The sequence below is a fragment of the Eublepharis macularius genome, chromosome 3, assembly GCF_028583425.1.
Source record: "Eublepharis macularius isolate TG4126 chromosome 3, MPM_Emac_v1.0, whole genome shotgun sequence".
Lineage (NCBI taxonomy): Eukaryota > Metazoa > Chordata > Lepidosauria > Squamata > Eublepharidae > Eublepharis > Eublepharis macularius.
In genome coordinates, this window is record NC_072792.1 from 82,177,816 (window position 1) to 82,321,994 (window position 144,179).

At 43.7% G+C, this 144,179-nt stretch overlaps 2 protein-coding genes across 2 annotated transcripts; one reads left to right on the forward strand and one right to left on the reverse strand.

The window, feature by feature from the left end:
* Positions 1 to 2,380: 2,380 nt before the first annotated feature.
* On the reverse strand, positions 2,381 to 89,723 carry TMEM47 (transmembrane protein 47). Its single transcript, XM_054974921.1, has 3 exons — positions 89,350 to 89,723; positions 28,547 to 28,687; positions 2,381 to 7,744 (listed from the first exon to the last, which is right to left on the reverse strand). The coding sequence occupies exons 1-3, from the start codon at positions 89,573 to 89,575 to the stop codon at positions 7,566 to 7,568; spliced, it is 546 nt and encodes a 181-aa protein (XP_054830896.1). The 5' UTR covers positions 89,576 to 89,723; the 3' UTR covers positions 2,381 to 7,565.
* Positions 89,724 to 118,771: 29,048 nt separating this feature from the next.
* LOC129325500 (40S ribosomal protein S28-like) lies at positions 118,772 to 118,984 on the forward strand. The gene has a single exon (XM_054973190.1). The coding sequence runs from the start codon at positions 118,772 to 118,774 to the stop codon at positions 118,982 to 118,984; it is 213 nt and encodes a 70-aa protein (XP_054829165.1).
* The last annotated feature ends 25,195 nt before the right edge of the window (positions 118,985 to 144,179 follow it).

Sequence of the window (144,179 nt, forward strand, 5' to 3'; positions counted from 1 at the left end):
AGGACCCTTATTTGGAAAGAAGAACACTTTTAAAGAGAAAGCTTAAAAGCCAGTCAAGAGAGCAGAATAGCATTGAGAAGGCAAGACTAGAGATGGACACCCATGCGGTTCATAGTTCATCACATTCCACGAACTACAAACTTTCACAAACCCACTCCAGTTCATTTGGTTCATGAAAACATCACTTCTGGGTCAGCAGGTTACTTCCGGGTCAGCAGAAGGTCTGCAGGCAGCCCATCCCCAATTGCCTAAGAAACTGATTGATTGGTGCCAGGCTGTCTGCAGTGACTAAGCGAAAAATGAACCAAACGAGCTGGCCTAAAGTTCGTAGCAGTTCATCAAAAATGAGCTCTGACAAACTGCCGGTTGGCGAACCATGAACCAGCATGGTTTGTGCCGAACTCTGGTTCATATTTCAGTTCATGCCCACCTCCAAGGCAAGACTCTTAGAGGCTTCCTCAATGGCTCCAGCACTGGCTAAATTTAAAGTCCTTTGGATAACTTTTGGCATCCCATGCTGAAACAGTCATTATAGTGCCTCAATTGAAATTGACACATCTTGTTGAATGACATCACTTTATAAGTGAATCCTAAAAAAGCAGAGTAAACAACACAGAAACAAAGCAGGAAGCATTTTTTTTCTTTTGTGGAGACTTTTATAAGTATTTATTGTCTGCAAGACATGAAATAAAAGTATTACTAGCCTCAAGGTTTAGAGAAGCTGTAACATATATTTACAACTATTTAAATGTGAAATTTACTGAACTGTAAGCATATGCACCGTAGAAATCTTACCCAATTGTTGCAATTCTTAGTAGAAAATTCAGAGGTAAAATTAAACTAAATCTCAAATCCATTATTAATGTTCAGCTTTATTAAAATCTCAGATTTGTTGAGCTTCAGTGATTACTTTTCCAGTAACTTTTTAATGGCTGAGGACAGTGGGGTTTTTCCAGCAATCCTCAAAACTTAGAGGATGCAAAGTTAGCTTTTCTCATTTCTCAGCAATCTGTAAACTATAAATGTTTAGGGTGAGTTGAGGACTAGATCAGGATTTTTCTTTTGTGAACTCAGTCCAAAAGTCTAATTTAAATGGTACATATAATATTAGTTTGAATATTTTCATTTATTACCCAGGTGGTACTAGTAGTTCTCCTTTAAACCAATGTTACTAGTTGAAAAACAATCCCGTTTTGTTTACATATTAAACTCTAGTGTCATAATTATTTCCATTCCTGGAACATCAACTTGCAGTTCCTAAAAATCTGTATCACAGCTGGCAACCAAAGGCAAGCATAGCATCTATCTCTAAATGATAGGAGAAATACATCCACTGTGCATTTCCAGACTTCTGATTGTTCATTTTGATGCACCTATGTAGCACAGACTGAAATAATGGCACTGAAGTGTTTTCCTCTCCTTAAGGGATATTATGTTATTTCCACCATATGCCATAAGAACTTAGCTCTCTCCCATCGAGGAATCTGGGCGGTCGCAAATTTAATGATCAGTTGGATAAATAAGATGTGGCTGGAACTGCAGTTATAAAAGAATGGAAACTAATCAGAGCTAGCTTCTGTTCCTCTGTGCATGAATCGGCACTTTTTGCTATTTGACTGGCAGACTCCATTGGTGCCAAGATAAAAGCCTGCAGGGGCAGTTCACATATTTTTAGTCTAAGTAGTGCAATAAATAGAAATGCTGCCAAGAATCTTTGTGGAATCAGATCCCAGCCTTATAGTATTTAGCTTGATACCATTTCCATCATCTCACTCTGATTTTCAATACAGGTGACTTACAAGAATGCTGGTCACATTTAAAATGTATACATATGGCAAAAAGTGTATTACATTCATTTAACAGCATTTTTTAATTATTATTTGGATTACGTTTTCCACATACAACCTTATGTAAGCTATAAAAATTGTGAAATGGTAATAAAAAATGAAGGTGGAAAACTACCTGGTTTTGATTTTTTTTCCTCCAAAAAATTACATTAACATCTTTTCCCATGACTATAGTGAACCATAATTTGATGGACTGTTTAAAAAAACATAGCATACACTTTAAAAATTATAAAAAGTTAAAGAAACTAATACCATCTACAACATGAAGAATCCTTCATTATCAAGAGACAAAATGAAATCTCTAGGCACAGTTTTAGGTTTTATAGAGGACACAGAGGCTATAGGTTAGTGTGTGCACTGTTCTGTACAAAAATAGTCTGAATAAATTACATTGCTAGCCATAAGATTAACTTTACTTACCAATCAGCTCATTGCATGTTTAATAATATACAGTTTACATGCTAGTCCATATATATATATATATATATATATATATATATATATATATATATAACTTATATTTCAAACACATAGATCTCTCTATATTTATGTCTTTAAAATGTAAATGTTGAGCTTACAAAACCTAAATGCAGTTGTGCAAGAAATCTAGAAGTGGTGCTTGGTAATTGTCAGCCTGGACGGGATACTTTTAAGCTTTAAAAATACAAACCACTAACTCTGGTGTTAGCTTGGCTATATGTATACAGATATAGATATGTGTATGGACATATTTAGGTGTATTTGCAAGACAAACAATAGATATGTAGTATGAATTCATCCTGCTTTTGATATAAACCCAAATACAACTGAAGTGGTAATAAATAATACAATACAGTAGTATCGTAAAGGTGGCCTTTTACACATAACAACCAATGTTGAAGTGTTTAATACTGTGGTATCTGAAGAAGGGAGCTTTGGCTCTTGAAAGCTTATACCCCTAAAAAATTGTGTTGGTCTCCAAGGTGCCACTAGATTCATATCCTGCTGTAATACCATTAAAAAATTTTGCTTTACTTTTTATCTAGCTTGTAATTGAGTGCTGAGATCCTATGCTTACTGGAATGATTTATGTATTTAAAAATGGGGAGGGCAGTTAGGAGGAACCAATGAGTAATTGAAATCTGCACATAAGAGGGCAAGAATAATTTTTCCTAGTCATCAGGATCACAATAATTATTGATTCTTTTGTTTTCCTTGGATAGTTGTATCTTATCAGCATAATAATAGTTATACCATTCTAAGTCTGTTGAAGTCAGTGGGCCTAGAGAGGTGTAACTTAGGATGGTGCTATTTGAGTCCAATGGCACCTTGGAGACCAACAAGATTTTCAGAGTACAGGCTTTTGAAAGTTAAAGCTACCTTCATTTGCTGCCATATCTGACAAGTTATCTGATGGTGGTAGCTCTGATTCTTGAAAGCGTATATCTTGCGTAAATCTTGTTGGTCTTTTAAGTTGCCACTGTACTCAAATCCTGCTGTTCTATTGCAGACCAACACAGCTACCTGCTTGAAATTAGGACAGCACTGTTTCACTTCAATCCAAAGCAAGTCTACTCAAAAGTAAGCCCCCTGTTATTCAATGGGGCTTACTCCCAGGAAAATGCCCTTAGGATGGCAGCCTGATAATGTAAAGAAAGTAGTTAACACTAAGTGCTTTGTGATAGGGTCTGTAGAAAGAAAGACAAAAGCTACAATCCAAATCCTAGTCATCAGTTGCTAGCATTAGGCTGAAAGCCTGCTTTCCTAAAAATTCTGAATTGTGCCTCTGCCTCTAGTAGGATGTATCCCCATCAGTCACCACAAAAATGATGAACATGGCCCAAACCAAAGAATTTGCCCCAAATTTGCAGATTAATTGAATCCTCTTCCAACCTAACTCTGTAAGAATGTTTTCTCACTAGGGCTGCCAGCCCCCCTTACCATAAAACTGAGGTATAGGTGTTGACAGGCAGACAGGGGCACCAATCCAGTTCCCTCATGTGCACCTGTGCTTCAGTGATCCCAATGATATCACTTTCAGTTGAAAACTGGAAGCTATGGTGTCTCCACAGGGACAAAGTATTAGGGCCGATTTTGTCCCTGCGGAGACACTGTAGCTTCTGGTTTTTCAACCAGACATGATGTCATCAGGGCCTCCAGAGTATACACATGCTACTTTGCTACATGCTGTAGTGGCTCCTGGCCTGCCTCCCTACTCCCCCTGCCCCACCAGCCAGGTGATCAAGGTTAGGAGGAAAGAGGGGGCAGACAACCCAATATCTTGCTGCTGTTTAATTATTTCAGCAGTTGTAGTTTCAATTTCCTTCAAACTAAAGTGGCAATATCTAATAAATTATCTAGTAGCTAATAAATTAACAAAAGAATTTTTTCCACATATATAAACTATGGTTGTCCAACTTGTGTGGCATGGATGTGACAAATGGCACAGGCAGCTGAGGTATGTGACATGTCAGGATGGGAGAATCAGGCCTACACCAGTTTGATTCCACTGATTCCATCTTCTTATCTCAGGAAATGAATGATAAAAACACACCAAGGGGGTGGAGGGTGAAAAGTTGCTTATTAACATATGAAGCTGCCAAGTATGGAGTCAAACCCACCAAGTCCCTTGAGCTAGTACTGCCTACTCTTTCTCAGCACTGCTATCTGGTATCCTCTTAGCTGAGGTTCTATAAGGTTGAACTTGACACCTTGAGCACAAAACTTATGAGCCCTACCACTGAGATATGGGCCACTGAGCTCTGTGCACACACTAGATAATAGGTCATATGTTCAGGTTTAAGTTGTGGCACACGTGCAGAAAAGTCTGGTCACAACTGATCTAAACATTACCTCCCGTCTTGATTTATATGATCACATTTAAAAATATCATCCTGGAAATATAAACACTATCCTACCTCACCTACAATGTGGGAATGTCACTGTAGTTTTTAATATTATACTGCTCCATACTTGCCACACCCCATTTGAACTATATTGATTTTTTGGAACAGAAAGTTTTAGCCACTAGTAAGGGTTTTCTAACTATCATCTAGTACAGTGGAGGACGGGGGAAATGGGCCTGGAAAGGACCCTGCCCCCTGAAAAAGGGGTGGAGAACCTGGGCATTGGGGTGGGGCAAGGCTAGACAAGCACATCCCATCACTTGCAGCAAGACAGGATATGTGCATCCCTTATCTCACTGCAGCAAGGCCAGGCAGACACACCCCATCCCTTGGTGAGGCCAAAGCGTGTGAGGGTGGGCTGAATGGGTACATCTCTTGTCGCAGGCATTCCTTGGGCTAGGGTTGCCCTGACTAGGGGTGGCACCCCAGGTTATCAGCCCAATAGCCTTAGAGGTCATCTCCCATCCCCCATTGTAGCTAGCACTACAATAGAATATTCTCAACATTCCTCCTGCCCTCTCTCTTTCCCTGGATTTAGAATTACGTGCTGATTACTCTTGTAATCTTCGCCTCATTGTCCATCATTGCTGCAGGGGCTGGGGAGATGATAGTATTAATTGCCTTATATGTGCAGTGCAAAATCACCATATGCACCAATTTCTTATCCTTAATATACTGCTTTGTTACATCCCCAGCACCTTTCTGTGAAGGGGTGGGTGGGTATATGGTTCTGTGCAAAAATCAGGCTTATAGGATTTTTTTAAAAAAATAAACCAATTTCTTTGACAGCTGTGGCATTTTATAAATGGTTTTACACTTTGCAGAATACCCCTCCTTCTCTATGTGTGTGATTTGTGATAATTAAACATATTATTTTGATGAGGTCATAATATTAAGAAAGTCTGTAAAAGTATTACAGAGCAACAGCGCAGAGCAGCACATCTAAAGGAGGATTTTGAGGATTGTGCTCTCAAAGGAGGTCCATGCTAGGGTACATTTTAATTTCCATATAACAAAAATAATTATTTCTAAATTTTCTATTAGAACTGTATACACCATATAAAAATATTTTCAGAAGTAATTGAAAATACCCAAATAAGCTGATCGTAAACAAAAATAAATTATGTACTGTAAATCAGTTTAAAATTTCTGCCCCAAATTAACTTGGGCTTTGAAGACTTCATACTGTTTCTTCAAAATTTAGGCAAGAAATAAATTAAACAAACTTTGATATAGGCAAATAACTGTCAGCCAATCCATTAAATTTAGTGGAAGAAATGAATAGTATAATATAATTTAAATACTATACTGATAGTACTGCATAATTTTAATAACTGGGTTCCTACAAGTCTCCTATAGAAAAAGAGATGTTTACTGGACTAAATAAAACCCCATACAAACATCTGTTCCTTACATTAGAGCAAGTGCTTGAAAACATAGTTTCTAAGCTATGGCAAGCATACTTTATTTATGTTATTCTCATTACTAGTGAGAAACTCCAATGAAAAATTTATTTGGAACTCAATTGGAATTAATATGGATCTTGACATGAGTAGCTACAAGTCCTCCAGAACTTGTTCACAGAAACTGATTAATCACAAATCATTCTGCGGTTCAGAAATGCCATCTGAGTATTTGGCCTCCTTCTTCCATTCCATCTTGACATTGTATTCTTACAGATGGTTTCATTAAAGGAACTACAAAGAAGGTATCACTACAAAGGTTTTTATATCTATCTGTATCACTATCATAACACTTCTGCCCAACTGGCATTACGTCATGATTTCTGATTTTGCAATTAGTTCACCCCCATTCTTAAAAATGTATTTACTGACAGGAAGTTTTAGATCAATCAATATGTGAAGAAACTATTTAAAATATTTCAATCCCACCTAATACCCAGAGGCAGTTCTTGAAAATCTAGACTTGCTTAGAGCTTCTGCTGCTAAGCCTCCCATTATCAGGATTAGTTTTTCCTCTCTATACTTTTATCTGTATAGCAATTTCATACCAATAAATGTTTTGTATAAAAAATAGTTGGGCTTGTTGCATATGGAAATTTTACTGCAGTGTTTTAAAACCAAACAGTGTTCAGGACAAATGCAGCTACCTCATGCGTGTATTCTTTTCTTCTTAAATTTTCTCAGTGGAAATAACAGATTGTGTCCTTCTCCATGTTATTTCCAGTACTTGGTTACAGCTGAGACATAGTGTCCAACCACATAATTGGAAGAATGCATTTCCAAGTTTTGTCTTCCTGACAGACCACAGCTGGCTGGAAAATATGGACTGCCAATGCATAAACATGTAGTGTTGGGAAACATGTAGTGTCAGGAAACTATTAGGGAAATCATTAATCAATTATATTAACTTTTCTCAGTATCTGTCACTTGGACTTTCATTTTTATTTCAGCAAGAATCCTGGAAGGTCAATTCATTGAAGTGGTATCAGTTGTGGCCCAGAAGAACTGTTGAATCCTATAAAGATACTTCTACATTGTTCTTGTGCCAGCGACTCTCTTGCAGACTATAACAAACTCATTCCAGCTTGTTTCCTCATGATGCTGCTGCCTCCAACCTAGTGCTAAGAAAAAGTGACAGTAACATAGCAGCAGCTTATAGCATTTTCCTATGGATTCATCAGCAGGTGTAAACTTTGTAGTTCTTTTCTGGGGCTGTTAAAAAGCTACTTGCCGTAACTGTAGCCAAAAGGTAAAAGGCTGATAAATCCACAGAGCAAACTGCTTGATACTCTACAAAAGTACTAAAAACACTGAGTTAGAAAAGACAGAACAATCCTTGTTTTCTTTCTCTTCTTATTTAAGTAGCTCCTTTAGTAGTAGTCTTCATAGTTCTTAGGGTTTAAGCAATAAAGTATGGCCCCCCCAAATGAAAATATAGTTGCACCCCAAGCTAAGCCATAGCCCCAGTTGAACTCGTGGTATATTCTCAAATTGACTGTTTCGATGAACTTGATTGGATAAAGGACAAGACTGCACACTTGAAGAACCACTGAAAGAAAAAAGAGGAGAGGGGAGGGAAAACTATGTGTCAAATCTGAAGTTTCATCCATTTGCTTACAAGAAAACAAATACTAATTCATCACAGCATTTTTGACAAAACCATCAGCATTTTTTAGAACTGAGTTACATGACCAGGAACACTGTGTAGCAAGCCCTTCCTGTTCTATCATACTTCAGATAAGGACATTACATATCTGAATAATCTTCCTGATGTTAAAGAAATCAACGTTTCTTAATAACATGCTAGTGTTGTATATGCAGGGAAGTTGTGATAGGTGATCTGTAACCTGTAGTATGAACAGGTATGGTCTGGAAAAGGAAGTTGCTTGTGATATTTCTAAATTTGAAGTTAGACCCTAATTTTATAGGCACAGTCCTCTGGGAGCATCTTTGAAACATGTCCTATTAAAATGAAAAGGCATACCACAGGAACACAATCCATTTAATTTCAGTTCAAATCAAGTTTCACCCATTTCAGTAAAGCAGTTCCTCACAGAATGTGAGGTTCATGTAAAGAAAATTTAATCTAAAATTATGTAGTCCATGGAGTACATGGAATTCCAAATATATTGTATTGCATATAAATATATATTACTGGAATGGACCAATGGCATGATTGCAAAAGGTTCTAAAAGCAATGCCCTTCTTTTCCTCCTATTTCTTTTTATTTTTGTACAATTCAAACTTTCTTGCCAACAGAACTCAGGTAACTAAGCTAATGGCTTCTATAGATAGATCATAATGCAACAAGAAGAACAAAGGATAATGAAGAAATATAATTCACAGAAAGCTAATATAGCTTTTCTGACTTATTGTAATACATGATATTATTTAGCAGATATTTACAAAAGAATTCAAGTGGAATTGTATATTCCATGGCAATATGTAACAATTCCGTAATAATAACAGGTGAAGTATTGGTTTTCTGCAATATTTTTTTTTAGTAGGTTAAGTTTGGTCGATGATCAGTACAACAAAACTGTGACAGGCAGAAAGTTTATCATGTCCATAGGACAATCTAAACATTTCCTGTGCATGATGCACAAGAACGTATGGGATGCAGTATGTAAAGTACTGGTTCTTGCTGTAGGAAATAGGTCCATAATGTTGCTCAACCAACTGACAGGATGGATTGTGGTTATGAATGAAACTATTGCAATGATACCATGGAACAACAAAGTTATAACCAGTTTTAGCCACTATGGAAAAAATTGGTCCAATGAACCCCAAAAGCTCATAGATCTGCATTGACAGTCTACATGAGAGACTCAGAAGTAGACGTGGGCATGATCGGAATTACGGACTGAAAATTCCGATTTTGGCGTTTGCGCCATCAGGACCGGGCTGATCAGTTCCGTCCACGGCTCCTGGTTCAGCACTCGGGTGGGGCACTCTATCGGGTCTTGATCGGATCAATTGGTTTACGTTTGGGATTGCAGTCTGCAGACAGTATGGTGCCAGCCATCTATTCCTGAGGGAACGGAGCCCCGTGGAAACGGAGACTGGGGAATGCCGGAGCTGTTTGCCCTCCTTCTGTCACCCTGGAAACGTGAATGGAAGCCCAGCTTTCCTTGATCAGCAGGGCTTCCTTCCAACCATGGAGCAGCCAGAAAAGTGCGCGTCTATCTCGTCCATTTGGGAGAAGAGAGGGGAAGGTGGGGGGAGGGGGTGTTCTTCTGTAGCCATGGGCACTCGAATTTCATCCCTGCAAAGCCTGAGAGGCAGCTCTTACGGCCAAACACAGCCCTCCTGCATAGCAGACCCAGGCTTTATAAATAGCAATGTGCTGCGCAACAAAGTTTCACTTTCCGCTCGCGGGTGGAGTGGGACAGAGGCGAGAGAAAGCGCAAGAGAGAGAGAGAGAGGGAGCTTTAGCTTTGGGCTTCAGCGGATAGGGAATTAGGGAATAGGGAGCTATCTCCTCTGGTCCCCCCACCCCCGTGACAGTACCGGCACACTCCTGTGGGGACAGACCCCCCGCCCCCTGAGGGGAGGTGGCTTGCCACCGCCTCCACAGGCCTGCCAGGCCCGGCGGCCGCCATCCTCCTCACCCACCATTCCTTTAGCGCTGGAAACCGCGGGGCACCCTCCTGCGTCGGCCTTCCCGATTCCCGATTCTGTATCGGAAACGGGACTTGAGTGGTGAGGTTCGGGTACCTGAGTTCGGCTCCGCCGCAGAATCACGATCAGCTAAATTGGGATTATTTTTTGGATCCTGCCCATGTCTACTCAGAAGCCCACCAAGTCAGCAAGTCATTAGGACCCTTCCCCACAAGCTGCTTGTGTGCCTCTCGACATTGGCCTCTCCTAAAGTTGGGAGTACACATGTATTAATGCTGGGGTCCCTGGAAAATTCCAACAGCTGTTAGGCACGCCTACATGTGAATACGGAAGCAGCAAAAGTTGCACTGGGAGGCAGTCTCATCAGCCACTTCCCCATTCAGGACCTGGAAGGCCATTTCTGAGACTGATAATAATTGTAACCCTAATGCATGGAAGTATATACAAGGCAAACATCTGGAACAAATCTCATCACTCATCCCAGAATGGGTCATTAATCCCAATCAGTCTTTTGTCCCTTGAATTTAGCATATGTAACTTCTTCTGATTTATCAGGACCACCTAGATTCCGGTAATATTCCTCATATCTCCCAACCTGAAATTAGCAGCAGTTAATCTTAAACTGTCCAGTAAAATTCAAACTTTTCCCTGTAGTCGAATCTCAATCCTGGGAGACCCAGATAATGGGATTATCTACCCATAAAAGTAGCCTTGATTCCTCCAGTAACTCTGTGGCAGGTCATCCTACGTACTGCCCCAGGACACTGCACAGGACTTTCAACAGAGACTTTGAGCTAGCTTTGGTCTTCTTTTACTTCTTCTGACCCCATTCACTACCTGGGATCATCCCACATTGTTCATCCTTTGTCTCCCTCCACTGGCTCCTCCCAGACTCCTCTTCCTGCCTTCCTGCCAGGATCAGGCTTCTATGATTTCTTTCTCCCTTCTTGCCCTCTTATCAATCTCCTTCCTGAACACAGATATCTTACCTCGGGGCACAGGTTTTAACTACATATCAGCTGTGTTGGCATTCTGTTTGGCCTTGAATCCATTTCCTGCCATCTTTCTGTGTTATATTTTTCCAGTAAAGCTGAAATGTGCCTATTTTTCTTGTCCATTCCTTGTCAATTTCTCCTCTACTGGTTTACAAAGCACTGCCCAAGTTGGGACTCCAGTATGCACCAGACAGTGATCCTAAATACAGATTATTGCCCTGAGGTGCACGTATTCAACCTGACACACAAAAGGGGACATTCCAAAATTAAGGGCCCTACATATATACCCTACATGACTAACAACTCTTCTTCCTCCTTGTAGTATTATCATGCAGGATTACTCTGGATTTCAATTTTTCTCTCATGTTTTTCAATGTCTGCACAAAACCTTGGGTGAGGTTGTCCAGAACTACAGGTTTAAATGTTATCAGTATTCTAATAATGCTATGCTCTATTTCTCTTTTCATATCCTCCAAGTTTGATAGCGGTTTTTCTGAATTAATGTAGGAGATTTATGATGGACTGGATAAGGACAAACAGACTGGTTTAATCCCAACAAGATAGAATTAGTAATAGTGGGAGATATAGCTTTGGAAATTCCCACCCTGGTAGAAATAATGTAACTTTTTAAAAAAAGTTTGCAGTTTGTAGATTCTCCTGCTCTTGAATTTTCATCTGGCAATTTTGAAGTTTTATCAACTTCTCTTGTTAATCCTGAAAAACAGAGAACTGGCCAACATCTAATTTAAAACATTTTAATTGGTTATGAGCTTATTTCTGGATTCAAAGCAATGTGCTTGTTTTGATCTTTAAAGCCCTAAATGGTTTGGGTTCAGGTGACTAAGTTAATAGTTTCTACAAGCAAATCATAATTCAGTAAGAAAAATATAGTGTAATGAAGAAATAGAATCCAAAGAAAGCTATGTTTACCAGGGAGTACTTTCCTCCATATTTACCTCTTCAAATTTTAAGATCCACCAATGAGGACTTGCTACAGATTACATCCTTTTAGCTATTTACCTAACATCAACTAGACTTTCTTTCTGGCAGTTTCAGTATTGTGTAATGTTCTTGCATAGGAGATCCTCCTATTTTCTTCTCCATGGTTCCTTTGGAAAAAAAGCGGAAAACATTGGCTTGGATCTCACCAGCTTTTTCACTACTGATGAGATTAGGAAAAAATGTGTTTGGTAAGAGCCTTGCAAACCTGATAAGGAGGGCTTTAAACTCAATCCTATGTGGGGGGAGAGACAAAAATTCAAAGCCCATAACTGGAGATGAAAACACTGAAGATTTGCAGGAAGTGGATGCTAGGAAACATTAACTCGCAAGTAAGCACCGAAACAAAAACTTCAGGACATATAACTCATGGATTCCGATGTCTCTACACTAATGTGCAGAGTATGGGAAACAAGCAGGAGGAACCTGAAGTTCTAATAGAGGAAAGGGACTATGACGTAATAGGTATTACTGAAACTTGGTGGAATGACACTCACAATTGGAATACTAGGACTGAGGGATAAACAGGGTTGTACATACCTATAACTATTGTTCATCGAGTTCTTCTGTGCAGACACACATTGGGACTGGACACATGCAGGCCTGCTGATGGAGAAACTTATTAGCTTCTTTAGAGCTCTGTTAACCCCCCTCGGTTCTCCTGAGCTGCCATGAACCTATATAAGATACCATCAGAGAGTTCACAGCAGAGCAGGAGGGAGGGATGTATATCTGCATAGAAGAACTTGATGAACAATAGTTATGGGTATGTACAACCATTTTGATCATTGTTCTGTGCATCCCCACATTGGGAGATTACCAAGCTATACACAATCGAGGCCCCACCTGGCCGGCAGCCAGAGGCTTAAGGCTGGGGGCCGCATTTGCTGCCGCAGAGAATAAGTGGCAGCATTTCCCCGGCCTTGTAGGGTCATGTGGAAAGGAGGTGGGGCTTGGTGCCTTAACAGCCAGCCCTGCCCCCTGTTCCTGCACTTGCCGCCTAGTATTGAACTTAGTATACATTTTGCCCTATAGGGGCTGTAGGTTTGACTGCAAAAGGGCCTGGAAGAAAGGGGCAGACATTTCTAGCTCTGTTGCCTCATTATAAACATAAGGGCCAGTCATTTTAGTGGGACTCTGTGTCCAGGCATAGGTTGGCAGCCATTTTAAATTCATTTAGGGAGCTTTGTGCGTGGTTTTACAGCTACCTTGACAGTTTGTACAGCCTACGCGCCTGTGGGGGCGCATATTGCTACTAGGTGGCATTAATAATAATAATAATAATAGTTATTAATTATTAATAAGTGCTTATATACAGTCATGTCTCCAAAAAAGGGGTCTGGCCCTTCCAAAGGGAAACAACCAGCCAAGAAGCCCCCACCTCCACCCATTTTGTCCTCTTCAGATGAGGAGGAAAGTTCCAGTCACCAAGCCATCTTCAGCCGCGTAGGTGCACTGGAGCAGGCACGGGGTGTGGGAAAGACTGGCGGGACAAAGTGCAGTAGGCCTGCTAGGCTGACGTCTGCAGCTGCTTTTCAGGCAGAGGTTCTTAGCAGACTTTCTGCCCTTGAGGGGCCTTCTACTTCAGCAGGTGCGAAGAAGGCTGATAATCGAAACACAGAAGGCACAGCGGGTAGTATTGAACCCTCAGGAGTTGATCCAGGTGGGATGGCTGATGCTGAACCTGTGGCACTGGCTGTGGACCCAGTGTGGGATGGTAAGTCTTCTCTTACACAGCATGGTGATGGATGGCCATGGGGACCCCAGAGTCAGGACTCTGTCCAAGCATCCTCAACTCCAGCACCCCCATCAGGCATGCAGCAAAGCATTGCACACAGTCAAAGCGCTTATGGGGATGCGCCAGCTTGGAATAATCAGGTATGGGGTGCTCAGTATGCTGCTGATGATCCAGGTGAGGTGGGGCAGAGGGGCTGGGCTAGTTGGCAGGGTTTTGATGGTCAGGCACTGCCTGGCCCATCCTCTGCCTGGTCCAGTTATGCTCCCCTGTTGGGCTCCACTTTTATAATGACCCCCTATGGCTTGGTTCCTTACCAGGCTCTTCCATTTGGGGCACTGCCCTACCCTTGTGGGACCACCTTACCCAAGCTGCTAGGGACAAGATTTTAAGAGGCAAGTTTGTGGACGTCTTCTCCCTTCTCTACAGGGAACTAGAGAAGAAAGATAAAGAGGATCTAAATGATAGGGACAAGGAGTAGCTGAAATGGCGCTGGGTCGATCGTACCTGGGCCAATTGGCTCCCTGGGTTCCTGATTTATGCAGGAGTTATTGTTCGGGCGCAGTCATGGAGGGTGGCAGCCCTTTTCCAGTACCTTGCTATTATATACAAAGGGTACACTGGCTTCATGGGTGCTGTTTGGATGCAGTACGATGAAGAGTTTCGTATGCGAGCGGCAATGAACCCTGATTTGCCATGGGACAAGATCCTGCAGCAGCTTTGGCTGCAGGTGATGGCCCCTGCTAAGGCTAATCTCACTGACCACTCAGACTGCGGCTATTTAGTCCAGCGGTCCTCCAATGCTCCCAGTACCTGTGGGTTCGCAGGTCAGCCGGTTCAAGCACAGCTGTTGTGCTGGGATTTTGCAAATCAGGGAATGTGCACAAGGAAACCGTGTAAATACAAGCATGAATGTCCAACATGTGGCAGCTCCCACTCCTTCAATTACTGCCCTAGGTGCTATAAAGGATGTTGGGGCAAGCAGGGGTGGGGCCAGCGGTAATGCCCAGCAGCAAGCTGGAAAAGGGTCCCAGCCCAATAAAACTGAGGGAACTTAAGTACCTCTTGGACAGTTATCCTAAGCATGAAGACGCTTTGTTCTTGTTTAATGGGTTTAAGTTTGGGTTCAGGATTCCGTTCCAAGGTCCCAGGACTCCTTTCATGGCAGCCAATCTTTGGTCACTGGCTGGTATGGAAAAGATTGCCAAAGAGTGCCAAGGGTCGGGTGTTGGGCCCCTTTGCGGCCCCACCAGTGTCACATTTGCGGGTCTCCCCCTTGGGTGTGGTGCCAAAAAAGGCAGTGGGCAACTTGTGGCAGATACACCACCTTTCTTACCCCAGGTGAGGATCAGTTAATGAGGCTATCCCAGACCACCTTTGCTCAATGAGGTACACATCCTTTGATCCAGCAGTCAAGGTTGTCAGGCGTTGGGGGCAGGGTGCTGAGATGGCCAAATGCGACATTAAGTCAGCATTTCGCCTTCTCCTGGTTCATCCAGACGATTTTGAGCTGTTGGGTTTCCCTTTTGAAGGCTGTTTCTACATGGACACATCATTACCCATGGGGTGCTTGATTTCCTGTGCGGTCTTTGAACGCTTCAGCTCCTTCCTTGAATGGGCATTGTGTCACCAGCTTCACTGTTGGGACAATGTTCATTATCTGAATTATTACCTTTTCATGAGGCCTTCTGGAACCAGCCAATGTACCCGGCTCTTGGAGGGCTTCATTAATCTAGCAGTACAATTGGGGGTCCCCTTAGCTCTAGAAAAAACTGAGGGCCCTGCAACTGCCCTCACTTTTCTGGGCATTAAACTAACTGGACACTGCCCATCAAACCTCCAGGCTGCCACAGGAAAAACTAGCCGATCTCATTTATAGAGCAGCATAGAGTTTCACTTACTGAGTTACAGCAGCTGGTAGGCCACTTAAACTTTGCTGTAGAGTGATAGCTCCTGGCCGGGCTCTTAAAGAGTCTCTGTGACACCACGGGCAAACTAAGGCTTCCTCATCACAGGCTCAGGATAGATGCTGGGATCAGGGAGGACCTTAGGGTCTGGGAGGAGTTTTTTACAGGCGTTTAATGGCATCTCCATTTGGAGGGATGACATTCTGCTGGAAGCACAGCTGCAGGTACGCTCAGATGCTTCTGGCTCTCTGCGATTTGGAGTGGGTTTTTTTTAAGGCACTGGAGTGCAGAGCAGTGGCCTGCAGATTGGGTAGAGCAGGGTCTCAGTCGGGTCCTCACTTTCCTGGAATTTTTTCCCATCCTAGTGGCGGTATTCCTATGGTGTCGGGAACTTGCCAATCACACCGTGCACTTCTAGTGTGACAATCTGGCAGTAGTTCACGTTGTGAACTCTCTTACCTCTAAGTCACGAAGGGTCATGAAGCTGGTTTCACTCGTCGCTGCTTGAAACTGAACATTGTGTTCTTGACCAAGCATGTCCCAGGGCTAGATAATGGGGTGGCAGACACTTTGTCTCACTTGCAGATCGAGCGATTTCATCAGCTTGCCCCAGAGGCCAACCTGATGCCTGCCCCGATGCCACAGGAACTATGGCAGCTTGGAAGGTTGAAGCTTACTGCGCCATCCAGTTAGCCATTGCCCCCAGCACACAGAGGTCCTATGATTGTGTGGTGAAGCAGTTTGTGGGGTTTAGGAATGAGCAGGGACTACGACAAGTATGGCCAATCCTGGTGAATCACCTTATGCAGTTTTGTGTGCAGCTGAAGGTGAGGGGCTTAGCGGCAAATTCAATTAGGGGGCAGCTAGCAGCTTTAGCATTTGCCAGCAAAGCCCATGGGTTTGCAGATGCCACTGGGGATTTCCGTTGATGGCTCTGGGAGGGCCTTAATGGCCTCGGATGTAAAGTTTGTGGGGGATAATGTCACTTTAAGAATTAGGTGCTCCAAGACGGACCAGTTACAGCGGGGGACTGTGATTCAGCTAGGTCCTTGTGCAAACACTGCTTTGTGTCTGGTATTTGCTCTGAAGCAATACATTGCACTTTGGGGTGACGATGGGGGGGTTATTATTTCGTCACCGTGACGGAGCCCCATTGACTAAGTACCAATTCTGGACAGTTACTGGACGGGCTCTGACAAAGTTGGGTCTGCAGGATGTTAAATTTGGCACCCATTCCTTTTGGATTGGGGCAGCCTCAACAGCTACGGCCATGGGCTACCCTAGTCAGGTTATCCTGCGGGTTGGCCATTGGAGGTCCAAGGCTTATTGGTCGTACATTCGCCCACTGGGCGTTGGGAACCTTAACTGACTTGTTTTTTCTTTAGGTGCTGTGTTTCGCCGTGGAAGGCTGCAGATCCTTGTATGCGGACACAGTATGGTTTTTTTGGTGGCCCACCAAGCCAAGAGGACGGCCATCGGGTCCCAGCTTGGGTTGAATGAGTGGGCCACTGTTGAGTGGCAGGGCCGCCGAGGTCTAAGGTGGCCAGGGCTGCTGCCTTTGCTGTTCGAGGGGAGAAGTGGTCCTCTGCCTGACATATTGGTCATTCACCTGGGAGGTAATGACCTGGGGCTTGTAAAGGGCATGGCCCTTATTTTGCAGGTGCAGACTGACTTGCAATGGATTAGCAGGCAATGACCTAGCGTCTTAATTATTTTGTCAGAGATGCTTCAGCTCCGGGTGCGGTGTGAAGCTTTGAACTTGAAAGGGATAGAAGGGGCTAGGCGCAGGGCCAATAGGGCCCTTCAGTTAGCTTTTGGGAATGAGCTGGGTATTTATCTTCCACACCCCAGGATTAAGGCCCATGTGGATGACCTCTACAGAGACTATCGGTGGTAGGCAACAACGTATTTTTAGATGACCTGAGGCAAGGGCTACGACTTACAGTAAGTCATCTGTGGGGTGCGAAGGCCTGAGCAGAGGCTCGGCCTTAGCATTGGCAGGATTTAGTTGGGGGGATGTTAGCAAGATGGTGAGTACCCTTGGCACATCCCCATTGTTGGGGATATTGGGGGCTTCTCAGAATCGGCTGGCATGCTTTGCGGTGGCCAGTTGAGAGGGCAGGCTGCCTAGTGGGGGCCCCTGGAAAAGTCCTCTCCTCATGCTTCATGGTGGGGGTGCTTAGAGCTTTAAGGGGGAAACCATCCACCAGACCGTCCGGATCCCAGCCATGCAATTGGATGGCTCGCATCCGGGGCAGTGGGTCTCGCCCAGACAGGTCAAGGCGGGATCCAGGGGAGTGACCCCAGGGTCACCTGTACCGCTGGTTAAGCCCTTGCCAGGTTTCAGTTGTTGCAGTTCATGTTGTTGCCATAAATAAAAAATGGCCCTTTATTACCCAAGCCTTGTGTCTGCCTCTTTATTTCAACTGGGGGGGGGGCAATGAGGAGGCGGGGTGAATCTCTCCAACTCCATTTTATTTATAACAATATCAGAGTATCACTGAACATTTATTCACAGTATTCACACGCATGAATACACAGTGTAACACTTCAAGGTGTTCAATATGAACATTAAGTAAAGAACTACTAATTGTACAAGTGAAACAGTACTTTGATTTTGTAAACCAGAAATGTCAATAAACTATACAATGGTAACAATGAACAATCTTGTGATTTTATTATATGCATCCCCACTTCCTTTGGGTCTGTGGTTTATGCTGGTAAACATATTAAGCAAACAAAGAATGTAACACTGCCATTACCACTGCTAAACATTATGCAATGTCTATGTCCATTGCGTAATGTTTGGCAAAGGTGTCTGATAAGGACCAAGTTGCAGCCTTACAGATGTGAGCTATTGGTACTCCCCCCCCCCACCAAAAGCAGAGGGAGATGCTTGTGCCCTAGTAGAATGGGCACTAACCCGCAATGGACATTCCACAGCCAATTGCAGACACAATCCATCTTGATGTAGTTTGGGCTGAAACCTTTCCCCCCTTGTTAAGTCCCCCAAAGCAAACAAAGAGATGAGTGTCCATGCGAAACTGCTTTGTTCTGTCCAAATAAAAAGATATTACCCTTTTTAGATCTAAGAAGTGTAGTGCTATCTCTGCTCCAGAATGAAAAGGAGGATAAAATACAGGGAGTATGATATCCTGAAAAACATAAAATGGTGACATCACCTTAGGTAGGGATTGTAGGCTAGGCCTAAGCACCACTGTCAGAATGGATCCTCAGGAAAGGAGGATCAGCCCTGAGCGCAGAGATCTCACTCACCCTCCTTGCAGACATTAGTGCCACCAAAAAACAAACTTTCCATGAAAGCAACACTAATGTACACATTGCCAAGGGCTCAAAGGGCTTTAACATGAGCTCTGAGAGCATCAATAATAATGACCATTGAGGAACAAGAGGCATGATAGGTGGATGAAGGTTAAACATCTCTTTCAGAAATTTTTTAGAGGCTGGGTGAGAAAACACAGTGTCCCTCGACCTGCTCATGATAGGATGAAATGGCAGTTAAATGTATCTTCAGTGAAGTCGTAGCCAGACCTCCTGTCTTTAAAGAACACAAATAATCTAAAATGCCATACAATGGCCATTTAGATGGGGACTAGTCTTTGTTATTAGCCCAAGGCACAAAATGCATCCACTTGGATGCATAAGACCTCCTAGTAGAAAGCCTTCTGGCATTTAGGAGTACCTACGGTACTGTTGGAATCTTTGCAAGTGTCCTACGCTCAGTCATGAAAGAGTTAAATTGTTGTTCTGTTTGTTTAGTCAAATACCTAGTTAGCAGCATAGGACCACTTAGGCTTCAAGAGAAGTTCCCACCAGAGAAAGTGGGAATCTTTAGTCTTAATGAGGGAATCTAGGACTGTCTTTTGGATGAGCCAGTTTATTGGGGGGCAATTAGCTAGAAACATATACTAAGGTTTTATTGATCTTTGTTCAGTCTGCTACACTTCTACTACTTCACTAGACCATGCAGTCTAAGCTCAGTCTACTTCTCATTGCAATCTAAGCTTTTCTCTCCCTAGTACCTAGTTGAGACTATCAAGATGTAGTCAGAAACTGTTGTTTTTCCTACCAAATGTACCCTTTTTACCCTATTATGTAGTAAAGTATTTTTATAGAGCTAGAATCACAGAAGTCTGTCTACTTTTTTCCATTGTGCTATTATCAAACTCTGCAATTCTGCAAACTTATATCTAATTGCTGCTGCAACCCCCAACACGTACCTCTTGAGAACAACCTAGAGATTGGGACGTATATGCAGGCCATTAGCTGTAATTTCCCTGGGTCATGATGAAACAGTCCCCCCCATGTCAGAATGTCTGGGGCTGCAGACATGATGTAACATGTTGGACAGCTCTAGTAACCATGGCAATCAGATTTGTCTTGGCCCAAATGGGGTTACTAGTATGCAGTCCGTGTTGTCCTGCTGAATTTTGCATAACACCTTTGAGATCAGGGGGATTGGCGAGAAGAGGTAGAACATCCGACTTGTCCATGTGAACTGAAATGCTCTATAAAAATACTTTACTACATAATGCATCTCCCAGAGAATGGGGAATCACTTCCTGCTAGAAAGCAGAACAAAGGTGTTTTCGTGTTGGATGCAGTTGCAAATAGATCTACCTCCGGTACTCCCACTGAGCAAATACAGGTTCGAGATAACAGTCATTTAGAGACCACTCATGGTTGGTATTCAATTGCCTGCTTAACACATCCGCTTTGGCATTGCCTGTTTCAGCAATATGGATGGCATGTATGGAAACTCTGTTGGCAATAGCCCAGTTCCACATGGCCACAGCTTCTGCACAAAGGGTCAGCAATGCAGTCCCACTCTGTTTGTTTAGATAATACATTGCTATGGTACTGTCCATCTGTATTTAAACTTCTTTTCCATACAAGAGAGCTGCAAAAGAGACAAGAGCAAAGCGGATGGCTCCAAGTTCTCAGACATTAATGTACAAAGCTTGTCCTTTAGCTGACTACCGGTCCCGTACAGAGAAAGAACAACAGTGAGCACCCCATCCATAAGTGGAAGCATCAGTTGTTACAACTCTTTCACATTATCTAGTTCCAATTAACTTCTGCAGACCACCAACTTAGATATTTTACGACCCACCTGTGTATAGAAAACTTATAACTAGGAGAATGTACTCTTGCATTAAATCTCCTAACAAACCAATTTTGTAGTGGCTGCATATTCAAGTAGTTTTTGATTTCTCCAAACTGAGTAGTTTTTGAATTCATTGCAGTCGGACAAAAGCCACATGAGATGGAAACAGATGTGACATCATGCCTCTCTGGGATTTCTGACTGCAGCCCCTCCATATCCCTCCCCCCCGCCAAGACTACTTGGAAGCAAGGGGTGCCAGCAATCTGGATCCATCCCATGTTTATCGTACCAGGCTTGGTTGGGGGCAGGGGATATGTTTCACTGTTTTATTTGATTTAAATTTCATTTTACATTTTAGTACATTTTACTCTTTGATAGGATGTTTTAAGTGTTCTTAGAGACAGCTGATTCATCATGTAGCAGACCATCTTATGGTGTAGACATGGGTTGCTAACAAATCTAATAAGTTGTAGAACACATTAGCTGCCTCTTTGCTTCTGGTCCCATTTATAGCATTAGTTTCTACATTTAAAGCCTTACATAGTTGGCACTAATATACCAAAAGGACCATCTCTCCCTATATGTGTTCATATATCAATTGCCGTCACCACGCCAACTCTCCACACCTTCAAATAGAAGGCTGAGGCTTGTGGCAGCCCATTCCATTGGTTTTTGGATCATAGCACTGGATTTTTTTTCTGAAGTGCATATAGCTCTTTTCCTCCCTGTGAAGGAGAAAGTAGTGTCCCAAAGAGTACTGTAACTTTACAAGTGGGTACCACTTACAAATTTGAGAACTACTTTTTTAATGGTAAAAAGCCATTCGGCAGCCTTGTGGTTGAATGGCAGTATATAAAATATGAGTAGATGCCTACTGGGCCATTCAGGTATTTATATTCATAGCCATGATCCACTCAAAGATGCTGTAATATACCCAAAATCTACAGCAGCGATCTTTAACATGGCTTCCACTGATGAATTTCCCAGCACCTACTAGCTTCTTCAACAAAGCAAAGAGCCAGTCCTGGATTTTAATTATTTCCATCTATAAGCTCAAAAATATAATCAGATAATCACTATACTATACATCTCCTATCCTCTATTTCTACATTTATCTACATAAAACATAAACTAGACATATACATTTTAATATAAACCAGTTCACATATTTATATAGACTTGCCTTATATATTCCTGCTTTTACACTTCTATTTCAATATTTCTATTCTATCTTTACTGTCTATCTTTTCCCCCAATAATGATTTTGTTATAAACATGTATCACAAACATATATTGCCGATCTCTTAACATGTTATAGTTTAAAACTTAAAATTCTTACTTATTCTTGATTTTTAACCAAGTAGTCAAAAATACTTTCCATTTTTCTTGACATTCTGAGGTCATCCTATCATGTATGTAAGATGTTAAACTGCAGCGATCTTTAACATGGCTTCCATTGATGAATTTCCTGGCACCTACTTTCTTCTTCAATAAACCATGTGTCCTCTGAAGCAAATAGCCAGTTCTGGCTTTCCTTTACCTCACTGGATGAAGAGCCATTTCAGAAGAACGCAGGAGTGTGTCTGAAGGCAACATCCATTCAGAAAAGCTGCCTCCACCCATAAAGCTTACAACATTTTGTGGCTGACTCCCATAGCAGCCATTTGGTGACTGGATCCAACCCTGGCAGTCATTTTATAGTGGTGCCCACTTCCAGTTGTTAACATTCCAAAAGCACTCACAGGCTCACCAAGAATGACGACCACGGATCTAAACTAATAGTCATTTAACTAGTTCTATTTAATTATAGTTAATATAACTATTTCTGTTTCCATCCTTGTGACTTAGGTGTAGCTATTTCCCCCAGAATGTCACAGAAGACAACAAGAAATTTTTTTAGATATGAATTATAAGGGTAGTCAGGAGAAAGAGAATAAACACTTGTGCATCTAATGCTTTATATTACTGAACCATCATTTTGATAAACTTTGAAAAATCAATATATTGTATGTTTCTCATGCACATATACACAGAAATAACCCACTGTGCACACATGTAACTGTCAGCTCTTTTACAGTGCATCTTATGCATGTTGACCCAGAAGTAGGTCTCGTATTCAATGTTGCTTATTCCCAGGAATGTATGCATAAGATTGTAGCTGTACTTGGCCAAGCATATGGACAACCCTAACAACACCTATGAATATTCAAACTGGCTAGGTCATCCTGTGTATCCCATCTATTTAGCATATCTAGCGCATTTTATTTAAAATGCTACTACATCTCCAAGATATTACATTTGGCAGATACATCTGAAGCCCCTATTGCTGTTTCTGCAAAAACAAAACAAAGTAAGAGCACAATAATGCATTTCTGTAATAAGCAACCATTCTATTTTTGTTCAAAGATTCATATGACAGTATTTTTGTGCTGGGACAAACTGTCATATGAATCTTTGAATCTTTTGTGCTGGGATAATCTTAGCGGCACAGCCTTTTCTTTGGGCATATCATATAAAAATGGGTTGTTAGAAAGATGGGTCTTACTTACTTTCAAATGCAATTTCCACACAAGCAAAGACATTTATACATTGATAATACCTATAATCCCACAGTTTCTTTACTTGCTGTTCAATTCTCACTGAGTTCAATGGCACTAATGTCCAAGTAAGAATGGAAAGAGTTTCATCCACAGTATAGCCAAGCATGACAGCAATGCTATTTCCCTTTATGAATATAGGGTAGATTTTCAGCCTGAAGGCTCCAGAACAGCAATCATTAGAATTTACACAGAAACATGGACAATGACACACAAATCAAATTGGATGTGATGGAATGCAATCATTTTCTATGTGCACAAAGAAATAATTGATTTGAAATGAAAGGAATCTATGTAGTGTTGTAAGACAAGGAGGAGCTGAGATTAAAAACATACTTACCAATGGCACAGCTATGTTAATCTATTGCACAAAAAAGAAAGATGAGTCTTATGGCATCTGGAATAGTAATAACTGTAATGTAGTCAGGGTTGCCAGATCCCCTCAGGGACAAACTAGGGGACGGTGGACAGGTGAAGTACTTTTGCGATGTGAGCTCCTGTCACCAGAAAATAATGTTATTTCTGGCATGACACAGAAGTAACAGGTTGCACCAGGAACTGATTCGCTAAAAATTGGCCCCATCACTTTTGCGTCCCTCTACAAATGACATCATTTTCCAGTGCAATGGCTGGGCATGTACACGCTTTGCACACACGCCTCAGCCCTGCCTCCAGCCTTTCCATGTACCAGTCTGGGGGCGGGGGGCAGATAGAGGCTGGTGGAGAGGAAAACCCCTCCAATGGCAGGGAATCTGGCAAACCTGAATGTAGTGTAAGCTTTCATGGCTTTGAGTCCAATCAATTTGTCTGATGAAGTAGCCTCAACACAAATGTATATGTTGTAATAACTCTGTTGGTCTTTAATTGTCATGATGTTTCTTTTGGTGTTAGATTTTACAGTTACAATTCTTAATTAAACTATTTATAATCTATATTCTCGTACGCCAAGTTCCACACATTCCTTTTTGTTTGAGTAATTAAAAATCTTATGGAGCCTAAAGAGCTGAAACTTTTCCAGTCTTAATCAAACACTATTTCTATTCATTTGCACACTTCTGAACGGCCTGTTTTCCTAGTTCCCACTATGGGACATTAGTAGCAACTAGGGTTGCCAGGCCAAGCCTGGAAACTGGCAAGAGGGCTGGGTTAGAGACATGGGGCATGGTGTGATATCAGTGATATCACTGACGCTGTTCCATCACTTCTGGGTACAACCCAGAAGTAACAAAGGCCAGCTGTAGGAACTGCTGGAAACTACAAAGTCTCCTGTGATTCCTTGAGCTACCCTTGGTCATTTCTCAGTGTATTATTATATTTTAGGTGGAGGCCTGACAAGCCTTGTAGCAACACAGAGAAGCTAAGTAATCCAGCCAAATTTGCCGCTCTCACAATCTCCTGTTAACATCTCTTGCACTTCTAACTCTTGCTTATTCTCTATGATGCCGATAGCCTGCTCCCATGCAAGCTTTATCATAAATGTCTCACTGATTCTTATGGGACTTGTTCCCAAGTGCATATGAACAGAATTGCAATTTACACAGTAGTCTGCAATTGCTATGTCTTCTTGGCCATGCTGAAGAAGTTTTTATTTTCTGTTGAAAAGTCTTAAAGGATTTTCAGTGTCAGCAGAGTAGTAGTAGCCAAATCCAAACATAATGGTACCTACTTCCTTCGACTCAAAAGCAAAGGAAAAAAGAAATTTCTTCTCTTCCCTACTGTCTTCATAGATTCCTCAAACAGCTTGCTAGTTCACTTGAAGTTATATAGTAGGGGTCCCCAAAATGATGTTGTTGGTGCAATGGTGCCTTCGATACCTTTCCTGGTCTCTGCCAAATATTTCTAGAAAGTAGGCAGGGCTAGGTGGGGCTTCTGCCCAGAAAGGCTTCTAATTAGCAACTGGAGATCTGATTGGCTGTTCAGAATTTTTTAAACTGCTTCAGCACAAGCCACCACCACAGCACAAGAATCTTTCGCTGTGTGACTGAAGATAAACTGTGAGTATACAAGACAATAATTTTAAACAGTATTTTCATTTTAAAATGCATTCTGTTAAACAGAGCTTCTGCCTGACAAGCTGAGGAGTTATTAGAATTATGCATGCCCTCACTCCCTGACATTTTGTGGTTGGTGCCTCCTCTTGTGGCAGCCATTTTCTGGCTTCACTCACCACTCTGAGGCAGAATTCAAAAGGTGCCAGGAGGCAAGAAAAGATTTGGGACACCTGTTCTATAATATTGCCCGTATCTTCTGCCAAATACCTGCTGGAAGAAAGTTAGAATTGTTTTGCCGTTATTAACCCAATTCTACCTACTCCAGCTTCCTCTGTTTTTATGTCTAATTTCCTCTCTGCGCTCCTATTCCTTTGTTACATAACAAATTTCAAATTACTGCTTTATAATGCTATGCAGAATGAGATGCAGAATTAAAGGCCAAAAATTAAGCCACTAAAGAAATTAGTGTTGCCAGGTCTCCTTACCCTCCTGACCAGGTCCCCTTCATCATGCAAGCCCTGCGAGTGCTCCCAGCATCATGCTGAGCCAATTTGGGCTCCCAAATGGGCCAAATCTGTCTGGTATGAAGCAGCCTAGGAGCACTCCTGGGGGCTGTGCAATGACATCACTCCTGGGAGTGATGTTGTAATATTGTACCAAGAGCGTGCACTGGAGGCCTATTCCCCTGCCTCTTCCCCCATCAGCCTGGTGGCTTGAGGGGGAAGAGGACAGGAGTGGGGAATCCCTGTCCCCATCAGGGAATCGGCAACCCTAAAAGAAATGAACAAGGAGTTGGTAGTTTAGAATCATGATTTTAAAAAAGTTTTAAATTCTTTTAAAATAAACCATTCTTGTGATCTGTCTGAAAATCAACATGACTGAATTCATTTAACAAAATCTATATCCATTTTGCAAATAGCTTCAAAAACAATGAAAAACAATGGGAAACCCCTCTACAGTGAGACAAGCATACCCCCCTTTTTTTTTGCTAACCTGAAGTGAGACAACCAAAATAATGAGAACAGCAGGGGGCAGTATGATACTTCCCCCTATAACTGTTTCAATTCTTCAAATATAAAGACCTTCAAATAGTAAGGGCCTATCTTGCCATATTCTTGTAAACGGATTTTAAAAATCCATCTAGTGGAGTAGATGGTTCTGTCACTCTTCCCATTATTGACTACCAGACAAGCTTAGTGTTTCAGTTCCAGCACAGATACAATCGACAGAATGAAGGGGAGTTACGTTTCGAAAACTTCAGGGAAGAAGCCTACATGTTACTAGCCAGCCTGAAAGACACTAGAAGATGTACTAAATGATTATCTCAGTGTGGCCATTATGACTCACATTAAAGAGCAGTCTTTGGCCTGATTTGCTTATTTTTTTAAAAAAAGTATTTCTCTGTACCAACTGTTACCTTTGATGCTTTGAAAAATAAAAGAAAGGCTTTACAGTTTGACAGCTGTTAAATTAATAACAAAAAGCAAACCTGACACAATGAAATTGATTCTTCCTGTGGAACATGGGGAAGATATAAACACCTTTCAGTTTAATCCTATTTATTTTTATATGAATGGTTTCAAGGGTGAATACTTAATGGAATTTTTCAATCACAAATTTGAAAGGAATAGTATTAAAAATCAGAAATGGCTCAGAAAAGATTTCAAAATACACAAAACAATACTGTCCACAGTTGCTATATTTAAATACTCAACTTTTGTAGTCTTTCCTAAGGTTTGAAATTTGGACAATAATAATTAGTCTGCAACTGTTTTTAAAACTATACTGGTTTCATTGTAAACAGGAATTGATATGTTACAGGAGTAATACACACCTAATATGTAATAAAATTTAGGGTTTATTTCTTCAGTTTGTTAGACTCTGGACTGATAAATTCCTCCACATAATCCTGTATGAAGAACTTCACTTTGTACAGAAGACCAGTGTAAAATGTATAGTAAATATGAACCAGTAGACATGTCCATGGACACAGCATCTAGACAGAAGCTGCTGACCCCGATCTCAACAGGGCCGGTATTTGCGGGGACACTGGGCGAGGGAGAACGGCACAGCCTTGCCCTTCCGGCCAGCTCCCGACGCGGCTCCCAAAGACGTGCAGGGGACCACAGGAATTCAAACCCAGCCAGCCAATTAGGGGCTGGCTGGGTGGAGAGGAGGGTGGGGACGCAGTCCCCCGACCTGAGGTCCAGGTCCAGGTCCACTCCCTTCGCTAGGGGTCTGCGGCAGTTGGGCTCTGACAGCAATCCCCTCCCACCCTCCACTTCTATTAAGGTTTATACAGGTTGGTTCAAATAAGGTGGTTTGGGTGTTAGCGAATGTGAATTTGAGTCTAAATGGGTTTTCAATGGATTGGTTACTATTTAGTCGCAACTTGGGGTTACAGTGATTTGATGGGATGCTGCAGTTTCAAAGAGTTTTGTTAGTATTATGACACAGTTCTATAATATCTGTGTGGCGGTTTTGGCGTTGGGCATGGATCCCCTTGGGGGGAAGCAGGGCCTGTGCGCACTGCTTCCCCATAGATGGGGATCCCCATAAGGGATCTTGGAGCCGGCATGGACAGGAGCAAGCCCAGCTCGGGGGGCTGCCAGACCATGCCTGCTTCCAGGTGGCAGGGGAATCAATTAGAGGCTGCCGCCCATTGGTTCCCACTAACTGTCATCCCGTGGTTTCCCTTCAGCAGGCGGGCTGAACAGTGAGGGGTCATCGGCTGGCAGGTGGGTCAGCTGATGCAGGGATCTGCGCCCCATGCTGAGCCATCGCTCCTAACACTGTGATCAAAAAAGTTGTGGCCTATTTTACTCCACACAAGGTGTCACACATGTTTATTACAGCCCATCTCCTGAGCCTTAGAGCCTGCCCTCACAAATGCAGTCTTCCACATGTCCAAACTTCCCATGCAAAATAATATAGAAAAATACAAAATTAAAAATTGAACCTTCAATAAAAAAAAAATCCCTCTCTGATTAGCTTACAAATCAGGGGCTGAAACAAACATTAGAAGACTAGTCCATGAATTGGCTGTTAGATCTTAATTTTCATGTACAAAATAAAAGTGATACTATAAAAAATAGCATGATGATGCTCGAGTATGCAGGGATAGGTAAAATGAAGAATTAATTACAGCACATGGTGACCTAGGAATGACCTGGCAGTGTATGCTGTTAAGAGACCAAATCACTCTGAGATTCCTTGTCCAGGTAAACAAGGTTGATGATTCTATATCATTACCAACAATCTTGTTACAATAAAACTATTTTTGGGTTGTAATGCACAAGCCCCATCTATTTTCCCAATAAATATGAAGCTGCAGTTACCAAATATGAAGATACTTCATGGAAGCAATTATTCATTTACCTGCTGCAAACAGCATGACAGCGACTGGTCTGTAGAACCGCCTTCGTGACCCCACACAGATCGAAATTAATCCAACCAAGAAAGCTATAAGTATTATGGCAGCACCCCCCAACAGCATAGCAAGTGTAGCGATCTGCCAATCTAGAGAAAGAAAAACACAGAGTTGAAGCTAGTGAGTAACTCACATCCAAGTGTGTCTGTGGAGCATGCAGTGTTTAGACTAGGACAACATTTGAATTGTGTCATCTGTTACTAAAAAATACAAACCTTTTAAAGTATTTCCTATCATTGAATTATCTTTATGAAATTGAAGGCAATATCCGTGTTAATTTTCACTTTAGGCAGTTAAAAAAAGATTTGCCTTAATTTTTTGTACAATGGGATGTGAGAAAACAAAATATTGGCTTCTTAGCTTTTTGTACAATGAGATGTGAGAAAACAAAATATTGGCTTCTTAGCTTTTTGGCTACTTACCAACTAACCATTTTCCTATACATATCAGTATTTACATTTCTTAACTTAACAGTTAAGGCTTACTTTAATAAAGAGCTAAATAAAATCTGCTCTGACTAATGCCAATAGGAAAACCGCACCGCAAAATCAACTGGAGAGCAAATTATCCCAATTGTAAGTTACCAAAGTTAGATTCCTACAGAGAATTGCACTTGCAGATGAGAATTTGGCTCTCCCAGCAGCAGCATAGCTGCTCAAGCTGGGAGCCGTCATTTGCAGCCCCATCCAGAGGAACGGAAACAGGCTCCCTTCCCAGGCATCCAGGGCTTTGCCGGGGGGCGGAGCCAAGAACCTTATACAGGTGGCTCCGCTTTCCCCCAGCATCAGTCGCTTCATTCGCTTGGACAAAGCAGGAGTGTTTTTCTCCTTGCTTATACCTGAACGGCAAAGGGCAAGCCACGCCGGTGCCGGCCTCAGCAGCAGTAGCTGCTCATCTGCTGAGCACCAGAAGGGCCTTTTCCTGGCGGTGGCAGTGTTTTGTCAGCAGCAGCGGCGTTTGGTCGGCAGCGGCAACTGCATTTTAAGCAGGAGCATGTCCGCTGCTCATGCCGCCGGCTTCTACCCTCGCAGCTGCAGAGGGCTGGTTTCTAGCTGCGGGTGCTTCCGCGTCTCGGGGCAGGCAGCGTTGAGTTGTTCCAGCGTCTGCCTGGATTCCTTCCATTGTGCCCCCCCTTTTTTGGTTACACTTGTATGGTTGCATAAGGGGGCAACATAGCCTTTCAGTACCTGGGGGTTCGGTGGGGCTCATATTGTGGCCTTGGGGCAGCCTGGGACTGTGGGGATAGAGTTTCCTTTGCCCCCTGTTGCATTATTACAACTCTGGGTAGGCTTGGTGTCCCTGGTAACCCATAGGTACATCATTGTGACCTGGTGGTTATTTGGTTCCCAATCCTCATTGGGGGGGTAGTTTGGACTACTGCCTTGCTTTGCAGAGCTTGGTGGCCATCTTGTGCTTGCCTGAAGCTTCAGCCATTTTGTGCAGTGCCTTTGGGTCTGCTCTGGGGTGGTTCTCAGCGCCACCTATTGGTGGATTATTGCTATTGTTCCTTTGGCAATTTTTTCCACTCTTACTGGGCACAGTGCTACATAGTAGGGTTGGTGTTATAGTTGGTTAAGTGGTTAGGCTGCAAATCAGTCCCATGCATCAAGTGGCATTGACATCTGTTGTATCATACTTTGGTAGGGGTCATGCTGCCCAAAAAAGGGGGTGGCCTATCTAAGGGGAAGCAGCCTGTGAAAAGGCCAGCACCAAGGAACCCTCCTCCATCTCTGTCTTCCTCAGATGAGGATGATGGCCCGAGCAGGTGGGAACTTATGGAACGTATTGCTGCTCTTGAGAGAGCTAGGAGTGGCATGGCATCAGCTGTTGCACCCATTTGGCCACGCAGGGGTGCTAAAAAAGTCTCAAGGACTGAATTTAACAAAGATTTTGCCTCTCGTCTTTCTGCCCTTGAGGGGTTTATCAGGAGTGGTGGCATGTGATGGAGGCAGTGGCCAGGAACACCAACTTCAACTGAGGGAGTGGCTGACGTTGACCAGGAGTGGCCAGCTGCCATAGCAGTAGAACTGCCAGTATCCGACAGTAAGGATCCTCTGCCTCAGCAGGGCGCTGCTTGGCCCTGGGGCTCTTGGGGGCAGGCAGCTGCCACCGGTGCTCTAGCGTCTTCCATTTCAGGTGAATATACCACGCATGGTTGGCCTTCTACAGGCCCGCCAGTTTGGCCTAGTTATGCCAGTGGCTCCTTGAACCAGCAGTAGGCACAAGTTTTGCCAGCTACGGGCAGTGCTACCAGTTGGGATGGACAGGACTAACCTCTTTCTATGGTTAGGTTGCCTTATGGTTACAGCAATTAGCTGGGCCAGGCCCCTTATGGATCCCAGGGATGTGGCATGGTTCCTTATAGGGAGCTGCCCCCAGGGGATACTGCATTGCCTTTGGGAGATCACTTGACTCAGGCCACCCGGGAAAAAATTATAAAGGGCAAGTACATGGACGTCTTTACCCTTCTCTTCAGGAAGCTGGAGAAGAAGGATAAAGATGATCTAGATTATAAGGACAAGGAGAAGATCCACCACAGGCGGATTGACAGGACCTGGGCACATTGGTTGCCTGGATTCCTGGTTTATACAGGGGTACTGGCTAGGGCGCAGCCAAGTAGGGCTCTCCCCCTTTTCAAATACATGAATATCATTTACAGGGGATACATGGACTTTTAGGGGGCAGCTTGGCTCAGGTACAATGAGGAGTTCCACATACGTGCTGCCTTGAATCCGAGCCTCCCCTGGGATCAAATTCTGATACAGCTATGGGTGCAGGTCACGGCCCCTGCCAAATCCAACCTCAGGGATAGGACTGACAATGGTCGTATGATAATTCGGCCCTCTCAGGGTTTAGTTTTCCACACCTCTGCGGGGCAGCAGGTTCAATTACAGCTGCTCTCTTGGGACTTCACGTCCAAGGGGGTTTGTAACAGAAAAGCATGAAAGTATAGGCACGAGTGTCCTGCATGCGCCGGTACCCACCCATATTCTGCCTGACCCAAAGCAAAGCAGGGTGGGAAATGCTTTGGGGGCAGAGGCAGCCAACAAGGGTCTGGTAAAGGGGCCCAGTCCAGTAAAGCTGAGGGTACTTGAACGGTTGCTTCAGGTTTACCCAAGGTGCAGGGATGCAATTTACTTTCAGGATTTAAGTTTGGGTTTAGGATTCCCTTTCAGGGCCCCTGGACACCTTTCATGGCAGCCAACCTTTCCACGGCATGGAAGGGGTGGTCCGGCTGAAAATTTTAAAGGAATGTGCCAAGGGCAGGATTTTAGGGCCATTTGATGCACCTCCTGTCCCTACCCTGAGAGTTCCCCCTTTGGGGGTGGTGCCAAAAAAGGCACCTGGAGAGTTTCGCCTCATTCACCACTTGTCTTTCCCAAAAGGGGGATCAGTGAATGATGGCATTCCTGATGACCGGTATTGGGGGGGGGGGGAGCTGAGATGGCCAAGTGTGATATTAAGTCTGCCTTTTGCCTGCTCCCGGTTCACCCAGAAGACTTTGAGCTCCTGGGGTTTTCATTTGAGGGCAAGTTTTATATGGACAGGGCCCTTCCGATGGGGTGTTCCATATCTTGCCCAGCTTTTGAGCACTTCAGTTCCTTTTTGGAATGGGAGTTGTGTCGTTGCTGTGCTTGCCCGGACACTGTCTATTATTTAGATGACTTTATGATGTCTGGGCCAGCTGGCACTGGGCAGTGTGCCAGGCTATTGGCAGGGTTCATGGAGCTTTCTGAGGAACTGGGGGCTCCTTTAGCTCATGAGAAAACTGAGGGACCATCTGTTGTCCTAACGTTTTTAGGAATAGAACTTGACACGGTACAACAGACCTTAAGGTTACCCTTAGAGAAGGTGGTAGATCTTAAGGCTCAGTTGGAGGACTGCTTAAGTAGAGACATGGTATCTCTCCTTGAGTTGCAGCAATTAGTTGGCCATTTAAACTTTGCCTGTAAGGCAGTTGTACCTGGAAGGGCTTTTCTCAGGCGGCTGTGAGATGCTATGGGGACCTTACGGTTGCCCCATCATCAATTACGAATTAATAAAGGTATGCGGGACGACGCTGTGGAAGGAATTCCTGGACACCTTTAATGGGGAGACTTTTTGGAGGGAGGATCTGTTGTTAGAAGCAGAGCTCCAAGTCACCTTGGATGCCTCCGGGTCTACGGGCTTTGGAGTATTTTTTACAGGCATTGGTGTGGTGACAAATGGCCCGCAGATTGGGTAGCCCGGGGATTGTCCAACGACCTTAGGTTTTGGAGTTTTTTCCTTGTTAGTGGCAGTGTGGCTTTGGGGGCCACAAATGGCTAACCAGGGTGTCCACTTTTGGTGTGACAACTTGGCTGTAGTGCATGTGGTCAACACTCTGATGTCTAGGATTCAGTTTCATTTTCTTGGCCATGTCGGACGCTCCTCTCCGCAGGTCCGGGAGGAAGCGCCCGAGCAGCCTGACCAGGCAGCTGATCTGCGAAGATTAGCCCCCAGGACTCCCAGTGAGGGAGGCAGGGTCCGGAACGTGGCGGGAAGAGCCCCCTGAAATCGATGCAGGGGGTAAATTGCCTGTTTGTTCCTATGGAGGCTGGCAGACGTGCGCAGCACCTCGAGTGCTGCCGGGCCATGGAAAACGGCAAAGAGCAGAACTAGGTGGAAGCCTGTAAGTAAAGCGAATCCCTTCTGTTATTACAAGTGCACGCGAGGAGTGGTGGGATCTGAAGCTAAGAAGGCTCGTTCTTCCCCCTCGCTGAGTTTCAGAATTTGGTCGGCGGTCCCCCCCCTAAAATGGCAGCGAAAAAGCAGAGTCCCGCTTTGGGCAAGTCAATTTCGTCTGCCCTGCAGGGGAAAGGAGAGTCGCTCGAGGACTTGGTGAAGAGGTCGGTTATCGAAGCCATAAAGCCCTTTGTTGACAAGCTGAATGAAACAGATCAAAGGGTGGGCTTAATTGAGAGCGAAGTGAAAAGCATTAAGGAAGTAGCGGGGGAGCAGAGAAGTCTGCTCGGGAAAATGCGTCACTTGCGAGAGCAACGAATAAAGAGTTAAAGCTGGTGGAGAACCAGCTGATCGGGCTACAAGTGGAATGAACACAGGCAATTTTGCGCCTCCAGAACGTGAAAGAGGAGGAAAATGAGGATTTAAGGGATCTGGCCTCGGAACTATTGGCGACACCCACGAGGGCAACTAAAGAAGAGGTAAAAAGCGCCATTTTGGAAGTCCGCCGGGCTTCTTCAAAATATACAATGAAGCGTCAGCTGCCTCGCGAGATCATCATCGATTTTTCATCTAAGAGGATCCGAGACACTATCCTATACAACTCATACAATGCGGATCTGGGCTTTCTGGGTAATAAAGTTAAGATACTGAAGGACGTTCCATTCTTAGTTCGGAAAAGGAGATTTAAGTATAAAAGGTTTGCAGCTCTTCTGAGGGAACGTGGAATAAAGTACAAATGGCTATTTCCGGAAGGTATCTGGTTTAGTTACAAAGATCAAGCTTACAAGATAACATCAGAAGATCAACTAAGGGATTTTGAGGACAAAAACCAAGAATTTCAGCAAGACACCAAGCAAGAAAAAAAGGATTTGAAGTCTGAAGGGGGGGGGGGACGAGCACTGCAGTTGCAGCTGCTCAGAGAGAACTGCGTCCGAGGCCCGGGGGGGAGGAAGACTTAATTTGGATTGTAATCTGTATTTTGCAAAGTCAACCACTCCATCAATATCTTACAAAGTTTTAATTTCTTAATAATGGCAGTATGAAGGGAAAGCATTATTTGTAGTGTAGTGTTGTTACATGTTGCTGGTTTTTTTTTTCTTTCCTTCCCCTGCCTCCCTTCTTTCCCTCTGTATTGTTAGTTAATGTAGGTAATAAAAAATAAATTAATTAATTAAAAAAACACTCTGACGTCTAAATCCCCCAGGGTGATAAGGCTAGTCAGGGCATTTACGTTGAAATGTTTGCAATTAAACATTTTGTTCAGGGCCAGACACGTTCCGAGGGTTAATAATGGTGTGGCAAACGCTTTGTCTTGCCAACAGATGGAACAGTTCTGACAGCTTGCTCCTTGGGCTGACAGGCAACTGGCAAGGATGCCCCAGGAGCTTTGGCAGCTTAGACAGCAGAAGCAAATAGAGCGATCCAACTGTCCATTGCCTCCAGCATGTGCAGGGCCTACGACCATGCGGTAGGGCAGCTCTATGAGTTTAGAACATTGGCAGAGCTCCAGCAGTCATGGCCCATCCTGCCAGAACATCTGATGCACTTTTGTGTAGTGCAGCGTGGGAGGGGTCTTTCAGTGAAGTCCGTTAGGGGGCAGCTGGCCGCTTTAGCCTTTGCAAGCAAAGTGTGCAGCTTACTTGAATTCACAGGTGTTTTCAGGATTAGAAAGATGCTAGAGGGCTGGGCCAGGGAAGTTTGGACACTGAGTGACCCCAGGCAGCCCATCTCCCCATCTGTATTGAAGGGGTTGGGGGCCGCTTGGGGGGAGGTGTGTTCTTCGGTGTTTGAAAGGAAGCTCTTTCATGCTGCTTCCTTGACAGCATTCTTTGGGGCCTTGAGGGTCAGTGAGCTGTTGTCCTTGTCTCATAGGGACGCTTCTGGCCAGGCATTGGCAGCCCAAGATATTAAATTTGTTGGGGATAAAGTCTCCCTTTGTATTTGGTGGTCCAAGACAGATCAGTGGCAGTAGGGGAGTACTTTGCTTTTGGGCCCATGCGTGGAGGAAGAGCTGTGCCCTGTTAAGGACCTCAGGGAGTATGTCACGCTTCATGGGGAAGACCAGGGTGTCATATTCTGCCACGAAGATCAGACCCCATTAACTTAGTATCAGTTTGGGGCTGTGACAGAGAGGGCTCTTAAGAAAATTGGTTTGCTGGGGGTCAAATTTGGCACCCATTCTTTTTGGATTGGGGCTGCCTCTACAACTGCAGCTATGGAGTACCCTCACTGGGTAATAGAGCGAGTGGGCAGTTAGCGGTCAGGTTCATTTCGGACCTATATCTGCCCCCTGCCTCAGTTTTAAAAGGGCATACTAATTGCTCTTTCCTCAGGTGCCGTGTCGGGCCAAGGGAGGAAGAGGATCCTGGTATGTGGTCACAGCATGGTGTTCTGGGCGGTCTACCAAGCCAGGAGAATGCCAATTGGATCCCAACTGGGTTTGAGTGCTGTGGCCACTGTTGAGTGGCAGGGCAGGCGAGGCCTTCAATGGCCAGGCCTGCTGCCTCTTGTGTTTCGGGGAAGGAAGGGTCCTCCCCCACATATTGTTGTCATTCACTTTGGTGGTAATGACTTGGGGCTCATGCAGGGTAAGGCCCTGTCAATGCAAGTAGCTGAAGATCTACGATGTATAAGCAGGCGATAGCTGGGTATACTTATCTTTTGGTCAGAGATGCTACAAAGACAGGTTTGGCAAGAAGCCTTAGATCCTAGGGCAATTGAAAGAGCCTGGCGTAAGGCTAACCATGCTATTAAGAAGTCCTTGGGGGATGGCTTGGGCATTTATTTGCCACACCCTAGACTTAGGGCCGAATTTGCCCACCGCTACAGAGGCGACGGTGTCGACTGAGGGCAATGACATATTTCTGGATGACCTGCGGCAAGGGCTTCAGTTGGCCTTAAGCCATATGTGGGGCACGAGGGTCTAAGCAGAGGCTTGACCCTTGTGGTGGCAGGAGATTTTTGGGAATAGAGTGCGGGCCGATGAGCCCCAGTGGCGCTTCCCCATGGGTGGGGAACAGGGTCTGCCATCAGTGCGGTATGCTTTTGGTGGCTACCATAACATGGGCAGACACCTGCTGGGATCCTCAGGCACAAGGCCTTTCCTCATGCTAGACAGCTGTGGCATTAGGTACTTGATGGGGGGATCCATGGCCTGGCTGGTGGGGTTGCAGCCATTCGTGAGATGGCCTACACCCAGGGCTTTGGGGCTTGCTCAGACAGGTCAAGGCAGAGGTCCGGAGTTGATCCCGTGGCTTGACCTGTACCCCTTAGTTAGCCCTTGCCATGCTTTATGTTTAATGGTCATTTTAATAAAGGGCCCTTTAATTCCAAGCCTGTGTCTGTCTCTTCATTCCGGCTGGGGTTGCAATTCGGCTCTTCCAGCAGCCGCATAGCTGCTCAAGCTGGGAACCATCATTTGCAGCCCTGCCCAAAGGAACAGAGACAGGCTCCCTTCCCGGGCATCCGGGGCTTTGCTGGGGGGCGGAGCCAAGAGCCTTATACAAGCGGCTCTGCTTTCCCTCCGGCTGGGGTTGCAATGATCTGTTATTTTGGACAGAAATAACTTTTCGGATTCCAATCCAATAGGCTGTGCAGAACCCTTTAAAAAATTCTGAGGTCCTTCTAATCAACTACTTGGCAAGAAAGACAAAGTGGGAGGGAGGCTTGTCTCCTTCCCAAACATCTGCTTGGTAGGATTTTGACTTTTAATAAGGACTGCTTATATCATCTATAAATTTCCGGCTACTGTACCAAGCTCGGGAATAACATAAATATTGCCTATTTTATTCATAATTTTCTACCCCTATTTGAACTCGAGTAGCTGATTCATTATGTGTGTTTTCAAATATTTTAATTAATGAAAAAACTCTTGCCACTACATTATAAATCAAAAGTCTTTACTGAGCCTAAATGTCTGTAAAAACATGTGTTTGTTCTTTCAGTTTGGTTCTAGGAAGCTGAATCATTAGAACGTAACTTTGACACCAAAAAGGTTACATAATACATATTGCTGGAAAAGGCTTCTCTAAGATGTCACAAAGCAGTTTGCGAAGTTAAAATTCTGTTCTAGCTGCTTAGTAGTAAGTATATTATTGAAACTAAATAACAGTGCAATCCTAAGAAGAGTTACACCAGGCTAAGCTAATTGAAATCAATGTACTAAGACCAGCTCATTTTTAGGATTGCACAGTACATTCTTGAAGGACTATTTCTTGCACCTCTACAGAAAACAGTGTTGAGTGCTTGAAACAGTAGGATGTCTCCACATGTTCCTAGTATACTTTATATGGAAATGGAATGCAAGCTCTCTGTTCAGGCACATACATCTAAAAGAATAATATCTGAGAGTCAGCAGACTTTCCATAGTGAGATATGATTGCCCATATACTCTTCTTGTCTGTATGTTATACATGTTAACTGCTTAGACATTGGAAGTCTTTCTATTGTGCATGTTTTTTTTGAAACTGTTATCAGCCTGGGAAGCAGGCTTTTTATAACTGTATACAAGATTGAAGGATATTTACTGAAACATAAGACTAGGTTTTTTCTCTAGGTATGCCATCAAAAAAAGAAAAGAGGAAGTTGTCTTACATTTGCATATGATTTAAGAGTTGGGTCCAGTAGTTTTTTCTCTGTGTGTATAACATTAAGGGATTGTCTTACATTCAGGGTCATCTTCCTTTCATGTAAATAGGAGTATTATCTCATTTGTTTTTTTAAACATGTTGTTAGCTTCCTACAGCATAGTGGTTAAGTGGCAGGACTGAGAATTGGCACTCCACTAGTTCGACTCCCGCCACTGCCATGAGTTCAGCAGGTGGCCTTAGGCAAGCCACTCTTCAGCCCCAGCTCCACAGTTGTATTGTGGGGGTTACTAATAACTATGACTTTGTTTACCACTCTGAGTGGGCACTAATCTGTCCAAAAGGGCAGTATATAAACTTTTGTTGTTGTTGTTAAAAGAATACTATTACGCAATTTTTAATGAAAGTCTTTCAGAAAAAAGCTTCTTAGCCTGAACTGCAACAGAATGTTGAATATGTTTATGGATCAATGTCTCTCACTTTGAGAAATCTGTCCTGCCTTAGTATTTAGTGCCATCACACTCTTTCATGGCCACTCTCATAAAACTGATGTGACTGGTAAAATAAATCAATCTTTTAACAATGATTCATAGAATTTATAAATAAAAGTCCCCTTTCTTATGGATAAGCCTTAGCATTGCCAATCTCCAGGAGGTTTAAAGTGGCAAAGTGTTAAAGTTACAGAATATAAAAGTTGCTCATTGCAACACTCATAATGTGCAAATTCCTGTCAGTATACAGTATATATTATCAACAATATCAATTCATACAACAGCTCATATACAGCACTATACCCCTAAAGCATATCAAGGTATCACGACAATAAATCCGGGAAGAAGAAATCCAACAGGTAAGTCCTCATTTGTAATATTATTTCAAAACGTCTCATAAATTTCATTTCTTTTTTTGCAGGTATTCAAACAAACAGTGGATGATGTTCATTACTGTCCATGCCCAAACTGGGGCTGGCTATTAGATGACACAGATTTCGTCGTGAAGGACTTCCTCAGGGGCATGGATGTCGTCCACTGTAGAAATTACTATAGACACAAAATACATCCTATAATATCAATAAAATTTATACAATTCAAAAGTGTGTCTATAATATATTTCTCAAAAGAACCCTCACCCGCATAAGATGCACAGAATTCACAGAACCCGGAGACGGCGCTAGTTCCTTCCACGGCGTGCATCTCTGTTAATAGTACCTGTACTCTTAACCGACTGTCAGTCTATGGAGTTCAAGTTACTTTGATTTCATCTCCCTGCCCTTGCAGCAAGAAATCCACATCTCTTGAGTCAAAGGTTTTTTATTGGAAAAGTATATGTTCAATGTACAGGTGTCCATAGATATCCAAAGGCTACAAAAGCATCTGGCTAAACACAAGGCCTTGGTTGAGAATGACGTGTTAGTGCCTTGCACAGTATATCAAACCCTCCTTTCCATCCTCCCCCCTTATTCCCAGTTAGTATAGACACATTAGGGAATGTGAAAGTTATGAATCCAAGGTCTCTGCGAGTCTCTTTTAAGGTAAGGCTGTCTTGGGAACCACATCTGTTCCTGTGAACCTGCATACAAAATAACACTGGAAAAGTACAGCATAGCAGCAGTGAGAAAGCAATATGGCAGTACTGTGGATTGCAGACCTGACATTTCTGCCCCTCCAATGACCCCCTTCATCCTCCAGCCCCCACCTTGTCTGGGTATTTTCTGTGAAACTTGGCTATTAGTTTAGGGGGCTGTACATGAGATGATTCTACCCACTCTTTAAAGCTTTCATCAAAGTCTTTCCATCTGATAAGATAATAAAGTTTGTTATGTTTCAGTTTGGAGTCCAATATCTCCTCCACTTCGTAGTGTATTTGTCCATCCACGAGAGTGGGGTGGGGCACCAGTTTTTCCGGATGCCATTCATATGGTGGTAAACTGAAAGTGAAAGGTAGAGTGCACTGTCTCAGGTTTTTTGGTAATTCCAGTTCTACAGTCACTTCATTAATCACTCTTTTTACAGGAAAAGGACCCATGTATTTAGGTCCTAGTTTTTTGCTGGGTTGCTCGCTTCTAAAATGTTTGGTGGAAACATAGACTCTATCTCCAGGTTGTAGTTTCCATTGCTCCACACGGTGGCGATCAGCATATTTTTTGTAATCCTCTTTGGCTTTTTTCAAGGTTTCTTGGATAATTTAGACCACCACTCTCCCAAATCTCCTGGTTTTTTGGTAGGTGGAATGGTTTCCAAAGGTATAGCGTTTCCTTCATAGCCCTGCACGATTTTGAAAGGGGACTCCCCGGTAGAGCTGTGAACTGAGTTGTTGTACGCATATTCGGCATAATGAATAAAGTCCACCCAATTATCTTGTTGGTAATTAATATAACATCTGAGAAACTGTTCTAGTACCTGATTTGTTCTTTCCAACTGCCCGTCGGTTTGTGGATGATGGACAGAGCTTAAACCTTGTTCAATGCCTGCTACCTGTAGGAGCTCCCGCCAGAAGTTGGCAACAAACTGTACACCTTGATCGGGTATCACCTTGGAAGAAAAAGAATGAAGTTTGACTATGTGCTTCATGAATAAGTTGGCTAGCTTTTTTGCTGTAGGAATAGTGGTATATGGAATAAAATGTGCTTGTTTAGAGAACAAATCCACCACTACTAAAATACACGTACAGCCCTTTAAAGGTGGTAAATCAGTTATAAAGTCCGTTGAGATCACCGCCCAGGGTCTGGAGGGAGTCTCCAGTGGCTGCAATAGTCCTGGGAGTTTGCTGTGTCTGGATTTGGCCATTATGTACACAGGGCATGAAGATACATATTGAGAAACATCTTGTCTTAGAGTTGGCCACCAAAATTGCCTTTGCACTGGACTTCCGGTTTGGGATCCATGGAGGTCTAATGCAGCTCAGGGAGCTGAGCTGTCCGAGTCGCTGTTTGTAGGGCTGGAGGGGTGCAATCTGCCCGCAGCCCCCTGTTTTCAGGCGGAGAACAGGCAAGTATGCTCAAGACCTTGAGGGCGTGTTGATCTCGGGTGTGAGGGGGGTTCTACGTAACGAGCCCCCATCCACCCTTGAGGTCCCACCCGAAGAGAGGTTGCTGAGATCTCTGCAGCGACTTTGGAGTCAAATTTTGGCATAAGACCTACATGCCCAAGCTTCAGCAAACCAAGAAGGGAACCTGAAACAATTGGATAACCGAAGCAGCGATTACAACCCAAGAGAAACATCTAAGAAGGTAAAGATTGCTATCTCTCATTACGGGACTGATTACAATAAGAAATAAAGTGACAACAAGATCTAGAAAACTGCAAAAGACTTGAGATATAATTGAGAAAACTCCGGCAAATAAATTATTAAAAAGTGACATTGTAAAGAAAAGTGAGAGTGGAAAAACTATTATTGTTTACATACCTGCGGCTAAAGAGAGATAGTGGACTGTGAGAAACTTTTAACATCACAAGAACTGCTGTGAAACGGAGAGGAACAGGAAGTGCATCAGAACCATAAAGAGCTTGGCAAGAAGCAGCTTGTAAGCAGCGGAAGAGGAATATCGCCATTTTTGAAGAGGGTAAAGCTGCGGCTTCAAGGGAAATGGAAGTAAGCCATCTTAGACAAGGGTAAGTTGCCTCAAAACAAAACCATAGAGAAAAGACGCCCAACATTTTGGACCGCGTAAATATCAGTTTTTACAAAAATAACCTAAACTTTGACTTTTAAAAATAAAGGAAAATAATGAATGGCCGTAGCTGAACGGAGAGGAACAGGAAGTGCATCAGAACCATAAAGAGCTTGGCGAGAAGCGGCTTGTAAGCAGCGGAAGAGGAATATCGCCATTTTTGAAGAGGGTAAAGCTGCGGCTTCAAGGGAAATGGAAGTAAGCCATCTTAGACAAGGGTGGTTGCCTCAAAACAAAACCATAGAGAAAAGACGCCCAACATTTTGGACCACGTAAATATCAGTTTTTACAAAAATAACCTAAACTTTGACTTTTAAAAATAAAGGAAAATAATAAAATTGCGCCACGGAGTTAAGGAAAAGAGCAGACTCGTGGGAGCGAAGTAGAGCTAGCCCCACGATGTCGAAGAAGGAATGGCAAATGGCGCTGGAAAACCTAGACAAAAAAGTTTCGGAAGGGAATAAAGAGCTTAAAGATATGATGCAAGAGATGGCGAAAAATTTGAAAGACTTTAAAGAGGCACTTAAATCGGAGATGGCAGAATTAGCGAAGAATATGGATCAGTGTATTGTCGAAGGCTTTCACGGCCGGAGAACGATGGTTGTTGGGGGTTTTCCGGGCTGTCTTGCCGTGGTCTTGGCATTGTAGTTCCTGACGTTTCGCCAGCAGCTGTGGCTGGCATCTTCAGAGGTGTAGCACCAAAAGACAGAGATCTCTCAGTGTCACAGTGTGGAAAAGATGTAGGTCATTTGTATCTACTCAGGAGGGGTGGGGTTGAGCTGAGTCATTCTGTAAGAGTTTCCCAGGGTGTGGAATGCTAATGGCGGGAGGCTTCACTGTATCCTGAGGCGGTTCTTTTGCATATGGATTGGTGCTTGATGTGCTAATCTTCTCTGCAGGGCTATTGTCGGGTGTGGAGTGTTTTGTTGGCCTGGTGTTTTTCAGAACTGGAGCCCATGCTCTGTTCATTCTTAAGGTTTCTTCTTTCCTGTTGAAGTTTTGCTTATGCTTGTGAATTTCAATGGCTTCCCTGTGCAGTCTGACAAAGTAGTTGGAAGTGTTGTCCAGTATTTTGGTGTCCTGGAATAAGATACTGTGCCCTGTTTGAGTTAGGCTATGTTCAGCCACTGCTGATTTTTCAGGCTGTCCAAGTCTGCAGTGTCTTTCATGTTCTTTTATTCTTGTCTGGATGCTACGCTTTGTGGTCCCGATGTAAACTTGTCCACAGCTGCAGGGTATACGGTATACTCCTGCAGAGGTGAGGGGATCTCTGCTGTCTTTTGCTGATCGTAGCATCTGTTGTATTTTTCGGGTGGGTCTGAATACTGCTTGAAGGTTATGCTTTTTCATAAGCTTTCCCATCTGATCAGTAATTCCTTTGATATATGGCAAAAACACTTTTCCTGTGGGAGACTGTTTTTCTTTGGTTGTTTGATTCATCCTGGGTTTGATTGCTCTTCGGATTTCATTTCTGGAGTAGCCATTTGCCTGAAGTGCGTGGTTTAGATGATTAATTTCCTCATTGAGAAAGCGCGGCTCACATATCCGTCTTGCACGATCCACTAATGTTTTCATTATGCCTCTTTTCTGTCGGGGGTGGTGATTGGAGTTTTTGTGTAAGTACCGATCAGTGTGAGTTGGTTTCCTGTAGACCTTGTGACCTAACTGAAAGTTTGCTTTGCGGATGACCAAGGTATCCAGGAATGAGAGTTTTCCCTCACTTTCTTTCTCCATTGTGAATTGTATGTTCAGGTGGATGTTGTTGAGATGATTCAAAAACTCCATCAATTCTTCCTCCCCATGGCTCCAAATGATGAATGTATCATCCACAAACCGGTTTGTGGATGATACATTCATCATTTGGAGCCATGGGGAGGAAGAATTGATGGAGTTTTTGAATCATCTCAACAACATCCACCTGAACATACAATTCACAATGGAGAAAGAAAGTGAGGGAAAACTCTCATTCCTGGATACCTTGGTCATCCGCAAAGCAAACTTTCAGTTAGGTCACAAGGTCTACAGGAAACCAACTCACACTGATCGGTACTTACACAAAAACTCCAATCACCACCCCCGACAGAAAAGAGGCATAATGAAAACATTAGTGGATCGTGCAAGACGGATATGTGAGCCGCGCTTTCTCAATGAGGAAATTAATCATCTAAACCACGCACTTCAGGCAAATGGCTACTCCAGAAATGAAATCCGAAGAGCAATCAAACCCAGGATGAATCAAACAACCAAAGAAAAACAGTCTCCCACAGGAAAAGTGTTTTTGCCATATATCAAAGGAATTACTGATCAGATGGGAAAGCTTATGAAAAAGCATAACCTTCAAGCAGTATTCAGACCCACCCGAAAAATACAACAGATGCTACGATCAGCAAAAGACAGCAGAGATCCCCTCACCTCTGCAGGAGTATACCGTATACCCTGCAGCTGTGGACAAGTTTACATCGGGACCACAAAGCGTAGCATCCAGACAAGAATAAAAGAACATGAAAGACACTGCAGACTTGGACAGCCTGAAAAATCAGCAGTGGCTGAACATAGCCTAACTCAAACAGGGCACAGTATCTTATTCCAGGACACCAAAATACTGGACAACACTTCCAACTACTTTGTCAGACTGCACAGGGAAGCCATTGAAATTCACAAGCATAAGCAAAACTTCAACAGGAAAGAAGAAACCTTAAGAATGAACAGAGCATGGGCTCCAGTTCTGAAAAACACCAGGCCAACAAAACACTCCACACCCGACAATAGCCCTGCAGAGAAGATTAGCACATCAAGCACCAATCCATATGCAAAAGAACCGCCTCAGGATACAGTGAAGCCTCCCGCCATTAGCATTCCACACCCTGGGAAACTCTTACAGAATGACTCAGCTCAACCCCACCCCTCCTGAGTAGATACAAATGACCTACATCTTTTCCACACTGTGACACTGAGAGATCTCTGTCTTTTGGTGCTACACCTCTGAAGATGCCAGCCACAGCTGCTGGCGAAACGTCAGGAACTACAATGCCAAGACCACGGCAAGACAGCCCGGAAAACCCCCAACAACCAATATGGATCAGGTTCAAAAAGAAATGCAAGATACACAGCAGAGAGTTAACGCAGTAGAAAAGGCGGCTGATACCTTGGCAGATGTGCAGAGAATGGAGCTGAGAGGCGTGAAGGGAAGAATGGCCGTAGCTGAATGTAAACAAATGGAAAGACAAGTGAGATTTCATGGAATCCCGGAAGTTTTGGAAAAAACAGCCCAAGAGCAGATTACAGAAATTTTGGCGGCATACCAGGGAAAAGAAGAGGGGATCGCAGCGCTTTTGGATGTGGCATACAGAATTAACTCAAAATTTGCAGCTCAAAGGAAGTTACCAAGAGATATGATTGTGCAATTTACAACTAGAAAGACAAGAGAGTCAATTGTGAGTAAACAATTTCAGGACCCATTAGAGGTTGATGGGAAAGTGGTGAGAATTATGAAAGAACTGCCCAGATCGGTGTTGTTGGAGAGGAAGAAGTATAGAGAGCTGGTCCAGATGTTAAGACATGAAAATTAGATATAGATGGGAAATACCTGAAGGACTGGCTTTCGAATTTGGTGGTGTAAGGAAAATCATCAGATCTGGCCAGGAGATGGAAAGGTTTATCAGGGACAATGAAAAAGACTTACCAAAAGGAGCTAAAATTTGATCATGGAGTGTAAAATCATATCTTGGAATGTAAATGGATTAAATTCACCTTTTAAACGTAAGACTATTTTCCACTGGCTCTTAAAACAAAAATGTAATATAGTGTGTTTGCAAGAGACACATATCAAAAAACAGGATGTGAAATATTTGAAAATTGCAAAACTCGGAAATGAATTTGTAGCAGCTTCCAAAAAGAAAAAAAGAAGAGTTGTATTATATATAAAGGAGGAACTACAGCCAAAATTGGTTCTAAGTGACACAGAAGCTAGATATATTGCAGTGGAAATAATTTGGGACTCTAAGAAGATTTTGGTGATTGGAATCTATGCGCCTAATGGGGCAAAAGAAAATTTTTCAAGGACTTACAGGAACAATTAGATGAATTGACTTATGATCAAATAATTTTGGCAGGTGACTTCAATGGAGTTACAAATTTGGAAGAAGACAAGAAATCTAAAAGTGCACAGAAAAAGAGAGGACTTTTGCCAAAATCGTGTTTTGCGATTAAGGAACAAGAAAGTCTGGAAGATGTGTGGAGGAGACAAAATCCGAAAAATAGACAATATACATTTTACTCTGCAAGACATTTTACACTATCAAGAATTGACATGATCTGGGCCTCCAAAGAACTGGTGGTATGGACTAGAGATGTGGAGATAATGCCCAAGGTAGGCTCAGATCACAATCCAGTTATGTGGAGATTTGGGAAAAATAAAAAGAAAAGAGGATGGAGGATAAATGAAGACTTGCTGCAAACGGAAGAAAATATGGCATTGTTACGAAAAGAGACCAAATTTTTTATACAGTGCAATTTGAATAAGGATGTACCAACTAACAAGGTATGGGACACATATAAAGCTGTTATTAGAGGAACGCTAATGGATCTGAATGCAAGAGCTAGGAGGAGTAGGGAAGAAAAGAGACTTGAAATTATGGAAAAAATTAAAGCCAAAGAGATACAACTTAAAAAAAGACCAGGAAAAAAGAAAATATTTCAGGATATGAAAATCCTGCAGGAACAATTGACAGCAATGGATAATAGGGAATTGGAGTGGAATTTTAAAAAAATGAAACAGAAGTCATTTGAAGGTGCAAATAAGCCTGGGAAATATTTAGTGTGGCAATTAAAAAAAAAAGGGAGAAGACAATCATAACTAAGATTCGAGAGGAAGATAAAATATTGACAGATCAATCAGCCATTAATTAGTAGAGCCTTTTTTAAATTTTATGCAAACCTGTACCAAAAGAAAGAGGTGAACAGAGATTCAATAGTGGAATATTTGGAGAAAGTGAAGCTTCCAGTAATTTCAGAGGAATGGAAAGAGAAGTTAAATAGGGAAATGACAGAGGAAGAAATAAAAGAAGCTATACAATCAACAAAATTAGGGAAAGCACCAGGACCAGATGGAATAACAGCAAAGTTTTATAGAATGATGGCCAATGAGCTGACACCGTTTCTAAGTGAGGTAATTAATGGAATATTACAAGGCCAAAAGATTCCTGATTCATGGAATGAAGCTAATATATCGTTGATCCCGAAAGATGGACAGGATTTGACTAATGTTAAGAATTATCGGCCAATTTCGTTGCTGAATAATGACTATAAAATATTTGTGAAAATTATGGCGGAAAGATTAAAGGGATGGATGTCGGAATTTATTGCAGAAGAACAAGCTGGATTCCTACCCAATAGACAAATTAAGGACAATTTAAGGACAGTGATAAACACTATTGAATATTATGATAAGCACTGTGATAGGGAAGTTGGTTTCTTTTTTGTAGACGCAGAAAAAGCATTTGACAATTTGAACTGGGATTTTATGTTTGTCACTATGGAAAAGCTGCAAATGGGAGAAAAGTTCATACAAGCAGTTAAAGGAATTTACAAAGACCAGTGTGCAGCGATTGTAGTTAATGATGATTTGACTAAAAAATTGAAAATAGGTAAAGGTACAAGACAAGGTTGCCCATTGTCTCCATTGTTGTTCATTTTGATTTTGGAAATTTTGCTGATTCAAATTCGAGAGGACGACACAATCCATGGCATAAAAATAAAGGAATTTTCCTACAAAGTCAGGGCATTTGTGGATGATGTAATGTTGATAGTGGAAGATCCAATAGACAATATGCCAAAAATAATGGATAAAATAAAGGAATTTGGTGATTTGGCGGGATTTTATGTGAACAAAAAGAAGTCGAAGATACTGTGTAAGAACATGACGAAGCAAAAACAGCAAGAATTAATGGATATAACGGACTGTGAGGTAACTAATAAAGTGCAATATTTAGGAATTGAGTTGACTGCAAAAAATATAGATTTATTTTAAAATAATTATGAGAAACTGTGCCAACAAATAGAAAGAGATTTGATACAATGGATTAAATTAAATTTGTCATGGTTGGGAAGAATAGCAGCAGTGAAGATGAATGTGCTACCACGCGTGATGTTTTTACTGCAAACTATTCCAATTATCCAAGACTTCAAACAATTTGACAAATGGCAAAGAAAAATTTCAGACTTTGTGTGGGCAGGCAGGAAACCCCGCGTGAAAATGAAAGTATTACAAGATTCGAAAGAAAGAGGGGGGCTGCAACTGCGAAACATAAGATTATACTATGAAGCAATTTGTCTGACATGGTTAAAAGACTGGATAACGTTAAAAGACCGTAAACTGCTGACTCTGGAGGGACATAAAAAGTTGTTTGGATGGCATGCCTATTTGTGGTATGATAAAGTTAAAGCGGACTCTATGTTTTTGCATCACTATATCAGAAGAAGCCTTTTCACAATCTGGAAGAAATATAAGAATTACATGGAAAATGGTATCCCTTCATGGGTGGTACCGTATGAAGTAATAGATCCGAGAACTGTTTATAATGAACAACAATGTTTAACTTATAAAGAGATAATGTCGATAGAACATAGAATACCAAAAATAAAGACACAAGAAGAGTTATCTCCTCACTATGGATGGTTTCAATATAGGCAAATTAGGGATCTTTACAACTCGGACTGTTTAAAGGGAGGAATAAGACTAAAAAACTCGGAGTTAGAAGAAGTGATTTTACAAGAAGGCAAAAAAGACATTTCGAAAATATTCAAAATACTTTTGAAATGGTATACGGAAGACGAGAGTCAAAGTCCAGATGGTGAAATGGGCAATAAACTTTCATAAAGAAATAACAATGGAATCATGGGAATACTTGTGGAATAATACCTTGAAGATTTAAACTTGTACCAACATTAAAGAAAATGTATACAAAATGATGTATAGGTGGTATTTAACGCCTAAGAAGATTGCGCATGGAAATGCAAATAGGTCAGATAAATGCTGGAAATGTAAAAAGCATGAAGGATCATTTTATCATATGTGGTGGACTTGTGAGGCAGCTAAGCAATACTGGGGAGATATAATAGAAATAATTAATGAGGTTTTGCAAATCCAAATAAATAAGAACCCAGAGTTGTTGCTACTGAACTTGGGAATGGAAGAAGTTCCAAGGCAGCACAGAACACTGTTATTTTACATGACTACAGCAGCAAGACTTTTGTATGCGCAGAAATGGAAAGTGCAAGAAATACCAACTATAGAAGATTGGATTTACAAATTGCTGTACATGGCTGAGATGGACAAAATGACAAGAAAACTTAAAGACCTCGCTCCAGGAGAATATATTGCAGACTGGGAGAAATTGAAACAATATCTAGAAAAAAAATGGGATGTGAAAGGAGGATTGTGGCAGTTTGAGAATTATTAATATGTGACTTTATAAAGGGGAGAGAAGTAACTTTACCATTAATGGGGAAACTTAGCTATTAATTAATTTAAACTAACATTAGTAATAAGGAGATTGTATTAAAAAATAGATAGTTTAAACAGTGAAATGTAGATTGATATATTAGAAAATTGGAGATATAGAAGAATTTGAACATGCTTAGAATAAGTGATATAACATATATAGGATTTAGAAAAATTATGGTTAAGAGTAATTTGAGTAATAAGAGGGGTTTGGGGTTGGAAAGCTGTTGGAAGTCAGTAAGGAGGGGGTGAAACCCTCCTTACTGCACTAAGTGGAGGGTTTAGAGATACCCAAAATGTCCCGCTAACTTAGCGTCATGGAATTGTTGAAGCACTTCTTTTTTTTAGTTTTAAGGGTATGTATAGCTTGGAGCCTTTGTGCCATTCGCCCTCCTCCATTTGTTTGAGCTCTGCGGTGGGCGCTTCCTCCCCCTTTTTCCACCTCACTTTTCACTTTTTCCCTCCAGTCTCCGGGATCAGGTTTCTCTTTGTTTTGCTCTTTGGACGATTGGCTACGTGTAGTTACCGCCCCTCCCAATTGGGTGGGCGAGAAAACAGTGTTAATGATCTCCTCCCTCTTGCTGTTATGTTGGGGCATGCACGATAGCACATCCGCTAGGAAATTAGACTTCCCAGGCATATAATTCAGAGTGAAGTTGAATTTGGAAAAGAACTCGGCCCACCCAAGTTGTTTAGCATTAAGTCGGCGGGGAATGCGGAGAGCTTCTAAGTTTTTATGATCCGTCCAGACCTTGAATGGATGGTGGGCCCCCTCCAACCGTTGTCTCCACATTGTGAGGGCTAATTTAACAGCAAAAGCTTCCTTTTCCCATACACTCCAACTTCTCTCTGCCTCTGTGAATTTTTTGGACAGATATGCACAGGGGTGTAATTTGTTAGTGTCATCCTGTTGGAGTAACACCCCCCCCATGGCAGTGTCACTTGCATTGACCTGCACAATGAATTTATGATTCTCATCTGGATGCTTTAGCAGCGGTTCGGAGGTAAATTTGTCCTTTAAGCCTTCAAAGTCATGTTGACATTCTACGGTCCAGTTTAATTTAGCCTGGGGTTTATTTGCTTGCTTTTCCCTCCCCTTTGTTTTCAGCAAATCAGTTAAAGGTAAAGCAATTTGAGCGAAGTTCTCTATGAAAGGTCGGTAGAAATTAGCGAACCCCAGGAATGACTGCAGTTGCCTTCTGGTAGTGGGGGCCACCCAACTATTAACTGCTTGGACTTTTGCGGGGTCCATCTTTAGCCCCTGGCCAGATATGCGATAGCCAAGATAGTCCAACTCCTCTTTGTGGAATTCACATTTGGATAATTTGACCAGCAACTTGTGCTTCATTAGCGCCTTTAGTACTTGGCGGACCAGCTTTACATGTGATGCTTTATCTGGTGTATAAATTAAAACATCATCAAGGTACACAACTACTCCTTTGTACAGGTACTCATGCAGTACTTCATTTATGAGCGTCATGTACACACTACACCCTGGAAAGATGGCTACCGGTTACACACTGAGGCATGTTGAAAGCAGTTTTCCATTCATCCCCCTCCCTTATTCTCACATGGAAGTAGGCATCTTTTAAATCCAGTTTAGAAAAGATTTTACCTTGAGCCACCATGCTGAGTAGGTCTCGGATCAAAGGAATGGGGTAGGCATTGGACATGAATACAGCATTAATCCCTCTGAAATATGTGCATAGTCTCAGTCCCCCATCCTTTTTCTTTACAAATAACACGGGAGCTGCGTGGGGGGAGCTGGTCGGACGGATGAATCCTCATTCAAGATTTTGTCTATAAACTTCCTTAACTCTTGTCGTTCCGCCAGACTCATGGAATATAATTTGCCCTTTGGTAGTTTTTCCCCTGGCACCAGTTCAATTGTGCAATCTGTGTTACGATGTGGAGGAAGTCCATCTGCTTCTTCTTCACTAAACGCTTGCGCTAGGTCCTTGTATTTGTTAGGGATGCTCATTTGCTCCTCCTCGGTAAGTAGGGCCACTTCCAAGGCTGAGGGCGCTTTTTCTCCCCACTCTTTATTCCACCAGTGGTGTTGGCAATGTATTGTCAAAGGCTTTCACGGCCGGAGAATGATGGTTGTTGTGGGTTTTCCGGGCTGTATTGCCGTGGTCTTGGCATTGTAGTTCCTGATGTTTCGCCAGCAGCTGTGGCTGGCATCTTCAGAGGTGTAGCACCAAAAGACAGAGATCTCTCAGTGTCACTGTGACACTGAGAGATCTCTGTCTTTTGGTGCTACACCTCTGAAGATGCCAGCCACAGTTGCTGGTGAAACATCAGGAACTACAATGCCAAGACCACGGCAATACAGCCCGGAAAACCCACAACAACCATGGTGTTGGCAATGTTCTCAATTAAAGACTACCATCCCCTCCGACCATTTGATGTAGGGGTTGTGGTCCCAGAGCCAGCGACTCCCCAAGATTAAGGGGTATTTTGCCACTTGGCTAACAATATAAGGTCAGATCTTCCAAAGCTCTCTCATGCCTGTAGGGACCGGCTCTGTTTCAAACGCCGCCGGACTCATGTTTGAGCCATCCATTTGCTCAAACACTATGGGATCTTCCAGCTCTTGTGTAGTTATACCTAGTCCATTTACTAAAGTTGGCGATATAATATGCTTAGAACATCCCAAGTCTATAAGGGCTTGTACTCGTACATGTGTCCTACGTTTTGGGTTTACCAGTTAAACAGGCATAAACAGTATGGCCCCCCTTTCTCTCACCTCACCACAGGTGGTTTTATTTTCCATCTGTCGTTGGGGCCTCTTCATGACAGATCTCCTTCATTTCCTGACTGTGAGGATTCTGGGCCGGGGTAGGCATTATCTCCAAATATTTCCTCCGCTTCTAGGCCAGGTTCCGATCTTCCCCTCTGCGCTGGAGGTTTGCGATCCACCCTGCCCGTATGCGGGGCAGGGGTCGGCCTTTGTGGAGGTTGTTCCGCTGGAGCTCGGAGAGAGCACTGGGCTGTGAAATGTCCACCTTTCCCACACTGCAAGCACAGGCCTTGCCTCCACCTGTTATCCGGAGTTCCTCAAGTTAGTCCTGGGCCTCCTTGCACTCTGTGCCCTCTCCCAGGGGTAGGGGTAGGTCTCCTCGTACCCTTGAGATGGTGGTGCTTTACTAGGCGGACTACCTGTGTACGATTTTCGACCTCACATGCCAATTGAATCCATCCCAGAAGTGTAGGTGGGTCATCTTGCATCAGACCCTGTCCAACAATTCTGGGTTCATGCCATTACAAAATAATTCGATTTTCACTCCCTCATAGTTGGGGCACTTAGTTGCTAACTGGTGGAATTTAGCTGCATATTCCCTGACTGATTGGGAGACTTGCCGAATTGCTCTGAGCTCCATGCGAGCCCTCTCGCTTTCCAGGGGATCTTCATATTGGGCTCTTAAGGCTGCTATGAAGGCTTGTAAATCCCACAGTTCCGGTGCCCCCATGTCATAGAGAGTAACGTACCATTCCGCTGCTATCCCCTCCAACCTGGAGGCCAAGTGGATGACTCTACTTTGTTATATAGGAAATAAGTGTCCCCACTCGTTAAAGAACTGTAACGCTTGCGCAATGAAAAATGCTAATTTTCTGGGTTCTCTGTCAAACATTGCTTCTAGCTTAATCCAACCCAACAGCACTTCCCCTCCCCGCGCTCGGTCTTCTACTGGCCTTCCAACTGGAATGAGATTCAGGACGGGTGGGGGCGCTGTGGGCACTGCGGAGTGGCATTTGCTGGTACTTGTCCTGGTGCTGGTGGAGCGCACGGGGCTGGCTGGGGCACAGGTCCCTGGCATGGGAGGGGTTGTGGGCCTGGGGGAGCAACTGGGAATTGATTCTCCGGTCTTGCAGGGTAGGGCACTGGAGGAGTGGCCATTTGCCGAACTTGCGAAGTGGCTCCTCTTCTCCCGTCGCTAGGCCTAGTAGTCCCTGCTCCTCTTGGGGCTGGAATGCCAGGCATCCTCGCTGGCGGCCCCACTGATACAAGCGGAGGCAGTGGGGGTAACACCGGAGGCAGAACGGGTGGTCCAGCAGGTTGTGCCAGCATAAGTTCCATCACTTGGGCCGCCTGGGCTAACTCCCCTCTCATTGCCTCGACTTGGGCTTCCAAGGCGGCATATTGAGCATTATCGGCCCTCATTCTCCCCTCTGCTGCGGCCCTCTCAGCATTTCTGCGTAGTTCTTCCTCCCATGCTTGCTGCATCTTTGGGGCACGTTCCAGTTCCTCAACTGAGAATCCAGGTATTAGCCCTGCTCCCAGGGTTGGGGTGGTCTGCAGTCCCACCTCCTGATGCCCTCTTGTTGGGGAGGCCAACGTATCGTGGTAACTGGACGTCGAGGACATAGATCCAAGGGACCCTTCCACTCGGTCCTCCTCTCCTAGTACATCCCATGGCACTCGGTCCTCCTCTCCTTGTAATTCCTGCGGCGCCGATTGCGCTGCACTCACCCCACTTTCCAGGGCCTGCTGGCCTGCTGCTTCTAGCGGGATGAAGGGGCACTGTACACCTGATACACTGTCCACCCAGCCTTTGGTAAGGCCGGTTACCGCTAACATTTTGTAGTGCATCAGCTGAACTTTCTCCATGAGGATGTTCCAACGATCCCCTGGCAATTCAGGTACATCATCTATCAACCCTACATTGAGGTCATCCCAGCTCTGTAGTTCACGGCAAGGAATTGACCAGTCCTCACCCGTCCCCGCAGCCATTGCTGGCGCCTCCACAAAACCCAGAGCCGCCTCATCCCAGACGAGTGGGGGGAACTCGTTAAATCTGGCGGTGTTAGCAGCCGTGGCAGCTTGGAGAGCTTCCCACACCAGATCCCCGCTAGTGCCTGTCCCAGGCGCTTCCGTGATAGTTGACAGTTGTGGATCCTGGAGGTTAAATCCAGAGGGATGCGTGAACGTAGTCCCCCAGCGCCTTTCTCTGCCCTCTCTGGGCCTGGGTCCCCACTGTCGCGGTATAGGTATGGACGTCCAAGTCATATGGGAAACTCAACTCCGCGGTCTGGCTCCCAGCTCAGTCCATGATACGTCTCCCTCCGGAGTTGGTTGAAAACTCCTGACATCATGTAAAAATGGGGTCTCCCCTTCCACCTGTCCGGAGCAGGTGCTTCCATCAGTGTGTAACCGGTAGCCATCTTTCCAGGGTGTAGGTTTAGGGAGCAATAGAGGATTCTCAATAAAATGTCAGTCTATGAAGTTCAAGTTACTTTGATTTCATCTCTCAGCCCTTGCAGCAAGAAATCCACATCTCTTGAGTCAAAGGTTTTTTTATTGGAAGAGCATATGTTCAATGTACAAGTGTCCATAGATATCCAAAGGCTACAAAAACATCTGGCTGAACACAATGCTTTTGTTGAGAATGACGTGTTAGTGCCTTGCACAGTGTATCAAACCCTCCTTTCCATCCTCTCCCTATTCCCAGTTAGTATAGACACATTAGGGAATGTGAAAATTATGACTCCAAGGTCTCTGTGAGTCTCTTTTGAGATAAGGCTGTCTTGGGAACCACATCTGTTCCTGTGAACCTGTATACAAAATAACACTGGAAAAGTACAGCATAACAGTAGTGAGAAAGCAATATGGCAGTACTGTGGATTGCAGACCTGACACCGTCTCTCAATTAACTAGTAATATACATTTAAAGGGACCTTATTGTTTAAAGCACACAATGTACTATTCACAAAAAACAACTCAAAGACAATTCATTGTTTAAGCTACATGGTTTTAAAGTGCCTAGTGCATGAATCCATTGCACTTCTCTCTGTAGCAAAGGCTTATGTGTGTCCCGATGGATTCCTTTCAGAGCTACAAATAGGGCTGCTACTTTTATATCCTGTTCCCTATGTTGTAGTTCCAGGAAGTGTTCTACAAGGGAAGCCTCTAGCACACCATTTCTAATTCTAGACTGATGTTCCAAAATGCGAGTATGAAGGGATCTGATTGTACTACCTACATACAACTTTTGGCACGGGCATATAATCAAGTATACCAGCCCCACCGTTGACATGTTGCAAAATGATTAACATGTAACTTCTTGGTAGGACATGTAAAATCTGTATGATCACCCTCAACTATCAATGGGCAAATCCCACAGCATCCACATTTAAAGTTGCCCCTAGGGAAAACCCTTTGTCCTGTATTAACAGGCATATCAGAATGAACCAACAAGTCCTTAATACTGCTGATCCTTCTGTAACCAATAGTTGGATTGTTCTCACAGCCCTTGATCTCTGTAAGCAGTGACTGGTGGCACAAAATAATCCTTTTGATGGAATTGGATAATGGGGTGTATTCCATAGCCCATCTCACTCTATCTCCCCTGGGCCTCTGTCTAGATTTAAATAGGGTCTCTCTAGAAACCAAGGTAGCCCTTTTCTTTGCTGATGCTACAACTCCTCTAGGGTATCCCCTCTGCTCAAAAGTTCTTTCCATCTCAAGACTCTTCCTCTGAAAATCTAACACATCTGAGGAATTCCTTTTAATCCTAAGCAGTTGACCATATGGTATATTATGTCATAAGTGTCTAGGATGAAATGATCTAAAATCCAGATAAGAATTACGATCTGTTTCTTGTGTGGCTGAATATGTAAGATGTTACCCTGATTCCTGTACACTAGCACATCTAGGAAAATAATTTGATCCAGATGAAAATTCTGAGTATACTGGATATTTACATCCACCGTATTGAGCCATTCACATAATTCTTGAACCAGCTGGGGACCCTTAAATACAAAAAAGAGATCATATATAAATCGTCTGAACAAAACTATATTGGCGTGGAATGGGTTACACTGATTACAGATATACCGTTCCTCCCAATGCGCCATGAAGAGGTTGGAGATGCTCAGGGCACCGGCACAACCCCATCACTACTCCTCTAATTTGAACTAGCACTGTTATGACCTGTACTTTCTTTGGGGTAGATTTTTATTTTAATCTTCCCCTTACACCCTCTGGGTAGTTTGCTGCACCAGGAATATATTATTCCAAAATATTTTATTCAAATTTCCCCTTTGGTAACGTGTTTAAGCGTCAGGCTCCTTCGTGGTTCTATGTGGCCCTGAGGATATGAATGGGATATAGCAATGACTGCTACACTGGGATATAACAAAACAAAATAAATGTTTATTTTTCAAGAAGCGTATTGGTTTCATAAAAGTAGTTCTTAGTTCTTAAAGTTACTTCCTATAAACTCATTCATGCAGATCTCTTCTAAGGCTTCACACACAGCCTCCTTCAGTAGACTCAATAGTTCTCTCACAAATACTTCAAATATAGGCAGCACACAGCTAGCCTCTCTTTCTCTGACTCTCATTCACAGAAATATTAAGCCTGCTCAGGCAGCACACAGCTGGCCTCTCTTTCCCTGACTGAGTGTTCTTTCATAAACATGCTCAGTTCAGGTTCCACACAGGTTATATTTCTCTCATAAATACTTCAGCATACTCAGGCAGCACACAGCTAGCCTGCTTTCTTCTGACTAAAAACCTTTCTCTCTCCTCTCAGTCTCAAACTGCATTCACTCCGCCCACACTCCCAGTCATCAACCAATCACATCACTCACTCTTCCCTCTCTCACCCCCACTCTCCACCCAGCTCAAACCAAGCATTTAAAGACACATGCACCCATTTACTTGGAATCATTACAAGCACTGTCTCTGGGTTCTGTGAATTCTGTGCATATGCTGTGTATATACATCTTTTGTGTTCCTTCTAGTGAGGGTTTCCTTTAGTGTGTTTGCATAACCTTCAGGAGGTGGCTGGAGATCCCCTGGAATTACAACTGATCTCCAGGCTATAGATCTCAATTCACCTGGAGAAAATGGCTGTTTTGAAGGATGTAGTCTATGCTGACGTCCCTCCTTTCCCCCAACCCAGCATTCCTCTCTCGCTCCTCCCAAAAACTCAGCCACGTCTACGCAACACCACACATCACCACACTGCCGTGGTGCTCACGTTCCTGCCAAATCCCACTGTTGCCGGGTCTGGCACTCCCACAGGCAGTTGGTGTGGGAAACCTCAATATCTTTTCACACCCGCGAGTCGCTCACTCTTCCTCGCTCCTGTAAGCCCAGCCTACGTTTTAGGCTCTTCCCCACACAGAAGCGGTGGCCCCTTCCCCGCGGTTTACACCAACATTTCCCTGGCTCACTCTCACTCACAAGCCACTCGCTTCCGCCTTGTCAGAAGCGCACTTAAACTTTTGACCCGTTCCCGTGAGTCTCTCTCCCTTGCGGTCTCCACTAAGCCCCGCACTCACCCTTTTGGGTTTATGCCAGCTACTAATCGCGCTCCTACAGAGCCGCCCGCAAACTATCTTTGCACAGCTCAGCTCCCCTGAGCACTTGGCCGTGCCCTTCTTGGCAATATCCGGCCACAAGACGCACCCCCTCATTTGCGCCAATTTATCACACACACACACCTAGGCTTTACCGTGTTTTCTTTTAAACATATATGTGGGATCCCACTTTCCCCTCCTCGCGTCAAATAACGCCCTTGCCCACCTACTGGGACTTATCAAGGTCTTACATAATGCTGCCCAAGGAGGGAGCGCCTTTTACCTTAGTCCTCATGCGTGCTCACACTTTCTCTTTTGCTTCCCTTTACGAGGACCCCGGCAGGTTCTTGCTGCGATTCACCTCCTCTCCTTGAGTCGCCGCCCCTCTGCTAGGCACCAACTTCCACTCGTTTACCCAAAATCTGGGTTGCCGTGCACGGTCTTGTGGCCCATTGAAGTCCCTACGAGGGACGACTCCTCTGGAGTAGATGGCACAGCTAAGGAACGAGCCCCCAACTGTTACGTACAAAATTTGCACCTTTGTAGGTCGTTTTCCCTTTTCTGACCAACCACAATAAAAGTTAAAATAAAATCCAGGAGTCCTTCTTGAAATGAAGCAAAACAGATATTTTTTATTTACCCAGTGGATGAGCCCTTTTTCTTACACAGAAGTAGATGGTCTCCTTGTGTGTAAAGGCTCAACCCCTTACAATAGAGGCGTCAAACAATTAATACTTTCAGATAATCATAACAATATTCTAATATCTTTTATCTTATTGGCTCGTAAAGTATCTAGGGTTAGTTCTGATTTGAAGATGCAATTCTGGGTTGGCGCTTCTACTTGGGAGAATTCCAAATCCTGCCATCCCCTTATCTTGTCCTCAATTTAGAAGGACATCCTCTAACCTCTCACCTACTTTCTTCTGGGCATAATAGCGCCAATGCGTCTCAATCTGGCAACCTTGGTACCCTGTGATAACTGAAGTCTGTTGGTAAGAAGGGATGTTTTATTTTCCTCTGTGCCCTTTCCTCCACTTCCTTCTCGGCCTTAAGGAAAATAGGCCACAGGAGCCCAAAACCAGCTTGCTGCATCAAATCAGTTTTCTACAAAAAGCTCTCTGGAACTGGTTCCTTTTGGAATCTTATAGAATAATATAACATATGCATAATACTTCATATAAGTGCAGCTCTACAAGCAGTATATTATTAGTTCTCAGTTCTTGCAGAGTTTCAGCATACTTCTCTTGATCTTCTTGTTTCAAGTGTCATATTCTTACAGGTTGCATTACAAGTACTACATTTGCTCCTGAGCGTAGGAAAAAAGTGCAAGGTATATAAGTGATATATAAAAGTAATATATAAAATCCTTTTCTTCAAATCTATATCCATCAGCTTCACCCTCAAAATCTCTATGAATTTCCCAACCTGGAGTTGGGACTGAGTGCTTCAGTCCCGCATTGCTCCCATAAAATGACTGCAGGATCAAACTTCAGGTCTTCCAACACTTGTGGCAAGAAAATGAAATGAAGACCAAGTTCCCTCTTATCTTGTTGAATTATCATTTGTGGCAAGCATGCAAAACGCTAGAACTATGCTTCCAGGGTGGACAGAAAATCCAGCTTTCATTGTTATGTATTGTTGCCAAGCACATATTTTAGGACTCTGTGGGGAGCCCTGAATTCCTGGAAGTGTGGTATCAGTTAGAAGACTTGGAGGAAACACCACTGGCAATTGGATGGCAGATGGCTGGCCTCAGAGGATCAGCTTTTCCCTTCTTGGTTGTTAATATACCTTGGTGAGCCCAATCTTGGCAAGAATCCAGCCTTGAAATGCTGATCCTTCTAAATTTATTTCTTGAGGCTAATCTATCTTAGGTGGAAATTGGCTTTGAGAAGTTATTGTGAGAAATTATGAACCTTGCTGGGCTTGACTGGGTAAGAAGGAAAATAAAAAGGGACATAGGCAGGTTTACTGTAAGGTGAGAAATGTTATAATAATCTGCTGTTTGTCACTTTAAAGCAGAACCATAGCTGTAGGGGCATGTAGATGCAGGGCTTCGTTCAAAATACACTCTGAATTTCAAGCAGTTCTTTTAAAATAAGCATGTAGTCCTTCTAGATAAGATAAAAAGGAAAACAAGCAAGGTATTTTTAACCCAATTGCTCGGGAAAGTATGACAGTGCAGGAAGCAGCTAGGTGGTTCAGGTGCTTTTGTCCTGAGTCCAGATTAATTCTCATTAAGCTTGCCAGGCAACATCACTGACATTGCTACATCTCTTCTGGTACAACCCGGAAGTGACAAAGGGTAGTTCTAGAAAAACCATCATGTTTCTGGAGATTCCTAGAGCTACCCTCTATCACTGGTTATACCTGGAAGTGATGTAGTGTAACATGCATGCCACCTTATCCTCAATTCCAGCCTTCCCACCAATTGCTATGCTCAGTTTGGCAACCCTAATTCTCATCTAATCTAATCTAGATTTTTTTCTTTCTTGTTTGTTTCCTCTCTTTGAAATCAACAGTAATGTGAGAACACTGGAATAAAAATGTGCAGTAGTAAATTTGTCTCAGAATTAAATGGGGCCATGGGAAAGGAGAAAGTCAGCAACCACTTATAGTGTGGTTTCTGTTTTAATCATTGCGAGCCATCTTTCTAGAACTCATCAATGTAACAGAATGTGTTCATCTGAGTATGTACAGAATGCCTTTTAGTCACCAGTAAATAACCACTTTAAAACTTAGAATCATAGAATCATAGGGTTGGAAGGGACCTCTAGAGTCATCTAGTCTAACACCCTGCACAATGCAGGAAACTCACAACTACTTCCCCTTTCCACATCCCCAGTGACTCCTGCTCCATGCCCAGAAGATGGCAAAACACCATCAGGATCCCTAGCCAAACTGGCCTGGGGAAAATTGCTACCTGACCCCAAGGTAGCAATCAGCTTTAATAAAAATAAATATGCACACTGAACTACAAAAGTCACAACCAGTATGGAGTGTGGTGCAGTAGAAAGATTAGGACTGGGCATACACAGCCATGAAGCAAACTGGGTGACTAGTAACTATTCCTCAGCCTAACCTATCTCACTAAGCTGTTATGAGTATAAAACAAGGGTATGGAAAACTACATATGCTGTCCTGAACTACTCAAATGAAGAACAGAAAATTTTTTTATAGACAGCTACTCTCTCTCGCTCAACTGTTCTTATTCTCATCCTATGGGAAAAGGTCCAGTGCACATGTAGAAAAGTAGCAGAGTAAGGAAGAGCAGTTTAGCTGAAATGGGGGATGACAGAATATTTCAACAGTCCATATATGGAACTACAGGCTAGGCAGTGAAAATGTGGTAAAACCACTGAGACTTGTTTGTGGGTCCAACTGGGAATCTTCTTCACTACATTATACCTCCTCCCCACAAAGAAATAGGTTTAATTTAAAATTAGGACTGTTCTATGGTTGATCTGAGTTGTTTTAGGGGCCTATTCATGCTATTCTTCTTGGGCATCCCAACAGGAAGATACAGCTATCCTCCGCACACATGCTTTCTCTGTGGTAGCCCTCACCTTACAGAATGACCTGCCTGAGGTCAGGAAAGCTCCCACCCTCCTGGCTTTCCGCAAGCTATGCAAAACTGAATTATCCAAGAGGGCTTTCTACCCAGGTTATAGGGTCAGAGCTCAGAGAGATGGTATGGCAGGGACAGGGCTATAGACTACACCATTGGATGGTGTCTGCTTATGTAGATATTCTCCTACTAGGGAGTTTCCAAATGGCTAAACATGCCATGTTAACTAGTTACACATTATTTCTGAAAGATTTCATCTCTCTCCTTGGCATTATGTTTGTTTCAAATTTTCTGCTACCATTCCTTACTATATTTTCTCACTGAATGTTCTAACTGTTGTTCAATACTGTATTTTGCTCAGTGAATGTCCTAGCTATTGATTATATTGTATTTCACTTGTACTGTGTAGTCCGCCTTGGGTCTTAGTGAGAAAGGCAGACAAAAACAATCTTTCTAATTAGTATTCTGTGCTATGATTATTTATTAAATTCTTAACATAAACTACTTCTCTCTCTCTTTTAGTTTTCTTCCTCCTGCCCCAGAAAGGTAGTGGCATGTACTCAACTTTCCAGCTTCCCTAACCTGCTGCAGCCTACTTCCACTTATTTTTGTCCTAGGTATCTGTCATATATGCCTGCCTGCATATGTGCCATGAATGTATTCAGTCTGCTTATCTTCCATGAATGCATTCTGTGTTCTGTACTGGTCCTCTGAGGGCATGAGAAGTTTCTTATTGATATTAAGGCAGTAGGTTATCTCTCAAGTATTTACTTTCTCTTTCCCTGCTGCTTCTAGAAGTGTTTATGAATGCTGCTTGGGGCCACCTCAAAGTGTATCTTTCTTGGGAACTCAGATGATTTCATTCTTTGTTCTGTCTAGTCTAACCCTAGCTTCTCCTTGGCAACCCCCCTGGCTCTTTCGTGCCCAAATGGCCCTTATCCTGATGGCAGGAACGTTCCCTATAACTAACATCACCAACCCGTTACGTCACTTCTGCCAATGCACTTGTCTGAGCACCTTGAACTTGCTGAATTTCTAATAAAGTTACTTCAACCAATATACCTGTGTGTTTGCTGTGGAGAACTGGGGGATTCTACCTGCCAAGGACTGACATTTTGGCAGAAGTCCCTAACATCCCCTGGACCCAAAGCTCTGACAACGGACTACTGGCACCATGTCATACGAGTCAGACCAGGGAACTTTGGAGTCACCAGAGGGACAACTAATCAATCTGGAACTGGAACAGAGCGTGGGCAATGAGGCAGCCAGGAACTCTTCAATGGAGCCGCCCATACAGCTCAGCAATGATGGAGGAGAACTTGGAGTGATCCCTAAAAGGGGGGCTATGCATTGGAACTGGCTTGTAACCACACCGCAGGAGTGGGTGCCCTGAAGGTCGATGGGCCAACTGACCTGAGAGGAGAAGATGCGAAGGCGAGAGATGATCTTCAGCCGCAGTATGTCTGAACTGGAAGAGCTCCTCGGATCGGATGCAATGCAAGATGAGGAGCTCACCCTCAACCAAACGAAACCCTCAATGTTAGAGGGAGCCCGAGGAGGAGCAAAAGGGCCACATCCCAGTAGGGGATGAGGACACCCGAGAGACTAACTATGAGCACTTGCAGGCCATATGGGGGGAGATGAGAGATCTGAAAAGGGAAGTGGTGCAAGTGATGAAAGGATTACAAGAAGTGATGCATTGCCTGCTGATGGCTGATGCAACCATGGATCCTGGGCCCAATGGAGATGGACTGGGGGGGGTCTTTCGGGGGGACAACTCAGGCCACAACATCCCCTTCCCCCTCCTCCACAGGGAGGGCCTGTGAGGCCAATGGGACTACCCTCTATTGGTCCTCTACCCCAAGAAGGACCAAGTGCCCCACCACTCCGGGAACGGCAGGGGGGCCAAGAGGATTTCAACCCCTCCTTCAACCTTTTATGGGGCCCCCGGCTCCATAGTCGTGAGGAGGGATGCTGATCAGGCCACCCCTGCAACCATGAGGAGGGGTGCCAGCTGGGCCACCCCTACAACTGTTGCAGCAACCAGGAGGGGTGCCGGTCAGGCTGCCCCTGCAACCACAAGGAGGGGTGCTGGCCGGGCCGCCCATAAAACCACCACAGCCGATAGGGGGTGCCAGTCAGGCCACACCGGCTGCCGCCGCAGCCACAACCCCTTCTCCCGGTTTTACCACTGCCTGGATTGCCAGCCGCCCCACAAGGGGTCCCTTCCACTATGCCACCTCAGCCAGGGTGGTGCAAACTGGATGCATGGTTCAAGGGACAGCCTGAAGAGTTGGGATTCTTCATAGTGCAAGCTTTGGAGTTCTTCCAAGAGTGGGGCTATACCTTTCCGAATGAGCACAGCCGAATAAACCACCTGGGGTCCAGAGTAGGTGGTTCAGTGGCTAAGTGGTATGTCACCCTATACGAGGCCCAGGCCCTAGAACTGCAAAGTCTTGATACATTTATACGGGCACTATGGGCTCAATTCGAGGACCCGCTAGAAGAGAACCGGGTAAGAACCAAAATGAAGAGGATGCAACAGGGAAGTTGGCCCGTGTGTGAATATGCTGCGGACTTCAGGCAGTATGCAGCAAACATGCATGGCTGGATAGAGGGAATCAAAATTGAATTTTTCTGGGCTGGACTAAACCCTGATCTAGTGGCCAAGGCCTTGGTGCAAGATGATCCCAGAACCTTGCTAAGATGAATCCAGCTCGCTTGCGAGGCAGAGAACCAGGAGCAAGCAGTAAAGCTACTGAAGATGCAGCACCAGGGGACAACCAAGAAACCCCTCTTTGGAGGAGGAAAAGAAAGGAGAGCCCTCAACCACTGCTCCCTGGACACGGAGCGGGCCATCCAAATTAAGAAGGGCCTATGCTTACAGTGCGGGGGAGTGGGGTGTTTCACCGCCAAATGCCCAGGAGGATGAAGAGAACCTGTGGATAGGAACTGGATGATGAAGAAAGCAGCAGCCCTGACGGGCAAACAGTCTAAAAAAGCCCCCAAGAAAAGAAGCGGCCACTGGGCTGAAAGCAGCAGAGAGTTTGGAGGGGTCAAGCGGAGATCCCTCGGAGGAGGAGGAGACTCCCACCCCGCTGGTGGGAAACACCAGCGACCTGTCGTAGGGAGGCCCCACCGACAGGTCACAAAGGAACCAGAACCTCAAAAGGTGAGACAAAAAGGAGCCTTATCGTACATGCCAGTGACTTTAGTTAACTCTCAGAGGGGGACTCACATTCGAGTGTGGGCTTTGATTCTGGATGCACTCAGGACTTAATTGCTCTGGCCCTAGTCACCAGGTTGGGACTGAATGTATGTAAATTAGACCATCCCATTGTGTTTGAAGAGATGGATGGGTCTTGAATGAAAGGGGACCCAGCTAACGTGGAAAATGAATTTGTCCTAGTCAGGATGAGGAACCACTGGGAAGCCAGAACTGTTGTTGTGATTGAGGCCACGAAGTTCCCTTTGGTGTTGGGGATATGGTGGTTATGGGAACATGACCCGTTTGTGAAGTGGAAAATGGGAGTGCTACATTTCTTGAGGGGGATGCCGAGATCATGTTTAGAAGTCGACGTGGAGGCCAGGCACACCCCGCCTCCCCGAGAGCACCCTGCTAACTCAGGAAGAGATAGAACAAATTCCCCTTGAATACCAAGACTTGGATCAAATATTTGATGAGAAGGAAGCTAATGAACTCCCCCCCCCATAGGGCCACTGACTGTGCTATAGAACTGATCCAGGAGCAAAAGCTTCCAAAAGGAAAACTATATTCAATGAGCCCAGGGTAACGAGAGGAATTTCTTAAGTTCATTGACAAAAATTTGGCACGAGGATTCATCCACCTGGCTAGTTCCCCTCATGCTGCACCGGTGTTGTTTCAAAAAAAGAAAGATGGAGGTTTGAGACTCTGTACTGATTATAGAGGGATTAATACTGTCTCCATGTCCAACACTTACCCCCTCCCCTTCATCCGAGATTTGCTGGGAGTGGTGGGGAGTGGTCCCAAGGGGACATCTTCTCTAAACTGGATTTAAGAGATGTGTACTTCCAAGTAAGGATAATGGAAGGAGATGAATGGAAAACTGCTTTTAACACTCCTTTGGGACAATTTGAATATAAAGTCATGCCATTCGGATTACAAGGGGCACTAGGGTTTTTTATGAATTTAATTAAGGTATTACACAAATACCTGTACAAGGGTGTGGTTGTTTACTTGGATGACATGTTGATTTATTCCCAGGATTATGAGTCCCATGTAAAACTAGTACAGCGGGTATTAAAAACCCTGAGGGACAACCACCTGCCGATAAAACTGTCCAAATGTGAATTCCACAAAGAGGAATTGGATTTTTTGGGATACAGAATATCAGGACATGGATTAAAAATGGACCCTGCAAGGGAAAAACTGTAATTTTAGTGGTGATTGATTTGCTCTCTAAGCAAACGCATTTCATTCCATGCGCTAAAATTCCAACCACAAAAAGACTAGCCTCCCTCTTTATGCAACACGTGGTCAGACTGCACTTATTTCCAAATAAGGTATCCTAGGGTGTCAGTCCCTGGCAATTAGATCCCCAAGTCCCTCACAGCAAGCAGGCAGGTGCATTGGTTGAAGGATTTTGTTAGGGATCCATACAGTTCAGGTATTCACTCATAGGTAACAGTTGACAGAAGTAATTAGGCAAACAATAGGACTACTGATATAGAGGGACGTTCTCCCGTCCCTTTGCATTTAGGCGCGAAAGCCTAAAAAGTTACATGGGAACAAAAAGCAGTTTAGTCTGAGATAAGGTGCACAGTGGAATCTTCCATTCTGTGAAACAGATACATGTCAGTACCCAGCTGCATGCTCTTAGCCAAGGCTACACAAAATGAAAACGCATATTTCTTAGAGATAAAGGAGAGCTTGCCAGATCCTTTAGTAATTATTAATAGCAGTTTGGACACCTTCAGGAGTCTTCTCATAAAATGCATAAGATACAGTATTATAATATAAAATGCAGTGTAATATGCAGTAGACTACAATAGTAGATTTGTCTACATCATTCTCAGTATAAAAGTCAGAACACACTGATGGCATATAACACAACAATGACATGGATGCAAGGCAAACATGACAGTTGCATCACTTCTGCCAATGCACTTGTCTGAGCACCTTGAACTTGCTGAATCTCTAATAAAGTTATTTCAACCAATACACCTGCGTGTTTGCTGTGGAGAACTGGGGGATTCTACCTGCCAAGGACTGACAGTATCAGTTGTCCCTCAGATATATCATAGGGGAGAAAATGGGGTTTTGCAGAGAAAGGAAAGACTGGTTGAAATTCACACATGCTAACAAAGAGTTAAGTGCCATTAAGTCTTCAAAATGATGTTGAATACATGCCAGTTTTGACATTCAGAATATCAAAAGATGTCAAACTTGTATTTTTGTAGCTGCAACAGTCATTTTCAACATTCTAGGCCTGAAGGATTGTGATCTTCATGTTAGACAAAATATTATTACATCTTTCCCACTTTATTTTCATGATTTTGAATCATATAATTATATTAGTTGTAAAATAATTTTCAGTGAAAGAAATATGACATTCTGTTATATAATTAATGGCACAGATTCAGGTTAAACACAATGCATCAAATAAACTGAGATTGTCAAAGCCCATTTAATGAGTGTGCTGAGTTTATATCCCAAGCAGCAATCATTAAATCATCATACATCATCATTCAAAGGCCTTCCGGTATAAACTTGTTCAATCCACTCTGGAAGATATGAAGGGACTCACCTCAGCCCTCATGGGCTGCACAATTACTTAAAAACCCAGGATCTCATTGATTACTGCAATTAGCCAGAGAAATTATTACACCTAGTCATTACACCATGTTCCTCTACCCGTAGAACTATGAAAGAACTATCAGTTTATCAGTTCTTTATGTGCCCAAGCCAGGTGAAGTTTCCCATGCTTTGAAGGGCATTCTGTGATAACTGAATTCACACATATAAGCATCCAGAAGTGCACTGAGTGATTGTACTGTGATAGAATAAAACCATAAAATGATGGCCTTGCTGCAGGTTCAACACTAAGGTAGTAACTTGTTTACTTACACAAAACTGGTAAGGCACTTGTGTTTTCTACGTTCACACACAATTCTTTTTACAGGTGATCTTTTACTGTTATCTCAGAACCATAGTCTTCCATTCTTGTATTAAAGAACAAGATTAATTTTTTTGTGATTTCTCTGGTTATTCGATTAATTGGACAAAATCTGAGTTGATGCCATTGAAAGACAATATATCATTGAGTCTATTTACTGCAGAACATTTAGATGGTGACCAGATGTCATTGCTTATCTTGGAATATTCCTAGTGATATTAAGTATATGACTGTGCTAAATTTCAACTAGTTGACTAATGATATCTTTTGATCTGGACAGATGGATAAAGTAAATATACTCAAAACGAATACGTACATACACAGTTCTAGATCAACTGCAATATGTTATCTTCTGAAACGTCATTCAAATAATATGGTGGTCTACTTTGTCTGTATTCAAACAGAAGCATTATATTAAGTTCTATCTCTGCTTTTTCAATATGAATATATGAAAACAATATTTATTGACTTTCCAACTCAGGCATTGTGTGAATAATGTTGTTCAGCAATTTGATTCCAAAAACCATGTGACTAACCTTAATTTTATCTATTTTAAAATGCAGTCACTGTCTGATTCTATACACCATTACCCATCTGTATTCTCTGCACATTTTTCCCAAGCAATTACTGCATCACATGTCTTTTCAGCACACTAGATCTGATACACTTCTACAATTTAAAAGAACACTGCTAAAATGTGGACCAGCTTCCTAGAGAAATCTCCTTTACCGTTATGGAGTTGAACCTAAATGCTGAGAAATTATATCTGCTCATAAGCAGGAATGATACATTACATAGAACAAGTAAGGATGGTCCACGGAAATACATTCTATGGCAATTTTGTGTGTCGCATAATTATGCATCTGCTGAGAGAGGCTGTACAGTGTTTCTATTTAATAGGCTCTTTCTATTATTAGAACAAAGTAAATGATCTTAAGATCAATATGACTACAATTATCACCTCATTAGCATCACTAAATAACTACACAAGAGATTCTTGTAGCACAAAATTGAGCCCATACTTGTTGGGCCAATAAAAGACTTTATCATTAGCAGAGGCCAAAGTGATGCAGAATGCCTTTAGATCAAAACTTATCTGAAACATGCCACTGGTAATGCATGCCTGTGTCATGACATATATTCTGCCGCTTTTCAAATTCTGAATCCAGGAACGAAGGACAGATCATTTATTCTCTTGATGTCAGTTTTTGTGGCAGAAATCAGATTGTATACTTTTACAGTAGTTATGGATTCATGAAAAAATTCATAGTGTACATTCAAAAAGAGCTACATATTCCTACTACTGAGTCTGACAGCTGCTGACTCCTTGAAAATCTGAAAGAATATTTTTATCTTCCTTTCCATAGAAAAGGATTCTAAGCTTACCACGAACCAAACTCCAGGCGAAGTCAATGATAATGGTTTTCTAAGTAAATTTGGCCTATAAGGGAATGTTCAAGGACCAGGCATGTTATGCATGAGTTATCATTCAGAATTAGTCATACAAAATATATATCTAAAATAATGTTCAGTTTAACAAAACATAGCATTTTGTAATGGCAAGTACAAAGCAGGAATATGGATTCCTTTTATAATAATGTATATAATGTATGCAACCTTTCCATTATATTTTTGTTCTTCAAAATCTGGGAGGGAGGAGGTGCCTCATGTTTTCCAGATTATCTTAACCCAGTGGTTCTCAGTCTTTTTGGTTGGGAAAAATGGAAAACCTGAAATGACATGGCAGATGCTAGCAGTTTGCAAAAACTGGAAGTGACATAAGCACACCGGTACAACTGCTCCCCTTCCTTCTGCCAGCACCTGAGGTACCAGTAGGCAATGAGATGGGAGGCCCTAAGTGCCAAAATACCACAGTCCATGGAAGCACCAGGCTCCTTTACATGCTCAATGTCATTGTTGGTACAAAGGACTCAAAACTACTATATCATCCTGGCAAAAATTATACACTTACATTCCTTCACCTTCCTTTGTTATGGCAAGTCTTAGGCAGTCTCATGGCTTTGCACTGGCAATGTAACCACAGTGGCTGGGCATTATGGAAATGGTATTCTCCTCAGCTATATGCATAGATAGCAAGCCAGTTCATGTTGATTTGAGAATCCATGGATTTTCAAATGTCAATATCCTGTTTTTTTAAGATGAGTAACAGACTCAAGGGGGGCACCCTCTTCTAAAACTCAGTAATATTTTAAATTATAATATCTTCATCAGCTCTGTTTTTAGGCTTCTTAGAAACAGTTGGTCAGCCAGTATAGATTCATACAGATCCTTGGTTTGGTCCATCAAGATTTTTCTTATACTTCAGAAGGCAGTCTTGTTTAAAAGTTCTCTCGTTTAAAAAAATTAAGGAATCAGACAACAGTTTAATTTTGTAGATACTTCACTAATTGTATAATACAAGTGGGACCCCCACAAAAATCACAGGGAAAATTGCAGTCAAGCCCCACTGGGCTTTTCCTGCCTCTCACAAACACCATTGCCCCTCAGTCTCCTTCCCAAATATTCATTTCCTTTGCCTCCATCCCAAACAACTTTTTCCTTTTGACTGGACATCAAGACTGGACTACTGTAATTCACTCTAAATAGGCCTCCCCTCAAAGTCAGCTAAGAGATTCCAGCTAACACAGAATGCCACTGTTTAGTTATTAGGTGGAGCATGCAAGGTGGAGCGTGCATGTTACTCCCATTTTGCTGTCATACCATTGGCTGCCCATCAGTTACTGGGCTCAATTCAAGGTTTTGGCTATCACTTACAGAGTCCTTCATGGCCTTGGCCCCTCATATCTGTGGAAGCGCCTGACTCCCTATGCTCTGCCAAGGCAGCTGCACTCATCTGAACAGGGCCTACTGCAGGTGCCACTCTGTATGTGGGAAAATTAAATGATTTTATAGTCCACTGGTCACTGTTATTCTTAATTGGAGCCTTCCACAATCTTTGTTTCAAAAACTTGCATTGTCCTGTAAATAGCTGGTAAACTGGTTTTTGAAACCACAATCTGTATTTTGCAAGATTTGTCCGGGGTCAGCAGCCCAGTCCCCAAACTTGCTGACAGACAGCGGCAGGGGGCAGCCTGGAGACAGCAGTTCAACTGCTCTGTCTGGCAAACAGAGCCAGAACCTGCCTACTCCAGGGGGAAGGGGCGAAAGGCCAAAGCCTCAGAAGGCTGGAGGGAGCGGGGAGAAGCCAGCTAGTCCCACCCTCCAGGGGGAAAAGAGGGGGCTAAGCAGGATAGAGGAAAAGGGCCAAGGCAGGGGGAATAGGGACCCAGCAACAGCCCAAACAGAGCCCTTACCTGCCAAGGAGGAGAAGCAGCCACTACAGCCCAGAGCCACACCCTGGCTAGAGGACAGCAGCCTGGCTCAGGAGTGGCTAGGAGCCAAGTCCCTCCAAGTGGAGCTGCCACAGGCATTCTGGGGGAGGAGATGGGTAGCCCCGCCCAGCATCAAGGAGCAGGCAGCCCAGAAGCTGGCCGGGGCAGCTCCTTGTGAGCAAGGCCAGGCATGCTCAGCAGCACAGAAGCCGGCTGGGGCAGCTCCTCGTGAGCAAGGCCAAGGAGACCTCAGCTGGGGATGGCTCGCATTCAACCCCACCCTGCCAGCAAGGCAAGGAAGCCAGGAAGGGATTAGTGGTAGGAGGGAAACACCTGAGGGAAGGCACAGCTGGGCCAAGTCAGGAGAGGGAACAAGCCTAGAAGGAGGGCGGGGCGGGGCAAGGAAACCCTATATAAGGTGGCTAGGAAGAGCTCTGAGGTGTGTGTGTGTGTGTGTGTGTGTGTGAGAGAGAGAGAGAGAGAGAGAGAGAGAGAGAGAGAGAGCGAGCGAGCGAGAGCGAGAGCGAGAGCGAGAGCGAGAGCGAGAGCGAGAGAGTAAGGAGTGATGGTGTGGAGTGCGAGCAGAGCAATGCAAGAGTGGAGGCTTGGAGGAGAGTTCTGGAAGGAGGAGATGATGGAGGATGCAGAGGGTAAGCAGGCCAGGTTGAGCAGGCCAGCGAGTGGACTGAGAGGGAATCTGGGTGATGTATACCACCCCTCCTTCCACAGAGCAGGGTCCTGCAGTATCCCTGGCACCCCTCTGATGTCAGGGCTGGCCCAGCTGGGGCCCTGCCCAGTGGTGGCAGCGACAAGCCCTGACAAGATTAACTACACGTTTGTTCTCCTGCACCTCAAAAAACCATACAAATTTCTGTACCTATTTTAAGAACAAGAGCTAAAGGTCTAATTTCTCTCTGACAGTAACGAACACACTAGAGTATCAAAGTATCTAAAAATGGTTGAAAACTACAAAGTAGACAATTCTTGAAACTCTATGCCAGTTTCTCGAATCATTTCAGTTAAGCAAAATATCATTATACCCTATCCTCTCATCTTCTATATCTGGAAGCAATTAGATTCCACATGTAAACATATCATGGTGGTGTTTCTCACACCTTTTTATACTTCCTATCCTATAAGAATATAAAAGGAGCCCTATCAGACCCAAGGTTCATGTGATCCAGTATCCCATTTCAAATAGCTGCCAAAAAAGCTGCCCCAGGGAAGCCCAGAAGCAGGACACAAAAGCAACAGCCTTCCACCACTGTAGCTCCTCTCCCATCCCGTAATGTTTGATCCAGCCATACCACCTAACATTTCCTGATATACTGAATCTCCACACATTTGTATAATCTACTTTTTAAAAGATGTTAACTATTGGACAGGAGTATATCTTGTGGCTACAAGTTTGTCTTGAATCAATCACCAATCAGTTTTATTCCTGCATTGTGAAAGATGAAGAAAAAGATTGTTCTATCCTCTTTCTCTAACATATATTATTGTATACACCCCATCATACCCATTTTTGTCATTTTTTTCTTAATTAACCCACCTCCACAAATGCATTTCAGCTTTCATGAACATAACCTGCTTGAAACAACCTCTTCAAAGCTGCAGAACAAATCTGACATTGCTATATCCATTGTGGACTATAATCCTGTGATGTTCTGAAAAGAAATCCTTATGCTATTTAAAGATAATTTGGTAACAGTTAATTAGAATGCTGGTTCATGTTTCTTATAAGCCTGAAATTATATTTTCCAAATAAATCTTTATTTTGCTTATTAGTAATAGTTTTGTTATTTGTTCTTGTAATCCAGAAAACCTTGCCTAAACTGTGGGAAATACTACAGTTCCTGTAACATAAGGAAAAGCAAGGTAAAGCATTAGAAAACTACTAATGTGTGGTAAGAAAGATTTGCACAGACTTGCATCAATGAACTTATTTCTGTTGCTGTGTACCTAGGAAGTAAGTTGATGGTCACATTGTCCAGAGAACTAAGTTATAATTAGTCAGAAAAATGAGGTTTTCTTCCATAAATGTGGCTAGAACTGCTGCTTTGACTAGTCTTGCTATTCAGTCAACTATTTACTATAGGCAGCCAAAGTAGTGACTGCAGGATGGAAACATGAATATCATGTTGAAGCATCCTGCAGTTGCTTCATTGCCCACCTATCAGTTACCATGCTCAGTTCAAGGCACTGTTTATCACATACAAAGCTCTTCACAGACTTGGTCCACTGTATTTACAGGATTGCCTCTCTCCCTATATTTCTCCATGGCAGCTTTGCTAATCTGAACAGGGTCCCTGAAGGCACCACCCTGCACATCGGTGATATCAACAGCTGCCCATACACATACATTCTCTGTGGCGGTCCCTACCCTGTGGAACAACCTGCCTGAGGAAGACAAGAGAGCCCTCTGTCTCCTAGCTTTTTGCAAAGGATGCAAAACTGAATTATTCAAAAAGGATTTTTACTCAGAGAGGAGGACTGTATTGTAGGGAGGGGATATCAGATGCTTCACTAACCAGTTAGGGACCACAGACTTCACCATTACGTTGCTTACATCCTATCAGTTGTAGGGGTGTGCACTTCGGGTTTCTGATTTGAGTTCAAGTAGATTCAGTATTTCCGAATCAGCCCCAGCATCGCTGAGCCGATTCAGAAATACCAAAGCAAAGCTTTCCAAAAGCTTCAGAGTGTTTTTACCTGATGGGTGTGTGTGTGTGGTGACTCACTACAACCCCTCCCCCTCTCATTGGGTAAAAAAGCTGGCTGGGCAGGAAGCCAGTTCAAAGGAACACTTTTCTTGCCACCTGCAAGCCACAAAAAAGTGTTGCTTTCAACTGTTTTCCCGTCCTGCTTCTTTTTTCACCCAATAGGAGGGGGGAGGGGATTCCCTCCTCCCCCTCCCATTGGATTAAAAAAGGCAGTGGGGTGGAAAGCTTGAAAGCAACACGATTCTTGCTGATTGCAAGTAGCAAGAAAAGTGCTGCTTTGAGCTTCAGTGTGCTCCATAAAGATCCCCAAATCTTTACAGAGCATACTGAAGCATTTTAAACATCCAAATCCTGAAACAGCTTGCCATTTCAGGATGAGTGGTATGCGCTTTGGGTTCCTAGTTCAGAGAAAAAACCTGAACCGGGCCCGATTTCTAAAGATTTTGTATTTCCAAATGGGGGCCAGTATGATGGCCCTGATTAGGAAATACCGAATCAAAGCTTCCCGAAGAAATTCGGATCACTTTGGGAAGCTCCGAGGCCTTAAAGGGTGCCCAGCCTCCTGCCCTCCCACCACCACCTCACTTACATGGGGCAGTCTTATGGCGGTGGCGTGGGCAGTGGCAGCATGGGCATTCACTGCCGCCCTGCCGGCTGCTGCTTCAGCCTCAGCGGCGGTGTGGGCAACAGCAGCGGTGGCAGTATTTGCTGCCACCCTGCCAGCCATCACTTCGGCCTCTGTGGCGGCACGGGCAGAGGTCACTGCTGCTTTGCCGGCTGCCACAGAGGCCGAAGTGGCAGTGCAGGTGGCAGTGGCAGCGGCATTTGCTGCTGCCCTGCCAGCCGTTGCAGAGGCTGAAGTGGCGTGGGTGGCGGCAGCGCCAGCGGCAGCATTCACTGCTGCAGAGGCTGAAGCAGTGGAGCCGGCTGCAGCCTTCCCTGCCACCCTGCAGGCCACGGCGGCAACAGCAGAAGGCCTGCTCCAGCCTTCAAGGTAAGTGGGGAAGGGAGAAGGGGGGCTCAGGGGTCTCAGCAGCAGGGTCACTTCGGCCTCTGTGGCGGCAGTGGCAGCAGCAGTTGCTGCCACCCTGCCGATCACTGCAGAGGCTGAAGGGGCAGCGGCCAGCAACAGTCACTGCCATAGAGGCCGAAGCAGTGGCGCCGGCTGCAGCCTTCCCCGCCGCCCTGCAGGTCGCGGCGGCAACAGCAGAAGGACTACTCTGGCCTTCAAGGTAAGTGGGGAAGGGGGCTCAGAGTGGAGGTGGGAATCTCTCTTCGGTATGCTCCAAATCATTTTTTTTTTGAAAATTTTTTTATTGGGTTAGGATCAATTATTTTCACATTACAATCAATTCTCCCATTTCCCAATTTCTAACCCCCTCCCTTTCCCCCCCTTTTTGTTGACTTCCAACAGTTTTCCAACCCTTTGTCCCTTTTCCCTTACTCCTTTTATATTCCTCTATCTAACAAATATATATTCTCCCTTTATTCTAAGCAATAATTCTTTAACTATTTTTGATACTCTGTACCCTAACTTTGAGTCCCTTTTTCCATGTTGGATAAACAATTTATCCCATTTTTCATAATTTCAAATATTTCTATAGATCATAAACCATATAAACCATACATTCATATAAGTCAACCAATTTAACTTATGCTCTATGTGTTACTCATTCTACATATCTTCTTTCTGCTTTAGTTATATTTAATTACATTACTGTTTTTGTTCCCCTTCAATTATAAGTCTATATAACTATCATCATATAATATCAATCAATTTGACTCATATATATCTTCAGATAAACTTATTCAGTTTGGTACATTATACAAATTTTACCAAAAATAATGTTAATTAGTCAGTCCTTATGATTAATCCTTATGGTTAATTATTTTCTATCAATATTCTATATATTATTCTACATATAATAATCTAATGACATAACTGCTTAGAAATTTTCATTTACCTCTTCGCCCCCCCCAGTAAAGTCACCCCCCTCTGCATTTTATTGTATTTCAATAGTTCTCAAACTGCCACAGTTCTCCTCCCACCTCCCATTTCTTCACCAAATATTGTTTCAGCTTCTCCCAGTCTGTGTTGAACTGTCCTGGGTTAAGGTTTCTCAATTTTCTTGTCATTTTGTCCATTTCCGCCATATACAGCAATTTGTAAATCCAGTCTTCGATAGTTGGCACTTCTTGTACTTTCCATTTTTGCGCATACAAAAGTCTAGCTGCTGCTGTCATGTAAAATAACAATGTCCTGTGTTGAGCTGGAATGCCCTCCATTCCCAAGTTCAGTAGCAGGAGTTCTGGGTTCTTATTAATTTGAAATTGTAAAATCTCACTTATTACTCTTATTATTTCCCCCCAGTACTGCCTAGCTACCTCACACGTCCACCACATATGATACAGGGAACCCTCATGTTTTTTACATTTCCAGCATTTGTTAGAGGTGTTCAAATTCCCTAGCGCAATCTTCTTTGGTGTCATGTACCAACGATAAATCATTTTGTAAATGTTCTCTTTGATATTAGTACACGTCGTAGTCTTCATTGTAGTCTTCCACAAGTATTCCCATGCCTCCATTGTTATTTCTTTATTGAAATTTATGGCCCACTTCACCATTTGTACTTTAACTGTTTCATCTTCAGTATACCATTTCAACAGTACTTGGTATACCTTAGAAATTTCCTTCTTGTCATCTTTTAAAAGTGTCTGCTCTAGTTCCGAATTCTCTGTTCTTATGCCTCCCTTTGCAGAGTCCGAATTGTAGAGATCTCTGATCTGTCTGTACTGAAACCAGTCATAATTTGGTGATAACTCGTCCTGTGTCTTTATTTTAAGTTTAGAAGATTCTATTCGGGTTATCTCCTTGTAAGTTAAACACTGTTGCTCAGTATCGACAGCTCTCGGATCTATTACCTCATATGGAACCACCCACAGGGGGGTTCCTTCTTGTAAATAGTCTCTGTACTTCTTCCAGGTTGCATATAGGCTTCTCCGTATATAATGATGTAAGAACATCGAATTCGCTTTTACTTTATCATACCATAGATATGCATGCCATCCAAATATTTTTTTGTATCCCTCTAGGGTCAATAATTTCTTATTCTTCAGCGTCATCCAATCTTTCAACCACACTAGGCAGATTGCGTCGTAGTAAAGTCTTAGATTGGGCAGTTGCATTCCGCCTCTTTCTTTTGCATCTTGTAAAACTTTCATTTTCACTCGAGGCTTCTTGCCTGCCCAGACAAAATCTGGTATTTTCCTCTGCCATTTTTCAAACTGCTTAAAGTCCCGAATAATTGGTATTGTCTGTAGCAAAAACATTACTCTTGGTAACACATTCATCTTAACTGCTGCAATCCTTCCCAACCATGACAAATTCAATCTATTCCATTTAATCAGATCTCGCTCTATCTGAGTCCATAATTTTTCATAGTTATTTTTGAATAGATCTATGTTCTTAGCCGTCAGTTCAATTCCCAAATATTTCACCTTACTTGTTACTTCGCAAGGTATGCTCCAAATCATTTTGAAGCATACCGAAGCAATTTCTGAAATCCAAACCTGAAACAGCTTGCCACCTCAGGTTTTGGGTTATTCCAGATCGTTTTCCTGCCTTGGGTAAATCCGAAGTGGGGAAACCGAATCTTTTCCCCGCTGCACACCCCTATTCAGGATTCGAGTTATTCCAAATTCCTGAAGCAAGAAACCTGAATCTTTTTTGGGTGCACACCCCGAATCTGTTGATTAAATATGTGCTACCTGTGTTTCAAGTATGAGCCTACTGGGTTTTTATATATTGTCTAGTGTCAGTCCTAAAATCACATATGCTCTGTTTCAGCATTTCTTCAACTCCGTATTGGATTCTTGCTCATGCTATGCCTTTGTAAACTTGTACTTACTTATCCTATGACATTGTTTATGGAAATGCCCTTGATATTGATTGTACTTATCTCACACTATGAAATTCGTCTTGAGTCTCAGTGAGAAAGGCAGAGTATAAATGGCATAAAATAATTAAATAAATACATAATTTACTATTCTAAAGTGATTGTCTCTATTTTTTATGCATGTTAGATGTCCCTTCTTTCTAAATAATACTGAATGTAAGACAGAAAGACTAAATTGGACATTCGTCATATAACAATGGATAAGTGTGTTCTTTTGAGAAGGAAATGATTTGATATAAATAAAGTATATAATGATTGTTCAATGAAAGTTATGCCATCTCTTCATCACGATTCCTAAACACTCAGCAAAATACAACACAAGCAGAGCATTGCAAGAAAACATGCATTCTATAATTCATCATAAGAAGAGGCACTTAAGAATTCCCTGTGATGGATATAGGAGCCTGTTCCAAGGTTCGCAATTTTGCTACCTACTGGGTACCCATTGCACAATTCAGAACAGCATGAAAGCTTACAATTAAGTGTAGAAAGGAGAAATAAAATAAGGTACAAGAATAATCCATATGCTTAAAATTAGCTGCAGCCTTCCAGCTTCAGCTTGTGATACAGACAGGATGTCCTTCACAGCTAACACATTTCCTATCCCAGAACAAAGCTAAACTAACAAATTCTTCTCTGGTCATCACATTCTAGGAAAAGTCAGTTTCTTTTCTTTTCCAGTCAACTTGTTCCAACACGAACAGTTCTTTCATTTAAGAAGTTGGGCACAATCTAAAATAAGAATTTAAATGCCATTTATTTCCGGGGCAAAGACAATAATATTATGCATTTTGAGAGAGATTATGTCTTGCCTAATCAGTTCACTTTTTTTGACATGGCAGTCTCCTATCCTGCAAATAATTAAACCTCTTATTATGTCCCTCCCACTTTTTCATGTGCTGTTATGGCTGCCTGCTTCAGAACAGGCCCTTCAGCTGTGCCACACAGAGTTGCTTGATTAGAAGTAATTAGCAGGCAATAATGTTTATCTGCATGCCAAGAAGAGGTCCAGCTGCTTATTCTTGTAGACAAGCTACTCTTAAAGACACATGAGCAGGCTAACCCATTTTTATTCAGGACAGTTAGATAAAATACAATGCAAAAGCTCTTGTTTTTTCCTCTAATTCTTCTCTGAATTATTTCCATTTTTAAAAAAAAGATATAATTCAAAGTAGACATTATTTTTGAGCATGGTACTGAGTGAGCTACATTAATGCAATTCAACTTTTGTATTACTATCACATGGCACATTACTACCACATGTAATCTAGACTGTCTTTACTGTGGTAGAAAGTACTTCTTTTCTGACAGAACATCAGAAAACAAAAAGGGTTGCCACCAGGAGTAATTCTAGCCCTTCTTCAATCAAGAGTGGTTTGTTTGCTCAGGCATGGTGGGGTATTCTATACCCTAAGTCCCCCCCCCCCCCAAAATAATGGTTGGTGTAACAATGTTAGTTTGATTTGAACTCCGTCTTCTATTGTGATTTGTAGTTACTCCTAGTTTTGTAGCATTGCAAATTTCACATATAGTCCACAAAGATAACTCTTTTAATTCTTATCAGTTTAAACTAGATGAGTGATAATTGTATAACTACCTGCCCAAGTAAAATGAAACACATTTTAAAATGCTTATTTTTAACTGAAATAGGCCCTTGATGGAATTATTTTTCTCCAGTGGAGCTAGGGTCGCCATCCTTAGGGTTGCCAGCTCCAGGTTGGGAAATTCCTGGAGATCTAGGGGGTGAAACCTGGAGAAAGTGGGGTTTGGGGAGGGAAAGGACCTTGACATGGCATAAATCCACAGAGTCCACCCCCCCCAAAGTAGTCATTTTCTCCAGGTGAACTGATCTCTGTGGCCGGGAGACCAGTTGTAATTCCGGGAGATCTCCAGCCACTACCTGGAGGCTGGCAACCCTAGCCATCCTCCCGGCAGGGCTTGGGGTTCTCCCAGAATTACAACTGATCCTTAGATGAGAGAGATCAGTTTCCATGGAACACATGGCTGTTTTGAAGGATGGATTCTACGGCATTACTCCATGCTGAGGTCGCTCCCCTCCTCAAAACCCTCCTTCCTCAGGCTCCACTAGCCAAATCTTCCAGAATTTCCCAATTCAGAATTGGCAACCCTAAATGAAGTCATTAATAAAATGTTGACAACACTGAACCTAGAAGTTCCTTATGAGATGACACTTCTTACTCAATCTGATTTTGGCACTGATTCCAATGACTTCTGCTCCTTTTATTACAGAAAAAAGCAATATTGCTTAAAATAATAAACCTTACAGACCTTACCTCCTTCTGTAGCATTAATCCTGCTATATAATCTATTGTAACCGATCAACTGAGTCTGAGTCAAAGATACAGTCCACTTGGTTCTAAATATAAGCCTCATAAAATATTTAGACTGCTTATATTATCACTAGCCGTAAAAGCATCCTTTAAACTTCAGGAGCCCAATTAAAAAATATTTAAAGGAGTAGCAGGCATTAAAATTTTAAATGCAGCAATACAAAAACAGTTACAGCAAGATAAATTAGTTTAGGATACACTTCGCTGAAGATTCCTTCTATGCTTAAGAAAAACACTATGAGGTGGTTTAATCATTTTGTATATCTAGTTATAGTACTGATACAATGTGGTCTAAACACAAACTTCCCATAAACCTCAAGATCAAGTACAAGGAATATATATCATTCTGAAACAGCTAGAGCAGCATGCTTCCAAGAACCCTCAATAAGAGTTTATGGCCTACAGTTAGATTTCTCAGAAGTAAGGTGAGCTCCTATGTTTTTGTGCAAGAAGAAACCAGGGAAGAACTTCCTGATTTTATCCTTATTTTCCCCAATATTTTTAACATGTTTATACTATACTAAACTTGAATCATGGTATCCGCTTCCCTGATACATTTATCAAAGGAACCTGGCCAGAGACACAGAGCTAGCTGGCATCTCTCATGCTGACCAATAACAGTGGTGTTTAAGTAACCCTATTATTTGCTGAGAAACAGAAAAGTTGTATGTGTTTGTTCCTTAGGAGCTTTAAAAATCATGAATCTTGGTAGTTCAATCAATCAATTTATTTTGAAACAGAATCAGCTCCAGAGAGTAAAAAAAGAATAGAATAAAAACAATTAAAATAAGGATAGGGAGCACACATGCAGTGTGACAAGCACAGAACTGTAGGCACAAGTTGTAGGGGGGGCAGAGAGATGACACCTTCCTCCAACAAGGAAGTAAGTTATTGAGGCTCAGTCAACTGCTTATGTATCCCACACGCCCGAAGGCAAAATTTGACAACTTTGTTAGTTATCTCCTGGGAAGAGTTTGCAAGAGGGAGGGAGATATAATGTCGTTCAGATCTTCCTGATAAAGTTGACAGGACTGGAGCTATATAAAGATTGGAAGTTATTGTAGAATGGGCAGTGCAGCAGAACATGTGTGATAGACTCTATTTTCCCTGTATGGCATGGGCAGAGCCTCTGAGAGAGAGAAACACGATGGTATCTGCGTTCCAGGAGGGCTGAAGGCAAAGCGTTGAAGAGTGTGAGGGTAAAAGATCTCCAATATTTCAAGATATTTCAATATCTCAAGAGACCTAAGATAATCTGCTGGTTGGAAGCATTTGGCATGCTGCAGAATTGTTGGGTATTTCTGTATCTGTGCTCTATCTGATTGTAGGGCATGATCTCAAAGCCACTGTTTGATTGCTTCTTTTGCTTTTTAGTACCCAAGATGCAATAAGGCTTGATGAGAAAGACCATGCTCCTAGAGTTTCCCCTCAATTGCCCTTTGCCAGGTTGAGTGGAGACTAGGGGTGTGCAAAGGCACAGTGATTCAGCTTTCCCAATTCGGCAAGCCGATTCGGAATGGCGATTCGGGACGATTCGGGAAAGCTTTTTCAATGGGAAAAAGCCTCCCCAGGCTTCTCTGAAGACTGGGGAAGGCATTTTCCCACCGAATCAAGCCAAAATTGGTAGGGGCCTTCCTCTAACTCCTCTCTAACAACCCCCCAAGTTTCAGACCGATTGGACTTTGGGGGGCCATGTTATGCCCCCCCAAACCATGTCCCCCTATCCTCACCTATAAAAGTGCATAGCTTTAGGTTGCTGCTGCTAATCTCCTATTTTGTGTTTGCTGCTGCTGATCTCCATTATTTCCTATGGGGAAAAATGAAGAGGCAGGCTTCCTTTGCCAGGGGTGGCATTTTGCATGCAAAATGCCCCCCAACCCTCAGGGGCCCTTCTCCCATCTTTCCTCCCACCCCCCCCCCCCCACTAAGGCTCAGCCTGCTCCCACTTGGGGGGCATTTCATGGTCTCCCCAAGTAGGTGACCTTTTCTCTACAACCTACAGCTGGGGGAGGCTTGTCTTGCCAGGGGTGGCATTTTGCATGCAAAATGCCCCCAACCCTCAGGGGCCCTTCTCCCACCTTTCCTCCCACCCCCACCAAGGCGCAGCCAGCTCCCACTTGGGGGGGGCATTTCATGGCCTCCCCAAGTAGGTGCTCTCAGCCCCCAAAGTCCACCCCCTACAGTCCCACACATACCCAATACCCCCCCAGCTGCCACACACAGACCCAAATCCCCACATTAGCTCCTCACAGACCCAAATCCACCCCCAGTAGCCCATAACCCCAGGAACAGGCTGGCCAGCCCTCCCCCTTTGTTCCTTATGCTGGGAACTTCTAAATTCTCTTTCCCAGGGCAATTCCACACAACCCAGGGGTGCCACAATGGTGGGCAAACTTCTGACTGCCAACTTGTCCCTGGGAAAGAGCACCTGACCTGACACACAGATAACCACCCCCTGACACCCCCACCACCTACAGAGATGGCTGGCCAGCCTCCCCATTGTTCCCTATGATGGGAACCAACTGCACAACAAAGAATAAAACACGAACAACACAAAATGCAGTTTTTAAAAAATTATTTTCTCCCTTTCAAAGTACAAGTAGGCAAAGCATTATGACACATTACACCAGCAGTCCCCCCACACACAGAAAAATAACACAACTCTCACTTAACATCAGAGAATCACAAAAACACAATTCCTGTCAAAAACACTTTATTTCTTGAACAGGTTTAGGTTACACAGCAGGGGGGGCACACCAAAGGGCATTCCAGCATTCCACCTCACAAAAATAACACAACTCACTTAACATCAGAGAATCACAAAAACAATTCCTGTCAAAAACACTTTATTTCTTGAACAGCTTTAGGTTACACAGCAGGGGGGCACACCAAAGGGCATGGCAGCAGTATCTTACACAAAAATAACACAACTCACTTCACGTTAAAGAATCACCCCAAAAAATTGCTGTCAAAAGCACTTTATTTCTTTAACTGCTTTAGGTTACACAGTAGGAAGGCACAACAGGGCATGAAAGCAGTGTACTACACAAAAATAACACAACTCACTTCACATCAGAGAATCACCCAAACACAATTGCTGTCAAAAACGGTGAAGTGGGTTGTATTATTTTGTGTAGTGCACTGCTATCATGCCCTGTTATGCCCTCCTACTGTGTAACCTAAAGCAGTTAAAGAAATAAAGTGTTTTTGACAGCAATTGTGTTTTTGTGATTCTCTGATGTTAAGTGAGAGTTGTGTTATTTTTCTGTGTGGGGGACTGCTGGTGTAAGACAAGCCTGGCAAGACAAGCCTCCCCCAGCTGTAAGTAGCAGAGAAAAGAGCACCTACTTAGGGAGGCCATGAAATGCCCCCCCCAAGTGGGAGCAGGCTGAGCCTTGACGGGGGGTGGGATGAAAGGTGGGAGAAGGGCCCCTGAGGGTTGGGGGGCATTTTGCATGCAAAATGCCATCCCTGGCAAAGGAAGCCTGCCTCTTCATTTTTCCCCATAGGAAATAATGGAGATCAGCAGCAGCAAGCACAAAATAGGAGATTAGCAGCAGCAACCTAAAGCTATGCACTTTTATAGGCGAGGATAGGGGGACCTGGTTTGGGGGGCCATAACATGGCTCCCCAAAGTCCAATCGGTCTGAAACTTGGAGGGTTGTTAGAGGGGAGTTAGAGGAAGGCCCCCACCAATTTTGGCTTGATTCAGTGGGAAAATGCCTCCCCCAGGCTTTTTCCCACTGAAAAGCAAGCAAAATGCTGCCCCGAATCGCCCCGAATTGATTCGGGGCATGCCAATTCAGGATTCCCGAATCGATTCGGGATTCCCCGAATTACCCCAAATCAGGGTGATTTGGGATTTTTTCGGGATTCGGATTCCCGAACTGCACACCCCTAGTGGTGACTATCGACAAGAATCAAAGGTGCTAAAACCATCGGGTTAAAGATGAGTTTCAGCCAATAGGTGGATGCAAGTAGGCACACATGAGTCTCCAAGGGGATCAGCCCAGTCTCTAATCTAAGGAAGGCATTTGGGATACACCGTGGGACTTCAAGGATCTTTTGTAGGAACTTGGATTGTACTGTTTCCAGTGAGCAACTCTCTTTGTAGATACAGAGCGGGAGCCATATATTTCTTCTCTTCCAATCCTTTCCTCCCTCTTCCAGCTCACCTGCCAGATCTGCTAGAATCCATGACTGAGAACAAAAAGTTATCTATGCTTGCTCAAACATCTTCGTTTTCTCATAGATACCCAACCCCCCCCCCCCAAAGTTTCCTGAAAGGGTCAGCCTCTGTAAACCATGTTAGAGTATCACTGTCTTGATGAGAAAGAGAAGGAACAGGCTACTATTAAAGTATGTGCAGGTGTTCCACAACATCCTGCTCCATCCCCCCTTGTCTGTGCCTGTGTGCACCTGTGCTTGTGAGTGTGTGAGTACGGAATGACCAAGTGCTTTCAGGAGCTTGATCTGGCAGACTCCACTAAGGGACCACGGGCAACTTTTCCTGTCCCTGTCTAGCTTTTCTCAACTCTGATTCAACCTTTCCTAACTCTTTGAATGGAGATAAGCCCAGGGATTCATGTAAGTGACCTATGCATAGAGGAGATGCTCCCTGCACTTGGGAGAATAATACTCTGCTAGTAAAATGAGCCCATCCTGCATCAATCACAGCAACAAGCATGGCCATTGTTGTACTGGCAGGGGAACCTCGTACCAACTCTGGCATACCTTTGTCATGCATCTTTCATAAAAATGAACTAGTAAATAAGGAAATGGTAGAAGAAACGTAGACGTTGGTAATTAATGACCACTACTCTGGATAACTTTCTTTCATGGTTATTTTAGCATATTGATATGAAGCTACAAATGTTTGGCACACCTTCCAGGTACAGATTACTGCTCTATCTATGGAGGTACAGATCAGTTTATTGACTGCCTTAGCCAGAAATATCTACAAAATTAAACTATACAATAAACTTCAAATGTTTTTTTTTAAAAAAAATCAAAACACACATTTGATACAAAGATCTTCAAGTGCAGTAGTGCTCTGCCAGTGTCAATCACCCAGGTATGATTGCCTGAAAGGCTATCTGGAATGATCCCTGTCAAATCCCAAACAGGTAATCACTGTAACTAACAGAACTGACTATAACAGTGTGCTGTTCTCTACTGTACACAACGATCTCTGGATTAGAACCATGAGGTTTTAAAAACTCTAATGAGCACATTCCTCTCAAATTTCCAACCGCAGCATCAAAGTATTTAATGATCTGATAGTAGTTCTGGAAGTCCTCAGGTTTCTATACCTTGGTGGCAGAGAGTGCTACTCCACCATTATAACATTGAAATAGTTGGGGAGAAAGTCAATGCATGGATTGCCTTTAATAGTTTGGGGGGCATCCACAAATATTTTGAAGTAGTAGAAATGTTTTAAGGCCTGTATAAAAATGCTAAGAAATGTGGAAGGCATTTCCACATTTTCAAATGTTAGCGATTAATTCTTCCAACCTATTTAGCTACTATTTTTCAGTGAAACTCCATTTATGCTCTTTATGCTATTTGCAGTAAGCCAGGAAATAACAGCATGTTTTGACTACCAGTCTTGCTGTGCTGCTTCCAAATATCCATCAGTATCAACTTAGTTAATGCCATGATCTATGGATTCCCATGACAGAATTGTTTCTGACCTGTCAATTTGCTTTGGCCCAAATGCTCTCATGCAAAATAAGCATGCATGTCATCTATGACTATTAAATCCAAGCTGATTTTGTGACTATATTATTATTATTATTTTTAATTTAATTTAGATGTGATAGTTCAATTACAAAGAACAGAACAACTCTGTTCAAATTCCTCACCCCCAGCACAAAAATAAACCAGGAATTCTCTCTGCTGTTTACTCTAACAATTCATTAAAGTTTAATTTTGAATCCCTAATATCAGAAATGCATTATGTAAGAGAGTTGCTTGTTTTGCCTTGAGATTTTTTTGAACACTACATTTAAAGCTAGACAAATAACTTTTTGTTCTTGATCCCATGGGTTTCTAAAGTGTGTAAGAACCACTGTTTTTAGGAATTTGAATGCTATGTAAACATTAGTGTGGCTCACTAGGAAAAATAATAATGTTTTATAAAGCGTTATGCTGTTCATTCATGTTACTATTTACATACCTCAGAACATCACAGGAAATTTCCATAAGGCTCTTGTGTATAAATATGTGGTTAAGCTAAAATATTTATGTCCTCAAGAAATCCAAAGTGCCATTTAATTTTACTTATACTGCAGAGTTCATCTGGCTGGTCTGTAATACACATATTTATCATAACTCTACACAATATGATTCTACTATATAGACCTTGGGAACATTAAGCCACGTTATACATATAGTATGCATTTTCCCATATAAATGGCAATAGAAAACATACAAAGTTCTGTGCATAATTCTGTTGTGAAACTAACCACTATGGATTTTAAAAATATCAAAAAGACTGAGTCAGAGTTCAAAACTGTGACTCTCCGCTGTTTTATTATAATGGCAAAACCAAAGGAGCATCTGTAGTAAAAGGATCTGGGATCTCAGTTGAAATATTTTCTTTTTTTTCATGTATAATATCTTTATTCACCAAATGATTTGTATGATGGAGAAAAAATGCACATCAAGGTTATTCTTGGGTAAACTGAATAGGTCGGGTTTCTTCTGAAATATTTAAATAATATACACAATCCCACTCTGCTTTAGCATCAATATTGCTAGCAGCAGCATGCTGATGCTCAGTCTTTATTACATTACAGAAAGACCTGCTAGGCTAAAAACATACTGTGTAGCTAACAAGAGATATGCTGGTGGCTAACACAACTGGACAAAGAAAATGTGTTCTTCTACAATTGATCTAATCATTCAGCGTACATTCCTTCCTTCAAACTTCACTGAATTTGCCCTTTCTGAAGAGCAGTCAAGGCCTAAAGTCTAATTAAGACAAAGGTTTTTAATTAAACCTTGGATATGCTTTAGTGGGCTCCGGTGTGTGCCAGTCCTTGATAGTGCCACCTGAGGTGCTCTCCTTTAAGGGACAATGAAGCAAATGTTTTAAGATGGTGGGAGAAGATGTCTTGCACTTATGGTTCCTTCTGTTTCTCCAATTACAATATTTTTGCTCTAGTGCCAAAATTAAAAAAGAGAAATTCTCTTACTATTTCCTGTGTATCCTAATTGCTGCATACTTTATGTAGTTAGAAGGTGTGATTAAGAAGGTGCCTTGTCTTATGGACTAGAAATAGTGTCGGTTCTTAATAACAATAGGCTACCACCAGTGAAGATCAAAACCCATTTAAAGGTCGTGGGCCCAATCCATTCCTTACTAAAATCAATGAGAGCTTTGTACTAGTTAATTCAGAGGATTCGCTTGTATCAAAGAATGAGTGTATATGTGCATGAGTGTGTATAAACAGTACAGATTCTCATATTTCAGGAGAGCTTTCAAGGCATGAGACTCAGCCAAAATACAACATCTTATTCAAACAGTCTTGGCATTCACTCTGGGCAGCTTGTAAAATCTGAGAAACTATTTTTAACAATAATGAGCAAACTTGATTCTAGGAATGTACACAGAACTGAAGTGAAATTTCCTGAAGTCACAGGAAGACAATCAGGGAGATACAGCAACAAATAGTTATTCCCACCCCCCCAAACACACACACCAACTTATACATTACATGAATTCTTTCCTTTTACACTCATTTTTCCTGTTAAAAAATGGAAAAGATAGATGAGCTCCAAAGGCAATTAGGAAGTGTGTAGTAACCTCTAAAGCTGTTCTGTGTACTATTTAGCCTGTCTTAATTCCTACATACTTTAGGGGATTTAAAAAAAAGTAAAAGAAGAAAAGGGAATAGAGTTGAAACTCAGTCACCCCAACCCATTCATTAGCTAGGTCTTTATCCAATCAAGGAGATATTATTTCAGAATATACAGGGAAAGGAGGGGGCAAATGAGTCCTGTTTCTATGGAGACATGTCAAAGCTAACATTCCTACATAAATTTCAGTGTGTGTGCGGGGGGGGGGGTGGAAATAAAGCACTCCTGCAAAGTTTGCTGGGACTCCTTGGTAACTGCACAAGGAAACTATTTATTTTAAGATTCGTTTTTTAAATTATACTATTGAAATCAAAACTTAGTCAAAAAGAAATTTGACAGAGTGATAACTTGACAGAGTGATAACAAGTATAAAAGAAAAGAGAGTTTCTCTTGTAGTTTTGAAGCAAAGATCTCCCAGGACAATGGATGAAATTTTCAGAGAAACAAGGGCAAGAAGCAAGACCCACACTCAAGACACACAGTAGGCAGCTAAACAAACAGAAAACAAACCCACTTCTTGTACAATTCCTCAAACCCCAATGGCAATATTTGATCCAAAAGCTGATTTCTGAAGTTGTTGTGATACTGTGAGAAATAAAAGCAACCTATTAAAAGGTAATTGGGGGAGGGGCAATACTCTTGCCATTTTAAGACTCAATTTTTAAAAGAGAACAGTTATTGTTCGTAACTGATAAAAATGCTACTGTTCAAGCGCCAACACAACCATAAAGGTATGTGACAAGAGGAAAACCATGTGTGGGTGGGGGGGTGTATGCTGAGGAAAATCTCCTGGGGGAAAGCAAAGTGGAAATAAAATCTAGAGGTGCAAGAATACATCATGAGACAACCTCCTATGCTGGTTAAGATTCAGGGTGCTGCAAACCATAAGTTTCTAGCCAGCTGCAGTTTGGGGGCTGTGAAGGAGAACCTGGTGTGAATACCAGTCTGAGCTGAAACCTCAGTCTGATGGTTACCAGATATTACATGATCCCTATATCTGAGCAGGCAGGACTCTTTGTAAGTTAAATAAGCACATTCAGAAAATCAAGGAGTCACAAATGCTTAGCAAAAGCGAATAGTTTCCAACATCCTCTCTATCCTGGTTTCCCAAGCAGAGACATGTATGTATGATGTGTGCATGTTAGCCAGCTTACTTCAAAGAAGCATAATTTAAACAAATGGCTTCTCTGTCTACACTGGGCTAAAAATTGTGAAGGGGCAGCGGGGTGGGGGGGCGCTAAGTAAGCAGACATGCAAAATTAATCTAGTATGAGCAGGCAAAAAACAGTAGAAGATTGGAATGCAGAACCACAAGCTATGGTTTATTGGCTGTCGGGAAGGACAGAAGATGGGATGTAGTGGTTAACAACAGAGGAGCTGGTACAGGAAGGATCGATAATTAAAGAAGAATATAGGGTTCAAAATGTGGATGGAAGAAAAGATAGATTCCGGGATAAGGAGGAATGGACCATAAGGGTGGCATAACTGACTTGCTCGGAAAAGATTCGGATTAGGATGCGAGGATGTGGGTGCTGTGAAGCAAAGTCGGGTAGGATAGAAGAGTGGGAATGGGCAGGAGGGTTATGGTGGATGCTGCTGGGACGGAGGTGCCATGCAGGTAATTTGCAACGCCCCTGCAAGTGCCTGAGGGAGTGCTGGATAATTAAACAAACGGGCTGCGTATCATGCCTGGGCGGGTGAAGGATTGCTATGGAAGCCGATCTAGGCTTAAGAAAAGGAGCCTCTGACTGGGGGCGAGGGAAGAGGGTGCAACAAGGGCAAGGATCTCCGTGCAGGAGATGAGGGGCGAGGGGTTGGGAGCAGCCTGGCGAGGCGTTCCGGGACGAAACCCCAAGGGACTGCTTCAGGAGCCGGGCCGGGGAGGAGGCAGGAGAGAAGTCCGGGGCGCTGCTGCAATGGGTGGGGTCAGGGAGGAGGGCCGAGGTGAGCGCCGCCGCCGTTGAAAGGGCGCTCGGCGGGGGTGGCTTCTGGTTTGTAGGTGGTGGTGGGGGGGGGGTCGTCTCTCTCACCGCTGTTCAAAGTGGAGGCGCAGTCCCAGGAGTCCAAGTTGCTGGACTTGGTACAGGTCTCCCAGAGGGACAGGTACGACTGGTGGTCGGCCGTCACCCAGGCCGGGCTCAGCACAGCTCCCAGATCCAGACACAGCGCTAGGAAGATGCAGACCAGCCCCACCAGCTTCAGCGGGGTCAGCACCGAAACGCGCACCTCCTCCATGCCGCTGCCGGACGAAGCCATGAGCGAGGAGCGGGACAGCGGCGCCGAGCCGCCTCTGGGAAGCAGGGCCTGCCGGTGCGAGGCGTGCTCGGACCGCTTCTGCCTCTCCAGCTCAGCCGACCAGGTGCAGCGGCGGCCGCAGCAGCTGCCTCCGGTCGCCCCTTCTCGGCTCGCGCAGCAGCCCAGCTCCGCTCACTCACTCCTCCCACCTTCCCGCCTCCTGTCTAGAGAAGGGCGGGGGAGCTGCACGGAGGCCCGCGCGGAGCCGCCCACGTCACTCGCAGGGCTTCCTCCAGGGGGAGGGCGGTGGCGAGAACGGCCTCCCTGGCACCCGGGCCTTTAGCACTTAGCGCGCACATGCCTGATTTTTCTGTGCCCCTCCGCAGGACGAGGGTGCGTTTCTCCTCAGAGCTGGTCTTGGAGAGCGGTTTTGTCACCCTTTAAAGCATCCACTCTCCGTCCGCCGCTCACTTTCCCTCCATTGACTCTGGGTGACTTTTGCACAGATAAGCGACTCTTAGTGGCCCCAAAAAGTTTTCGCAACTGACAACTTCTGAAGCTGCTTCTCTCCTCTCTGCCCCTTCTTCAAGCATCACCCACCATTCCCCGATTGGTGCCCCTTGGTTTCTGCTTGGCAGCAGCTCCTGGCAGCGGCTGGAGAATTCCTTGCTCCAGAAAGCACAAAGGGGAACAAAGGAAAGACAAGTCAACCAGAACAAAATGACTAGCAGCATGAAGCTGATGGAAGAGTCTAGAATGATAAAACTGTTGTTTCTGCACCTCCACAAGTATCTCCTCAAACTCCAGCCCCCTCCTGACTTTTTTGATCTAAGCTCTGTTCATGTTCAGTGAACACATGTACCAGTGAGTATGCGTCTGCACCTATATAATGAGAAAGAGCCAACGTGTTCACTTTACAAATAAAGCTAGGGACCAGGACATGGATTGTTGTGGGGTTTCAATCACACATGTAAAAAAGAAAAATGTAAACTGCACACAAATTACACATGCACTCAATTTCTAAACAGGGTCCCGACTTCCAGTTAACAGAAGCCACAGGAGCTCTTGAAACTTCTTTATCCCATTGCTATTCTTTCAGTCTTCAATATGCTGTCCTCTCTTGTACATTGAATAAAGATTGTATATCTTGTAAAAACTTTTTTCATAAGGATTGTGTTCCTTTTAATGTTCTGTATAGTGTCACCTGACTGTGTCACTATATACAATGATAATGGAATCTAATCATCTGGGAGAGTGGAATGAATTAGGATAGAACTCACCATTTTTACATATATGAGTTGGACTGCTCTTAGTTACATAGTGATGGTAATAAAAATATAATAACTGGAATTGAATACAAGGGGAATAATATCACTTTTACAGTTTCTAGTTCTGAAAAAAACCTAGAAACTTGTTAATTAGTCTAAAGTGTACTTTTTGCGAGCCAAGTTGGGTCCCCATCAGAGAGAAAAGAGGGATAAAAATATATTTAAACAAATAAATAGGGGATGATAATGGACAGGAATAATAACAAAATGACAGCAACTTAGCTAAAATGGCAAATCCTGTAATGCAATGACAGATAAATCTGGGTGATTTAAAAGCAAGGAAATTTCTAGAACGATCATTTCAGGTAGGTAGCTGTGTTGGTCTGCAATGGAAGAGCAAGATTCTGGTCCACTAGCACTCATTTGTGAACCAACAGGCAGGAATATTAGCTGAAGGTGATGAAGTCTGTGACATTCTTAGATTCTGCCCCAGGCAACTGGGGTCAGCCCTTGATTATAAGTGTTCATAATGCAGTCCTAAGCATATTTACTTTCTAAACCTGATGACTTTAATGTAATTAGAAGGATGCAACTCTGCTGAGGATTGCACTGCTGGCTGATATATATGGCAGTGAGGGAAGGAAGTCAATAACAGTTCTGAGGGGCAGCCAGTACTGATAGAGAACCAGCAAGAAGGAAGAATACTTGTTTCATTATTGCTTATTGTTACATCACCTGTCACTGACTGTCATTTTACAGATCAAACAGGTGTCAAAAGTATCCAAACTAGTTTGCAGACTAGAAGAATATCTGAATATTTTACTTCACTAAAAGGCCAGAAGCACATTCATTTCTGTTTTTGTAAGAATGGCTAAAAATTGGATCTAGATTATTTTAAACTAGCAACAAAGCCTGTTGTGGGGAAAAATACAATGGACACTAGAAAGGGGAGGACGGGCAGGTGGGCATTCCCTCCTCCTCCATCACTAATCCCAGCTGGATGAAGGGGGGGGGGGGACAGGCATGGCTACTGCCTCTGCAAGTGATCCTGGCCGAGGGAAGAGGGTGTGGGCATTGCCACCTGCTCTGTGCCTGACCCAACAGGTGAATGGGGAGCGGTGTGCTGCCTCCTGCTCTGCACCTCATCCTGGCTGGGTGAAGGGAGTGGGCATTGCCACCTGTTCCGCTCCCGATCCCAGCTGGGTGAAGAAGGGATGGGCAGTGCCTCCTACTCTGCAACTGATTCCTGTTGGGTGAAGTGGGAGGGGGCATTGCTGCCTGTTCTGCACCTGATTCCGGCAGGTTGATCATTGCCTCCTGCTCTGCTCCTGATCCTGGCTGGATGAAGGGGGCAGGCATTTTCACTTTCTCCTTGCCTGATCCTGGCCAGGTGAAGGGGGCTGGCATTGCCACCTGCTCCATTCCTGATCCCTGCTGGGTGAAGGTGGGGGTGGGCATAACCTCCTGCTCTGCACCTGATCCAGGCTGGGTGAAGGGGGATGGCCATTGCCTCATCCTCCGCTCCTGATCCCGGCTGGGTGAAGGAGACAGGCATTGTAATCTGTTCCTCGCCTGATCCTGGCTGGGTGAAGGGAGGCAGGCATTGCCACCTGATCTGCTCTGGATCCCAGCAGGGTGAAGGCGGGGAGGGTAAGCATTGCCACCTGCATGCCCAGGAAGCTGCTGCTGAGGAAGATCCAGCATCCCAAGCAATTTTCTAGAATGGTCTGGCTCCAATCCTATGTGCTCTTACACAGGAGTAATTTTCATTGAAATCAATTGCATTTACTTCTAAGTATGCCTGCTTAAAGTTGCATCACGAAAGTTTTGTATAGAAGTGCTACAGGTGTGTTGGTGAAGTTGCCCGGATTCCTCCCCCCCCCCCCCCCGACAGCAGCCCATGGGGAAAAACTGTTTGTTTGTTCATGCCATTTATAGTCCGCCTTTCTCACTGAGACTCAAGGTGGATTACACAGTGTGAGATTAGTACAGTCAGTATCAAGAAAATTTCCATAAACCATGCCATAGGGTAAATAGATACAAGTTTACAAAGACATAGCATTAGCAGGAATCCAATACAACATAGTGGTGAAGTCTATGGCTCCTAACTCATTAGCGAAGCATCTGAGACCCCTTTCCTACAATAAAGCCTTCACATCTGAGTAAAAAAACGTTCTGAATAATTTGGTTTTGTATCGTTTGTGGAAAGCCAGCAGAGTGGAGACTCTCCTGACCTCCTCAGGCAGGCTGTTCCACAGGGTAAGGGCCACCACATAGAAAGCCTGCTGTTGATTTTGCCCATGTGCAGGGTGGCATCTGCAGAAAACCCTGTTTGGATGAACAAAGCTGCCATGAAGGAGCATAGGGAGGGAGGTAGTCCCATAGGTATCCTGGACCAAGGCTGTGAAGAGCTTTGTAAGTGATAACCAATACCTTGAACTGAGCAAGGTAACGAATAGGTAACCAACAGAGTAACTGCAAGAAGGGAGTAATGTTCATGCTCCTGTTCACTCCTGATAACAGGCAAGCTGCAGTGTTTTGCACTAATTGGAGTTTTCTAGTTAATGTAGATGGGAGACCTATGTATAGGTATGTATAGACCTATGTATGAGAGCCAGTTTGGTGTAGTGGTTAAGAGCAGTGGGACTCTAATCTGGAGAACCAGGTTTGATTCCCCACTCCTCCACTTGAAGCCAGCTGGGTGACCTTGGGTCAATCACAGCTTCTAGGAGCTCTTTCAGCCCCATCCATCTCACAGGGTGATTGTTGTGGGGATAATAATGACATACTTTATAAAGTGCTCTGAGTGGGTCATCCTGAAGGGCGGTATATAAATCAAATGTTGTTGTTATTGTTGATGTTGATGTTGTTGTTATAGTGCATTAAAATAGTCACGTTTTGATGTTACCATAGCCTGGATCCAGGTGGCCAGGTCAGCCATGTCGAGGTAAGAAGCCATCTTCCAGGCTAGGGAGAGGTTGTAGAAAGCATTTTTGCATCTGCCTTAACTTGTTTGCCTAATAATAGCACTGGATCCAGTGTAACCTTTAGGCTCTTAACCGAATCTGCAAGAGTCAGACAAACTCCATTGAAAGTGAGGAATATGATCTGAAAGCCATTTGGATCCATCAGGTTCAGGGGTGGATCATTCCCTCGCCCCACCTTGCAGAGCCTTGGTATCCCTGTAAATCTAAACCTGATCTGTTCATGTCAATGGAATAGTTATTTCCTCGGGGTGTGGTATTGGTGCTGTACAGGATGGATATTTAAAAATAAGCTCCATCTCTCCCTGACCCCTAAACCACAAATAAAATTTGCGTAACATTCAAAATCTATCCAAAATGATCAGGATATGGGAAAACAAGACACAGACAGCAAAAAAAAAACAAAATTAAAAGCAGTCAAGAACGTACAGGGTTTTGTTCCTCAGTCTTAGAAGCCAGCACTTCAAACAGAGAGCAGAAAAGGCACACTGAAAATGGCTGCTGAGGGAAGTTGGGCTAGTTTGCCACTGACCCCCGACCCCCCCCCCCCCCTTCAGTCCTGCTCTAGCAGCTCTATTGACTTCCATGGAGCAAAACATTCTTGAAAAAAATGTCTCAACTTATTAAACCACTAACAGATCAGTTTGCAGATCCTGAAATAAGCATAAACAATGCCACACAGAAAGCAGACTGTGCCTTAGAGAGGAGTGAGACAATACAGGAAGAGGTCCAGGAATGTCAAAGGGATAAGAGGCAAATGCAAGAGAAAATATTGTACTTCGAACTCCAATCAAGACAATCAGACCTGAAATATAGGGGTTTTAAGGAACATCTGAATGCCTCAGACGATCTACCTTCCTTTCTGGCAAATTGGCTAGCTAATATTTTAAACTTAGAAGATAGCATTGCCCCCTTAATAACAAGAGCTTACAGGATTGGCCCTCAGAATCACTAGACCAGAAAATGCCCCAGAGATATCATGGCAGTCTTTCCTGACAGGAGAACAAGGAAAAGAAATGTTTGACACTGCCAGAATTCAATCTGCACTTACATTTAATGTAATCCAATTTTGGTTTTCACTGATCTTCCAAGTGAAATACTAAATAAAAAGAAAGAACTTAAAACAACAACAGAAGCATTGAGATGAGCTCATATCAGATACAAACGGGTAAATTACACAAAATTCACAAAAAAAACTTCTCTATGCCACAGAGTATGATTCAGATCTAATGCTGTTACAAGATGTAAATCTGGCTAAACCAATGGATCTTTATAAAACATGCCAAAAAAGGAAACTAGCACAGCCATCCACTCCTCACAAGGAAAGTCAAATGACTGTTCATCACAACTAATGGAAAATGCAGATGGATTGTAAATACAAAATATTTATCAATTTATTATTATTGCATAATACCTTAAATTCTGTGGAAAGTTATGACTGTAGTTTTATAATTAAATATAAAAAGCTTTATGCAATTTGGAGAAGGGGAAGGTTTTAAGTTTGCTTAAAGTAGCTCTCAACTTTTTTATTTTTTAATTGTAGCCCTTCTAATTGGTGATTACACCAATAACCAGAGTGAGAAGTTATTCTTACCTGTTTATAGAGGGCTTTATAGCTATTTGGCTGTTCTCTTCATTCTGTTCATAATATTGCTCTTCTCTCTAAAATTCTACATTGCTTTATGCTAATCTAGATAGAAAGATCTACAACCTAGGGGATTCCTTAATTTTGAACATAATACTGGTACTCTTATAATAAATTATTATTTAAATAATTGTTCTGATAGATAAATATATAGATACCAATAGAGAAAAGGTGATCTAATTTTAAATTGATTCTCTATACATCTGTTTTTTATAATAGTTGTATTTTTAAGGGGGAAATCGGGGAGGGAAACAAATAAATTTATTATAACTGTATTAATTCACTGAGGGTGTGGAAAGGTATGTTTTAACTGCTATTTTGATTTAAAAGAGGTGGAATCTGTTTTAATTATCTGTGGAAAGGGGAGAAATCTCTAATTCTCTTATCTAATTATTGATTAGTAAGCCTTTTTAATGTTATTGTAAAAATCAATTGAGATCTATTTAATTGTTTAGAAGTTAATCATTATCACATATTGCTTATTCAATATACATAAACAAAACTTTAGAATTAACAGTTGGATATTGATAAGTTATTACTCTGTATTAAGTTACTGTTGGTTATTTTTCTCTACTGATACTGGATTGCTGTATATCTTACCTATTGTAGTTCAAAACAAAGTTTGTAATATTAGTGGCTGTTATTCTGCATCAAGTTATGCAGCTGCTGTGAAGGTACATTCTTAAAGTTGTGTGTTAATGCATTTGAACCTTAACATAACTTCTCTTAATGCGCAAGGTCTTAATAGTCCAATTAAAAGAAAAAGATTGTTAATAAATTTGGCTAAGCTAAAGCCAGATGTTATAATTCTTCAGGAAAATCACACTCCACAAATAGCAATGAACTGAAAGCTAATTGGATTCAGTTTCAATACCATGCCAAACGGTCCTCAAAAACCTGTGGTATATCAATTCTTATCTCAAAACAAGTATGTTTTCATCACAAAGCAACATTAAAGGATCCACAAGGTAGATTTCTATTCATAAAAGGATCAAGAGAAAATCAAATTTTAACGTTTGCTGCAATATACACTCCTAATAACAATCAGCTCAAATGTATAGAGGAGACTCTTCAAGCACTGACAAAATTACAAGAAGGAAAAGTGATCGTAGGAGGCAACTTTAATTCCATATTGAACCATATCACTGACTGTACATATTTCAACAAGCCAAAATGGAAAGGGAAAAATCAATTCACTTGTTTAGCTGAAATAATCAACAACCATCAACTGGTGGACATATGGTGTCTGATACATACCTCTGAAAAAAAATTACACCTATTTTCCAGCAAGGCATAACATTTACACCAGAACTGACTTCATTCTAATCTCGGACTTATTGACAAACCAAATCCTAACTTTGGATATTGGAAATATTACATGGTCTGACCATGCCTGGGTCAGTTGCACTCTAGAATTAGATTCTAAAATATTAACTGAAATGAGACAGACTTTAAATAGAGCACTTCTATTTACTGAAAAGAATACTTAAGAAATAGAACAAGCTATCAAATAATATCTTAACGACATGAGAGAAGACACCTCACTGCATATAGTATGGGATGACCTGAAAGTAGTATTAAGAGGTAAATTAATCTCAATGTCCACAGATTTGAATAAAAGTAAGAGAGCTGCTAGACAGGCATTAATGGATTGAATCAAGACACTTAAAACCCTGTACAGAGCAAGAGGAAGCAAAAAAATATACCGTCAACTTTTTGCTGGCCGCAAACTGTTAGATTCTCTGGAAACTAATCGCATACAAAAAAATCTTATATACTTGAAACAAAAGCATTGGTACCACATTCCAAAATCACTTTAGCTTCTATCATGGAAGACAAAAAAAAAAAACAGATGTCCAGAACAGTTAAAGTAATCCAAGATACTAAAGGCCACTGTTACTCAAAGTCTAAAGATATAACTCAAATTTTCTACAAGCAGCTGTGCTTAACAACGAACCCAAAGCCTCAATCTATCACTCAATATCTACTGTGACATACAAAAAATAAAAAAAACTAGAGGAATATCCTGTCTAATTTACTATTAGAAGAACCTACCTGTCAGGCCTGCTGTCCACAGCGACTCCACGTTATATTCAGATGTTGTATTCAGATGCTTTCTCATGCTGTAGTTTTCCAGTGTTTTTCTGCCCACAGGTTCGCAGACAACCAGCTGTGTTCCCAGGGAAGCAGGAAGGCCTTATCTACTAGGACTAGACATCGACCTTGGAGAAGGATCGCTCGCCTTCCCAGGCGTCTATTGAAGCCGGGCAATGGGGGGGGGGGATTGCAAAGGAACGCTTTGATATATTGCCGTTTGTAACTAACACGTCATTCTCAACAAAGCTTCATGGTCAGCCAGAAGCTTTCATGCCTTTGGAATAATTATGGATACCTGTACTATGAATGTAATCTTTCAATAAAGAACCTTTTGACTCAAGACCTTGGATTTCTTGCACCAAGGGGTTGGGAGATGAAATCAGAGTAACTTGAATTCCATAAACGGACACGACCAATATACAGGAAATTACAAATGCCATTAAAAACTTGAAAAATAATAAGGCAGTAGCCCTTATGGCTATCCATCAGAGTTTTAAAAGAAATATACCTCTGTTCTCACTCATCCTCTAATGGAAACTTGCAATAACATTTTTAAAATAGGAAATCTTCCCCCATCATGGTCCACAACATCAATCATAGTCATACCCAAACAAAGCAAGAACCTTCTAAATCCAGCTTCATACAGACCGATCTCCCTATTAAATGTACAAAATATTTACTTCCATTATAGCCAAACATATCAATACCTTCATAACAGAATATATTCACCAAGATCAGTTCGGCTTTATCCCAGGGAGAGATCTAATAAACAATATATATAAAACATTGAGCATACTTAAATCGTGTAATCACAGCAAATCCGAAGCTCTTTTTCCATCACTGGATATTGAAAAAACATTTGACTCCTTGGAAATTCCATATCTATACACCTTGCTACAGCATATGGGCTTTGGAGATAACTTCGTTAGAACCATCAAGTCAATCTACTCTAAACCCATGGCACAAATCAAAGTGAATGGCTTAAACTCGGAAACTATACTCTTGGAAAGAGGGCCCAAACAAGACTGCTCTCTCTCGCCAACGCTATTTGCACTTGCTTTAGAACCTCTTGCAGAAGCAATCTGAGATAATGATCAGATACAAGGAATAACAATTGCATCCAACAACAACTTAAGCATGTTTGCTGACAACATGTTACTATATATCAAAAATCCAATAAACTCTCTTCCCCAACATCAAGAAATGCTTTCAACATTCGGACATATATCAGGACTGAAAGTTAATCAAATCAAATCTGGATTATTTCCTATTACTCTATCACCTGAAACAGCAATAGGGCTCTTCATAGGTCCTTCAGTGGGCTCTGTAGCATGCTCTATCAGCTTCCATGTGATTTTTTCAGCAGCATCTTTCTAAACATCTTCCAACCCTCTTTAGGTCAGCCAGCTCCATTGTAAACTACGGGGGTTGGCTTCCATCCCCAGGGCTTGAGGGGTTGACGAGGAGCAATGGTATCAAGAACTTCAAGGACCTTTGTGTTCCACGCTCCTACAGCAACTTCCATGGAGCATGTGTCTGGAATTCTAAGATCTTCCAAGGCATTTTTGAATCTAGAAGAGTCCGTGAGCATTGGGGGCAAATCATTTTAAAAGGACACACACACCCTCATTTTGCAGGGTGTTGGGACCATATTCTCTTTTGCCTTCAGTATATGATGGTCTGACCACAGTTCAGGCTGAATCTCCAACATTTAAACAAAACTTTCCCTCAAAGGCTCAGTTATTAATATTAAGTCCAAGGTGTGGCCTCTTTCATGTGTAGGGCCTGTCACTATTTGAGAGAGGTCCAGGGTGGCCAGGGAAGCTATAAATTCCTGAGCTGGGGCTGGCTTGGAACACTCAGCATGGATGTTGAAATCCCCCAGCACAATTAGTTTGGGTGTCTCTAACACCATATCTACTAGCAGCTCTGCTAACTCAGAGAGGGTGCTTAATTGGGAGCTGGGCAGTCTATAAACAAGCAGGATACCCAGTCTGTCTTTAATTCCCAGAGACAGGAACATGCAGTTAATACCAGCTATAGTTCGTACTGAAAGTCTACAGAAGTTGAAGGATTCATGGAGAATAATAGCAAGCCCTCCTCCCCACCCACCATAGTGAGGTTGATGTAGGACAGCATAGCCTGGGGGAGTTAGTTGGGACAGACACACCATGTCATTTTCCCATAGCCACATCTCTGTTAGGCAAGCTGCCACATCAATTTCCTCTTTCTGCAATATTCCAGCAATGCATGTGACCTTGTTCCTAATAGAGCTAGTATTGTATAGTATTAGTGCAGCAAGAGAGGTAAAAATGGCCCCATTGTCGGCAGGTGGGATGCTAAAGAGGTTAGATAAACAGCAAAGATTGTTGCTTGATACCAGTTGCCTTTGTTAAATCTTGCCCCTATATGTACCAGTACCCATCTGCTCTTGGATAGTAAATTCACCAGGCATTTTGCATCTCACAACTACATATTCAGATATCAAACATACTAATGGGCCCTACTCAGACAAAATTGTAGGGCTACATCCATGGTATATTTAAACAGGCAGTATCCAGCAGTTGTTGTATTCATCAGTACATAGTAGAAGGAGCTCTTCCAATCCGCTCGTGTCCTCCACCTCGTATAAACAAAATTTATGAATTTGATTTATAGCCTGCCCTCTTAGGGCAGATTACAACAATATAATAATACAAAAATAGAACATTTAGATACATTTAAATACATTAAAATCAGAATCATCGATATGTACAGTCAAACCCCAGATGGCAGCCTCCTCCACTCTTCTCAACATAATATAAAAAAGGGAGGAGAGGAGGTACAACTGATGTCATTACTGTGACTTTCTATTATGAGGGGGCAGATGGTTATGTAGCCCCCTGCCCTAGCAGGACACTAGTCGGGAGGCATTCCCAAATGATGTCTGTCCCCAGCTGCGCACCCTAGGCCAAGAGACATGGGCCAAGAGCCCTTGTGCTCTCATCCTTCGGCTTGACACTGAGAGATCTCTGTCTTTTGGTGCTACACCTCTGAAGATGCCAGCCACAGCTGCTGGCGAAACGTCAGGAACTACAATGCCAAGACCACGGCAATACAGCCCGGAAAACCCACAACAACCATTGCACCAAGAAGTTTGTGCGTCCCTGCACATTGCCCCAGTTAAACAGCTAGCCCAGCAAGCAGTACCTGTGGGAGAGAAAGCAGGGTGGAAGGTGGGGTCTGCAGCCAAATGGTCACCAGCTGCAGATCAAAGGGATGCATTGCAGGCATCCATCTGGCCCTCTTCCATGCCCAGTCTGCCCCAGTAGTCCATCTAGTTTTCACATAATTATTTGATCCTGCATTCAGTGCAATCCACAGTTCACTGTGATTTACTCCCTAGTAAGTATGTCTAGAATTGCAGCCTTAGTAACTCCATTGTAGAAATAACCATTGAACAAATATTCCAGTTTGGACTGTGTAATGCTATCCCAGCACCATTTTAATCTAGATACTTCTTTTCCATTGTCATTTCAGGCCAAGTAGAGTCATTCCTCTCTAGAATCTGAATAGAATCAGGCAAAATAATTCATCCTAGAATTTATAAAGTTCTTATCCTGTACTCATATCCAGGAAGATTTGTTCCACTTACATTGTGCTCTAGACACTGTCAATCTATCCTCATTTGTTATGCTTGTCATGCCTTTTCATCATTCTTTTTTTTTATGCCCCAAAGGCCTTTGAATCCCTAGTAGGCTTAAATCAATTTTCACAGTTTTGAAATCAATCCATTTCCCAGTTTACCCTCACACTTGTTCTCTCCCCCACCCCTCATTTCTCTTTTTAATTTGGCTGCATTCATTTCTCTAGCAATTTGTTCAGACAAAAACCAAAACCAAAGACTTTCAGGAGTATGATTAAATCCACAGTGCTTGTTTGGGAGTGATTCCAGATTGGCTGAGAGGCATGCTAGATTTCAAGTCATGTAAGCAATAAACACTTCACCCTGCAAAAAGGATGCTTCCTTTGAACACTTTGCCCAGGCAGCCTTTTATAAGGGCTTCCAACTCATTTTTTAAGAGTGTGATTTGACCTTCATAGCACCTCTGATCTCAAGCAACTGAGATGTGTAAAAGTCAACCATCTACTTGCTAATCAAACTGTTCAGACTTGGCTTGGCCAACCCTGTTTTTATTATGATGTGAAAAAAATCCACAAAAAACATACTTGAACAATGCTGTATAGCTTTCTTGGATTTCAGAGACTTGTCACAATCTATTTCAGTTTTGATGAACCGTTATTTCTAGGTCAATAATGAATCTCTTTGGGTGGGTGGGGGAGAACACAGGAGAAAACAAGAAGCAAAGGAATGTGTTTAAAGCCAACAGTTTCCAGCTGTTCGCCTTGATTCAAATGTAATTATTTTCCAGAAGGACTAAAGGAGAAAAATGAAATTATGTTTTTGGGTCAGAGCTTGCAAAGAAATATGTCTTACTGATTCATTCTAAAGTACAAGTATGTTATAGCTGTTCTGTCCTGAGAATGTATTCTTCCGCATAATACAGTGAATTTGACCTTATATTTGATAGGCCTGAATTCTTCAAGGCCAGCATAGTGGGCCTGCAGCCATCCCCACACCTGGAAACCTAATTGTAATATTTAATTGTAATTGTAATTGTAATATGAATTGTTCTCTTCCTCCAGTGACCTCACAATGTTATTCATTTTATCATAACTCTGCAAGCCATTTTCCAGAGATGTATCTTCTGCTGTGGCAGCAAAACCCACAAAGAGTGCTATTGTAATATAAAAAAACCCTAACGAATGTATTGCAGCATAACCTTCTGCCACAATATGAAGCTTTGCTGTACTTTTGAGGTCTGAGACAGTGGCAACTTCCCTAAAGGGATAAACAGGTATATTTTAGAGTTGGGTAATATTTTCAAAGCCATCCTTAAATCGTTACATCCTTCTAAGTCCACTGACTTCACTGGACCTAGAAGGCAGTAATTCTGCATAGGGTGGCACAGTGTAATACCAGCTTCTGCAGGAGATGGTTCTCAGAAAGGGAGGGGGTGCAGTCTACAGAAAATACTCTGTCTAGTGCAATATGGTTCACAACTCCAAAATATAGGAAGAGGCAAAGCAGATAACAAAACAAACAAAACAACCCCTTAGGTGAGCCAAGTCTTAGACAGCTGAACATATACAGTCTCTCTCTGAGAGCTGAATATACAGTCTCTTTCTCATGCACAAAAATGTAAAAAGCAAATCTGATACATGCACACAAGAGATATTCAGATATCCTGAATGCATATGATAGCACATAAACAGAATGTTCTGATGTGTGGCATGTACCAGACATATGCTAAAGATCAAGTCAGCATACCTGCAGAAATATAACAACAAAATCTCTTCACCATCTTTTCTGAACACTGGGTAAAATGGTAAATTGTGTCCATTATGTAGATGCTGGGCATGTCAATAGGAAAAAAACCTGCGGGTAAGTACTAGAATCTGGCTGCTTCCAGAAATCTTCCTTCTTTCCACATTCAATGAGATAGTAAATACATATCCTTCTTTTTTGATTCTGCCATTAGCTTTTGCTTTGTCTGATAGTTTAGCATGTTTGGTAGCCTTATCAACCAGTTTTCACCTCTCTCTCTGTTTCTCAAAATGCAATCTTGATGAAACTTGGAGGGTGGCTGGAAGAGAGCCTGCTGAAGATTCTCTGTGAGGTTGGGCTCTCTAAGTGTAAAGGGGGCAGAGCCAGGGCTGCTGGAAGTGACCAACCATGGATCTACAAACTGGACTGCGATCTGGGCTGGTCCATGAAATGGTCATGGTCAGTGGTCTGTGAAAATCAATGGACCACGGGCTGGCCATCTGTAGGGTTTTCCCAGTCCATATCCACCTCTAGCTGTGACCGAGCCAAGGTCATTCAGCTGGCTTCAAGTGAAGGGTTAGGGAATCAAACCCGGTTCTCCAGATTAGAGTCCTGGGCCGATTCCAGACGACTAACCTTAAGTCGCCTCATGCCGCCCTCTTCCGGATCGCGACGGGGAAAATGCGAAATATCGCGTTTCCTCGCGCGAGTTTTGCGCGTCGTCGCGCAAAACTCGCGCGAGGAAACACGATATTTCGCATTTTCCCCGTCGCGATCCGGAAGAGGGCGGCATGAGGCGACTTAAGGTTAGTCGTCTGGAATCGGCCCTGCTGTTCTTAACCACTATACCAGACTGGTTCAGATTAGAGTCCTGTTGCTCTTAACCACTATACCAAACTGAGTCAAACATGTTATGACTCCTATATTAGTCATAATTCTGTAAGACTATATCCTACTATATAAAAGGCTAAGAGTGTACTAGACAATTCACAAGGCAATTCACTTCCTACCTTGGTGCACCTCCAGAGGGTGCTGCTGTGGAGGGAAGCCCAGATGAGGCAGCCAGACATCCAGAGAACATGCCACAGCAGGAATCCCAGGCTGAAATCAGGTGCAGAGCAGGCACCAATGCCTACCCTCCGCCTTCACCCAGCTGGGATCCTGAGCAGAGCAGGTGGCAATGCCTGCTCCCCATCTTCATGCAGATGGGATCAGGAGCAGAGAGTGGGCAATACCCACCCCATCTTCACTCAGCTGGGATCAGGAGTGAAGCAGGTGGCAATGCCCGAAACTTGCCTTCACCCAGCTGGGATCAGGATCAGATCACGTGGCAATGCCCATCCCCTGTCTTCACCCAGCCAGGATCAGGAGTGGAGCAGGTGGCAATACCTGCCCCCTTCACCCAGCCAGGATCAGAAGTGGAGCAGGAGGCAATGCTCACCTCCCTTCACACGGCTGGGATCAGGCAAGGAGCATGTGACAATGCCCCCCCTTCACCCAGCTGCAATCAGGAGCAGAGCATGAGACAATGCACATCCCCCTCGCCCCAGTCTGGATTAGGCACAGAGCAGGAGGTAATGCCCATCTCCAACTTCACCTGGCAGGGATCAGGAGTGGAGTAGGTGGCAATGCCCGCCCCCTCATTCAACCTTCCAGAATCAGACACAGAGCAGGCAGAAATGCCCTTTCTCACTTCACCCAGCCGGAATCAGGTGCAGAGCAGGAGGTAATGCCCACCCCCACTTCACTCAGCCAGAATCAGGCATGGAGTACGTGGCATGGCACACCCTTTCACCTGACTGGGATCAGGAGTGGAGCAGGTGGCAATGCCTTCTCCCCCCTTCACCCAGCCAGGATCAGGTGCAGAGGAAGTGGTCATGCCCAATCCCCCCCCACTTTTATCTGGCTGGGATCAGTGACAGAAGAAAAGGGAATGCCTGCCTACCTGCCCTCCCTTTTCTAGATCCTGTTATATTTTTTCCCACAATGGGCTTTGTTGCTATTTTTAACAATGCTTGTTCTAAGTTTATAATTGAAAGCAAAGCTTAACCAACCACCATTGACTGGACCTTTCTTTTTCCTACATGTTCTGAGGCTGCTTGGCTGTGGTAAAAGCTACACTTAGTTCAGGGCAAGGGTTGACTGTGAGAAGGAACCAATGATACTAGGATAATTCATTTAGATCTGCTGTAGCACTCTGTCTCTGGGTCCAAGGGAAAGAGCTGTTTCTCTTCTCTGCCAATGTTGTAAATGCCAGCCCAAATACAGCACCACCAAATGCAGATTGCCAAATGCCTCGGTCTCTCCCCTCTTTCCTAACTGTTAAAACATACGTGGCATATTTTGTGCCCCAATGATCTATACCCTCCAAGCATCCACAGAGTACCTCACATTTTTTTGTTTGGGGAGATTTGCATGTTACTGAGCTGCCTTATAGATTACCATAAAACTAAAATGGCTGGAAGGTGGTTTGAATGATGTTTCAATGGAACAAGTATCTGGAAAAAAGTAGATGCACTGCTCCCCCCGCCCCATGTTTAAACAAATTTTATTGTGAATATTACATGCAAAGTCAATCCTAGCCTGCAGTCACCTCATCTGTGGTGCAGCTGGACTAATACAAAGGAGGGACTAGAGCACGATGAATTGAAGTCACTTCTGTGAAGGTCAGATAGGCTTATTAGATATACAAATCATCACCATTCAGATCACTACACAGGTATGCCTTTACTAGCCTTATGACTATGTTGACAGCATTTCTAAAAGAAACTAAAGAAGAAAAGAGTTAGCGTTAGGGTTGCAATTATTTCATACCAGTAAAATGTGTAGATTCCTGATGTTTATTGGGTTTCTTATGTTCAAGTGGAATGCTGTATAAAGATGCTTATAAAATTCCTTTCATTTTAAATTATGTGCAGATTTGGGATTCCAAATTAACTGATATTGCTTGTGGAGTAGCACTGATTCATGTGTGATTGTTCCATATTTGTTTTCCCAAATTGTGTTTAGACTTTTATGAATGCTTTCAGTTTGCATCATTTTACGACCACTACTCCACTGGTTACCAGTGAACTTCAGTACATGTGCACATTAATTAAATCTCTGTGCAAAAAGAAATCCTGACGTAAATGGATGATCACACTGAACATCCTATGGCTGTAGTGTTTAATGTGTTTGTGAACATGGGTAATTTGTAAGCAAAAATAAATGTAAACTGTGAACTATGCATGTAACAATTTTAAAAATATTTTAGAAACTTTGGCAAGGAAAACCAGAAAGCAGGCAGAAAAGAACTTTGGGCAGAGCCAACACCTGGAAAAATAAAAAATGTAACGGGACATCCATTCTTCACTAATCCATTTGCCTTGTGGATTCTCAAAGCAAACCGTATGTTCTAGGATTGTATCACTGCTTTCTGTATGAATACTAGGAAACAAATATGATGTAGACATATTGGTATATTTATGCAATAGAAATTTGTGGGGCAGAACTGAAGTTTTTAATTTTTAACAAGCACTCATACCTAGGAATGACTTTGATATTAACATTTCAATTTTTAAAAAAATGAAAATTGAAAGAAAAAAATGTGTATGGGTTTCTTTAATGTCTAGCAGAATTTCAATTAGTATGTACAAGACATTTATCCAAAAGCCTACCAGGCTCATAGGTTAATCACAGCATTCTTTTCACTTGATGATAATTATTAATTAGGACATGAAAAATATAATTAGAAAATGAGAATGGAATTACAAATTATAAAGTGTATACTCTGGGCCAAAATGTAAATAATAATCCTAGACTATGAGGATTTGCACAGTAATAGAAAGCTTTCTTTGGTTGTTCCATAAAGGGTAATGGTGGTAGAAAGTGCTGTCAAGTTGCAGCTGACTTATGGTAACTGCATTGTGTTTCCAAGGCAGGCGGCATTCAGAGGTGTTTTGCCATTGCATGCTTCTACACAATGAACCTGAACTTCCTTGGTAGTTTCTCATCCAAGTATTGCTTCGCTTCTGAGATCTGATGAGATCCTGTTCTTTAAAAATGAGCGAATGTAAGGAAACTCCATCCCTTACATCATATTTGCCACCCCAGGCGGAATAAAGAGGCAAAAGAAATTGTTGGGTACTAAAGGTCATTTATTTTGACAACAGCATGAACAGTAATAACGGCAAGGGCTTAACTAAGCAGTACAGGTCAGGCCCAGACCTCTGCCCTGACCTGTCTGGGAGAGCCCCTCTGCCCCGAGTGTGAGCCATCCAAGGTATGGCTGGCACCCGGCCAGCCAGGCGTATGGAACCTCCACCAAGCCTAATGACCCCCCTGCCATCAAACATGAGGGGCCGTACTGGTACAGGAGGCCCCACGCGGCAGTCTGCCCTCTCTGCTGGCAGCCGTCAAACAATACCAGAGATCCTGACAGACCCCGCTTCCCCTTAAAATGGGGACGTGCCAAGGATGCTCACCGTCCCGCTGATTTTTCCAAACCCTATCCTGCCAGGGTCAGCCTATAATACAGCTCCACCAATTCCAATAACCACAACCCATACAAGCAGTACAAGGTAGGCAAAAAACTGCCCTTCTCTCAGCCAATTGGAAGGGGAGAAAAAATTCCTACCTGGCCCTGGTAACCAGCGACCAGCTATCCTGTACTACTGCAGGGCAGGCGGGTGGGCTGAGCGAAAGGCGACTGCTGGAGGGAGAGAGCCAGAGCAGCCTTAAGCAGCTTTGGCTCCACCTCTCCCCACATACCCGGATGCCCGGGAAAGCCGGCGTTGCTTTTCCTCCTCCACCAGCATGGCAAAACACGGCCCCCAGCTTAATGCAGCAAGCTGCAAGCTGGAATGCTGAATTGCCATCCCAGGCAGAATAAAGAGGCAAAAGCCATTGTTGGGTACTAAAGGTCATTTAGCTGCGACCGTAGAAGCTGCACCAATTCTAAAAGAATGGGTTCCAAATTTAACCCCTGACAGGCCAACTTGGCCAGTGCGCACCCAGTCACTACCCAAAATTGATACCTTGTAAGGGGTTTTCCATCAAGGTGACGAAAAAGTACCCCGGCCTCATCACCCCTGGCCGACATGTACCTCCGCAAAGCAGCCACAGGGCAAAGTTCCTTAGTGCCACAGCTTCCAAGAACAATAGCCGCTCCCTTCTGCAACTGATCAGTCTTGGAACTACGCAAAGTAATTGTGACACTTCCTTCTGAGAACTTAATGTCTCGAACAGCCAAAGCCCTCCCAGACTCATCCTTAAGAGATGCAGCCACCAGCTTGCTTACCCGCAGGGCACTGAAAAAGGCAGTTAAAGAAGCTGCATGAAACAGCTTGTCTTCAAAACCAGAACTGCAAATACAACCCCAAACCAAACTCAAACCCAATAAGACCTCCGGAGAAATGGGCTGCCTGTCATCCCTATGGTGCCCTGTTTCTCGGGACCAACCCTCAAGCATTTTATGGATTCTAAAGTCGCCCGTAGCCTCACAAAAGCTGCGAGCCTTACTCGCAAAGGCCAGGGCAGACAACTGTGCCTTGATAGACTTAACTGCTAGGCCCTTACCTCTTTGATTGACACAAAACTGCATCAGGTGTTCCACAGGAAATGGCCATACCTGATGCAGCCCCGCTTCACGCCTAAACCCTGAAAACTGGTGTACCGACTGGTCGTAAGCCCTCATCGTGCTAGGCGCCATAGCTAACTGCATTGCCCTGCATGCCTCCATTGTCCAAGGTCCCACAGCTCCTGTGGCATCCGAGCTGGCAGTAAGTTGGCCTCGGGGGCAAGCAGCCAAAAACGCTCCATCTGCAAGCGAGACAGTGCATCTGCCACACCATTGTCCAAACCAGGGACATGTCTGGCCCTGAACAAGATGTTCAATTGCAAGCAGCGGAGTGTGAACGGCTGAACTAACTTCATCACCGCTTGGGATTTGGATGTGAGAGAATTCAAAACCTGTACCACGGCCTGGTTATCGCACCAGAAATGAACCGTGTGATTTGCCAGGTCCTCACCCCAGAGGTAAACAGCTACCAAAATCGGGAATAACTCGAGAAATGTTAAGTCCTGATTAAGGCCTCTCTCAAACCAGTCAGCAGGCCATTGCTCGGCACACCAATGACCCCTAAAATAAGCCCCAAAACCTAAGGACCCAGAATCATCCGTGGTCACCTGAAGTTCTGCTTCCAATAAGAAATCTCTTCTCCAAAATGTGACCCCATTATATGACTCAAGGAACTGCTCCCAAATCAGCAAATCTTCCCGCATACCCCTATTAATCCTCATCTTATGATGGGGCAACCAGAGGGCTCCAAAAGTATCACATAGTCGACACAAAAAGGCCCTGCCAGGCGCAATCACCCAGCACGCACAATTCAAATGGCCTAAGAGCTTTTGGAGCTCCAAAAGAGAAATTTTTGTCTGGCCCTTTACAGTGGCCAGGCGTGCTCGAAGGTCCTCGAGCTTTTCCAAAGGCAGACGAGACGTCTGCTGAACGGTATCAAGCTCTATTCTGAGGAATGTCAACCTGGTGGCAGGACCCTCCGTCTTTTCATGAGCCAGTGGTACACCCAATTCCTCAGTTAGGCTAACAAACCCTGCCAGGAGCCTGGCACACTGTCCAGATCCTGCCACCCCAGAAAAAATAAAGTCATCCAGGTAATGAGCCACATCCCAGCTGCGCAGCCAGTAACACAGGGCCCATTCGAGGAAGGAACTGAAGCATTCAAAGGCAGCACACGAGATGGAACAGCCCATAGGTAGAGCCCTGTCCATATAAAACTGCCCTTCAAAAGCAAACCCTAACAGCTCGAAATCCTGTGGATGGACTGGAAGAAGGTGAAAGGCAGACTTGATGTCACATTTCGCCATCTCCGCAGCAACTCCACATTGTTGGACCAACATAACAGCCTGGTCAAACGAAGTGTAACGGACAGAACACAAATACTCAGGGATGGCATCGTTAACCGAGCCACCCCTAGGGTAAGACAGGTGATGAATTATCCTAAACTCACCTGGGGTCTTTTTAGGAACCACCTCCAATGGCGAAACACGCAAACATTGAACGGGGACGACGACAACGGGCCCAACACTCAGCCCTCAGAACACTGTTTAGCGATTTTCTCCCGAACCACCCCTTCCATAACGGCCACTGAACTTAAGTTGGCCGCCATAAAAGGGGAATGCGGGCCTTGAAAAGGAATGCGAAACCCAAACGTGAACCCTTCCAATAAGTAACGAGCATCATCCTGCCTAGGATAGGGGACTAAAAGCTGTCTAAGCACTTTCAGATTTATGGGGCTGGCTGTTGTGGTCTCTGAGTCTTCAGAGGATGAAGACCTCGGGGAGGACGACAGGAGTGGGACTATTCCAAGCCCCTCCAGAGGCAGCTGCTTGGAAGACTACTGCAACTCAGTTCTGCTCTGACTGCTCTTTGGCTCTGACCCTTGCATTCGGCTCCTTGGACTACACTTCCTGCCTGCTCCCCCGTCAGCTTGGTTGAACTCCAGACATTCAGAGAGGCTCGTGACAGACTCCCCGCTTGCATTCCAGCACACTGGGCCCCTTTTCCAGGCGGAAACTGCTGCTGGCCGCCACCACCCCTGCCTCCGCGTTTCCCACCAGGCTTCTGATGTTTGCATGCGGTAAAGGCGTGGGGCCCACCACAGATTGGGCATTCATGCCCAAATTTGCAAAACTTCCTATTGCACACACCCTGGGATGTGAACTCCCAACAGAGCAGGCGGGGTTGAACCGGCTGCCCCGCGGTAGTGCGGGTAGTGGAATTAGTCGATGCACGGTGCACTAGACGACTGCTGTCAGAGCAGTCCCCCATGTTCGGTTTAGATGGCGACGTAACCTGGAGCCACAATTGCTGGTGTATTCTATCCCAGGGCATCCCAGGATTAATGGTGGCCCACATTCTAAACTCCTCATCATAATGGAGCCATGTCCCGCCAGCAAAGTCGTTATATCCCTTATAGATTATGTCCAAGTACTGAAATAGAGAGGCAGCCCTCCACGACTGTGCCCTAACAATGACCTCGGCATATCTAAGGAAACCAGGGAGCCAGTTGGCCCAGGTCCTATCTACTCTGCGGCGCTTGAGCCTTTCCTTTTTCCTATCATCTAGATCATCCTTATCCCTCTTCTCCAGCTCCCTGAAGAGAAGGGTAAAGACATCTACATAGTCCCCCCTAAGGATTTTGTCCCTAGTAGCCTGGGTGAGGTGATCTCCTAAAGGAAGTGCCACGTCTCCAAAAGGTAAGGCATTAAAAGGGACAGAACCATACAAAGTCGGCCCAAACATTGAAGGCATCCATGGAGAACTCGTCAGAGGCTGCCAAGGAATGATGGGACCACCCAGTCCTGATCCCACAGCTTGACCCATGGCAGCTTGTTGAGCCAAGATGGCCAAGCGCCTAACTGACCACCCCCATGAGATGTGCTAGGCTGACTACCAACGGCATAAGAAGTGCCACCTGCATTAGGCATAGAAACCTGACCCCAAGGTCCCCATGTCCATGGGTACGTGTGCTGTGCTGTGGTGCCAGGCTTACCTTCCCCTTCCACTGTGTCCACAGCAACCGCCACAGGGCTAGCTTCCGGTAACCCGCCCAGCTCCGCCACTCCAACACCGGTGTCTTCACCTTCCAGTACTTGCTCCACACTTCTGCTGGCACTACTTGTGCTGGCTGCACCTTCCAAGGCAGAGAGATGGGTCAAAATTTCACGCCTAAAGGTCATCGCCGATGTGGACTTCACTGCCTTTTGTCTTTTAGCCCTGCTGGCAACATGCCCCTGAGACCCTCTAGCCTGTTCCAGAGCTGCAATGTGCTCCAAGATTTCCTGCATGCCAGCCATATCATCCTCGTCTGAGTAAGAGGGCACAGGCTGCTGTTGAGCAGGCCGCTTGGCTGGCTGCTTGCCTTTTGACTTACCACTCCCCTTTTTTGGTGGCATACTGACAATTGTAGCACACTAAAACCAAAATGGCAGCAGCCTCAAAGCCAGAAGCAATAAAATGGCCGCCAGGAACATGGTGGGAGCTGCACCAAAATGGCCGCCTCCCCAAAACCCAGGCTAATGGTCAAGATGTCCGTCACCCCTGCCCCAGCACACCACCCATGTAGCAGCACCTGGCCAGTGGGAACCCTATAAACAGGCCCAACACCCAACAAAATGCCACCTCCATGCCGGAAGGGGCAGGTGGGGGTGCAGCTACAAAGGCCCAAGAGGCCAAGCACTTGATATACTTTGCCCGCCAAACGAGCCCTTAAGAAGGCTGGCCAGCAGGGCAACCTGCTTCTAAAGCAGCCGACCAGACCACGTGCCCCGATAATCCATGCCCCTAGCAAGGCATTCTCCAAGAGTGCCAGGGAGGGGAGCAGCCCCCCGACCTGGCTACCACACCACAGCCTATCCCATGCCCTTTTTCCCCTGTGCTGCTAAAACAGCACAACAAACCGCAGTTGGGCCAGGAAGGCCGGCACCGCGCTGCGCAGTGCAACTGCCGCGGCGCACAGCGACTGAGCGCCGCCATCTGCTGAGGCCGCACCGATGCCTCCACTTGGAAAGCCTCCTCAATGCTGCCTCTGCCGCCATCAATCACTACCACCGCCGATCACCACCGCCGCAATTCCCAGCTTCTTCACCGCTCAGAGGGAATGCTCCAGCATCTCTGCTGAGTGAAAGGCGACCACTGGAGGAAGAGAGGCAGAGCAGCCTTGGCTCTGCCTGTCCCCACATACCCTGATGCCCGGGAAAGCCAGCGTTGCTTTTCCTCCTCCACCGGTGCAGCAAAACACGGCCCCCAGCTTAATGCAGCAAGCTTCAAGCTGGGAATGCTGAATTCTTTATGTGCAGATCCTATTCTTTATTTAAGCACATCCCTTTAGAAAAAGGTGTAGAAATATCTGAAAGATACGCGTCCCACAAAGAGAGCACACTTTACAAGAGAACCAGTTCAAATGATCCAACGTCCTACCCTAATACTGAAAAGAGGTTTGAGGGCTGAACCCTTATTAAATTAATTATTTGCTGTGTGCAGTTCTCTGTTTCCATTGTAGATCTGTGGGATATAAATGGGGGAATTGCTCTGAATTCTGTCCTAAGTCTGAAGGAGTTTTATGTACTCCTTTACAAGAAGAGACAAGAGTATGGCATAGAGTAGGGAAGCAATTGATTAAGATGCTATACACTGTAAAAGTGATGGTTATCTGAGAAACAGAGATGATGGACAGCAAATTTTTATGTCTTTATCCTGGAGCAAAGAGAATGAGGCTGTGATTATGAGGACTCTTTATTATCTGCTGACATAATATTACCCAGTGCAGCCGAGTGAGTCTCTAACCCTTCAAGCCAGCACACTTGAGGAGCTGGCTTTATTTTGCTCTTCAGTGCCTGTTAGAATTCTGTTCACAATGAATCTCTGAATCTTTTCCTCAAATTGTTGTCGTTTGTACTGCTGACGGAGTGTATTTCTTTGCTTGTAGTTCAAAACTTCATGTGTGCCCGGAAGCAAGCAAGAATAGGAATCCATTTGTTACTGAAGGAATTGATGTTGCTGCTATGGGCTTTTTTTTTTTTTGCTTGTTTATGGGAACTTGGATTTATTTGTTGTGCTGGCTGCTGTGGATGACACAGCTTTTAAGAAACTGCAAGCTTACTCAAGGCTACTTTCATGCCCATATACATAATGTCTCCAAATCTTTCCAGTCTAATGATGGTTCTAATTAATGTCATCTGAGGAGGAAAAAAAAACAGAACTTAAAGATTATTATCGGAGGGAGTGGTTTCACAAGACTTAACCTTGTTCTTATATATTCCACAGACTCATTGTGTGATCCTACTCTTGAATTTTAATTTGGCTTTGGCTAAAAGAAACACACACACACATTCTGCCAGTTGCACCTTTGAGTCGAATCTACCTCTTTTAAAATATTTTCATGTCTCGTCAGCATTTCCCATCAATCAAGTTTATAACACACTCATTGTATTCAGAGGACCCTCTTCAGTGTCTGCCTGTTCTTGGTACCATTTACAAACAATACTTACACAAACTTTAGATATTAGGGCTGCCAAGAGCCACCATAGTCCCTTAGACAAAGTGTGGAGTGCCCTCCACACTACGCAAATCCAACTCAATTACATGAGTCACATGACTTGCCCAAAAGCTGGGAACTAGAACCTCTAGAATTTTATCTGCCCAGTCCAGCAGCCCTGTGATATAACTAGCCTGCACAGTTGAAAGTCTGCTAGTAATGTAGAATCAAGGTCCCAGTGCATCATTTCGTTCAGTTCTAGCAAAATAATTTGTTACCCAAATAGCCTTGGTAGGTCCCTTTCCACCTTTAAAAAAAATCCTAGGGAGGACATTTCACAACTATCATAGTAAGTTTGCTCCATTGTTTAACTACTGAAATGTCTGATCTAAATCTATTTGCCATTTGTCTAAGGCCACTGATCCTTGTACTGTTCCTAGGGAATAGAGCAAATAATTTCCAATACCTTTTTTGAGATCCTTTTGCTATCTGAAACCCATACTTTCCCTTTTTGTTTCTCTAAAGCAGTCATTGTAGGAGCACTGCAATACTGAGAATCCTTCATCAGGAGTGTGATAGTTGTATAATCTTGCTCTTCGGTACATTGTACACACTAGCCAATAAGCTACACAAGACTTCTGACACGTTCTTCACGTGTCGGGAGATGCAATGTTAGATGGGAAGCATAGTTTTAAATGACAGAGCCCACAGAGATTGCTCCAGAGGGGACAGAATTTTTAACAGCCCTCCGCCTCCTCTGGCATGCCAGGCTGTCTCCCCTTCCAGAACCTTTGCCTTGCCAAGGCTTGGTTAATTCAAAGTTTTAAGCAGCGAGCCTTCTTTGTGGAATTTTGCCTGGATAAGGCTATATTCTATGGGGGCGCTTACCCAGAACTATAGGGGTCTAGCAACAAATCTGAAATTAAACTCAGCTATATGCAGTCAATTACACAACATTGATCATGTTTACTAGTTATATTTTGTAACATAAAATAGAGCAATCACTTGAGGAACAACTTAATCCCTACCCTTTACTCCCAGCAAACATATCCTTCTATCATGCTCACAACACATGATGGAATTTATAGTATTTATAGTATAGTAGGCTGATCCCAATTTATAGTATTTGCCAAAGTCACTCCAGTTCAGCCACAGGAAATGTACTGCAAGGTGATAAACTTTTGAGGATGTTAGTGTGTTGGAGCCAGTCTTTTCTATTATTCAGGACTGCAGCTTGTCCCGACTTACAGCCTCAGCCAAGCAAGTCTTCCAACTCACCTGCAAAGAAATACTATTAAAGAATAGACTGCAGTAGTAAAGCTTGCAGGCTGCTAGGTGTGTTAAAGTCTAGTTCTCCTACAATAGAGATAGTTAATGTGTATTTAGTCTTCCTATTTGACTTCAGTTAGCCAATATGTTGCCCTGAACAGGAAGAGGAAGTACAGCACAGGCAGCTGTAGCAGCTGACATTATGCATGAATAAAAATGATAAATGGATAACAATTAATTTGTCCAATTATGTTATTTAATTTTTTTATGTGCTGTTGGCGAGGAAGAAACCTTCATTGGGCTTCACCCTATTTCCTATGTTAAAATGCATTGGATCCTGCAGTAGACCTCTTTCACTTGCTGTAAAACTGGGCACAACAAGACACAGAAACCTTCAGTTGGACATCTAGCAGTTGGGACTACAGGGGGAAACTATACATGTTCAAATGGGCATGTTATTGCTCTGAAATATTTAAAACTTGATGGGGAAAAAGCAGCTACACAAGTAATTTGGAGGAGGAAAACAGCCAGCAGAGAAAGAGTTAATTATCTCCACTGCTTTTACAGTTGGAAGCACCTCTCCATATATGCTTTTCTTTAACCAAAAAGCGGGGGGGGGGGAGTGGAGCTGTAACATGTGTATTTCCGCAAAGTGTGTGGTTTCTCCCTCAGGTGCAGCTCCTCCTGCTTGGCATGCATGAGCAACCTGCATCGTTAATGCCCAGTAGTCCTTGTTGAGCAGTGTTCTGTGGAGAAGAGGAACTCTGTTGCCATCAGGACAAGGGAGGTCTTCCATTAGACTCTACGATGGAGTTGCCATTGACTCTCCACTTGTGATTGCTATAAGAGGATGGTGGAGGTTGATTTTCATTGGTTTTTGCACACAGAGAGAACTACAAGAGCATTATTCATCTTTTGAATAAGTTCAAGACCCTTCTAGCAAGTACCTCATTCACTGTTCTTTCAAGTAATCATATACCTTATTTTTTATAGAACAGTGGCACATGGCTGTCAAAGAATCTGAAGTTCATTAACTGCAGTGTCAGTACCATCTAGAATATACAAAGAAAATCCCGTTATCCAATAAACACCAAAGTTTGCCAGCAGTGTGACTAAGCAGTTTTCAGAAATATAGTTGTCTGAAGTTACAGAAGTCACCAAATGAAAGGAGGAAAAATATAAAAGAAAAAAATATGACTATCATCCCTTTTGGACTCAGTGGGTCTGTGTATGGAAGAAAGGGAGGGGTACAGATAAAATATCAAAGCTTTTTTCCCACAGTACTAGAACCTAATGAGTTCAAAAACCTTCAGGGATAAAAGGTTTACTTTAATTCTCAGTCAGCAGTGAAAGCCTGACAATGGCCTGCTTTCCATCATGGTAAAAAACAGATAATAGATAATTCATGCATGTTTACATTCCTGCTGTCTACAGTGTTAGCACCAGCCAATTTCCCATTAATTCTTGGGTCCTGCATTCAGGAACTACATCCAGGGACATCCAGAGTTATAGACTCCATTTTGAAAGAGAAATGTATGTTCTTGTAAAAAAGATCTGAACCCAACTGGGTTCTGATTTCTCAAAGAACATAGCAGTACTAAAGAAGAAAAGAAAAAAGATAGGTGATAGCACTCCTTCGCTGAACAAAGTTGTTGAAGTAAAATGAAGGGAGAGGTCAAAACCACACCAGCAGCTCCCATCAGGCTATAGCAGACTAGAACTGAGCAGAATCCCGAGCAGCAGTCCTCTCCTGAAGAGCAGTAATTGATTAGAGTGTCATAGTGGTCGTTACTTGGTGTTATGTGAGTCTGCCATTACAATCCATAGCAGAATCCCACCCTTCTAAGCAAGACTAAAAGGGAATAACTGGACTTAGAAATTCCCCAGGTATCCCCTAGTATTCTTTTCAGAAAGCATCTTTTAGGACCAGACATCATGCAGATATTATTTTCATCCATTGGAATTACTTTGTTAAGTAGTGGTCTTAACTCTTTACTCTCATACAAATAATATTTTTAAAGCTATATATAATCTATGCATGAAGCCATGTACAATCCTCTTTTGCGTGCCAGCACACCAAAATCTTTACAAGGAGACTTTTTTCACACTTGCACCAAAAATATTGCCTGCCCTCGATTTAAACGTATCTTGGTATGCCAGACTATTGTATAACCTGGGGGGGGGGGGAGGGGTTGGGATTTATGAACTCTTCTTTTCATTGTACTGTGGCAATATCTCATCCCATTTGGTCTTCTTATCATAGTAGAGTCATCTGCACTGAGAGAGTCACTGAGCATGCCCCGTTGCATGTCATCTCCTGAGCATCAGTGCAGCAACACTGCAATGCAAAGAACAGCAGCGGGCATGCAGTTTACAGGGCTTTTAAAATACAAGAGGGACACAGCAGTACTACAACTACCTTGCTGGTAGACTCAATGAACTTAAAAATTCCTCAAATGATAATTTCTAGTTATAATGTATTTGTTCACTTACTTTATTTATACCCCACTTTATCCCCAGTAAGGACTCAGTGACTTATATCCATCTCGTCTCCATTTTATCCTCACAACCACCTGTGAAGGAGGTCTGGCTGAGACTATGTGATGGGCCCAAGGTCACCCAGTGAGCTTCCATGACAGGGTGAGGTTTTGAACTTGGAATCCCAGATTCAACTACAGTACTCTAACCACTACATACACTGTCTCTCAGTGATAACTTGCCTGTGCTCTTAAGTTTCTTTATTTTCAGATGTAATTATTTTCCTTCTCAGATGGCTCATCTCCATTTCTTATGTATAGATACTCCAGTATTTTTGTTCACTGAAAATGTCCATAGTTAATGGAAAAACCAGTTAAATATTCTGAAAGGGAACAAAATACTCAGACTCCCTGTAGCAAAATCAGCTGCCCTGTATAAAATGATATTCTTGTTGCTGGATCATACTACCTGAAATTGCAGGTGGGGGATTGATTACTTTGAAGCTCTCTCCTGCATATAAAAATGACATGCCAGTCAGGGAGAAGGAGTTTTATTTTTGACATGAGGAAGCATTCAAGCATTTGATTGCCCACATGCAGTACAGAATGGTACAGCCTGGCAACAGATATTTCATGGAAGACATCATGTAGTTTGCCTTGGAGGCTGGAGACATACAATAGGGATTTTTCAAAGCAGTAAAGAACGAGTCATCATTGCTCATGGTGCGTACTTTCACACACACACACACACACACACACACACACACAGAGCTATTACTATGCAAATCACTGTGATTTCACACAGAACCTCCATGTAGATGCCCCATTTTTTACAAATGAAGTTCCCAGAAACATTCCTTGCATGCTCTCAAGCTGCATATGAGATCCAGCACTAAATATTAAATGTTCAATGATATGGAACTCCATCTGTATAAATCTAAAAAAATTGCAAATATTCAAGATGGATAGTTGTGTTAGTCTGTCTGTAGAAGTAGAAAAGAGCAAGAGTCCAGTAGCACATATATGACTAACAAAAATTGTAGTCGGGCCCCTTCAGTCGCCTCCGCTCCACCATGGACATGAGCCGTGTGCAGCCTAGTAAGCTGGCCCAGGTTACCAAAGTGCTCAGCCGGACCAGTTCTCAAGGCCAGTGCATGCAGGTCCAAGTGGAATTCATGGATGACACTAGTCGCGCCATCATCCGCAATATGAAAGGTTCCGTCTGGGAAGGAGATGTGCTGCTGATGCTGCTGGAATCAGAGTGGGAGGCTCACCGCTTGCGCTGATCCATCCCTTCCTGCCATACCCCTCACCCTTGTGGCCTCTGATTCCTTGAGTGTGAACTGTTGCTGCCTTCCAGCTGAGGATTGCTGAAACTTTGGATGCAATTGAATAAAGTGTCTATGTCCCTTCAAAAAAAATTGTGTTAGGGTATGAGCTTTCATGAGTCACAGCTCACTTCTTCAGACCGTACCACAAATTTTGTTAATCTTATAGGTGCTACTGGAGTTTTGCTTTTTTCTACTGCAAATATTTAGTTTACACACAGAGAGAGGGCAGGGGAGAGATACACAGTACTGTCTGGAGTAACTGAGATAAATAGGAAATACTTGTTATGGATTTGCATCTTGCTAGAATGAAAAGGGACAAATGAAACTAAGATTCAGCATGACATGAACAGAAGTTGCAGGTGTTAGAAGTTTCACCCCAGAGATTGATAAACATTATTAAAATGGCTATTCATCCACATGTAATCTATGTTATTTGAAACTTACTTGTGATAATTCCACATAAATACTTCATTAATAATGATCAGATCTTTAGGAACTTTTTACGAGATCCTCAGGGTTGACTATGGATTGCTTAATCAAAATTATAGTTGCCAAGAAAGGTGGTAGGATTAATTTCCAAAATATATTTAAAAATCACAGTGTTCATTTTATCATCTGAAGCAAGATGCTGCCATTAATGCCATTAGCCCTATTGATGGCTGTCTGGGTTCAATTGTGACCAATTTTCTTAAGTCTTTAATTTCTCTGCTACTTACTCTTCTTGTAGGCAATTTCCAGCATAGCTGCTTGGCTAGATGTTGAAGGGAATTTCTGTTTTGACAAGTTTTCTCACTTCCTGTCCTGCTTCTGAATAATCCTTAATAATGAGTTGCAAAGAAACTTTCATCTGAAAAGCATGGACACAGATAGGGATGACATTTTTCTTGTGCTGTGTTGTGCATATATATGTGTGTGTGTGTGTGTGTGTGCTGGGGGTGGTTTTTGAATGACTGGGGATAGGGAAGAACACAAAGGGAAGATTTCCTTTCCTCTGCTTCATTCCCCTTTATCAACCATGTATAGGTTTGTGTGTAAAATGTACAGTGTGTGTGTGTGTGAGAGAGAGAGAGAGAACATATATGCATGCACGCAACTGTAATAAAGTCTATTTGTGCATGTTGTTCTCACTGCTTGGAAGGAGCAGTGGCTTGTCCGTTCCTTTGCTTCTTCCCACTACCGTATAATATTGCATCCCATCCGTTGTCTCTATGGCAAAGGATGGATTGTGTTTGTGAAAGAAGGCAAGTCAGAAAGCTTTAAGTGAATCTGGCACTCTTTATGCAATTTTTTCTCATTAACTAAACTTACGTTTTTAATACTTTTCTTTACAAACTAAAAGGGAGAAAATATGCTGAGGTAACATTACACTGTGTTTTTATTATGCACCTTTAATTTGGCTTGGATCCTACAGAAAATTTCTGTTGATAGAAGGATTATCTCAGTGGAATATATCTTTTCCCTTTTCCCCTTGCTGCAGCCCAACCCCACCCCTACACACCTGAGGGGGAATTAGAAATCTGCAGTGGGTAGGGGAATTATCAAAATTTTCACCCTCTAGTCATCAGAAGCCTTCCATAGGATCCAACCTTATATTTTCTGTGATCATTTAAATTTTATTTATTGAGAAAAATCACCTCCCCCCAACAAAGTTAGGTGGGGAAAATTTTTTAAAAAATACTATAATTCTGCTCTATCAAATAAATAGGTATTCCATCACTAACCTATATGGCATGAAAATCGTACCACAAAAATGGTTTCAGTACATGTTATGTTTTCAAGGATGCCTGGATAAAGAAGAAAGTGACTGATACAGTAGAGTTTACTAATATCTTGTACTTTTATCAGTTTCCTTATTTAGAGTTAGCACATCACAAACAGAGCAACATGAACCAATGGTGTAATGCACCAAGGGCTTCCTTTTTATTTTTGTTGGTTGAGGTTGGTTTAAAATATGAATCCTGTGCAAATTTTGAATTGTCTGAAATTTAAGATAGTAGAAAAGATAGTAGAATTGTCCCCTACCACACTCAGCCTTCCTCAACTATTTTTCTAGCCTTTCCACACATAATTCTCCCCCTCAACACACACACAACTATCTGATGAGATAATTACTCAGTTATACTTTGGAACTGTGGAATGAACATTAATCAACACCACTGAAAGTTAAGTGCAAACAATTTAGAATTTATCATTAACACCCAGAGAAATGCCGTTGTTTACATCTAATAAACATGGCTTTAGATGGTTTTTAGGTTTCTCAAAATTTATCAACTTCTTTCATATTATAGAAATTATTTACATTTTTTTGTATTGCCTGAGGTGTGAGTTCAGATTCTAGCACTAAAATTGCATGATAGATACATGGTGGTGCATAATGATTTAGCATAATGCTACAAGAATAAATTTAAGCTTGTGAATCACTTTGGATTGTTTATATTGTCTGTGCTTAATATATAAACACTGAAATGTTTTGCATGACTGAAAAATTATGGGGGATAAATTATGTAGCATTTCTAATCCCCTAATCTTAGCACTAAGATAATTTAAATAGAAGTTTTCTCTACTGGGTTTATGTACTTTAATATGTCTAAAGTGAAGTAAATCAGAATATATTTCTGATTTTAAGCCCTTCAAAAATACATGCTGCTACATAGATAAAATACAGTGAAAACAAAGTCACCCTAAATCCCCAAGGTCTCTGCAAATGGTTAGTTTGACCAGACAGTACCGGAAACCTCAGCTCAACTTTTGACTGTTTTGACCTGGCTTTCTGGAAATCCACTGAAAGCTTGTAAAAAATAATCATATTGCTTCCCTTCATAGTGACATCTCTGGTATTTAAAGTCAGAAATCAAAGGGTTTAAAAATGACACATCTTTAGCTTGGGTAATGTGTATAATTGGAAAATACTTGATGCTGAGACATATAAATGAATAATTTGAAAACATAAACTGGTCGTAATATTCATGGGTAGTTAACGGACACCTACAGCAGCAAATAAGCTGTCACAGTATTATGAGTTGTTTATCTTCATTTCCCATAAACTTTACCCTACGTGTATGTGTATATAGATATGGGAGGTATGTGTGTGCATGTTAGAGTAGCCTCATTCACAAGTTACATTGAACACAATACAGTCTGAGTTCAGAGTGTGCTTTATTTTTCTTCATATTTGTTGGGTAATTCTCATGTTACATCAACACATATACTGATGAATGTGCGATTTCAACCCCACATTTAGCCAGGTGCTGATTTCTGTTTTCATTTATAAAGTGAATGTGTGTTGGCTCTTTCTTACAAATAGAAGTATGCACATACAGCCAGGATGTACATGAGTTCACTGTAACTTGAGAACAGTGTATGTGCGTGTATATGATAAAAATGGCAGCCCTAAACCCAACATGCTAGTTCATCATCAATGCTAGTATGGTGCCTGTATCTTTAGTCAGTACCCCATGGCTGTTCAGAAGAGACATGAAATACTCAGCTCCATGGAGCTAAGATCATAACAACTTTACTGGAGTCCATTGTGACACCAGCAACATCTACCAACCATGCTGCCCATGTCAGCCATACATGGAAGCAGTCGACCAATGTGCATCTGCACATGTCTCTGATAGTCATCCTGTCCTCACCCACTGACAGATTGCAACAAGGGAATAAACAAAGGAAACAATTCCACCACTACTACCACCCATAAAGATGATTGAAGTGTGCTCGACTGGAGCTCTGCAGATGATGGAGCAATCATGGCTGCTATAAACATATCATCTGGATACTTCCACAGCTAACTTGAAAAGGAAACAAAATACTACAGCATTTCTTACACAAGGATTTTGGTCCAGGAAGCGAGAGCAATGTCTTCAAGAGATGCCTTTTACAAGACAAGGGGGACATAAATGCAGCAATGCTAGAACACACTGCAGTCCTCAGCAGGAATTCCTGCCTTCTCTTCAATGACTTACCAAAGAAAAGCATTCAGGTGAGCAAGAAGAGGGAAGATGTTAGAATCCCACCAAGGGGGGAGATAGGAATAAAGCAAAGCTCACCTCTTAGCCAGCAAGATACACAAAATCCGAAGAAAACAGACTGTAGAACCCCACAGCTCATACACTGCAGAGTGTTCTTGTAATGATACATACAACATGCAATGGGACATGGAGGGAAAGATACATCAAGGACAACAGAATCCCTCATTAGGCTTTAAGTCAAAGCCAGACAGTGCAGAGAAGACTGCAGAGAAAAGCAGAGCATCATGGAACGACACAGGCTTGACATGCATGGCACAATTTTCCCAATGCATCCAGTGTGGAAGACAATGCTTGAAACTGTTTGAGGAGGGTGGACAGTTACAACAGCCTTGGCCCAGAGCTGGGAATTCCCTTGCTTCCATGTGTGGGGTGTCCTTGCATATCACACTTGGAATACTGCACTCCTTATTCTCATATTTGGCTGTTTGTGCAAAGTACTCACTCCATGTGTAAAGTGCATTTTCATTACAATTCCCATAACCCAGGTTTCTCCAGGTATTTTCTAAATGTGCCATACATGATACTAGAGAAATGTATGGGTGACCTTACTGGGCTCTCTCTAAAGGTTAAGAGAGCTGTGATTAGATTTGGACTTAAAGTCCAAGAGTGCAGCTAGAAGAATAAAAAAGGAGATTGGGTTATAAAGTTAGTAAAAGCCCTCAGAGATTGCTAAGGGCAGCATGGGACTCAAAAATACACTCAACTGTATCTAAACCAACATATTTACATCAGTTTCCAGATGTGTCTGTTCTCTTCACTGAAGCTCATTCAGTTATTTTTTACTTCATCAACGTTGGGTCCAACTAAACATGAAGGTTTTTGAAGAGTTTGGGTCCGGGTTCCTCTGACTCAACTCGGTTTCCCTGCAGTCACACAGCAGCTGTAGAGAATGGCTATTAAAAATTAAGAGAGCCCAATGGCTGTTAAAAAATAAAAGAAAGCCAAATGGCCTTAGAAGGCCACTGCAGGAGGAGGAAGGGCTCTTCCATCACTGCAAGCCATTTTGCCCAAATAGTAAGCGGGGGGGGGGGGGGGGGTCTCTGTTTTTGTTGCTCCACGTGGAGTATTCTGTGTACACAGAGCAATAAAAACAGGGAAATGCCCTCTCCTCAAGCTATTTTGACATAGGGAAATGGCTTGGGTGGAGGGGAGGCAGAAGCTCTTCCTTCCTCTGCGATGACATTCCAAGACAGTTTGGGCTCCCCTTTATTTTTTTAACAGCCATTCTGCAGAGCTATTGTGTGGCTGTAAGGAACCTGAGTTGCATCTGGGGAACCTGGACACAGCTCTTTAAAAACCTACACATTTAGTTTGACCCTCTGAGAGTTATCTAGGTACATCAAATTGGCAGGAATGTTGTCCCCAGGCTATGTCTATTGCATTTTTATGATGTTCCATTCTCTTAAGATTATAACAAGAAATGTAAAACCACATCTTATTATTATAAATTAGATGTGACCTGTTACCTATTTCCCCTTCCCTCTCCCACTTTCTGTATAACTAACAATCATATAACTCCGTTCAACAAGGAATTAGCACACTAGCTGAAATAAATTGTGACTGAAAGAACATATTTAAAAGTACCTGAAAAAATGACATCTAGTAAGAAAGAGGAGGATACTTATTTTGTGCACATAAGAGAGAAACTGATTTCAAATTACAGTGAGGCTCCTCTCTCACTAGTGCCGCCATCTAGCCATCCGCCATCCTGTTAGTGTCCTCAGGCTTCAGATGGGCAGGTAAGGGGGTTGCATCACCTTGATCCTTCTGCCCTTGGTTAGCAGATTCTTCATAGGTTTCTCAGTCCCTCAGTGGGGGATCCCTTGCTCCCAGCATCTGCCCCCTGCTGCCTCTTATCTGGCTGGGTGGAGGGAAGGGAGAAAAGTTGCAGGAACAGACCTGTGAGCTCTGAAGCATGCTCCTGAGTCTTTGTCATTACTCTGGGATTGATGTCATTCCCAGCACAACAATGAAGGAAAGGTCCCTGTGCAGGGGTATTTTGCTTAAAATCAGTTGCCTTCCCTTCATTGTCATGCTGGGCCCTGATGAAGCTGCCTGCTACTGCTGTGAAGATGGAGTGGATGGTGCAGAGACCGGAGTCACCAGACTCTTAGATTATAGGAAATGTTGGAATTCCTCAGGCATTTATGCTTAACTAGCAACAAAGCCCATTGTGGGAAAAAATACAATGGGCTCTAGAAAGGGGAGGGTGGGCAGGTGGGCATTCCCTCCTGCTCCATCACTGTTCCCAGCTGGATAAAGGTGGGGGAGGCGAGCATGGCCACCTCCTCTGCACCTGATCCTGGCCAAGTGAAGGAGGGGCAGGCATTGCCACCTGCTCTGCACCTGATCCTGGCTGGGTGAATAAGGAGCGGGTGTTGCATCCTGCTCTGCATCTGATCCTGGCTGGGTGAAGGGGAGTGGGCATTGCCACCTGCTCCACTCCTGATCCTGGTCAGGTAAAGGGGTGTGCCTTGTCACCTGCTCCACGCCTGATTCTCGCCAGGTGAAGTAGGGGTGGGCATTGCCACCTGCTCTGCTCCTGATCCTGGTTGGGTGAAGAAGGAATGGGCATTGCCTCCTACTCTGCACCTGATTCCGGCAGGGTGGAGAGAGGGCATTGCTGCCTGCTCTGTGCCTGATTCTGGCAGGTTGAATGGGGGTGGGCATTGCCACCTGCTCCAGTCCTGATCCTTGCTGGGTAAAGTTGGGGTGGGCATTACCTCCTGCTCTGTGCCTGATCCAGACCGGGACAAGGGGGATGGACATTGCCTCATGCTCCTCTCCTGATCCCAGCTGGGTGAAGCTGGGGGCATTGTCACCTGCTCCTGGCATGATCCAGGCTGGATATAGGGGAGTGAGCATTTCCTCCTGCTCGGTGGCTGATCCTGGCTGGGTGAAGGGGGCGGGCACCTGCTCCACTCCTGATACCAGCTGGATGAAAGTGGGGGGCAAGCATTGCCACCTTCTCCATGCTTGATCCCAGTTGGGTGAAGGCAGGGGTGGGCATTGCCATCTGCTCTGCTCCTGATCCCATCTGGATGATGGTGGGGTGCAGGCATTGCCAGCTGGGTAAAGGGTGGACGGGCATTGTCACCTGCTCCACTCCTGATCCCAGCTGCATGAAGACAGCTGGCAGGTATTGCCACCTGCTCCACTCCTGATCCCAGCTGGGTGAAGATGTGGGGTGGGCATTGCCACCTGCTTTACTCCTCATTCCAGCAGGGTGAAGGAGGGGGGCAAGCATTGCCACTTGCTCTGCTCCTGATCCTAAACAAAACAAAAGCGTGACACCACACGAGTAGGGTGCAATACCGAACTAGGAAACAATAAATAAATATAGAAATGTAACTATTTAATACAAAATGTTATTTTAATTCAGCCAGGGTAGTAAGTTGGCAGTTAAATCAATATTTTTTTAAAAAAAAAATATTGGGTTTTCATAATATATAGGGAGTGGTTACAACAGGCCATAAGCATTTATGAGATTCACTATGAAAAATAAAAAAAATTATAAAAAAAAAAAGCATTTATGAGATTCACATACAAGACAGATAATCATGCATCTAAATATAAAAAAGCCATTATATATGTAATTAGTGCCCCATATACCTTCAAGATTCCCTTTTATTAATTTCTGTTTTTTAATCCACTTACTCTATAGCTTATATTTCTAGTAATTTTTTTCTTTTGTGTATATTACAAATAGATCACATTTCACCTCTGTTACCATTTAACCAGGGATCTTAGATCCATAATCATTCTAGGAGTAGGAGGTGGATGTAGCAAAACATACAATATCAGCAGGACAGTAATATACATCAACATAAAGATAAGAGCAATTTTTATATTAATTTCCTCTCTTTCTTATATCTGTTCTGGCCCTGCCTTCCAAACTTGTCTGCTTGTATTTTCATAATAGTAAGGGTATAGAGGCCAAATCAATATCTAGTTTAAAAACAATTTTATATTCTATTAAAAAAATTTTTAAGTATATATCTATATATATATCTTTCATCTATTTTGTTCTAGCTAAAACGGTTTGCTTGGGTTTTCATATTGATAAGACTAGGGTAATCACATAACTATATAGTTAAAACACAATTTTACCTTTTAGAGATAGTAACTCCTTAATCTATTTTATTTTGGCCATCTGGACTTATTTACTTGGGGTTTCATACTCACAAGGATAAAAAGAGCAGGTGGTCATTTAGCTTAGCCAGTATTTTATATTTTGAGAAGGAGTACAGTCTAAGTACATTTAATAAACTCCAAAGACCCATTAACATAGACTATATGGTATTATATAAAAAAGAGAAAAGAAGGAAAGAAGGGAAAAGCTATTTAAGTAAGAGGTTGAGTCTGCATTAGTAAGTCCTGATATGTCCCAAGATTCTAATAGTTGTTTTTTCTTCTCTCTTCATGAAAAGTGATAGATCCAGTCCTTAATCCCTCTTTCCCCTTTCAGTATTGGCATGCTTAAATCTTTCCATGCAGATCTGCTTTTTTCTTCTTCTTTCTTCGTAAGACGTAGTACATCCAATCCCTAATCAGTCTGGGCCACCAAAGGAAGATTCCCTTGTCTTTCAGCCATTTCTGAAGGAGATCAGTATGGATGTAGTTTCTCCTCTGCTTGTTTTTCTGTTTTAAGATCCGCTGCATTCTTCCCCCCCCTTTCTGTGTTGGGATGCCTGTTTCTCTCCGTGCAGGTCTGATTCATGGCCTCGCCTTTTCTTTACTAAAGTCTTAAAGGGGACGTCCTGGTAAGATCGTCCATTTTGCAAAGTGTGTTGCAGACTGATTTTCCCCTTGTTTGGCTTGATTTTGCTTTCAGTTAAGTCTGCCCCTCCCGAATTTTTTTCTGGATTGTGATTTCTTGTAATCTCTTTATCCTTTTCCACTCCACATATCGCATCAGCTTTATTATTATTATTATTTTAATAAAATACTTTATTGTTTTATTCCAAATATAACAACCTGTCACCGACATCACCCGTGTAGGGACCTCCAGGCGGTAGATACATAAATATTATTTCATACAATATTATTTCATATTCACAATTACTCCCTGTACAACTCATTCCACTTAGCCTTATAATTAAATTAACCTCTCAATTTCCTATTAACCGACTAATCATCCCAAATTGTTTAAACGTTTCTAAGTACCCCACCATCCTTCTAAACCAGTTCTCCTCTTGTTCCCTAACCTTTAACCCATTCATTCTACGTATCTTCATCGTATGGTACTCTAAAACTATTATATTATTCATATTTCCCCTCCAGTGATTAATCATCAATTCCTCAGCTTCTTTCCAATTCCTTGCTATAACCTGTCTTGCTGCTACTAACATCAAATTTATCCACTTAGATTCCTCTCTTAACCTTAGCCCTATTCCATCCCAATTAGTAAGTGCCATACTTACCCTTCTTCTCACTATCCTCGACATTTCCATACCAATTTGATCCCAAAACTTTTTTACTAAAGGACAGTCCCACCACATGTGACTGAACATTCCCAATTCTCCACATTTCCTCCAACAATTTTTACTCCCCGATTTTGAAATATAATATAACTTAACCGGTGTATAGTACCATTTCTGTATCATCTTCAGACCTTGCTCCTGCGTTAACCTAGATGTAGTAACTAAAGGAGGTAACCTAAACATCATTTCCCACTCTTCATCCCTAATTTTACCTTGAATATCTATTTCCCAATATTCCTTCAAGAATTCTCTTGGTGACTCCCCTGTGCCTAATAAAACCTCATACAATTTTGAAACTATTTTTGTCTTATCTTCTCCATACTCTTTCACCAATTTTTCAAAGGGAGTAATTAATCTTTTACCAATATCGTTAATTTCTTCCTCCTTCAACAAGGAGGAAATTTGGGGGTTTTGCAGCCAATTAATCCTACTCAAAATATTATTCTCCTCTTCCACCATCCTTTCTGTTCCCCACACCTTTTTCAACTCTGTAATCGTCATCTTCTTTAATTTATCTCCTACCTCCTTTGACATTGATCCCCTCAACGGGGCAAATTTATCATAATACCACATTTTGGTAAGAGGTGATATTCCTGGGGTGAGCTCTTTTTTCCACTTCTCCCATACCCAACAGGGTCCCTGAAAAGTTAATAATTTGTCGCCTATCTTCTTCCTCCTTTTCCTCCTATCAAACAAGCTTTCCTTTCCCCCTACTACCTCAAAATTTTCCCGTTCTATCCAACCAATGTCTTCTCCTAACTCACCCTCCAACCAAATCATTAGATGCCTTAATTGATATGCATCGTAATACAAACTAATATTGGGAACCCCCCATCCCCCATCTTTTATTCCATAATATCTATACCTACCCGCCGTCCTTGGTTTCTTAGATGCAAAAACAAATCTATCTATAGCTCCTTGCCACTTCTTCAATATATATCCTGGTATATGCCAAGGTAGTACATAGAAAAGGTAAGTCAACCTAGGAACTAAAAACATTTTAACCATAGCATTCCTTGTACTAATTGAATCTTTCCTCCTCCCCCAAACTCTCATTTTATCTTGAATTCCACTCCAAATTCTTTTAAAATTATACTCAAATATTTTTTTATCATTCCTAGGAATATTAACCCCTAAACACTTCACCATTTTGTTTGCTATAGGAATCCCCAAAGTTTTAGAAGCTGCTAATTGTATTTTCGGTTTAACATTAAAACACATCATTGAAGATTTTGAAAAGTTCACTTTCAACCCTGACACCTCTTCAAATTCCTGTAATACCTTTTTTAACGGGACCGTTGCAGACTCCAAATCCTTAATTGTCACCATCATGTCATCTGCATACAATGTTAACAGATTCCCATCTACTTTCCCTTTCCCTGGGACTTCAAAACCTACTCTTCCTTTATTCTTTTTTAATTTAAGCACCAACGGCTCCAGTGCTAAAATAAATAACATAGGAGATAGAGGGCAGCCCTGTTTTGTACCACTCAATACTTGAACATACCCCACTGCTGATCCACTAACTCCTACCATCGCCTTAGACTTGGTATATATTGCCTTAATCATGTTTTGAAATTTCACCCCAAATTTATACTTTTGAAATATATTTTCCATATACGTCCAATCCACCAAATCAAACGCTTTATAAATATCCAACACCATAAGCGTAAGAGGCAATCCCTTATTTTTAGCTAAATAGATCATACCTATCACCTTCCTAACCGCTTCTACCAAATACTTCTGAGGCATAAACCCAAATTGATCTTTCCCTATCAACTGTGTTATACATTTTTTAAGCCTCATTGCCATAACTTTTGCAAATATTCGATAATCCATATTGGTGATAGAAATTGGCCTATATGAATCCCTTAGAGTCTGATCCTTTCCCGATTTAGGGATTAACACCAACCTCGACTCTAACCATGTAGGTGGGGTAGTGGATCCGTCCAGAATTCCTTGAAACACTTCAGTCACATGTGGCACCAATATGTCCTTAAAATGCTTATAAAACACCGCATTGAACCCATCTAATCCAGGTGCCGATTGCACGTTCATAGAGTCTATAGCCATCTTAACTTCTTCTTCCATTATATTCTTATCTAATTCCCATCTACTTTCCTCACTCAATTCTGGGAATTCAACTCCCTCACAAAATTCCATTAGTTTATCCTTCATATACTTGTTATTCTTTATCAACTGTCTGGACTGTTTTTGCAATATAACAATTTTCTTCTCATTTTTCTGAGCCAATTCCCATGCAGAGCTCACTGTTCCTGCCATTTCTTCCACGGCGTCTGCTAACTTAGATATTTTTTCATCCACAATTTCTGTTACAGCTTTGATAATGCTATGTTTTGCCCCCTCCACAGCCTTTTTAACTTCTAACTGAAAGTCTTTAGGCTTCATTAACTTAGTTTTGCATTCTACTTCTGAGTCCGAGGACGCCATATCTATTACTCTCAGCTCGCTAATTACAGTTCACAGTTAAGTAGCCATGTTGGCTCCTTCTTTGGTCCTTGCTTCAGAACCAGTATCTGTGCTTCAGGAGGTTCACCAGTCCCCCTAAGCTCTTCCACCTTGTTCCAGCCTGCTTCCCCTCTCCAGGGGGAGGGCTTGGGGGTCCAATCTCTCGGCTGTAGAAGGGGATGCACAAGGCAGAGCCACGATGCCCTACATGCAGCACTGGCTTGTTCCGCTGTTTCATCACAAAGGATCTCCTCATGGGCGTAATGCCTCCACCTCACCACATGATTAAGAAATTGTGCAGCAAGCAAACAATCAATAGTAATCACCATCCAGAATACAGTCAGCACAGTCAATACCAGTGTCTTTGTGGATGCCATTGGACTTTGAAACTGATATTTATTACTAGAATTTCATACTTACTTGCTTTGTCACCTGCTTTGCCTCTGATCCCAGCTGGGTGAAGGCGAGGTTCGGGCATTGCCACCTGCTCCTCTCCTGATCCCAGCTGTGTGAAAGTGAGGCACAGGCATTGCCCCCTATCTGCTCCTGATCCCAGCTGCATGAAGGTGGGGAGCAGGCATTGACACCTTCTTCGCTCCTGATCCTAGCTAGGTGAAGGCAGAGGGCTGGCATTGCCACCTGCTCTACTCTGGATCCCAGCTGGGTGAAGATGAGGGGTGGGCATTGCCATTTGCTCTGCCTCTGATTTTGGCCTGGGCTTCCTGCCGTGGCATGTTCTCTGGAAGTCTGTCTGCCTCATCTGGGCTTCCCTCCACAGCAGCACCCTCTAGAGGTGCACCAGGGTAGGAATTGAGTTGTCTTGAATATGTTTAGCCTTTTATATAGTAGGATGAGTAGATCAGGTCACTCTCAGTCTTCTCTATACTGAAATAATTATAGGTGACTACATGAGCCAATTTCTACTGTTTTTTTTCATATTTGTTTATATTTTGCCACCTGTACAACCCACATATTCCAGAGTAACCGTGGTGACTTCCCTTGAACTATAGTCTTCAAGTCAGCTTCGCATGCTACTTTTCAGCATGAAATATTAAAAAGGCTTTCTGCCCTTGAAGGGATGTGTGGGCTGCAAGGTGGCGAGCAGAGCACTTTGGCTCCTGCAGTGGAAAGTGGGGTTGCTGAGCCCAAGAGCCAGGAGGAGCGAGCATGGGCAGTGGAGCCTGGACAGGTAGCAGTGGCAGTGCAGCCTTTGGACGTGGAGGGTAAGTCTGCAAGTACATCACAGGCTGGTACATGGCCGTGGGGTCAGGTTCCTGCCTCCACCCTCCTGGCTACACTTCAGACTTCATTCACATCTACAGGCACCGATCAGGTTCAACAGGTTCCGGCTGGGTGGCCTCAGTATATGTTTCCTCCCTGGTCTGGGCAAGCCAGGGAAGGTGTTTCTCCTGCCAGGCCTCCAGCATCATTGGGATTACCTCCATGGTATGGGAGGGATGCTCAACCCTCCACTAGTCAACCTTCCCCTTGGGGTTATTGCCCGTGGATCTGGCCCACCTCTGGTATGCCTAATTATGGAGCTGTCCCCTTTGGGGCTTTGCCTTTTGGAGACACAACTATGCCTCTTGGGGATCATTTAACCCCGGCCACCAGGGACAAGATATTATGGGGGGAGTATGTGGATGTTTTCAATCTCCTGTTCAGAGAGCTGGAGAAAAAGGAGAAGGAAGATCTTGAGGACAGGGACAAGGAGTGGTTGAAGAGAAGGAAGGTTGACTGCAATTGGCATAATTGGCTCCCCGGCATGTTAATTTATGCGGGGGTCATTGCCAGGGTACAACCTTGGAGGGCTGCCCCATTATTTCAATACATTGATATAATATACAGGGGTTATTCGGACTTTGTTGGTGGAACATAGCTCCAATATGACGAGGAATTCCGGATGAGGGCTACCCTTAACCCGGCCATGCAGTGGGATAAGATTCACCAGCAGCTATGGCTTCAGGTTATGTCTCCTGCCAAGCCGAACGCAGGTGACCACACAGATAGTGGCCACTTAGTTCATAAGAATCAAAGTGCACAGGGTACCCGCAGTCCAGCGGGTCAGCTGGTTCAACCCCGGCTTCTCTGTTGGGACTACAGCTCCCAAGGCATTTGTTCCAGGAAATCATGCAATTTCAAGCATCAGTGCCCCATTTGTGGGGGCCCTCACCCATTCACTATCTGCCCCTGGCAGTCCAGGCCGGAGGGGGTAGGCGGGGGGGTGGAGGGGGCGGGAGCTTCCAACCTTCGGTTGGAAAAAGGTCCCAGCCCAATAAATCTGAGGGTTCTTAAGCGACTGTTGGCAGCTTACCCCAGGTCTAGGGATGCTTGTTTTGTTGGAGGGTTTTACGTTCAGTTTCGGGATACCCTTTCACGGCCCACGGCCCCCCTCCATGTCTGCCAATTTGCGTTCTGTTGTGGGCTTGGAGGAGGTGGTCCATAGTAAGATAGCCAAGGAATGTTTAGATTGGCGATTTCTGGGCCCCTTCCCGTCACTCCTGGTCCCGCATTTGCATGTGTCCCCGTTGGGCATAGTTCCTAAAAAGACTGCAGGGGAGTACAGACTCATCCATCATCTTTCCTACCCCAAGGGCGGATCGGTGAATGATGCCATCCCTGATCACTTATGTTCCGTCAGATATACATCCTTTGACCAAGTGGTCAAAGTTGTAAGGAGATGTGGCATTGGAGCAGAAACGGCGAAATGTGACATTAAGTCTGCATTTCACCTTCTTCCAGTACACCCAGAGGATTTTGAGCTGCTTGGCTTCTTGTTTGAAGGCCAATATTATATGGACAGGGCCTTACCTATGGGCTGCTCTATTTCCTGTGCGGCCTTTGAGCGTTTCAGCTCCTTCCTCGAATGGGCCCTGTGGTCACGGCTGCGCTGCCAGGACACTGCCCATTATTTAGACGATTTTCTTTTTGTGGCGCGCCCTGGTGGTGGGAGATGTTCCCGTATCTTGCAAGGATTTATTAGTTTGGTGGTGGAATTGGGTGTTCCGCTCGCCCACGAGAAGACTGAGGGCCCCTCCCCAATTCTCACTTTCTTAGATATAGAGTTGGACACAGTGCAGCAAACCTCACGGTTGCCGACTGTGAAGCTGGACGATCTCAGGGCCTGGCTGGCTTCATTTCAGAGGAAGTGTAAGGTTACTTTGGTGGAGCTTCAGCAGCTTGTTGGGCATTTGAACTTTGCATGTAGGGTGGTTGCCCCAGGCAGAGCATTTTTGAGATGTCTTTGCAATGCAATGGGGGGGGGCTTAGGTCACCCCACCATTGACTTAAGCTTAACAGAGGCATAAGAGCGGACCTAGCGGTCTGGGAAGAATTCTTGAAGGAGTATAATGGAGTCTCCTTTTGGAGGGAAGACCTCCTTTTGCAAGTTGACCTGCAGGTGTCTTCTGATGCTTCAGGATCCATTGGTTTTGGGGTTTATTTCCAGCGGCACTGGTGCACTGAACGCTGGCCTGCCCAAGGGGTTAAAAAGGGGCTGACTAAGGACCTCACATTTTTGGAGTTGTTCCCCATCCTTGTTTCAGTTTGTTTGTGGGGGACCGAACTGGCAAACCACAATGTCCACTTTTGGTGCGACAATCAGGCTGTGGTGCATGTCCTTCACTCCCTTTCATCTAGATCTACAAGGGTGATGAGGCTGGTGCGGGCCTTGATGCTCCATTGTTTAAGACTAAACATGACCTTTAGGGCTAAGCATGTTCCAGGGGTGAATAATAGCGTGGCGGATGCTCTGTCTCGCTTTCAGATGGCCCAGTACCGCCAGCTTGCCCCCGGGGCAGACGCTTTACCAGCTGTGATTCCTCCGAACTTGTGGAGCCTTGGAAGCTAGAAGCTGAAAGGGCCATAAAATTAGCAATTGCTCCCAGCACACAGCGGTCATACAATCGGGCAGTTCGCCAATTTGATGGCTTTAGAAGGGGCAACGGTCTACAACAGGCATGGCCTATCCCTGTAGAGCACCTTATGCACTTCTGTGTAGTGCAGAAAGGTAAGGGACTGGCAGTCAAGTCCATCCATGGGCAGCTGGCGCTGTTAGCTTTCGCCAGTAGGACCAAGTGCCTGGGTGAGGCCACTGGGGATTTCAGGGTAAAGAAAATGCTCGAGGGTTGGAACCGAGAAGGCGGGGTCCATAGGGACGACAGACAACCTATTTCTTAGAGCCCTGGGATCTGTGTGGACTAGGGTATGCCATTCGGATTACGAGTCGTGCTTGTTTCATGTGGCTGCCCTTATGGCTTTCTTTGGGGCCTTGAAAATCAGCGAGTTAGTGGCGCAGTCTCTCTTGGATAAGTCCGGATGGGCACTGATAGCACAGGACCTTTTGTTTGTAGGAGACTCCGTGGCCCTCTCCTTGTGTCGGTCAAAAACTGACCAGCTTGGTAGAGGGACTGTGATCTGGCTGGGCCCGTGTGCTGAGCCAGGCTTATGCCCAGTTCAGGCCTTGCAGCAATATGTAGACAAGCGGGGCGAGGGTGCTGGGCCGCTCTTCCGGCACAGGGATGGTCCCCCGCTGTTGAAATACCAGTTTGAGGCAATTATGGGTAAGGCCCTCGCAGAATTGGGGTTAGCTGGCGTGTGGTTTGGCACGCACTCTTTCGTATTGGAGCTGCCTCTACGGCAGCTGCAATGGGATACCCAGGGCCTGTTATTCAGAAGGTTGGGCATTGGCGTTCAAGGGCCTTCCAGTCGTATGTTCGGCCTTTGGACAGCTTTCAGAGCATGCATTAACTTTAATTTCTTTTTAGGGGCTGTGGTCCAGCAAGGAAGGTTGAGGATGAGTGTCCTCATCTGCAGTCATAGTATGATCTTTTGCGCGGCACACCAGGCTAAGAAGACTGCGATTGGGTCCCAGCTCGGCGTTAGCCAGTGGGCCACAATTGAGTGGCAGGGCTGGCGGGGATTGAGATGGACGGGTCTGCTGCCCTTGCTCTTTGAAGGAAGGAGTGGTCTACAGCCGGATATTCTGGTGATCCATTTGGGTGGTAACGATCTCGGTATGGTGAAGGGTAAGGCCCTTTCTTTACAGGCTGAGGGTGATCTGCATTTCATTGGAGAGCAATTGCCCGGTACCCTGATTATCTGGTCGGCAATGTTTCCACGTCGGGTATGGTGGGAAGCTCTGGACCCTGCAGCGATCGAGAGGGCCAGGCATTGGGCCAACAGAGCCCTTGAGAAGGCCTTGGCTACAGGCCTGGGGATTTATTTACCTCACCCAAATATTAAGGTGGAGAGGGCTGACTTGTACCGTAGTGATGGCGTCCACTTATCAGTTGTAGGCAATAACATTTTCCTGAGTGATTTGTGGCAAGGTCTCAGGTTGGCCATAAGCCACCTGTGGGGCGCGAGGGCCTAAGCAGAGGTTTGGCCCTAGCGTTGGTAGGATAGGATCAAGGGTGTGGGCCAGTGACCCCCTTGGTGCATTCCCATTAGGTGGGAATTGGGGTCTGTCTATAGCAGTTGGTGAGGCTGTACGGCTTCCAGCTGTGAGGGCAGACTACCTGGTGGGGACCCTGGACAAGGCCACCCCAGTCTCCACAGCTGCAGGGGCTGGAGCTTTACAGGGGGAACCACTTGCCTGGCTGCCGGGTCCCAGCCATCCATGGGATGGAACACCCCCGAGGCAGTGGGAGCTTGCCCAGACAGGTCAAGGCAGAGGTCCAGGTGGACTCCAGGGCTTGACCTGTACTGCAGCTAGGTCCCTTGCCGCAATGACAGGTTTTTGCTATGGTTTAGTTAATAAAGTGGCCCTTATTTATACCCAAACCTTGTATCTGCCTTTTATTTCAACTGGAGGGGGGCAATTATTGAGTCTGTGGTTGAAAGGTGTCAACCCTTAAATATAAAAAATACAAACAAAAAGTAGTAATCACTTATTGACTTTGCACCAGTCATATGATGTACAATCAATTATCCTCTGGATGAGCAGATTCCCTGTCCATTTCTAGTCCTTAATTGTTCTACATTGATAAAACACTGCCAAAGACATTGCAAGATCCTTAATGTGATTGGATGCATGATTGTATCAAACTTCTTTTTCTGCAATTTTATACCAATGCATGTGCATTGATAAAAATTCCACACAATCAAAATCTTGATACAATTACTGGTCACCAAAATTACTACCTTTATATGTTAGGGAACTGCAGAAAAAACCTGAAATCAATTTTGGGTCATTTTGTTTATAATTATTCCTGTTAATATGTTTGTTATCTCACCAAAGTAAGCATTTGGATTTGTTTCCATTGATTTCAATTGGAAACACATTTTGAGGTGGAACATTTGTTTGCTTTCCAGCCAAATAGGATGAGATTCTCAATGATCACACCCTTCAAATGGATCTTTCCAACAAAATTTCAGGATAGGTCGAAGTGTCTCCATTTTAGAGAAAATTACATTTCTTAAACATGTAACAGTCATTTGCCATGACTCCTTTGCCAGAACACTTAAGCAGGAAGGTCTGTTTTTTAAAAACTGGAGCATGCTGGTGAATGCCCTCTACTTTACTTCTGTTGATCTCGGCATTTTTCTTCTAGTCTATATGATTTCTAGCATCATAGCCTAACCATTAAAAAAATAGAAGCCTGTAGTCAAAGGCCCTAGAGTGGATCAAGATGGGAAGAGCAGGTTTCATTGATCTAACAGAAAATAGAAAATAGGGCCTTTGACTACGTGAAAAATACATTATGGATGACAATTAGTGAACTCTAAGAGAATCTACGGGTATGTTGTATTTATCATTATATTTATTGTAATATTGAAGTTCTTGGTAATACTCAAAGAATGGCTCTCATTCTTTATTATGTTTATTAACAGTAAATTGTGGTGGGTTTGCAACCGCCCTGGAGGAGGTCTTCGGATGAAACAGCAGGCAGTACCTTGCTGGCCCTGGTGTTGGGCAAATGAGACATGCCTTTGTTGGGTGTTTGAACTTAGCATACACCACTTGAAAGAAAGAGAAAGAAATGAAGAGGTTACTCAAGAATTCACTGGAGTACTTACCTTGGACTTACCTTCTGGAGTACTTACCTTGGACTTATCTATGGGATGGTTCTGACTATTTGAATGGACTTATATGGACTGAGATTATTTCATGACAGTGGTCTGAGCCTGTATGGTTTGCTGTTTAATTAATTGAATACACCTGGTTAATTATTTTTTTCACTGAGTAAAGTAATGTTTGTTGATTCTTTATAGAAGAAACGTATTCATTCAGCTCTATAATTTTTGATTGAGTTTTCCTTCACTTGTAGAGGTTTCTACTCTTGAGAATTCTGTTCTGGGAGTAAGGCACTTTTGTTTTCAAGCAGGTTAACATTGGTACTTGATTATGTGATCACAGTACAAAGCACAATCATATGAACAATGCATGAGATCAACATATTAGATCAGAGAAACATAAATGGCACGGATGGGTGCAGACATGAAAACAGTATTTCTGTTCTCATTCCAAGTTAGACAATGTGGCATTCTCACACAGTTGATCTCAAAGACATATCCTTGTTGAAATTTACCCACTGTTCACCACGTTTTTGTACACTACATCAAATTTATTTGGTCTGCTCATATGCCCACTTATTCACCATTTTATGAAAAACATGGGTCCTAATTAGACATGGGCACGAATGGGTGGAAAATTCCAAACACCCTGTTCATTATATTGTCGAAGGCTTTCACGGCCGGAGAACAATGATTGTTGTGAATTTTCCGGGCTGTATAGCCGTGGTCTTGGCATTGTAGTTCCTGATGTTTCGCCAGCAGCTGTGACTGGCATCTTCAGAAGTGTAGCACCAAAAGACAGAGATCTCACAGTGTCACAGAGATCTCTCAGTGTCTATTGGTGCTACACCTCTGAAGATTTTCCGGGCTGTATAGCCGTGGTCTTGGCATTGTAGTTCCTGATGTTTTGCCAGCAGCTGTGACTGGCATCTTCAGAGGTGTAGCACCAAAAGACAGAGATCTCACAGTGACGCAGAGATCTCTCAGTGACTTTTGGTGCTACACCTCTGAAGATGCCAGTTACAGCTGCTGGCGAAACATCAGGAACTACAATGCCAAGACCATGGCTATACAGCCTGGAAAATCCACAACAACCACCCTGTTCATTGTTCGTTGCCATCCATGAACAATGAACAATGAACAGAACCGAATAGTCCCCTTAATGAACATGTTTGGTGTTCGTGTTCGTGGCCCTTTAAAGATCCCTTTAAACTATCAGCTGGCAGGTGGCAGGGGGGCCTTTTAAACACCCCACAACCCCCAGCTCCCACTCTCCTGCCCCACCCCAGCACCGCAGGGCTGCTGCTGCCGGGTGCAAGAGAGACAGAGAAATTCTCTCCATCCATTTGACAATGGGCAGAGCCGGCACTCCAGGCCGCTTCTGCCCGCTGTCAGAGGGACGAGGAGGCTCGCCTCGTCCCTCTGACAGCGGACAGAGCCGCCGCCGCTGTGGGGCCGCTTCTGCCCACTGTCAGAGGGATGAGGAGAGACTCCCCTGGTCCCTCTGACAGCAGGCAGAGCTGGTGCTGCTATGGGGCTCTCCTCCTTCTGGCGGCGCCCGCTTTGCTTTCATTTTCTCTTCACAGTGGCCAAAACTGTACTGCCTGTAGGAAGCTACTTTGAGGGGTTACAAACTGACCTTTCCAATGTCCAATACCCACCAAATTTGCAGGGGACATAGTCCTCTCTGTCCTCTGAAGCCCCTCCCAAGTTTCAGAGAGATTGCAGCTCAGGAAAGGTATGATCCATGCCCCCCCCTTTGCTGTCTATTTCTCTTCTGAGTGGCAAAAACTGGACTGTCTGCTGGAAGCTGAAGGGTTAAAGCCAGAAGGAAAGCCAGAAGGAATTCAGACAGAGTTCAGTCCTTGCCGTTGCCAGGGGAATTGATTGAAGGCACCTGAGTGTCTGGCTTCCTGAACAGCAGCCGAACGCAATGAACGAGGCTTGCGATGACCACCTGTTCGTTTGGAATGGGGACTCACAAACGGCCTGTTCGCGAACAGATGAATGGGTTGTTTGTGGGTTTTTTTGTTCGTATTGCTGTTCTTGCCCATGTCTAGTCCTAATCCATGAAACTTTGGTCATATCTATGAAGGTTGTTTCAATGACAATGGTAGACAAACTGAATTGTTAGATAAGGTGCCGAAGTTCAGTTTAATATTCAGTGGTTTAGCTCCTTATACATTATGGAATACACAAGCTGGAATATGGGATCCCACTCTGTGTTAGATGTAATATAATCTAATGTGAATTGAAGATTTTCCTTACTTCCTGCATGTAGAACAGGACCTGAAACAATCCTGGGGACACCTGATAATGTAAACCACATATATCCCAGGGAACACTCAGGTTTCCCTAAATAGTGGAAATTCAAGAGTTTCTAAGTTCAGACATTCTCTTACCCAGTAATACTGTTTTTCTATGTGTCAGAACCTGTTTAACCTGAGTGAAGCCATGTTTAACTCTGTAGTATTTAGTCTGTTTTTTCCCCAGGCCTCAACACCTGCTGGGAGCCGCTGCCATGGGAAAGGAAACTCTCTTATCAGTTTACTCGTCCTTGGCCAGCACATCGTGTCTCTGTGAAGCTTTGCTATGTGAACTCGGGGGGGGGGGGGAGGCTGGGTTAGGGAGTGTGAACTGTAACCATTTTCTTTTCATGAGTTATTCTTGTCAATTCTTTGGTCAGCCAGGATCTCTATCCTGGAATGTGTATGCTCAGAGATGAATGCTGTCTTTCACAATAAATTCTTTGGAAATAGAAAGATTTGGTCTTCTTGCTGAAGGGAGTGAACCAGACTATCAACTCTGAAGTAGCATAGTCTGACATTTTGACAAGAATCACTCCTTAGAAATCAACAACCACCTCACCCGGGGCAGATGGAGTCCAAGGAATCCTTACTGGACCTCCCAGTCCCTGGCCAGGAGGAGGACGGCTTCTTACCATTGTTACCAGCGAGTGGGTCGGGGGAAATCCCAGACCCTACTGTATTACCTAGTGAAGCACCCTACGAAGTCCCTGAAGAGGGAGTTCCTGAGGATGGAGCGGGAACGGTGCCGGACGGAGGAGCTGAACCACCTGATCCAGGAATAGCCGGAGTGCGACCAAAAGTGCGAGGGGCTACAGGACAGGATCAGCTAATTTCACTGCCGACTCCGAGGCAGTGGGGCTCCCAGCCGAGAGAAGTGTGGGAGAGAAGATCAGGGGCCATGTTCTCTCACTCCATGATTGACATTCGACGCACCGTCGGGTCAACGGAGCCAGAGGGCCCCAGCATCATATGGGATCTAAGACGGGCTACCCGAACGCCCGAGGAAGCGCGGGCTAGTACACATCCTTGGTACAAGTGGAATGTAGCGGCGGGTCGCCTAGAAGAGTGGGATCCCCGGGGCGAAGACAGCCTCCAGGATTGGGAAACCACTAGACATGAACTTATGAGTTGGGATTACTCAGATGTGAACTCAGCCAGAGCATGGGAGCGTCGGCGTACGCTGCAATTAGAATATCAGACCCGGGCGGTGGATACCAGAATTTCAGCCGTCACCGGCCTAGCGAAGGGAATATTAGCTGGCATGACTGAAGAAGAGGAACGACATATGCAGGAAGATGCCGCGTCAAGCCTGATACCTCCGGATGGTACCCGAGGGCCGAGTCCCCAAGAAGAGGACTCGAGCGAGGGCGAAGAGAGGCCTATGGAACCAGGGCCGTCGGATGTTGTCCCCCCTTCGTCGCGATCGACCTCAGAGGCCAGTTCACGAGGAGGGAGCAGAGCGGTGCAGGAAATTGCTGAATACAACCGCCGCATGGAAAGGCGAATGGAGGCGATGGAAGAGGAATTGGGACAAGCGATATATCTTATCAATTAGTTGGTGAGAGGGCAGAGAGAAGAACGAGCCGTGGTGGATCAAGCCGGACGCTCGCTATCGATAGCGCAGGGACAAGCACCGTCGCATGCCCCGAGGTTGGTAGCTACGCAATCCACACTGGGGTCTAGCGTGCACCCTTCTCCGCTGCCGCAGCAACAACTGACTACTCTCCCAATGCCGAGATCAACATCCGTCCCGCGACAGCAGCAAACCACTGCGCAAGTGGCTCAAACATCTTTGCCAACACCTCCGGCCCCAATTCCATCAACGTCCACCACTCCAAGGATTCAAAAGCCGCCTCCAGACCAAACAGTTCCTCCAGGACAGCAAGTTCCTCCACCTCCAAGACAAGTGCCTCCACCAACACCCAGACAGTTGGTAACTCAGCAGCCCCAGCCATTACAAGCACCCCCAGGGACGCCCCCAGGAGCACCGCCACTAGGGAATCCACCAAGGCCCAGATCAATGGGGGTACCGCGGTGACCGCCACGGGGAATACAACAAGCACCATTGCAACTACCTCCTCCGCCACAGGTGTTGCCAGATATGAACCAGAGTTATCGTGGGGATGGATTAAATTGGAAGCCACGTTTGACGGAGATACACGGAAATTGGGATTTTTTATTGTTCAAACCCTTCAATTCTTCAATAGATGGGGACACCTATTTCCAGACGAAGAAAGCCGCATTGATCACTTCGCTTCGAGACTAGAAGGCAAGGCCGCCGAATGGTATGTAACCTTGTATGACTCCGGCGCCCCGGAGTTGGACACTTTACAATCTCTTATGGTGGCATTACGCGCACAATATGAAGATCCTCTGGAAGAGGACTGATCTCGTACGGTTGCAGCAAGGCACGCAACCAGTCCGAGAATATGCTGCTAAATTCAGGCAATTAGCAGCCAAATGCTCTCATTGTGATGAAGGGACTAAGATAGTAATGTTCAAAGGGGGCATGAATCCCAGATTGCTAGATTGGGCATTAATGCAAGACGACCCGCCAACCCTTCTCGGTTGGATCCAGCTAGCCTGTGAAGTCGAAAATCGTATCCAACAAGTGCGACTAGTAGAACAACAGCAAGCTATGGGGACCCGGAGAACCTCAATAATCCAAAAAGGAGGAAGGGGGGTGTCCGGGGTCTGAGCCCCAGCCCCCAGACTTGACAAGAGGGAACAGCAGGGGACACAAGGGTGGCAGCAACCCCACCCCCCAAGCCGGCAACCAGGACCAGAACCTACCTACTCCAGGGGGAAGGGGTAAAAGGCCAGAACCTCAGAGGGGTGGAGGGGGCAAGGAGAGACCAGCCAGCCCCACCTTCCAGGGGGAAGAAAGGGGGCTAAGCAGGCCAGAGGGAGAGGGCCACAGCAGGAAGAATGTGGGACCAGCAGCAGCAGCAGCAGCAGCAACCCAAGCAGAGCCCTTACCTGGCAGGGAGAGGAAGCAGCCTCTGCAGCCCAGAGCCACACCATGGCTAGAAGACAGCAGCCTGGCTCAGGAGTTGCTAGAAGCCAAGCCTCTCCAGGGGGGGCTGCCACAGGCATTCTGGGGGAGGAGATGGGTAGCCCCGCCCAGCATTGCTGAGCTGGCAGCGCAGAAGCTGGCTAAGGCAGCACCTCATGAGCAAGGCCAGGCAAGCCCAATAGCACGGAGGCTGACTGGGGCAGCTCCTCGTGAGCAAGGCCAGGCAAGCTCAATAGCACAGAGGCTGGCTGGGGCAGCTCCTCCTGAGCAAGGCCAAGGAGCCCTCAGCTGGGGATGGCTTGCACTCAACCCCACCCTACCAGCAAAGCAAAGGAGCCCAGGAGGGATTAGTGGTTGGAGGGAAACACCTGGAGGGACGCACAGCTGGGCCCGGTCAGGAGAAGGAACAAGCCTAGAAGGAGGGCGGGGCAGAGAGAGGAAACCCTATAAAGGGTGGCTGGGAAGAGCTCTGGGGTGGTGGGTGTGAGTGAGGAGTGATGATGTGGAGTGAGAGCAGTAGAATGCAAGGGTGGAGGCTTGGAGGAGAGTTCTGGAAGGAGGAGATGAAGGAAGACGCAGAGGGTAAGCAGGCCAGGTTGAGCAGGCCAGCGAGTGGACTGAGAGGGAGTCTGGGTGAGGTATACCGCCCCTCCTTCCACAGAGCAGGGTCCTGCAGAGTCCCTGGCCCCCCTGTGACGTCAGGAGCAGACCGCCCAGTGCCACGCCCAGCGGCAGCCACGGCAAGCCCTGACAGGGGGGACCCCCGACCCGTGGATCTAGAGATACCCGTTGGCAACAAGGACTGTGCCTTCAATGCGGCCGAAG

Bases quoted from the DNA above. Each gene is read 5' to 3' on its own strand.
- TMEM47 (XM_054974921.1), bottom strand. From the start codon at position 89,575: ATGGCTTCGTCCGGCAGCGGCATGGAGGAGGTGCGCGTTTCGGTGCTG. The intron at 28,688-89,349 runs GTGAGAGAGACG...TTCTTTCTCTAG, and splicing joins CGCCTCCACTTTGAACAGCG to ATTGGCAGATCGCTACACTT. The intron at 7,745-28,546 runs GTAAATGAATAA...TTTTTCTTTCAG, and splicing joins TGTCATGCTGTTTGCAGCAG to TGGTTCTTCAAGTGTGCAGT.
- LOC129325500 (XM_054973190.1), top strand. From the start codon at position 118,772: ATGGACATGAGCCGTGTGCAGCCTAGTAAGCTGGCCCAGGTTACCAAA.